General features: G+C 40.2%; 1 protein-coding gene across 1 annotated transcript; it reads left to right on the top strand.

The window, feature by feature from the left end:
- Positions 1 to 28,952: 28,952 nt before the first annotated feature.
- Positions 28,953 to 143,628, top strand: LOC130929497 (corticotropin-releasing factor receptor 2). Its single transcript, XM_057856653.1, has 12 exons — positions 28,953 to 29,162; positions 29,254 to 29,373; positions 84,844 to 84,929; positions 89,104 to 89,210; positions 96,106 to 96,223; positions 104,362 to 104,515; positions 113,786 to 113,846; positions 115,932 to 116,004; positions 116,247 to 116,332; positions 116,890 to 117,025; positions 121,880 to 121,921; positions 133,713 to 143,628. Exons 1-12 carry the CDS (start codon positions 29,042 to 29,044, stop codon positions 133,851 to 133,853), a joined length of 1,245 nt encoding a protein of 414 aa, XP_057712636.1. The 5' UTR covers positions 28,953 to 29,041; the 3' UTR covers positions 133,854 to 143,628.
- The last annotated feature ends 551 nt before the right edge of the window (positions 143,629 to 144,179 follow it).

The following is a 144,179-nucleotide window of genomic DNA, read 5'->3' as shown; positions in this document are numbered from 1 at the left end:
GTTTTCAATTATTAATTAGAGATGTGACCGTAAATTCGGTGCCGAAAACTATCGACTGAAAATAGGCAAAGTGCATTAACGGTTATCAGTTTGAAAGACCGAAACTTTATCACCGAATAGTGTGAAGAACCTTAGTCCTTTTCTGATGATGTAATCAAAACACGACGAGAAGCAACACGTTGGCTGATGCTGTCCCGCTAACACTACTGGCTCATAGCCAACATGTCTGCGGTTTTCAAGTATTTTGAGGTATCAAAGGTGCATGTAAATTATTAAATGAAGGAAAATAAAATAAATTTGCCTAATTGCTGCGACACGCTAGCTTTGAGGTTACTTTCCATTGATGTCCCGCGTCACACCGAGTACAGTGCATTTAAGCACGTGTGTGAGTAGTCTGTAGTTTAATCAAGCGGACAGTGTACGATTAAAGTATTATACAAATGCATACTGTACATTTGCTGTGGTTTAGTACGATACGTTTATGGCATGACCATTTCCTCTTTTTGTCACATTTTTTTCAGTGACTTCCACACCCTCTCTGCCAATCGCCATTTAATCTGGCCGGGAACGACTTTGCTCAGCTTCATCGTCATGAGTAAGGATGCTGGACAATGAGATCAGGGGGTGGGATAAAATAAGTTTTTTCTTCTTCCCACTCCCTTCCGAGTGCAATTATTTTTGTTGAATTATATTGTATGTTTTTTGTTTCTTTTATGTGTACATGCTCGAAATAAAAAAGTTTCATCATCATCATCATCGTCACTATAACTCACTCGCCTGGCTTTTGATCAATTCCACTTGTTGCACAAGAAAACAGTGAGTCTTATTTCAAGGAGTAGGAGAGATTGTAATAGCCCTGTATAGAGCTTTACCGGTTTCGACGAGAACGGAATCGTTTTTTTGTTGTTGTGAACTACTTATGTGAACTTCAACACAAAGGTACATTGAGATTTCATTTAACTTAGCAATTGGAGGTTTGAGACCCATTTTTCAAGTGTCCCAAACTTCCAAGAAAGGGCATTTATCACGATTTCATCGGCCTTGAAGTGTTTGTAACCGCCCACCGAACAGAATGCTATGACGACGCTCACTGCCACCTGGAACGCACCCTTCCATGGGGTTTCAAAATATGCACCGTTCAAACTAAATTTCTCGAGCCTCCGGAGTCATGGAACCAATGCTAAGGCAAAGGGCATTAATCGGAAAATAATGAATCAATAAAAAAATAAAAAATAAAAAAAATAAACAGTATACAGCACATTATATATAGACAGTGGTGGCCAAAAGTATTGGCACCCCTGCAATTGTGTCAGATAATGCTCACTTTCTCCCAGAAAATCATTGCAATTACAAATGCCTTGGTAGTAATATCTTCATTTATTTTGATTACAATGAAAAAACACAAAAGAAAATTTAAAAAAAAAAAAAAAATGAAATCATTATCGTTTTGCACAAAACTCAACAAAAGTATTGGCACCCTCAGCCTAATACTTGGTAGCACAACTTTTAGACGAAATAACTGCGAACAACCGCAGTATATATATATATATATATATATATATATATTAGGGCTGTCAAAATTAAAATTATCGCGTTAACGGGCGGTAATTCATTTTTTAAATTAATCACGTTAAAATATTTGACGTAATTAACGCACATGCCCAGCTCAAACAGATTAAAATGACAGTACAGTGTCATGTGCACTTGTTACTTGTGTTTTTTGGAGTTTTGTTGCCCTCTGCTGGCGCCTGGGTGCGACTGATTTTCTGGGGTTCAGCACCATGAGAATTGTGTAATTATTGACATCAACAATGGCGAGCTACTAGTTTATTTTTCGATTGAAAATTTTACAAATTTTATTAAAACAAAAACATTAAAAGTGGTTTTAATATAAAATTTCTATAACTTGTAGTAACATTTATCTTTTAAGAACTACAGGTCTTTCAGTCCATGGATTGCTTTATGGATTTGCCATCTTGTTGATTTATTGTTATAATAAACAAATACAGTACTTATGTACAGTATGTTGAATGTATATATCCGTCTTGTGTCTTATCTTTCCATTCCAACAATAATTTACAGAAAAAAATTAAAGTTGGTTTGAATTGCGATTAATTACAATTAATTAATTTTTAAGCAGTGATTAACTTGATTAAAAAAATTAATTGTTTGACAGCTCTAATATATATATACATAAATATATATATGTATACAGTATGTATAAAGTATATATATATACTGTATATATATATATATACATATATATATATACACATATATATATATATATATATATATATATATATATATACACACACATATATATATACTGTATATATTAGGGGTGTAACGGTACACACAAATCTCGGTTCGGTACGTACCTCGGTTTTGAGGTTATGGTTCGGTTCATTTTCGGTACAGTAAGATAACAAAATGCAAAATATAAATGTGCTAGTTGTTTATCACACACTTTTGTGCTTTCAACAATAGGAGCATTTGCCTATACAAAGCTAGAATTCTGCTCAAAAAGTAGTGGGTAATAATCCAACAACTATTTGCCTTTCAGACCCCGTGTATTGGTCAGCTTTCTTTCTGAAAGAAAGAAAAAAGAAGTCCTGTGCTGAAGAGAAAAGCAATCCCAATGACAAAGATTTTAACATGTATTTTACAAATGAAATGCCTCAATAATTTTTTTTTCTTATGAACGGTTTTCAAAAGCTTTATTGGTGGATTTTCTCAAGTTATAGCGCCACACAGAAATTAATAAAGTTAATTGTGTAAGCAGGATCTGTATATTATTCTTATTATTTAATTACAGGTGTTTCAGCTCATTTCAATTTATTTTATTTAAATGGGCTATTATTTATTTTACTATGTGTTTGTATTTTACAAATGTGATATAGTATTCATTTATATTGTCTATTTTATGTTGTACAACTTTAGTTCCTATGTGAATATTAGTTCCTACTTGTTTTGCTGTGGTAGGAGGGTTTTGTATTGAATATGGGGCCGTGTTGGTTATTATTATAGCAGAGAAGACAACTGTAAATCAACAAAGACAAGTCAACTGTGCCCCAATCTACCACTCAAGAGATCTGATGGACTCAAAAAGTGGGTTACGATTGCATATTAGTTTGAAAATCGACCGGATCCACCGTATTTTTACACGGGTGACTTCCGGTCTGCTAGCTAATAGTATTGACGCAGGAGGGCCGCGTCTCGTGTCAAATAATAAACTCTGCCGTTGGTTTCGCGTGCATCGCGTTGAGCCGCTTCTGGGATGCAACACGCGGCCGCACTGCGACTGGTGTGCATTCGCTGATTAACTTTAACGGCCGCTTTTCACTGCGTTCTCGCGGCGGCCACGTTGTTGTGCCGTTGACGTTTCTTACTGTCCTACCGTGTTGGTCCTCATTATAGTAGGGAAGACGGAGTAAATAAAATCTACAAAAAGAAACTATAACCCGATCGACTCACAGCCTCGAAAAGTAAGGGTTACATTACGTCAGAAACTCGTTCGGTACGTCTCCGTTCCGAACCGAACGCCAGGTACCGAAACGGTTCAATATGAATACATGTACCGTTACACCCTTAATATATATTTATATATATTATATATATGTATATACGTATATATAAAATATACTGTATAACGTGTATTTTTCAGCCTTTTGGTTTTCAGTTTTCGGCGAAATGTTTCCAATATTAGGTTTTTGGTTTCGGCCAAGAATTTTGCTTTCAGTACATCCCTAATAATAAAGAAATAGACTTAAAAGAATGAATAATCCTTTTCCCAATATAGATATATTTATTTATTTCCACACATTTTTTCTTTTCATAGGATCATACATGTTCATTCATTGCTAGTATATTACTTTCATCTGTGAACTATATGACTGTTTTTCTTAAGAGGCAAGAGGTCTAGGATCCTTCCCTTTTCACCAAGGTTATCCAGGTAAGAGTGGCTCTATTGATCTTCTACTGCTTTTGCCCAGCTGGTGGGCTGGCACTAACTTGCTGATTTGCATAGCTATGTATCATTCAGAAGGTCGGGGACGGAATCTTCTCAAGGCACCTGGAGCACTCTAAGGGATTCAGTCCTGGCCGGCCAGTTTAAATTGTCCTCCTCATAATAAAGAACAATTATTTGTTGTCATCTCTCATTCATTAAGAAAATTAAAGGACCTGTGAAATGAAAAAAAAAAATCAACTTTCCGTGGCGTGCCGTGCTGGTTGGGGGGCTGCAGCTGCAGCTCGTGGGCCGGGTGGGCGGACGCGGATCCCGGGGGGGGGGCACGGTTGGATCCTTTGCTGGGCTGTGGGAGGAGGGATGGGCTGCACTGCCCCCCGACACCCCCCCTGGGTTGGCGCCCGCTTGGCGTCTCCGCTCGTCTGCGTGGTTTTTGTGCTTGGTGGAGCTCGCGTACAGCTGGATGTGATTGGGCGCGCTCGGGTAGGGGGTCTCGGTGCCGAGATTGGCGATGGGACGGCGTAGGGTTGGTCACCAACAGGCTTCCACTCACAAGGGATTCACACGATTACTGGGTTCTAGATCACAGAGCCGATTTGTGTACACTCTACCCCTTTCAATCACTTACAGACTCCCCCACCCCCGTCCCCTTCTTGCCCTGGTCAACAGGCCCCCCACATGGTGTCAACCAGAAATACATCTAGCTGACGATAGTACCAACATATAGGCGTTCAATGTATTTCTTGTTGTTTGTGTTTCTTTTAAAAAGAAAAAAAAAAAGGGGGGGGGGGGTGAACTTTTTTCTTCCACACCAGCAAATAAACCTTGCAAGAGCAGTGAGTGGCACTCGCAAGTACTTAGAGGACATTACCGTCAACTATGTCTGGCATCCGAGTTACATAAAAAGATTTATCAAAAACAAAACAAAGCAAAACAAAAATCAATAGTGCTCTTGCTTTGACAAAGAAAAAATAGTATAAAAGTTCTTGAAATGATTGTCGTACAAGAAATGTCCTAGGGCTTAATGTTGCATCTTTATAAAACAGGGCCGAAAAAGATGCAGAGTCAATATCCCCTGCAGGATATGTAACCTGTTAAATTAGATTTGACACAATTACATCTGATCCCTTGACAAAAATGTGTTTACACATTTGAGAAATAAATGAAGCCATTAAAGAGGTGCTGAATAAAAGTCAAATTGTAATAAGATGCCACTCACAAGTTTCATTTGATGTCAAACTTTAACATACCGGTAATCAATTGATGTTGGTGATTTTGTCTGCCCTTTTTAATGATGCTGTTCCTCATGCCTTTGAAATTGCCTCCTGGGGATATACTGATCTTATTGGTTGTTGATTTTTTGTTTTGGAATGATTGATTGATAGAGATGAACACGATTAATACAATCATAATCACAAGATGTGAACCAATCTTTCTGATTGCATACATGCATCTTAATACTGTAGTGATATTTGTGTTATTTTGCAGGATGGCACTCCTTGCAGAGCACAATTCTTTTCATTCTTTTAATCATGTCAGACCACCTTTTTGAAAAATCGTCCTACTTTCGACATTTCATTTCATTGAACCCACTTTACACAAGGCACTCAGCAACAGCTACCTCCTGCCACTTGGTACATTTTTGAAAGTTTATTTAAGCAAGGCCGAGATCAGTGAATATGCTATTTCGCACTTCCATCTCGTTAATAACCACCTCGAGATTTGTGTCAAACTGCACCATAAGTCACACCTTATGCATACCTTATAGCATCATGTGTGTGTCCCTGTATAATAGGTTATTTCTGTCATCATGGTGCAGCTCAGTGTTTCAGGGATAGCAGTTACTGTGCTGGACAGAAGAAGATTTCTGTGCATATACTACGTACAATCTTTGGTCTTTCTTGCAAGGAACAATGAAGAATGAGAAGCTTTTGGTGTCATCATTGTCAGGGAAAAATCCTTTCCATTTTTTGCGGCCTTTACTAAGGGAAATGAATCAAAGCTGTGAGCAGTCTTGAGCATGCACCCGTAATACAGTTCTTATGACGAATCCTTGAAAGTCAGTGCAGTGACCAAGCGTTTGATATCTTTTGTCTGGCTCGCTCCATTATACCAAAATCATGCTTGTTAGGTCCATTGAAGATTCTCAATTGTCCATCAGTGTTAATGCTTGTTATTTTATACTGTATGGTACAGTCTCAAGCAAAACTGTATAAAGAAAATCCTGGGCAGTGACGCGCAAATAACAGCAGGCTGCCGCCTGTCATTGTCCAGACTTAAATAGAATAAATAACATTGGTGAATCACACAGTCCAGAGTTACTGCCTACATGCAATAACACCGCAGGTTGACATGCGTGACTCCTTATTGTTATGCAGCTTGACAGTAGCGGTCACACTTATGATTGTTTAGTTTACTGTTACAGGGGCGCATGATCTGAAAGCTCATGGGTGTTGTTGGTCAAAAGGGTTTGCGTTTACGAAAAGGTCAGCGAGTACCTTTTCCATTTTCGCAAAAATGAGAAAAAAAAAAAAAAAAGTAGAGGGTGTCCAGAAAAAGGTTACATTTCTGACATCGAAAGATTCACAGTCAACTCAAACCATTGTTCCTAGACTGTCTGACAGCATTTGTTTACCCATTTGGTCCGCTGAGTATTGTCTTGTGGTGAACTCTGTGAGGGGGTGGAAGTTATGTGTAATCTTGCAGCAGGTGAAGTGACAGGAGCACCACTCAACCTTCTACAAGCTCACGCTGCTTTGGAGCATGTTAAGTGTCAGAGTGCATTTCCATTTCAGATTTTAAATATCAAGGGGCTAATTCTGCTTTTGGAGAAAACAATGCTATACCAGTATATAAATAACAGATGGTTCGTAAAAAGTAAGCAGTGAGGAGAAGTGGGTAGAGTAGCCAAAAATTGTACACAAGTAAGAGTAGCGTTACTTCTAAATAATCTTACTCAAGTAAAAGTAAAAGTAGTCATCCAACAAATGTACTCAATACAAGCAAAAAAGTATTTGGTGAAAAGAATACTCAAGTAATGAGTAACGTTGTAAGTAACTGCTCACAAATGTGTTTGTTTTTCTCACCACAACGATATTTATATGAACTTTTGTTACAATGATACTATAAAATAACCCATTACCTCACCACATTGAGCCAAAGAAATACAAAAAAACAACAACAACAAAAAGTCATTGAATTCTGGCGAGAGAGAGAAAAAAAAAAGACAGAAATTGAAGCATTATTTGTCCTAAGAGCATGAGTACCTTCTAGTGGAGAAAATAGTTCCTAGTTTCAATAGTGAATAGTTCCTTCATAGTTAGTCATTCAATCATTCATTGATTTATCCATTCATTCATTCATTCATTCATTCACCGAGCCGCTTATCCTCACAAGTGTTGCGGAGGTGCTGGAGCCTAACCCAGCTAACTATGGGCTGTATGCGGGGTACACCCTGAATCGGTTGCCAGCCACCATTATGAAATTAAAAGGATAATATCTCCGGTTTTCTGTGGCCAATTGGTGCCAAATAAAGACTGGGAGAGTCCGCACTTTCGGGTCATGTTGATGACAGTGCTCATTGTCAAATACTTCATTTTTTACTGTGTTTTAAAGACGCCAAGTGATTGAACAGGCTCGCGTGATCATAGAACTGCTAGCTTGTGTCTGATTGGTATAATGGAGTCATGTGATTATTGTTGCGACGTCTCATTGGTAAAATGGGTAGAGATACTCTTGGCATCGCTGGCAAAAAAAAAAAAAAAAAAAATCTCATATGAAGAACAAAGAGGAAAAATGTAACAACTCTTGTGTAGCCCAAAGTAGTGGGGTAAGAGTAGCCTTTTTTCTTCACAAATCTACTCAGGTAAAAGTAAAAGGTTTTGCTTAGTAAACCTACTCTTAGAAGTACATTTTTCCTCAAAAAGTTACTCAAGTAAATGTAATGCAGTACATGAAACATGTTATTACCCACCCCTGACTGTAAGGAATATGTACAGTGGGGCAAATAAGTATTTAGTCAACCACCAATTGTGCAAGTTCTCCTACTTGAAAAGATTAGAGAGGCCTGTAATTGTCAACATGGGTAAACCTCAACCATGAGAGACAGAATGTGGGGAAAAAAACAAAAAATCACATTGTTTGACTTTTAAAGAATTTTATTTCCATATTAGAGTGGAAAATAAGTATTTGGTCACCTACAAACAGGCAAGATTTCTGGCTGCCAAAGAGGTCTAACTTCTTCTAACTAGGTCTAACTAGTCTTCACTCGTTACCTGTATTAATGGCACCTGTTTTAACTCATTATCAGTATAAAAGACACCTGTCCACAATCTCAGTCAGCCACACTCCAAACTCCACTATGGCCAAGACCAAAGAGCTGTCGAAGGACACCAGAGACAAAATTGTAGACCTGCACTAGGCTGGAAAGACTGAATCTGCAATAGGTAAAACGCTTGGTGTAAATAAATCAACTGTGGGAGCAATTATTAGAAAATAGAAGACATACAAGACCACTGATAATCTCCCTCTTTCTGGGGCTCCATGCAAGATCTCACCCCGTGGCGTCAAAATGATAGCAAGAACGGTGAGCAAAAATCCCAGAACCACACGGGGGCACCTATTGAATGACCTACAGAGAGCTGGGACCACAGTAACTAAGGCTACTATCAGTAACACAATGCGCCGCCAGGGACTCAAATCCTGCACTGCCAGACGTGTCCCCCTGCTGAAGAAAGTACACGTCCAAGCCCGTCTGTGGTTCGCTAGAGAGCATTTGGATTATCCAGAAGGACTGGGAGAAAGTGTTATGGTCAGATGAAACCGAAATAGAACTTCTTGGTAGAAACACAGGTTCTTGTGTTTCGAGAAGAAAGAGTACTGAATTGCATCCGAAGAACACCATACCCACTGTGAAGGGTGGAGGTGGAAACTTCATGCTTTGGGGCTGTTTTTCTGCAAAGGGACCTGGACGACTGATCTGTGTAAAGGAAAGGACGAATGGGGCCATGTATTGAGAGATTTTGAGTGAAAAATCTCCTTTCATCAGCAAGGGCATTGAAGATGAGACGTGGCTGGGTCTTTCAGCATGAGATTGATCCCAAACACACAGCCAGGGCAACAAAGGAGTGGCTTCGTAAGAAGCATTTCAAGGTCCTGGGGTGGCCTAGCGAGTCTCCAGATCTCAACCCCATAGAAAATCTGTGGAGGGAGTTGAAAGTCCGTGTTGCCGAATGACAGCCCCAAAACATTACTGCTCTACAGGAGCTCTGCATGGAGGAATGGGCCAAAATACCAGCAACAGTGTGTGAAAAGTTTGTGAAGAGTTACAGAAAACGCTTGGCCTCCGTTACTGCCAACAAAGGGTACATAAAAAAAGTATTGAGATGAACTTTTGGTATTGACCAAATACTTATTTTCCACCATGATTTGCAAATAAATTCTTTAAAAATCAAGCAATGTGATTTTCTGTTTTTTTTTCCACATTCTGTCTCTCATGGTTGAGGTTTATCCATGTTGACAATTACAGGGCTCTCTAATATTTTCAAGTAGGAGAACTTGCACAATTAATGGTTGACTAAATACTTGTTTTCCCCACTGTATGTATGTAGTTGGTGGGTTTCTACAACTAGTTTTTAAGAATGCTCGTTTATCGGCAACTAGTTTTGGAATTTAGACGATAATTTTGCAGGTGAATTGCGTCATAATGTTGCAAATAACGGTCAATTAAGATAGCCATGTCATGTCAAATCAGTTCTGTTTTTGTCCTCCATTTTAGTCTTAATTTTACTGTAGTCTTTTGGACCAAAATGCTTAATTCTCATACTCTCATATTCTCTTAGTCATCCCTTTGAGTGATACTTTTCCAGTCCAGTTTTTGTCATCAAAAACTAAAAAGGTTTTAGGCACATATTATATATACCAGGGTGTCCCAAAGTAATGTATACACTCTTTGACTTTAAATAGCTAATAAAAATATTTTTCTATTTCCGATTTGTTTTTGAAGTAAGAATGGCAGATACTGGGCTTACGGTCGAGCAAAAAAAAAAAAATAAAAAATTGTTCCAAAAACGGTGAAATGTGAAAATAAAGCTGAAGTGGCAAGACGCTTTAAGAGTGATTTCCAAAGAGATGCCCCAACACAAGATAATTCAACCCAGTCACTATGCCTACGGAGAAAAAAAATGGCCCAATAGGTCCGACTCCAGGCAAATTCAAGTGACGTTCCACTGTAAGATGAGGATTTTCTTGTGCCCAGTAACTACAGTTATGGCAATATATTGAGCCATTCACTTCAACTGTGGCTTCGTCACTCCAGATCATTTTCAGTGAAAATGTTTTATTGTCTGCACATCGTGCACAGTATCACTCGCAGAATTCAATCCTCCGATCAGGGTTATTCTCGTTGATAGCATGAAGTAGCGCTGGAATAAAACTTTTCCAATGCACATGTTTAAAAATGCGATGGACGCTTGATTTTTGGATGCCTGCTTGACGTGACAGTTGACAAACACATCTTCGTGGGGAATTCTGAACATTAACAATAACATCTTGCTCTTTAGTTGGGCTTGTCGATGTTTTTTTTCGTCCTGTATGTTTTTTTTCTCATGCACTGGTCCCATGATTCTCAAAAATATCTACAATTCGTAAAATGGTGACGCGTGTTGGGGCATCACTGTGGAACTCACGCTCAAAGCATATTGCCACTTCAGCTTTATTTTCACATTTCCAGAAAGTTTTCAGAACATTTTTTTTTTTTTTTTTTGCTCAAACGTAAGCCCAGTAGCCTATCTGCCATTCTTACTTCAAAATCAAATCTAAAATAGGTAAAAAAAAAAAATTTTTTTTAAATCAGCTATTTAAAGCGTATATGTTATTTTGGGAGACCCTGTATATATTTTTGTAATTAAAAATATTAGTTTTTTTTTTTTTTTCTTTTTTAAAAACATATTTAACAATTTAGACAAAATAGTAACACGTTTGACAAAATGAATAGCTTTGAATGACAGTGGTTAATTAAGTTTACAGAGCAAAAGAAAAGAGTGAAAATTTAAAACTCGTCCCAGCATGAAGTGCCAGCAATGGTGAATAGTACTTTTCTCTAGAATCCATCTATCCATCCATTTGTAATTGAAAATGGACACACACTGACTATTTTAATGAGATGTTGAAAATATATGCAAGAAAATCAAGGGGGTGCTTTAATCTACCAGTTGGTTTGTCACACATGACAATCAAAATGACTTTTAGGAATAAGAATTGTCTGTAGTCGGTAAAGTGAAGTTTGTATAAATCAATGGTTCTAAAACTGGGGTTCCTGTACCTTACAGGCAGTGATCATTTAGTCCCTCTTAGTTCAATTGGATTGGACTTCTATCACTGTCAATGGAATTGAATGAGTTAATATTGCACAACAACAAAAAATATGTGAACCCTTCCTTGGTCGTGCCTCATTGGTAGTTTTGGGCTAACCCAAACAACTTTCAACTGTGTTTGTTCTCTGAAAACCATAAAAGTACTCAAGAGACAATGAGCAGATTGAAGGCAGTTTCAAGGGCAATGACTACTAACAAACAAGATCCAGGAACGATTGAACAGAAATGGGCACTCAGTCAAATTACATTGGGGGACACAGCTGCGCCAAACACAAGTGCAGAGAGAAGGAGGTGATTGGCTGTCCCAGGAGGGTTTGAATGATGAGACCAGGTGAAACTAATCAGAGAACAAGCGTCAAAAAATGGACACAGGTGGTACACCTCCATTGTTTAATCTCAACCTGAGCTTCTTAATACACGCCCCACCGACACACACTTCAAAATATGTGAAGTGTTGATAATTACCACTACACATAAAATGAAGACAAAATACAGTGGAAACTCTACTTAAGAATGTCTCGACATACAGAATTTTCAGGTTGAAGCAACACTGGTTAACTTTTCAATTTTGGTCAATTTATAGCGATGCCGATGGACAAAAGCGGTAGTATTTTGCCTTATGGAAGACTGCATTTCCCATGAGGACCATCGCACACCCGCACAGTGTTGTGAAGTCATGATCTCCCTGTCGCCTGCAGATGGATTAAACAACATTATTGTTTCCAGCGGCTGTGTGAAGAATGAATAGTATTAAAGTAATGAATCCACTTGTGGCAAAACAATAGCATATGATGGTTAGCAACCGCGTGACTTAGTGTGGCTAACCCCCCAGGTCACCCAGACTCTTAAGTGTTGACGAATTCATTTGTGAGGGTGGGGTGTCACGCTAGCAAGTGAAAGCCAGGCCAATGTTTATTCTTGAGTATCCTGGTAGCCTCCCTCTTTGTTCCTCCTTGGACAAAACTTTTTGTCTCTTTTGTTGCTCTGCCATCTTTGCAGAATTCACATGAAAGCATTTGCATCGACTTCCGTCTTTTTAATGAATAGGGAAAGGGGGAAATGACGTATCACGTAAAGCAGTCAGCACATTTGTATTTTTTTTTTTTCTTTTTGTGTGGCAGGGTACCTGCCACCTTCCTCAAAGTTAATTAGTGCTGGTAAACGTTATACAGACCCCCTCAATATATAAAAGAGGTGTCATTCAACTAGTTGTCAGTTGACATTTCATTACAAATGTTATGAAAATATTTTATAAAGGTTGAAAAGTTAACTAGTGTTGCTTTAATGTTATGACTTTAAAAAAAAGGGAAAAATGGTAAATACTGTATTTTTTTATTTTTTATTTTTAAAATGTTTTTTATTTCTTATTTACTTTTAATTAAAAAAGTATTCTACAGTTAAAATGTATTGGACATCAGTAGCCATCAATAACAGTGAATGAATTAATCCAGCTGATTTTACTAGTGTGGCTTTAATTAAAGAGCATACGACATGAGAAAAAAAGTCTTAAATAGCATTATTTTGTGAATTAGAATCATATTTTGAGATGATTCGACTATATACAACAATGGAGCTAAAGCGCAGATAACGAGATATTAGTCTTTATTTCTGCCAGTTAGCCACGCCTACCATTATAGGGCTCTAGCGTCCCCAACAAGTGGATGACGTCAGCGGGAGAATGGGCTCATCGGTTTTACTATTCAGCCCATTGAGGGGGAATTATTCAGAACGAGGAAAACGCGACGAAGAGAGCCGCAAAATGTCATTGTTTCTCATCTCTCTACTCCAATATTTTTACAGGATATTCTTTTTATCCAAGTATTTTTCCCCAATAGCTAAATAAATGGCTTGAGAAGGACCAGTCATCCCGTCGAGGGGGAATTATTCCCAACGAAGAAAACGCGACGAAGAGAGCTGCAAAATGTCATTGTTTCTGTCTCTCCAATATTTTTACAGGATATTATTTTTATCCAAGTATTTTTCCCCAATTGCTAAATAAATGGCATGGTCATGACAAATAACAGTCTTGTCCTAAATGGAATGTGGAATAATAAAACTGCACTTATTCAGGACGACATGGCAAAATTACTCCATAATGGTCAAAACTGTTGACTTCACCTTTACTGTCGCACCTCCCGAACGATATTTTATGACACCTAGATCGGGCTTATGTCATTTCCCTTCCTCGGCATCGGAGAATGTAAACAAACCAAGAGGCGTGACAGCTAGCCGACATGCTAACCCGAACCTAGTGATGTTTCAAAGACTTCGAAGCGGAAAATCACACATAACTAGCCTGGAACTTTTGACATGACTGTGTTGTTGATTGTCTTTGCTTATCGGCAAAACGCCCGGCGGAGAGCAATATAGAGTTCGTTCCCCGGAGGAGGGCGGCTGCAGTTGTTGTGCAGCTAACGTGCAGCTAATGTGCATGAGGAGAGCTTTTTACATGCCTATCAATGATCAAACGTAACTAGTCCTTTATTTAAAGAAAGTTTGTAGTGTTTACTTTGTAATCGCTGTATTCGCGGCTATTTTTAACACAAAGTTGCAATTTCTGATCGGGTGGAAAATTTGACAGAACATCGGGCACACCAAGAGTGCAAAAACTGAGTATAGTGCTCCCCCGGCGGGGGTATGTGTGACAAGAAGCATGTCAGCCAAAAAATGCAAGCCACCTCCGTATTAAAATGACCGCAGTATTTGACATAATACAAAACAAAATGTTTACTCACTTCCTCGTAAGTCCTAATTTCCCAGAGTAGTAGGGCTTGTTTTGGCCAATATCCAAGGTGAATGGGAACCTTTTGAAACTCCAAAAAGGCGCAAACGCCTCTCCCTCATACAGCAGGATTTTTCTGCAGCCGTTTGGCTGGCGTGATGCGAAAAATAAATGTTTTAATCCGCAAAATCAGCTGAATCCTTAGTTCTTCTCATACAACCGTACGGCTGTATAGTGAAGAGGACTCCTTCTACCGTACACGTCAAAGTGCCCTCTTTCTCAACTCGAGACTGTTGCCGGAAGTCACTCATTTTCATGGCGCGGGATTCAAAAAACTAAATAAATATAGTGATCGCTTCCACACACATCCAAGCGGTCCATATCATTCAGGAGCATAAAATACCGCGTGTATTTTGAAATAAACATGCTTTTTCGTGTCACATGCACTTTAAGACATGCCTCAATGGAAAAATATTACCTCTTGTTACGAAATAAATTTCAGTATACGAAAGGCAAAAATGAATTATGGCTGGTACACCCAGCTTCCTGAGTTTACTGAACGTAACATACTTTGCCATTGGCTTGCATTCCTGGCATCCAACTAAGAGGGACCTTTACTGTATGTGTGTATCCCAGGGTCCTTTTCATTCGCCCCTCGTGTTCCGACAGCTTTACTTGAGTGTGCTTTTTATTCTTTATTCTGGATTTTTTAAATATTATAAACAAATCTGGTTTTATGTTTATTGTGCAATAATCTAATTGTAACATGTATTTGTTACATATTTTTATGCATTAGAAAAGATTTCTGAAATTTGGGGGGCTTGGAGCGAATTATGGCATTTACATGTAAAACGTGTCTCTACTTACAGAATTTTCAAGTTACGAAACTACTTCCAGAACCAATTAATTTCGTAAGTAGAGGTACTATTGACTAGGCAAAATAGTTATACATTGGCAGATAGTGGCTCAGGCCCAAATAGTGGGTTCTTGGGCAACTAGGATTGGTTTGAAAGGTTCTAAGTATAAAAGCACCTCGGTGGAAAACGATAAGATAAGAGGTACGTGCACGTTTATATGTTACTGGTGAGGAGTAAAAAGGATACATCAGTTTTTCTTCAATTATAGCTCCTCCTTGGATCTTCTCCGAGCCTCCCTCCTAGGTGTGCATTTAAGATGGCTGAGCTCCTTGATAATATGGCATACTGACTCCCTGTCACGGTCAAAGTATCAAGATGGGAAGAGCTTACAAGAAGAGACGAGATACTGCCTCCTAATAGAACCCATGTATCTTTAGAATCAGTCTTTGGGATAGAGACGCACTCAATTCAATAAATGATAGGGCACATTCAACTGTGTCACCCTCATTTCAAGTGTAATCATGCATAGAAACCAAGAGTAAAAACCGTGTACAGTAAAATAAGCTTTTTCGTCTTTAGTGCAATGTGACAGTCGTGTATTTACAGTCTCAAGGTGACAGCCAAGTGCAAGTTCTAGAAAATATATATATATTTTTCTCCCTGAAAACAAAACACCACGGACATGGTCATTTTTCAATACGCCCACACCATCCAAAATCAACAGCGTTTAACACTAGAAAACCCAACATTTTTTTAGCCTACTGGAAAGCCCAGAAGGGGATCAGATGATCCCCACAACTCTGGGTATCCACAATTAGCATCTGTATATGTGCAAATGAGTGTGTCATTGTCTCTCAAATAGGCCACTCAAGCACACAAGCAAACAACCTTACTCTAACCCACAAGGGTTGGTCAGTTTACACTGACTCTTGCCATGATAGTTTCAGTTATTATTTGAGAGTTTTATTTTTGAATATGGTTTTATTTTATTCATTCACTGCTCTGCCCATTTTTTCTTCTTCTCCTATAGCACACACAGGCAACTTTATGTATAAATTACTGCAATGAAATAAACAAACGCACAGACCATTGCAACGTGTATAAAGTTATAATGAATGAAATAATCAATACATTTGTGACGACAAAAAAATCTCAAATGTTTTGGTCTCACAACCCAACCCAAGTGTGATCAGCTCTTGGTGACAGAAGTGCCTCACTTGAGAATGGTCCCAGCCAACCGGTCAAAATGTGGGTTGAACTGTGAAATCATGGGTACCTAGATCAAAGGCATGGCTGGTGATTGCAGAAGGTGAAATTGTAGGGTTTAGTGATCGATGCTTGACATGAGCATGTGGATCAGAAGGGTTTGATGAGTGGCGAACCCCAAAAGGTGACTGTCCAGAGTGCTGGCTGGAGCTGGAGAGGGAAGGGCAACCCAGCAGCTAGTACCTACCTCTCTACATTTAAGTTGTTTGCCGGACAGTGGGTCATGAAGTGATCCGCCTGTCCACAGAGGCAGAGGTGGCCCTGTCAGCGACGTCTTCATTCCTCGAAGGGGAGGCTGTTGTGTCCTAATTACATGAATTCTTTGTCTATATTCAGGGGCTGCTTGTCGGCGAAGATGGGAGATTTGATTAAGCTATGCCAGTCCTTGAAGCGGCAATCAAGACTTAAAGTGAGATTGCTCATTTGGTCGACTGTTAGGCTCATCTATCTAGTTTATCTTTAACTGACGCACTGAGCGCATAGCAAAATATCTCCTGCAGCACCTCATCATTAACGTCACAGAAAACTCGGCCAATGAGAGCCCTGTTCAAGTGACAACAGGCATTTAGTGGCTTCTCTTCCTCAGACGGGATCATGAAAGAGTGAACATTTGGGTATGAAGCACAATTGAGCAATTGCCTTTCCCACACTGCTGTGGCCCACGAGCGTGCCCTGCCCCATAGACTGCTGATAAGTTAAGCAACCTTAGCATGGTCAGTGGAATAAGATGAAGGCTGCTGGTGGAACACTATTAAGCAATGACGAAGGAAGATATGACATGTACTGAAGTCGCCAACATAAAGGGATGGTGTCTGCACATAAGGCTCCTTCATGACTTGAGTGGTGTGTGGGAAGGCTGCAGCGGAAGTTGACTGATTGAGACTATGAAGGGACTTAAGATGCCCTTAGATGTTTGAAAAAGCATTTGACTCTGCCTGCTATGATGTAAGAACAGTTAGTAGGAAGTCTTAAGTGGGTTATAAAAGTGTTTTTGCAAAGTGGTGACCAGGCGGCGGCTTAGTGAAACAGCACTGCTGGGCTGTCGCAGGGATGCATGTGGACGTGCACAGGCATATATTTGCCCAGAGCGTTCGACCCGAAGTGTCTCTATTGAAGGTAAGAAAAAGGGCTTTTTGGGGCAGTGTCAGTTAAAATGCTAGGGCTCTGTGTACTCATCAGGGCATTGGCGGAACATGCATGGAGTAGAAAAGTATTTTAAACAATTCTAAAGATGTATAGTGCATTTACCCCCTACAGGGCACTCATTTGACTCACTGGCTGCCAGTGACGACACTAGACGTCCAATCAATTTTGACTGGGATGGGTGAATGGCTCAATGGATTAGACATCTAGCACAGTCAATGGCACTGAAACATGAGCATTCACAGACAGTCTTCCTGGTTTAAATGCATTTGACATCTATCGATGGCAAGTTTAATGGGTCAGGGCTAGAAGAGTCTGACTGTAATCAGTCTGGGTCCATCGACAGGAGCCAGTTGTTTGACCCAGTTGTATGTGTATTAAAAAGTCGACAGATATATATTATATTATTGGAAGAATGTACAAAGGAAATAATCAATATTCTTGTACAATTAAGTAAGTATTATGTAAAAAGAATATTATATAATACATTTAATTAATACTAGTTGTCGTTATGAATATCCAGGTGATGAATGCAGATATTTTGTTATATACTGTATCTATTAATGGTCCAGGAGAAAACAGTTCAGAAGAACAGGAAAAAACAACCAAGGCACTTGTACGTGGTCCACAGTTTGACCAACCGTCCTCCCGAGAGCTTAGTTGTTCATAGGGGGTCCACTTTTGATTTCCAAACAACAGTTCATTGATCCAGGTTCGTGAGAAAAACAGAGAGTCTTGCCGCGACACAACACAAGAAAACCTGACCTAAAACAGATGTCAGCAAAACCCCAATCAATTATGCATTGTACATATACGTACATTTTCATAACAAAGAGTACTGAATCAACAATACAACTATACATATGTAAATGCTGGTTAAAACAATGAATACACTGAATGTTACACAGCAATAAATATAATCCATAGTTCTATTCAGTGGCGCAACTACCCATTCTTGCTAGAGTATGTGAAATGAAAAATGGCGCAGTCCCCCCCCACCGTGTCCCCACCGGCCCTAACCCAGCAGACACACACACATTGGTGGAATCGTTGCTGCTTTTTAGTATGTTAGTGATGGAGCTGCAAGTAACGATTATTTTTATTATCAATTTATCAGACGATTATTTAAATGATTAATCGGATGGATGTCACTTTTTCACACAAAATTAATATTCTATTACAGCTTCCTGACTTAACTGTATTCTACAAATGTACTGTTTTAAGTACATAAAACTTGTTAAAGTTTTTACTAATGGTTCTGAGTATAAAACATAAAAACAATTTCTAAGTACACAAATCCGACAAAAGTCCTCTTCATTCAAATTAAATAAATAAATAAATAAACAAAGGTTCTGCTGATTATTTTCTTGTGGGCAAAGTGCTGATATAAATTGTGTCAATGACTCATTAATTCTTTTTAGAACAAACTAAACAAAATTGAATAAGGAGGAGGCAGATTGTAATTAATGAGTTTTCTTTATCAGATGTTCATAAATACAATCCAAATACAATTTCAAAGCACACTCTCGTATGACAATTTACATTTTGAATGGGAAATTGTGTTGAAAGGAGACTTTAAGCTGTTATATGAATGGGTTTATGTGTGTGATTTCTTTATAAAAAAAAAGAAATGAGACAACTTTACTATCGAACAAGTCAAAATTATTCTCAAAAACAATACAAACGGACACTCAAGACACTGATTAGCATAAGGGCTAACTAGCTCACCGCTCCATGCCAAGTAGTAACGTCTCAACAACAAAGAATACAAACAATACAATTGTCTTCATTTACTCACCTCTGATGGAGGCATACTGGATCTAACAACACACAAGATAAACTAACTCTCGACATTTTGAAGAACTGTTTTATTGAATCGGTAACCCAACCTGAATATAGCAATGAGCTCTTTCTCTCTTGCCCTAATCACTGGTGCACATGCAGTCTAACATTACACACATCTCCGTTAAAGCTGACCAATTGTAATTAGCATTTATTTTAAGTACCGTAAATATGTCGAGTGTGCTGTCCGTCTTAAGTCACACCGTGGCGCCGCCTTACCACAACAAATAGCTTTTTACGTTGAAAGTCTTGTGAATAAATGCTTAAATCTCGGAATTCTTTATAGTTGTAAATAAAAAAAAGTGCTGGTAAAATTTTTTGAGTAATTATGTCAAATGTGCTGCTTGTCTTCAAGTGCGTACGACAGGAGAAAAAAAGTCTTAAATAGCATTATTATGTGAATTAGAATCATATTTTGAGATGATTCGACTATATACAACAATTTAGCAAAGCGCAGATGACGAGAAATTAGTCTTTTAGTATGCCGGTTAGCCACGCCTACTATTATAGGGCTCTAGCGTCCCCAACAAGTGGATGACGTCAGCGGAGTAATGATTTCATCTGATTTAGTATGCAGCCCACTGAGGGGGAATTATTCAGAACCAGGAAAACGCGACGAAGAGAGCCACAAAATGTCATTGTTTCAGTCTCTCTACTCCAATATTTTTGCAGGATATTCTTTATAATTCAAGTACTTTCCCTAATAGCTAAATAAATGGTCATGACAAATAATAGTCTTGTGCTAAATGGAATATGAAATAATAAAAATGCATTTATTCAGGATAACATGGCAAAATTACTCCATAATGGTCAAAACTGTTGACTTCACCTTTACTGTCGCACTTCCCGAACAATATTTTATGCTACCTAAATCGGGCTTATGTCATTTCCCTTCCCCGGCTTCGGAGAAATTAAATATACAAAGAGGCGTGACAGCTATCCGACATGCTAACCCGGACCGAGTGATGGCTCAAAGTCTTCGAAGCGAAAAATCACACATAACCAGCCTGGATCATTTCACATGACAACTGGGTTGTCGATTGTCCTCTATGATTGCTCTGTGGAGCAATCCGCCCGGCAACCCGCCCGGCGGAAAGCAATTTACAGCTCGTTCCCCTGCTACTACTGACAGGAGAGCTCATTGGGGAAACAGCTGGACAATGACCGCAAACCAGTCGACGTCGGAGGAGCGTGTAGCTGCCAAATGGTCAACACGAATATGGCAAAATAATGCTTTACTACATGGCGAAGACGTAAACAGGGAGAGCTACACGAGTGCGGCTGCAGTTGTTGTGCAGCTAACATGTGCAGTTAACGTGTATGAGGAGAGCTTCTTATATGCCCATCCATGATCAAACGTAAGTAGTCCTTTATTTAAAAAAGTTTGTAGTGTAGTGTTTGTAGTGTACTGTATTCGCGGCTATTTTTAACACAAAGTTGCAAATTCTGATCGGTCGGAAATTTGACAGAACACCGGGCACATGAAGAGGGTAATAAGCCGAGTATAGTGCTCTCCCGGTGGGGGGATGTGCGACAATCCTCTGGTCGTCGGCCAAGGGGACAAGGAGCATGTCAGCCACAAAATGCAAGCCACCTACATATTAAAATGATCCCAGTATTTGACATATTTCAAAAGACAATGTTTACTCACTTCCTCGTAAGTCTCATGGTCCCACAGTAGTAGGGCTTGTTTTGGCCAATATCCACTGGTGAATGGGAACCTTTTGAAACCCCAAAAAGGCACACACGCCTCTCCCTCGTACAGCCAGACTTTTCTGCAGCCGTTTGGCTGGCGTGATGGGAAAAATAAACGTATTAAACCGCGAAATCAGCTGAATCCTTAGTCCTTCTCATACAACAATACGGCCATATAGTGAAGAGGACTCCTTCCTCCGTACGCGTCACAGCGCCCTCTTCCTCAATGCAAGATCGAAGCCAGAAGTCTGTCATTTTCGTAGCGCGGGATTAAAAAAATTGAATAAATATATTGATCGCTTCTTCACACCTCCAAGTGGTCCATTTCATTCAGGAGCATAAAATACAGCGTGTACTATGACATAAACATGCTTTTTCGTGTCACAGGCACTTTCAAGTCACACTGTGGCGCAGCTTTACTACAACAACGAGCTTTTTACATATAAATTCTTGTGAATAAATGATTAAATCCTTGAAGTCTTTATAGATATGGACGTAAAACTCCATTATTGGTTAAAAGCAAAAAAAAACGTGCCGGTAGCATTTATTTTATGTCAATATGTTGAAGGATGATGCTAGTCTGTCGTAGTTCATTTGTCCCATTGATTTTATTCAAAATGCATGCATGGTATGAAAAATATAAAAATAACCTTGAATCCTCAAATCACTCCTGAGACATCCTTTCTGTTGGTAAGGTATGGTACAGCTTTCTTATTTTTTTTTCAGCTAAATCTGGCGTTACATATGCTGCGTGCGTGTTTGTAAATAGCTCTTCTGATGTGGGTGGCCCCCTGCTTGAAGGGAGACACACTATGTGCCCATTTTAACCTGTCAATACCATTATGAAGTCTATGCATATGCACATGAAATGACTTAAAGCAGAAATGTGAACTAAGGTTGGCCAACCATGTTTTTCAATAATATCAATGGCTAAACAATTATAAGCATATTTTCGTTATTTTTTTCAACGCAACCCTTCCAGATTCTTTGTTTAACCCATAGCAACGCCCTTGACAACGAAAAGGCTTTTCTTCGGAAATTACGTCACACTGAGAAGTGCGAGGGAAGTCCGCCATAGAATAGTATTGTTTGTTGCATCGCTTCTCGGTAAGCTGCCACGGCGGTGTGTGGCGATGTTTTGTTCTCACTCAAATGAAAAGTTGTATGAGTGGCCAAAGGATAGCAGGGCACGTAAATAGACATTTTTCGTTCGCACGAAGTGAATGAATTTCACGCCATCATCGAGTAGTGTTCTCTAGTGATGGGTCCAGTGACGCTGATGCGCCGGCGCGCGCGCCGAGCTCATGGAGCAACCCCTGCGTTGGTGCGCGTATCGCTACAAGAAAATCATGTGACCAATGCATGAACTCATTGAACTGTGTCGACACAGTCATGACGCAGCAAACTGGTTCAAAAGGAAGCGCGTCTGTCAACGCGATGGAGCTGCTGAAACAACCTTATCCCACGGTTCCGTCACATTGTATTTATGTTGTGGAAAATGGAGCAGGGAAAACTCAAGTTCTCTTCCGTGTGGGACCATTTTGATCACATATCGGAAAATAAGGTATTTATTTCAATCTTCACCCAGTATCACAGAAATTTTCCTCTTGTCATGTTTGATTCTTCTAATTCAAATTATCTTCAAGGTAGCTTGGTACATTTTTATCACATTATTTCATGCAGGTGAAATGTAGCATTTGTATGTCCGAACTGTCATTCACCAATAAGAGCACCTCCTCAATGCTGAGGCATTATCGAGCCAAGCATGAGAATGAAGTTCCTGATACAACCAGGATGAACACCGGTATAACGCATTTCCTTACTTTCTTACAGTTGCTTTTTTGATAATTAGAAATTGGTAATCAAACTGATTTTTTTTTTTTTTTACTGTCCACTTCATCCTTTGATTTTTGTTTTTCTTTGCTGTCCACTGCATGTTTAACAATCCAGCTTCCAGGAAGCAGTCAATAGACGAGCCACTATTGAACTTCATTCTCAAGGACTGTCAGCCCCTCAGCATTGTGAAGAGTGAAGGGTTCAGGGAACTGATCCAGGTCCTTGAACCCTCATATGTTTTGCCGACCAGGAAGGTTTGTATGGAAGTTATATGAAGTACTATTGCTATAACTAATTTATGTCAACTGCAATTTAAATTTATATACTGGTATTTGTGTTTGATTTAATTTTTAGACCATCAAACAAATGGTGGCCAAAAAGTACCTGGAGGAACGGGAACATGTGAAATTGGAAGTACAGAAAGCTGTGGCAGTGAGTATAACGGCTGACATGTGGACATCTGTGAACATGGAGGCTTACTTGGCTTTGATCTGTCACTGCATAAATGAGAATTTGCAGTTGTGTACGTCAGTGTTAGGTGTGCAATACTTTCCACAAAGTCACACTGCAAACAATTTGGCCCAAGTCAAAAGGGGCATGATGGAGGAATGGGCCATAACCAATAAAGTAAAGTGTCTTGTGACTGATGCAGCTGCTAACATGATAGCATCCACAAGACAACTCCATATTCGCCACTCAATTTGCATTGCTCTTAATTTATTAGTTAGGAAATCATGTGATCAAATCCACACACTTAGAGCCATCAGACACAAAGCTAGGCACATTGTCACATATTTTCGTTCCAGCACTACAGCCAAGGAGAAGCTTGCTCAGGTGCAGCAACAGATGGGACAGCCAACACTGAAACTCGTCAATGAGGTACCCACACGCTGGAACAGCACTTATGACATGCTATCAAGGCTTCATAATGAAAGGGAACCAGTGTGGGTATCTCTCTCCTCTCTTCAGACTGATTTGACTCCACTGACAGCTGATGAGTTCACAATCATTGGAGAAGCACTCGTCGTGCTGGCTCCATTCCATCAAGCTACAGTGGAGTTGTCTGAAGAGAGGCGAGTTTCAGGTTCAAAGGTCATCCCGATGATGAAAATGCTTTATTTTGCACTTGAGCGTCATGCTTCGACCTTGCACACACAGACAGCCATACAACTCCATGATCAGCTCAAGCGTCGAGTCGCAGACACTGCTTCCAGTCTGGAGTGTATCAGTGTGTTAACACTGGCAACACTTCTAGACCCCAGATTCAAATCACTTGGGTTCCACAGTTCCTCCAGGTGCGCTGAGGCCGTGACGAGACTTCGGTCTGAGTGTGCGCGGGTTATCGGGTGCACAAACGATGCCCAACCCGGACCATCATCTCAGCTCTCTACAACCACATCTGGCATGTTGTTCATCATTATGTTTTATTTGGAAGTTGTACTAAAATGCCTATTGTGTTTTTAGATGGCCTGTGGCAGCATTTGGATGAGGAAGTGGGGAGACAAGGAGGAAATGCCACTGCTGATGCAATATCAGAAGTGCAGCGATACATGGCAGAGCCAAATATTGCACGAAATGCAGAGCCACTCCAGTATTGGAAGACCCAAAGATCTTCCTATCCACATCTGTTCGAACTCTCAAAGGAATTCCTATGCACACCGGCATCCTCCGTTCCATGTGAGCGTGTATTTTCAGCTGCAGGAGAAATTGCCAGCAAGAAACGAAACCGTCTTAGTTTTAAAACTTTGGAAAAACGTATTTTTTTGAATAAAAACCTGTAAAACGTCCACATGCTCATTTACATCATTATTTGGATTTTCACATTACTTTATGTTCACATTATACAAAGATGTGGAATAACACAAAATGAATGCAAAGATTTAAATGTCTTTAATGAACATACTAGGTCATCAAATCAGTGTCAGTCTGTCAAGTGGGTTGTCTGTAGGATTTTTTTATGTCCAGCAGGTGTCAGTATTCAATGACACAGTACCGACACTTTGTCGACACTGTGTGTCACTGTGTCGACACGCTTCACGAGGCCTCACGGACCCATCACTAGCTCTGCTACAAACACTTCAAAGATGCCTGCTTCCTTAACCGGTCTGCTTATGATCAAGGATTTGCCAAAAAGTAAGTGTGATTTTTGGATAGATGACAGATGACTTTGTCAAAGCAGAGCTGCCAACTGTTGTAGAATGAACCGTAGAAGCTAGCGACGTTAGCCAAAAGCTAACTCGTGGCAATCCCAGATCATAGTTGTTGTCGCGTTCGCCAGGTTAAGCGTGTTTAAATTGTGCTTCATCTACGATTTTGTCAATCTTATCCACTGTCAATCGGGAAAGGGGTGTGGATATGCATATAAGCGGGTCGGCGTCGCAGTAATTCAAGGTCACGTTGCCGTAAGAGACACACACCGCCGGTGAGTTTGTGCACATTTATTTGTATTTGTGTTATGTATTTCCACCTTCATGCTTCAAGCATTGCATTGCATTTGTACGGTTCAGCGTTTCTTTCACGGTGATCGCTTGATAGCCTTCTAGTTTGTGTTTTACGAGAGCCACTGACAGGTGACAATTGACAACAAGCATGTTGTCTGGCAGCGAATCAGCGAGCGTGCAGGTCACGCAGTAAATCAGGGGAAATGTAGTCTCGGGACAACACTGAAGTGGTGCTTTGTAATCTGTTCACTTGTATGAAAGAACTACACTTCCTCACGCCATTAGACGCCACTTCCTGCCGAGAGCCCCAAGCTGTGTTCGTACTGTTAGCTCCATGTGTTAATATAGAAACAAAGTTGTCAGCACGTCGTGTGTTCGATACCTTTGTCAACGAAAAGCTCATAACAGGACACTATGCACGATCTGTTTAAGAGACGCTGGGACTGGAGAGCTGTGAGTAGTAGGAGGCGAGGGGAAGATGAGCGAGAAGCAAAACTTTGCGGTCGAATGTGGCGACAGTCCGCTATTATTTTGTTTTCTTATTGTTGCCACAATAAAGTGGAGAAAGCCATCAACGACTCATCTCCTTCTTTCCCCCAACGTTTTTATATTATTATTTTATATGCACGAGAGCTGCCGGATCTGCCAAAATGAACATGAAGTCTGATTATTATTTTTTTAAACAATGTCATCAGATAGACAAACACATAAAATTATGTGCAAATGCCTGCATCTTCAAATCATGAAAATAATAACAGCCTATAGACCCCACTCACCAACGTCACACAATGACGTGTCGCTGTATCCGGCCTCCATATTGTCCATCATTGTTTATCCGTATTCTCAATGGTTTTAATTTGTCGTGTAATTTATAGTGCAATTCATGGAAGCTCCGGTGCTTTCAGACACTGTAAACTCATTGGATGCGTTGCATAAAAGGCGTTATGTGGAAAAGCTTCAGTCTATCCATTCGCCAGATCCATATTTGATGCCTAAATCGATATTTTTTGACCCGCTGTCTTCGCCGTCTCTGCCTGACATCTGCTACCCTGATATCTACAACTATCTTGTCCACAGAAACTCAGCCTATTCTCACGAAACTTTGAACAACTTTAAGAGCAGCACTAACATTACCCCGTGTGACCCTTTACTTTCAATTTTCTAAAATGGCGACAATCAATCAAAAAAAAAAGTTGACTGCGATGGCCGACGCTTCAAGGATAGGTGGATATTGGACTATTTATTCAATACAATACGCAACAACTGTGTCTGCCTCATTTGCAAAGAGACAGTTGCTGTTTTCAAAGAGTTCGATGTGACGCGATATTACCAAACAAGACACGCTGACATGTACGACAACATTACAAGGAAGATAGGCAGCGAGAAATTATAGCAATCTGAAGCTAGTTCAATTTCACAGCAGCAGTATTTCGCAAGACCCCGAGTATCGAAAGGGAACGCCACAAAGGCGAGATTGTTGAAATTATGAATGAAAAAAAAAAAATAATAAAGCAAATGTGACACACAGAAGGGCTTGCTAAAAATTGTTTAAATATATTGTTCTACGTAAATCAGCCAAGGTAGCCCCCCATATTTTTACCAAACCAAATCTGGCCCCCTTTGCAAAACGTTTGGACACCCCTGTTTAACTGATGATCCGTAGACGAGGCCAGCTTCTTTCACTTGGTACCAGCTAAATATTATTCAAAAAATAACTGATGATCTGTAGACGAGGCCAGCTTCTTTCACTTGGTACCAGCTAAATATTATTCAAAAAAATAATGATAGCGGAAGAAATAAACATCTTGAATTTGAAACTGTATGTTGTCGGCGATTAGCCTCGCAATGATCTTAACTGTGGTTGTCAGCCCAAAACCCTCTAAATATATATTAAATGCATCTTATCAGGTATAAAATGACTACTACATAGTCTGTGGTGATCGTTTGGTGCCCAGTTTTCTCGTCGAATTGTAGCAGTCCATCTCGCTCTTCTCTCCGGGTCTCTCGGAATACGGTAGAACTTCAAGTCTCTCCGTCTATCTTCTCTGTTACTGCAACCAACCGCCACACACGCCTTCACCATTTTGATTATTAATGTTCACGAGCAGGATAACACGCCATAATAGGAGGAATTTACGTAGCGGTAATGCATAAACACAACGAGCTGACGGACAATATGGCGCGGAGGCGTGGTTGTGACAGCATGTGAGTGGGGTCTATATTAAAAGGGAAAAGATATCGTCATCGCACACACCATATAATTGTCTGCATTAGTCTAACACATATATAGTCTAACACATACATATGGTACAGGTTGGCACCGTCTAACTGTTTGCATTACTCTAACACACGTAATATAATTAATGAGGAAATAGTTTCATTTTCATATTTACGGTAGGACTACACTACTAATATGAAATAAATAGCACACCATAGTTTAATGAGAAGAAATAGAAGAGATAATGCCGTCTTATCACAAGATTGACGCACCAATTCGTGCAATCAGCTCTCCCAGCAAACTCCAAGGACAAAGCGCTTTGTCCTAAAACAAGTACAACCAGCCCGGACAGCAAAGTTGATAGCGGGCGTCCCAATCCGCGCACGAACCTAAGCCGCCTAAAACCGGCCACCCAAAAGCAACGCCCAGACCCACCTTCGGACACGCCTTCGACATGACCCGCGTCAGCAAAGACTTTAAAAAGACTGGACACTGAGATAAGACAGATTTTTTCTGCTCGGAAACATATAGCCTTGTTTTGGATCCAGAATTGTCCCTCCGTCGTCTGTTTTTGCCTTGTTTTTACCATTGTCGACGAATAAATTGTCAACTTGTTTTCGGTGAGTGTTCTTCAAGCTTTTGAAACATGGAGTCAGTACAAAGGGTTAAAATAAGAGGACGCGCGAGATTCGGCCTTCCCGGCGGGCGCACGCGGGGCAGCGTCAGCCGAGCGGCACTTGTTTTGGTTGGTGCTGTCCGCAGGTGCGTCTGGGCTGGGGGGGCGAACTTCAACAATATCTTACCAATCTTGTAATCTCGATGGGATGTAGTCTAGGCACATTGTTTGCACCCTGATTAGCGTCTAGCTAATACATGTTAGGTCCAACATGAAATTCCAACATCCTCTTCTTCCTCTAACTCTTCAAAAACTTGGATCTCTTCCCTTGCCCTCGATCTATCGCTTATATCGCTGTTTGAAGCATTGTTTGAAGGGCTTTGTATGGCGGCCGTATGTATGGAGCGCTGCCATCAAAGTACTCGGTGTGACGTATCACTTCCGGGTTCGTCCCTTTTCAGGCTCGAACTTTGGAAACGCGATTATTTTGTCAAATATACAACATATAAATTATTTTTTCCCGCTTTATTTGTTGGACAATGTTTGATTACTTTAATTGTGGCCCTATTTGGCATGTTATGAAATTACTTCACATTTCTGCTTTAAATACTATAAAACAAAAAAAATCAATTTTAGATTGTTACTTCGGGCCATACCCATTGTCTACATCTGTTTTTATTCATTTCAAATGATTTCATTAGTTTTTATCAACATTGCATTAATTTATATTTTTTAAATAATTAATTAGTAATGTAAAAATACAAACACTGATGGCATTAAAATATACTTACAAATATTTAATGTTAGTTGTTTTGTAAATATTAAGATCGGATCTTCGTTACGATTGAGGTCGACTGACGCGTGTACTTTTTTATGAAGATAATAAGGATGGCAATGATGGGAGGAGGTGATTCTGATTGGCCAGAGTTTTTCCACTGGAGCAGAAGCGCGAGTCGTCCGTTTGTCAGGGGACCGCGACTGCAGCTCACCAGCTGGCGCACGGACTCAGCTGCAGCTCACAGTGAGAGCGCACCCCACCATCCGCATGCACGAGTTGGAACCATGGATGCGATCCTTTATCAGATCATAATCCGCGAGTTGACGGATTTAAATTGCACTTTGGTGGACGGCTTTCAAGATACTTTGTGGGAACACGCGTCTCTGACACTCCCGAGCGCTGACGGTAAGAAGGAACACTTTTTTTTTCTTGCATTGCTGAGCGGTTAGGAAATTCCAGACTGGAAACTATTACTTTTGTTTTCAATCCTTCCAAGGTTTCTATTGTAACGCCACCAAAGATGAGATTGGCACCTGCTGGCCAAGGAGCAGCTCCGGGAGAATTGTTGGGAGACCCTGCCCTGCAGATATTAATGGCGTCAAATATAACACCAATAGTAAGATGTGTTTACCCCCAAGGCGCGAGAAAAAGTTGCTGTTTTTTGTTTGAAGCTCATGCATGCTCCCCTCGCTGTTATTTGATGCAAAGCATATATGGCAGTAGAGGACAATTGTTATAACACCTCCTGTCACTGGAACAGACACTTCACACTGAGTATGTGTAACGCTACAAGACAAGCTACTTAAAGTGAGATGGCAATTCTTGGGTTTGTGAAAGGCAGCTGAAGTTTTGACTCTTGTCAAGGGAATTAAGGTGATAATTGCAATTATTTAGGTGCCATATAATTTTCATAATATCACGTTAATAATATGAAGAAGTTAGGGATCTTTAATTCATGTAAAAATGCACCAATTTCTGTCCAACGTCTTAATACAAACACAACAAAGGTCAAGATTTTGGGATGTATTATTGAATCTAAGTTTCATGACGTTCCTCATCTTTATCCTGTTTATAAAAGACTGATTGGAAAACCAGCATAAAAGCGATGATATTAATTTGCGTACTCAAAGATACGTGAAAAAAAAAAAAGAAAATGAATTAACAAACAATCTAGACTGTTAAAATTCACAAGAAATAACCAATGTAACAGAGTTAAGAGGCATTTAGATAATATAATAAATTAATGTTCGAAGAGGCAATAGAAAAATGGTGGGTCACTGTAACTTCTCAGCAAGTTAACCAATATACATACAAAAAGTAGAGAAATAATAAATAAAGAAACAATAAAATAAACCAATTCACATTGTAAGTATTAAAAAAAAATATTTAAAGGATTATTTTATGCATGTGAAAATAAATTGTACTTACCTAGACGTTTCTGAACAGTGTTTGTCAACTCTAAATTCAGGCAATGTCTGGGATATGTAATGAGTAACAAGTACAGTGGTACCTTTACATATGAATTTAAATCATTCCAGGACCTGGTTTGTAAGTCGAAATGGTTGTATGTCGAGCAGGATTTCCTATATGAATACATTATAATTGGATTAATTACTTCCACAGCCTAAAAACCTATGCTATCCTTAATAAATACTGCAGGTACAATTACTAATAGCAATTACACATTGCAAAAAATATTAGTTATAAACACAGATCGGAATAATAATAATAATAGTAATAAATGGATATTTGAAAAATCGTTTTTATTGTCACCTTCACTTAGAGGGACTGGCGAACAGAGGTGGGAGGAGATGGCGAGTGCATGGGGATACGGTGAGCCGCAGCCGTGTTCTGTCCAATTTAGCAAATGCATTAAATAAGACACATGTAAAAAGGATTATGAAAAAAATAAGGAATAACAGAAACGTTGTTATTGTTACCTTAACTTACTGGCGAACGGAGATCAGAATGACGGAGAAAGCGGGTGTGTAAGTAGGTAGAGGGGGGACCAGTGAGCAGCATTGTCTAGACAGTTGACTCACATGCAGACCACACTCATATTTTTCTATCATTTTCGTCTTAACTTCAATTAGAAGCATCACCTTTTTCCTTTTTCACCATCTGCATTAACCTTCTTGGGACCCATGTTGATTTCTCTCACAAGAAAATCCACCATGCGTCTGTGTTGCGGGGAAACAATGAACTTGCGAAGCTGTCATAAATCGTCGTATTTCGTGCATGTCGTCATAAGTCGAGACAAATGACGAGTCAAATTTTACATTGGATGTTGAAAGGATCGTATGTCAATGCGATCATATGTCGAGGTACCACTGTACTTAGTCTAAAGTGTAATTTTTAGAAATGTGACCGAAAATTCGGCGCCGAAAACGTTTGGCCGAAAATAGCTATAATTGCATTTTCGGTTTTTGGTTAAAAGATCAGAGGTTTACCACGGAACAGTGTGAAAGAACCTTAGTCCTCTTGTGATGATGCAATCAAAATATATCCGCGTAATTATTTTGAGGTATCAAATGTAAATAATGAAATGCAGAAAAATAAAATACATTTGCTTCATCGCTGCTGCTACACACTCTTTCTGAATTTGCTGTCCTTTGATGTCCTGCGTTACATCGAGTACAGTACATTTGAGCCTGTGCGTGAGTAGTTTGAAGTTTAATCAAGCGAACAGTATACATACAGTATAGTATTTAAATGCATACATGTGCATTTGCTGTTCTTTAATACAATACGTTTATGGCACGACCACTTACTCTGTCAGTTATTTCAGCGACTTCCACACCCACACTGCCAGTCGCCGTTTAATCGGGCCGGGAGCGACTTCGCTTGGCTTCGTCGCCACTCGAACTCAGCCAACTCTCCTTGCTCTTGATCGATTCCACTTGTTGCACAAGAAAACACAGTCTTATTTTAAGGAGTAGGAGAGATTCTAATACCCTTGTAAAGAGTTTTACTGGTTTACTAGGCGAGAGCGGAATAGTGTTTTGTTGTTGTGAACTACAGTTCCATACAAACGTACATTGAGATCGAGATTTAGCTTAGCAGTTAGAGGCGTGAGACCCATTTTGGAGTGTACCAAGCTTCCTAGAAAGCGTATTTATCAAGGTTTCATTGGCCATGACCTATGTGTGTCACCATCCACCGAATGGAATAAAATGACGACGCTAGCACTCACTGCCGCCGGGAATGCACCCTCCCGTAGTGTTTCAGAATCAGCACCTTTCAAGCTTAATTTCTCCAGCCTTGGATGTAGGACCAATGCCAAAGCAAAGGCCATTAATCAGAAAACAATTAAATAAAATCATTTTTTTAAATGAAAAAAAAAAAAAGAATTATATGCATGTGTATTTTTTGGTCTTTCGGTTTTCGGCAAAGTATTTTAAATATTCACTTTTCGGTTTCAGGGAAGCATTTTGCTTTCGGTACATCTTTAGTAATTTTAAAGTCTTAGGCAAAACTTGGCCACGTGTTACATTATCATCTGTGTTGTATAGTGGTAAACAAAATAAACTAGTGGCTTATGTCTAAAATGCACAATAGGCTGTTAATCAAAATCTCTAAATTGTTTGTAGGTGTGATTATGAATGTTTGTTTTTCAAGTGTGGTGCAATTTACTGGTGACTGTGTGAACCCAGCACCATCCACAATTACCGGGGATAGACTCCCATATATATTCTCGAACCTTGTGAGGATAAGCAGTACAGCGAACGGAAGGATGAATACATGTTTGATATTTAATGTCCCGTTACTGACGGTGTGGTGAAGTACATGTCTTTGACAGCGCCGGTTAACTTCTCTTTCTGTCATAATGTGAATCTGAGTGTGAATGGTTGTCCATCTATCTCTATGTACCCTGTAATTGACTGGTGGCAGTCTAGGGTGAAGTCTGCCTTTCACCAGAGGTGAGCTGTGATTATGATTCTGCAGTTGAGCAAGCTAAACGGAAAAGAAAATAGATGACTAACTATTTACAGTATAGCCCGAAGTATACTTTTATGTATTTTTGACTTTAAATTGACGAGAATGAACCTTTTTCTGCTTTTAAATTGTAGCTTCAAGTAATTCACTCTGTCATCGTACCATCAGATCTGAGACAAACATCAGTAAACACACAAATGTACAAGCGCACAGTCATGTGATGTATCAGTGTAAAGGTTCCAGTACTACATTGCCAAGCTTTCCCAAGCTGTTGCCATCCTATCACACAGATGTTATCTGTATAATAGGCTCAGGTGCAAAGCCATTATCCTCACCAAACACTTAAGACAGTTTGCTTATTACAGTGCTCATACACCAACTGCTTTACTGTTGCTTCCATTTGATGGACATACCCAGTGTATTGACCCTTCTCCGTGTGCATTAAGTGCTTCAACTTGTACATGTATACAAACAGTTTTTATGGATTTCTATGATGTATGGTGGTCAGGTATTGAACCATGCTACAGTGGTTTACATTGGTTTAAAAGTTTAAAAAATAATATTTTTTAGGTCTTGGAATAGTGCATACAGGGCTTGTTAGTGCAGAATATGGTGTCAGCCCGGAGCTGCGTTGCAGTCGAGTTGTTTAGTAGGTTGCCGGTCAGGTCTTTCTGGCAGAGGTCTGGCAGCTGCCTTGGTGCACACGCCTGGTTTCCCTCATTCCACACCTTACCTGGCGTAAGGCAATTTTTTTTCAGGTTTATAGATTTTGTTGGCAATGTTAGTTACAGATAGCCATTTAGAACAAAGCAGAAATAAAACCAAATGCAAAGATGTAACACATTGTACGCACATTTTACACAAAATGAAACAATGCAAAAAAAAAAAAAGCTCACGCATAATAACAATAACTGTCAATAGATTTAAAAATATCTAATTAATCACACAATTTAACTTTCATTATTATTTAATCATGTTTAATTTATCGACGAATTGAGACAAATATATAACTCATGTCAAAGCTTGTAACAGATATTTACTGCACTTCCAATTTGTGCATTATTTGACACTAATACATAGACTTCGCTATCAGTTGACGGGAAATGGGGCACAGGGCCGCTCCGTAGAAGGCCTATTTTCAAAATTCAAATATTTTTAAAACCAAAGCTTCTAGTGACCTAAAACCAAAACAGGCACTTGCCCTTAGGCATATATGAGTCTCCATGAGCAACATAAATTCAAGGAGTTTCCTAATAAAATCCCGACTTATTATTCATTATTCATTTTTTCATCAGTATAGCAAACCTCAAAATGGCTATAAAATTCTCAGATTTTACGCTAGATGCACAAAAATCACCAAATGCAGAGATAATCATCGATGGTTTAAGGATCAATAGCAATATTTAAAATCTTATAGGTTTTTGCCCAGAATAGCGACTTAATTTTTTTTCTTATTTAGTGCAATTCTGACATAAGTTTTCAACAGCTAATAAATCACTCAAACTGCACATCAGAACTTAATACTTGAGGAAAGCATGCAGCATCATCTTAATTTTACTCAACAAAAGCAAATTTAGCATTTTTCCATATACATTCACAACTTATTTAGGTTGAATTCTGATGTCACTATTGCCTCAGCACGTCTTGCTGGCTATCTGGTCCTCGTTGTTTTTAGATTGAAATGTTACATGAAAATAAAACACGTAAAAGCCGATTTTTTGTATGGATGCAGAAATGTCTAAAGTACTGTTTTTTTTTTTGTTTTGTTTTGTTTTTTTTTAGCCAGCTGTCCGAAAATTACCTGATTATTTGAATGTAAAGTTACGCTATTGTGTATGGATACAAAACCCAACATGGTGGCCATCAAAAAAGAAAGAGCTTTATAAGTTGAAAATTCTTGTAAATCCCAGAATTTCTCTAGATGGAAACGTAAAACAGGTTGGTTTGGCTTGATTAAAAGCAAAAACCGGGCAGTTAGCATTCATTTTACATAAATATTTTAAGTTCAAGTTACACTATTTTTTTCCATTCATTTCATTTTTTTTCACAACTTGTCAAAGTGCATGCATGGTGCTATTTTATATAATAATTGCCTTGAATCCTCAACTAAACGACCCTCGAGACACTCCTGCCTGCTTGTATGCACCAAAACATTTGTCCTGTTTCCACAGTGAAAGCTGCCACGATGCTCTGCCTGACCCGCCCCCCTACGGGAAGCCGTGGCGCAATGTCTGTAGGAGCTGTCTCGTCAACTGATAGTGAAGTCTATGACTAAAGTTACATTGTAACTTGTCACAAAAATTTGAGGGATCCATTTCAATGATTATTTTGTACACTCTGAAGCATAGCATCGATTGTACATGTGACTTTTGATGCCGGTGTCATTGGCATCAGAAATTGTCATGCTCCTTGACAACATAGGACAATGTAGCCTTCATGTAGTACTCACCTTCAACAGAAAGTGTCAATAATGCTTTAGCAATACAATGTTTTGCCTGTTCTTAAAGTTGTATCTTTACGGTCAGTGATATAAATTACTTCACTTATATCCTCAAGCCGCCACACAATTTTAATTGGTGTTGAGAATTCACTATGCAAAGTCTGAGCTTCCACTTTGTCACCAAAGAGGCGCTGAAATGTAGACAATGGCGGCACAAGTCCTCATGGGGATGTTGATGCTGCAGCTTCCACAGTGTTATGTGCTAATCCATTGCACGCTTCATCATACACTCTTTTAAAAGGTTTGACAGGTACAAGCAGGGCATACCCCTGGCTCTAAGCTGTGACTTTAACATGTTTGAAGCAATCATGTGTCGTAACAACAAGTCACAAGTGCAAGCTTTCCGGGTGCCTCGAGGCATCCATGATGTGATTAGATACAGTAAGTAGCTTCCGAATGAAGGTTTGCATAAGTAGCTGATTTGATGACAATGGGGGAAAAATACTCCTATTTAAGTATATGCTACTTTTGCATTTCTCTCCATTTGTGGCAGAATTTGCCAAATGGGCAGTCACAGTGCTTAATTTGTAAATCATAAGGTGCCGGAACGCAAAGTACATATGACAGCGCAGTGATGACGAGACTGACACAGGTCCCGGAATACAAGCAGAAATGGTGCTGAAACAACATGCAAATGCCCACTTGCCATGCTGTGGGACTTATAGGCCGCAATTTCAGATAATAATAATAATAATAATAATAATAATAATAATAATACATTGTATTTCTAGAGCGCTTTTCAAGTCACACAAAGACGCTCCACAAGAGATGGAATCATAGTACCAGCAAAACAATCATAAAAAAATTAAAAGCATAATATCCATGTTATGAATGTTATGACAACAATTTAGAATTATTTAGGCTATACTCTGCACAGCACGGTAATTGTCCACATAACCACAGGTGGGACATACAGTCAGCAATTAGTTTCTCAACAGGTCTAACTTGTAAAACATAAAACAACATTGGCACGGCGGCCTATTTAGCTCACCATATTTAGTTGTCCAAAACATTCCTTGTTGTCATTGCTGCTTTTCTGACTCGTTTGTCTGTCTTTTAGGCATGTTGAAATACCGTTTGATCTTAAAGTTTTTTTCTAATTCATGTCAGGGGCTGATTTGTTGGTGCAGCTTTTGAGCGTATCAACAAATCTCTGACTCTTTCAAATGACATATAATTTTTATAAATTGTTACCAGCATCTCCAAGGGGGCCACTGTCCCGTTTCAGTGTGACCGGCATTGCCAATTTGGCATAGAAGAAGAAGTGGGTGAGTGTATGGGGGAGCGAAAGGAAGCGCGGTGTTGACTTAAGCCTGAGTTATATTCCTGCGTTGCGTTGACGGCGCAGCGACTACGGCGTCATTCGACATGTGATAGTTCTCCGGCCAGGTGACGCGTTGCTCTGTAATTCACCCCCAAGCCACTAGGGGGGTGTGGCGTTATGTTTGTACGGTTTTGGGGCATGCTTGTTGACTTCCTCTTGTCCAGTTGAACGGAGAAAAAAAAAAAATAAAGATGGAACGCTTGAACATGGATCTTCAGCTCATCAAAATTGAATAAATGTTGATCATACATATGTTGACAGGCGACGCAGAAGACGGTTTTGAGGCGGTCTGTCCAATTTTTGATGCCGAATAGAGAGTTCTAGCCTCGGGTACAAACCAGCTAGCTGTAGCGGCTAGCTTCAAACTGGCGTCGAGCACTGCGTCCAGCGTTTTGTCCGAGGTCTGCAAAGCCCTCCAGCCCGATTTGTTTGCGCGTCAGGCTACGGCGCAGGGTCGTAACTCGGGTCTTCCATGACGGCGCAGGTCTGACGTGGAAGTATAACTCGGCCTTAAAGGCGTCAGACCTGCGCCGTCAAGGAAGACCCGAGTTACGACCCTGCGCCGTAGCCTGACGCGCTCCTCTCGAATTTTCTAACCTTCGCGTCGCGTAGACGCGTTTGACGTGGCGGAAACAGACTGTGATTGGTCCGCTCAGACTTGTTTACGGTTCAGCACGAACGCACCGCCATTGTAGAATAGAATCAAACATTATTTTCTACACGCAAAAATGGACCAAGCCAACGGGAGTATCATCGAAGAGCAAGTCTCGTCAAGACATTATTGTGATTGCCAAATGGCAAGGTCGGTGATTGAAAAAAAAAAAAAAAATGGAAGAACCACCGAGACGTGTGTGTTCGGAATCGAGTGGCCACAGGAAGCGGTGACCCAATGGCCAAGAAAGTGCCAACTTTATGTCGTATTTTTGGTTGGTGCACTTCATCATTTATTGTGTACATGTTTGCTGTGAGTCTGTGACTTATTTACGTGTCACACTTCAAGTATATGAAGAATAAACCACAGATTTGGTGTCAAAAGAGTTGCTTTGATCTTAAATTTTCAATAACAGACAGTTCACACACGATACATCATCACTGATGAGAGTGCCTCGGTGCTTTTAATGATAACGTTAAAATCAAGGCTCCCAACGCAGTTTGGGAAGTTCCATAGACGCCAGAAATCTGCTATGGCTTCCCACTGGTTGGTTGTAGGACACGGCAAACAAATCGGCTGGAGGGCTTTGCAGACCTTGAACGCAGTGCTCGATGCCAGTTTGAAGCTAGGCGCCACAGCTAGCCCTCTCCACCCGAGTCGAAAACTCTCTGTGCGCATCATCAAAAGTTGGCCAGACCGCCTTGAAATCGTCTTTTGCATCGCCTGCCCCTCAACATTTGTATGTTCAATATTTATTCAGTGTTGATGAGCAGAATATTTACTTTCAAGAGTTCCATCTTACATTGTTTATTTTTTCTCCGTTAAACTAGACTAGCGGAAGTCAACAAGCATGCCCCAAAACCGTACAAACATAATGCCACACTCCTTTAGTGGCTTGGCGGTGAATTACAGAGGAACGCGTTCCCTCACCGCAGAACTATCGAATGTCGAATGACGCCGTAGTCGCTGCGCCGTCACCGCTACGCGGGAGTATAACTCAGGCTTTACTATGGTTCGGAGTTGAAAGCACCGCTAACCAAAAGTGCAGATTGGAAACAACTTGCAATTCTTGTGATATGTTCTGTAAATGAATCTATGCATCTTATTATTTTTATCCCCTTGACCCGACCCCGGAGAAAACGGAAGATGATGGATGGATGGCTGGACATTTTTTAAAAACGATTTTATATTGTAGCATCACTGGGGCTGTCATCGGCATGGTAATTTATTCGTTAACGCGGGGCTCCTATTGGTCCGCCAGCACGTCGCTCCGATTGGTGGACTGCATAGCCGCCCGCCAGTGACTTGTGGTTTGTTTTGCATTAGGGTGGCGGAAAGATGAATGAAATGAGGGGGTAAAAAGTGTCAAGGTTCCTGTGTTATTTTTGCTGCCAAGCTTTCACTTAGCAAGCGTTACAATTTAAAGTGACTGTTTTCTGTTCGCTTGATGAAAAGTTTGGGCAACCATGACTTTAGAGTGGTGGTTTCCAGTGTTATCTAATATGTGCTCCTTTGGGTTAAGCGCAGTGATTCGTGGCATTGTTTATAGGAGTGGACGCTAGCGTAGCAAGTGACCATAATGGGTTCATCGCCTCACATTCTCCTCCATGTCGCCCGGCATAATATTATTATTAATATTAATACTGGAAAGGTACCGGATAGAACGAAATACCAGTAAGTCCCGGAACACGTGGAGTCCAAAATCAAGAGGTACCGGATCATGTTTGGCATGATCTGGCACAAATTAACCCCTGGGCAGTCATGAAAAGTCATTGACCAGAATATCTATCCATACACATCCCTACACATGCCTCAATGAGGAGATATCTGTGCATATGCAAAAAGCTCCAATCAATCAATCAATCAATCAACTTTATTTGTATAGCACATTTAAAAATCCGCCAAGGAGACCAAAGTGCTTTACATAGCAAAACACAGCAAAATAAGTCAACTTTGAAAGATAAAACAAACACATAAAATAAAATAAATAAAAGACGAGGTCATAAACTGTCATTGCACATTAAAAGCTGAAGAAAAATAAAATGTTTTAAGACGTGATTTAAAATCCGTAAGTGAGGGGGCCTGTCTAATAGTAAGTGGTAATTGGTTCCACAGCCTGGGCGCCATCACCGCAAATGCACGGTCACCCCTAAGCTTCAGCCTTGATCTTGGGACTACTAGAAGCAGGTGGTCAGCTGATCTGAGGGTTCTGGTTGGACTGTAAGGCTGAAGCAGTTCTGACAAATATGGCGGCGCAAGATTATTCAAACATTTAAAAACAAATAATAATATCTTAAAATGTACTCGGTAATGTACCGGGAGCCAGTGAAGAGATGCTAAAATTGGGGTGATATGTTCACGCCTGCGGGTTCTAGTTAGGAGTCGAGCAGCAGAGTTTTGTACAAGTTGCAGACGGGCCAGTGCCGCCTGACCGACACCTGCATACAAAGAATTACCGTAATCCAGCCGAGTTGTGACAAAAGCATGAATCAATTTTTCCATATCAGAGCGTGAAACAATAGATTTCACCTTAGCAATCTGGCGAAGCTGATAAAAACAGTCCCGAACAACACAAGAAATCTGCTTCTCAAATTTAAAATCAGCATCAAATTGGACCCCTAGATTTTTGACATAATTCTTAAGAAACGGAGACAATGAACCGAGGTCAACATTCAGGGAGGCCTGGCTACTCGGTTTGAACACCATGACTTCAGACTTACTGTCATTCAAACTTAAAAAAATACATGAGAGCCACGACTTTATATCGTTGAGGCATTCAATAAGTTGACAGAAAGTGCCATTCTGCGCCAATGGAAAATAGATCTGACAGTCATCAGCATACAAATGAAATGAAACACCATGTTTTCTAAAAACAGAACCAAGAGGCAATAAATAAAGTGAAAATAAAAGAGGGCCGAGAACAGATCCCTGGGGAACCCCATGTGGAAGCGATGCCTTTTTGGACATGAAATTGCCCATTTTCACACAAAACCTCCGTTCATTTAGGTAAGACTTAAACCATTCAAGAGCGACACCTTGAATACCCACACTGTGTTCAAGACGAGAAATTAAAATCTGATGGTCTACGGTATCAAATGCTGCAGATAAATCTAAAAGAACTAAAACAACAAACTTGCCAGAGTCTGTTGCCAGAAGTATATCATTTGATACTCTTAAAAGTGCCGACTCAGTGCTGTGGAGGGATTTAAAACCAGACTGGAATGGTTCCGAAATCTGGTTTTCTTCAAGGAATGGTAGCAGCTGACTATAGATAACCTTTTCTAGTATTTTAGAGATGTATGGAAGATGAGAAATGGGCCTAAAATTTGAACAGAGGGTGGAGTCTAGGCCTCTCTTCTTCAATAAAGGTTCTACTACTGCATGCTTAAAGTCACATGGCAATGTGCCAGTAAGGAGACTACAGTTAATAATTTTTAAGACGTGTGGAGCAATGATGTCAAAAACCTCTTTAAATAAGCGAGGGGGAATTACATCGGAGGGGGAACCGGAGGGCTTTATATTACTAACAATGTTTTCGACCAAAGAAGAAGAAACTTGCTCAAACTGGGCGAAAACAGATGAACAGCGCATGGGAACGGAGGGATCATTGCAAAATGGTGAAATAGAGGCTCTAGTTGTAGCAACTCCAATGGCTTCCTTTGACGAATGGACATGTTAAGCTGTTCTCAGATTCTGTGCCCAATGAAGTAATGATTTCTTATTGTCTCTTCTGTTCTATTGCCTATTGAAAACAGTAAAACATTCAGTGATTTTTTATTTTTTGTATATTTTTGCTTTTGTTATTTATCAAACCACAACTTTTCATGCATGAGAGTACTGTACTTGTTTTTGGGTTTTTTTGGGGATGGGCAACTGTTTCTGTAGTTTTCTCAGAAAATTACTGACTACTGAGGAGTAACATTTTAGGATGTTTGTTATGCAGGCAAAATTACAAGACAAAATTAAAGCACTCACATATTGAACATGCCCTCTCAGGTAAAGGGATGTAAATTCCCTTCCATGTCTTGGAGCCTATATAAATATTAATGTGCGTTCAGAGTGGTGTAAGAGGTTTATGCATTTTTAAAGCTTCCTGTGTCCCTCGTTGTGTATTTATAGTTCTTTAAGTCGGCATGAAATGGGCTGGGCCGCGACCGTGCAGTTTTTAGATGTTTGAAAACATTCATTTTTGCTACCGTGTGATCTTGTGTCTGTCAAGCCTCGGGCGAGACAAAGTAGTGTTTGTCAGTTTTGCAAAGTCGAGCCATATCTCGGTCAGATGTGTACTTTTTACACTTGGCAGATGAGCCAGGCTCTAGCTAATTATTTGTTAAATTGCATTGCCTTTCCTGCAAAAACACCAACTCAGTGCCATACTCCTCTTTTCATTGTCATGCCGAGGACATCTGTGGTCAGTGCAACAATAAAGAGTCCGGTTCGCTATTGATTCTCTTATCTAGATTAATAGTCTCAGTCAACTCAGTCATATCAGTGTGTCCGCATGCGCAGAGGTTCTGCTTGCAGGTTTAGGCTGTTTAAAATGAGTGATGAGCATGATGTGGCTTGTTAGGAAACTGAAATAGCTGTTTCTGACCTTCATTTGCCTTGTTTGCATGTACGGCTCAAATTTATTTCTTTACTATAAAGAGGCAAATCAAGGTTAGAGGTTTTGACATGGTTAGGTTGTGATTTGTGTTACCAAGAGTCTGACTGCCCTAATTGTTATTTTACCCCACCTTATATTTGCCTACACTATATAATAAAGAATACATAGGGAACTTCTGAACATTTTTCCTCATTTCTGCAGAGCTCCAAACTAATACTTTTTACCAGGAGCACAGTGGCCCCTGACTTAAAATATTTCAGCTGCAAACGGAAGATTCAGGGGTGCACACTGTAAATCGACAACCGTTTTTGTTTCAACCCAGCCATGAAAACAAGGTAAGTAATTTAATATTCAAAATGTCTGTCGTTTTTGGATTTGAATCATTAATTGATATCTAATATTTCATTAAAAAAAAAAAAAAAAAAAAAAAACGACTTTAAAATATTATTCACTCGCATCTTTTAAACTTTTAAACAAATTACGTCACAATGAAAAAAACGGGGTCTGTAAAAAAGTCACGGATATCTACCTCATAACTATCACTAAATTGTATTTTGTTGTTACTGTTGCATTTTCCCCAATATGTTAGATGATAAATAAACAATCCAAACAAAGAAAAATTGAAAATAAAACGTTTAAAAGGGTAAATATATGAAAAAGAAAATCTCGATCACTCCTTGATGTCTACGATTACTGCATCGCGACCCTTGTTATATTACCATGTTTCACACATAAATCCCCAAGAAATCCAGTTGTGGCCATTCTCAGCTGTGTTTTGACACTCAGTGATACATGCGACATGGAGTTTTTGGACCGAAACAAGGTAAGTACGCGATAATATCTCATTAAAATCATGGCGTCTGTAATTCTGCTCTCGCGTGCTCTCACCTCCAGATAGGGTTTTGCTGTTTAAAAAAACTTTTTTTTTTAAATGCCCTCCTGTTCAAAATTTTTCTTCCCCCAGAAAATTGAGATTTTATGCTTTCCAATGATGTATCACACGTGCATATCGGACCATTTTGAAAGTCGGCAAAATTGGGGGTCTCAGAGGTGAACTTCAAGTCACTTGAGTGTTTTCCGCCCTATACTGTATATTTACGCTTCCTCTAGCTGCAGATCAGTCGATCGATCAGGACTAATCCTGGCCCATTCTTCTCTACAAAACTACTGTAGTTCAATCAGATTCCTGGGATGTTTGGCATGAATCGCTGTCTTTAGGTCATGCCACAGCATCTCAATGGGGTTCAAGTCTGGACTTTGACTTGGCCACTCCAGAATGTGTATTTTGTTCTTCTGAAACCATTCTGAAGTTGATTTACTTCTGTGTTTTGGATCATTGTCTTGTTGCAGCATCCATCCTCTTTTTAGCTTCAACTGTCTAACTGACAGCCTCAGGTTTTTTTTTTTTTTTTTTTTTTTTTTTGCAAAACATCCTGATAAACCTTTGAATTCATTATTCCGTTAATGATTGCAAGTTGCCCAGGCCCTGAGGAAGCAAAACAGCCACAAATCATGAGTGGGGATGAGGTGTTGATGTTGGTGAGCTGTCCACAAAATATTTTGCCCAAACTTCTGTGGAGTATCCAAGTGCCTTTTTGCGAACATTAAACGAGCAACGTTTTTTTAGACAGCAATGGCTTCCTCCGTGGAGTCCTTCCATGAACACCATTCTTGGCCATAGTTTTACATATAGTTGATGTGTGCACAGAAATATTGGACTGTGCCAGTGATTTCTGTAAGCCTTTTGCAGACACTCAAGGGTTCTTTTTTACTTCTCTGAGTAGTCTGCGCTGAACTCTTGGCGTCATCTTTGGTGGACGGCCACTCCTTAGGAGAGAAGCAACCGTGCTAAACTCTCTCCATTTGTAGACGACTTCTCTGACTGTCGATTGATGAACATCCAGAATTGTATCCTTTCCCAGCTTTATACAAATCAACAATCCTTGATCGCAGGTCTTCAGACAGCTCTTTTGACCTAGCCATGATGCACATAAGACAATGCTTCTCATCAAGACAATTCTTACCAGGTGTGTGTTTTATAGTGAGCAGGGCAGCTTTAAACCACTCATCAGTGATTGGGCACTCACCTGACTTTAATTGTTTGGTAAAAATTTCAATTGCTCTTTAAGTCTCCTTAGGCAGAGGGTTTACTTACTTCTTTTTGCCCCTTCTGTCATTGTTTGAATGCTGTCCTCATTAAGATTTAAAAACCTGTAAATGCATAGGTGGTTTTAGATAAGGCAGACACTGTTTTTAAATTGGTGTGATTTTGACAAAGACCAGGTCACATTTGATGCTAAATTTATGCAGAAATGTGAGAAAATCCAAAAGTTTCAGATACATTTTCATACCGCTGTATTTTAAATTGTGACTCCACGAGAGCCATACAGTGTATGTAAGTATACACTGTATATTCTATGTCTAGCTTGTCCGAGACCGTTTTGTGAGCACTGTTTATTTTGTGAACGCATTTGAATGCATCACACGGGAGGGAGCCCAGGGGGAGGTGTGAGTAACAGTGGCCGAGACAGGTGGTGCTTCTCCATTTTGTGAGTCTCGCTGGCGACGATTTGACAGTCACGAAAGTGAAAGCGATTGTGCGCCTGTATGACTTGGGGTACCAGGGTTAGGGTTCCCTTTTGTGGTTTAATTTTCCCCTATGCATTTTTATTTACTCCAGTTCGCTCGGCATCGAGTCAGAAGGGGCCGACCCTCCTGCTGGCTGAGCGGCGACCTCTTCACACTTTCCTGCCACCTTCTTTTTCTTCTATTTTCTCTTGGCAAACCAGCTCGTTACATGAATGCCAAAAAGTGCAATAAAGCGTGAAGTTTGTCAGCAGCAGAAAAACAAAAAAAATACTCATGCTGGCTCTAATTTTAGTCGCAATATGTGACCATTTGTTCGCAGTCTGGAGCCCTGTTCTGTGAATACCAGTCATAAGTATTTCATTGAACTGCAAATAGAGAGAGCTTGAATGAAAATCAATAACTGACAATTCCACTGGTCCGCTTACACCGACATTTACAATTGGATTGATTTTCTATATTTCTATACACACAACCTTTCAGTCTGGTAGCTGCCAATCTTCTGTGAAGCCATTTTCCAACACTGTGTGACACTAGGTCACTGGCTCGTTCTGTGTGTGTGTTGCTAACATTTCACCCACCATTGCACACCAAGTTCCCCATGAGATTTAATCAGCTACACCAGACATCTAACCACCCCACCTCACCCCCACTCATATCCTCCACCTACTTCTACCACCATCAAAACCTGAGCTAATAGGTGGACAACACCATCACAGATATTTTATTTAATACTTAATTGGCCTTCCTTGGATTATATTTTATCACATAATCTAAAACGCAAATCCAGTATGACTGTCTTTTTCAGTTATTGTACAGTATGCAGTTCCAAATCTACAATAATGACGCCATTTAGCAAGCAGTAATGCTAAATCACGTTTGAACAGCCACTTTAACCTAAGGACATCGCATTAAGAATTTTGAAAATTGTGTGTTCAAGGGAAATGTTATAACTTTTTTGTAGTCTGTTATCGCTGCTGGAAAACCTGATTTTGACCTGAGTTTGCGATGGGGGCAGAATATTTAAATTTAAAAATAAATTGTATCAAGCCGAGTTGGCTCCACAGTACTTCACAAACGTTGCTGTTATCCGCTATTGTTGTTGTCTTTGATGGTAGTTTGTGCAAAATCCAATGAGAACTGGGTCGAGTATGAATGTACTTTTTCAGCTGTAGGTTTCATTGCTCTAGGTAGGCTGAAGTTGTTGAAAGTGTTTCAGTGGGATCTTAAACATTGTCAAAAAGAGAAAAGTTACAACAGCTGGAATAGAACCAGCTTGTAGCCTTTTAAGCTTCTCTGTAGGGCTTTTGCCTGCAGGTAAGCCTGCTCCTGCTGTTCTCAATTTTTAATTCAATTCTTTGAAGAAGCACCTTTCTACATTTGGGACTGGGAAATTAAGAAGACAATGCAATGAGGTAAAAACTGTCTTAAAGTGCGTATGACAGGATTAAAAAAAAGTCTTAAATAGCCTTATTATGTCAATTAGAATCATATTTTGAGACGATTCGATCTATATACAACAATTTGGCAAAGTGCAGATGACGAGAAATTTGTCTTTTAATCTGCCGTTTAGCCCCGCCTGCCATTATAGCGCTCTAGCGTCCCCAAATGGAGGATGACGTCGGCAGGGTCATGATTTCATCGGATTTAGATTTCAGCCAACTGAGGGGGAATTATTCAGAACAAAGAAAATATTTTTACAGGATATTCTTTTTATCCAAGTATTTTTCCCCAATTGCTAAGTAAATGGTATGGTCATGACAAATAACAGTCATGTGCTTAATGGAACATGAAATATTAGAATTTTATTCATTACATTTATTCAGTACGACATGGCAAAATTACTCCATAATTGTCAAAACTGTCGACTTCACCTTCACTGTCGCACCTCCCGAACGATATTTTATGCCACTGGAGTTAGTCCGCCCTTTGTCATTTCCCTGCCCCGGCTTGGGACAATGTAAACAAACCAGGAGGCGTCACAGCTAGCCGACATGCTAACTTGAACCGCCTCAAAGTCTTATTTTCGCTTTTCGAAGCAAAAAATCACACAAAACTACCCCGGATCATGTCACACAGGGTTGTTGATTGACCGGTCGACGTTGGAGGAGCGCGTAGCTGCCACATGGTGAACACGAATATTGCGTAAATTAATGCTTAACTACACGGCGAAGACGTAAAAAGTGAGCGATCGGCGTGCAGTTGTTGTGTGCAGCTAACAAGGCAGGATGTGTCTGAGGAGAACTTTTCTACTGTACATGTCCATCCATGATCAAATGTAAGTAAATATTCCTTAATTTAAAGACAGTTTGTAGTGTTTACTTGGTAATCGCTGTATTTGCGGCCATTATAACACAAAGTTGAAATTTCTGATGGGGGGGAAAATTTGACAGAACACCGGGCACACGGAGAGGGCAATAAGCAGAGTACAGCGCTCTCCCGGCGGGCACGCAAAGGACCGAAGGGGGGGTGTGCGACAAGCCGCAGGTCGCCAGCCGAGTTGCATTCTCGTTCACAAGGAGCATTGTCTGCCACAACACATTGTGAGATGCTGACCCGGGTGACGTTACATTCGCATTCGTCCTCAACTCGAGACTGGAGCGGGAAGTCATTCATTTTCATGGTGCAGGATTCAAAAATCGAATAAGTAAAACGATTGCATCACATCCAAGCGGTCCATTTCATTCAGGAGTATAAAATACCGCGTGAAAAATTAAATAAACATGCTTTTTGGTGTCATACACACTTTTACACTGCTCAGATTTTACAATTTTGAAAGTGCTAGGTTTGGTTTTTCTATTTTAAAGACAATATTGTTTGTTCCAGAAAAACAAAGTTCTTATACCTTGCTCACTGTTTTGGGCGTGAGGCCCACTTTCGTCCGCTTCCTTGTGTGACGTGTCTTAAAAACAGCTAATTGCGATGGTCACAAAATATTCAGTGATTCATCGTCATTTATAAGCCTGAAGAGCATCCAGCGTAGGATGTTTATAGAAAATGATTTGCATGCGTCTTGCTCGTGCAATATGCTCTCGTTATCCTGACACGCGATTCCATGTTTGGCTTATTGACTTCCCCTCAAGGCCTCTTGACTCTCGCTTATATCTCTCACCAACTGATTGTGGTAAAAAGCATCTGACGGCAAATGCACAACTGGCCAGTGTACGTATATGTGCTGCGTAGGAGCAAAGATTGTATTAATTCTCTGATGCACCACGAGACCTTGAAAAGAATGTGGACAGTTAAAGAGTAGCTGATGAGTCATTGGCTTGTCTCTTCAAATGAACATTAAACACACTTGTAATATGCACAACTGTGAAATGATAAATCCTATGATAGGAGTGCTCAATAAAATGCAAAAATGGGACAGAATTGCTGGCCAAATTTTAAATGGTGTGTGAGAAAAATTAAATCCGCACCTCATAGAGTAACAATGGTTGGGTGCTCTTTCCTTTGTCCTCCACAGCTTCCTTGCGTGCACTTCCAGACGACTGACCCCTCACTCTCAAACTCTTCCTGCGGGAAGTTTTCCTAAATGTTGAACATCAACTGTGAGCAAGATATTCTCACGTACAGATGCTGTCATCAATTCTTAGTCTTCTCATCCTTAAAGGAATGGGATTGATTAGAATTAAAGTTCTTGTAAAATAAACATAAACATAAATAAAAAATTTGACACACCTAAAAGATTATTGTTTAAGCCTGCCAGATTTTAATTGCCAAGTATTTGTTTTCGGGTATATGATAAAAAGTACAGTGTTTGTAATACGGCTGGCCTATCAGATCTCGGAAACTGCTGTGCTCAATTCACGCACCACTCAAGATCCAAATCTTAATAAGTACCTCTGCTTGTTACGGCGTGGAAAATGGATGCTACTATTTCCAGCTTGTTTCCTATGCCTACAGAGCTCATCTCCTATGGCTGCATAAGGCAGAGAATGAGGGGAGGCATGGGATCAGTACCCTCTCCGGCGGCCGAAAAATGTCATTGTATGTAATTGACTTTGCTATAAATAAATTTAAGGGGGAAATTCAGATTATTATTATTATTTTTTTACATAAGGCTTAATCATCAAGTTAGCGGGGGTTTAATTAGTCGGTGGAGTTGATTTCAACAAATTCCGTGCAGTTTGTTAGTTATTTATTAGTTTCAGGGCTCCGGAGTAGCTAAAATAGCAAGAGTCAATGGTGCCTGCTTAGCATACCAATAAAAAACAACATATGCACGCATGAGAATGACTGATGACCAATGCAATCAATAGTGTTGGCTATGTTTTCAGGATGAAGATATTAAACTTACCATGACATGTCAATAATTGTAGTATGAACAGCAACATTTGTAATCCAGCAGCTCTGCAGGGAACAGGCTGTCTAGGCAAGCAGGGTGGCACAAAAGCGACTCCCCAGCAGACTGAGCACCAGTGGCGGAAGCACTACCCTCTTTTGTGGCCGCATTACACATTTAAAATTTTTACCTGCAGAATGAAATGAATTACAGCAGTTTGATGTATAATTGATTTGGTCGCATGGGTATTTTGAACAATGATCAACGTTGTGAATTTATTTGCCTATTTTAGATCTGTTAATATCATTTTTATTGGCATGCTAAGCAGGCGCCATTGACTCACGCTAGCTTAGCCACTCTGGAGCCCTGAAACTAACAAATAACTGACAAACTGCACGGAATTTGCTGAAATCAACTTCACCGACTGATTAAACCCCTGCTAACTCGAAGATTAAGCCTAATGTCAGAAACTCTGAGCTTCCCCTTTAAAATAAAGACTTCTAAAAGTTGTAAAGCAATAAAACAAACAAAAAAAAGAATGAAATTAACAAGTAACCTACAAAGTATTTAATAATGGGTCAAAATTATTTTTCAAACAGATCACGTGATTAGAACCTTAGGGTGGTCCTTCGCTTTGCTCAGCCAAAAAGTACACCTGATGTGGCAAGATGGATATTTGGAATTTCTTTAAACCGAAGCTTTCAAAAGCTTCAACAACAACTGAGCCTGAACCGAGAATTGAACACGAACGAGCAACTATCAATAACCAGTGTGGTTGCGCCTTGCACAAAATACATCAGCACTAAATTGGGCTGTCTTCGCTCATGTTTGCAGAAATGTTTTCAAATATATTCCAAGTACATAGAATGAAAACACAATTTTATTACCTTTAAGGGTGCACAATGTGGGATATGCACTTCAATTATTCATTAATATTTATATTCATAATATTTCAATAGACATTGAAGAAACATGTTTTTTTGGAAATACTTCTAAAACAGATCTCAATTAGAGATGTCCCGATCGATCGGGTCTGATCACGTCATTTTCAAAGTATCGGAATCGGCAAAAAAATATCGGCCATGCCTTTTTTTAGTATATATATATATTTTATAATTAAATCGTTTTCTAATTTTATTTAACAATACAGACATAATATGTTACAATCATCCAGAGTCTTTAGTTTAGTCTTAAGGTAGGGTTATCAAATTTATTCCGATAGCGGCGGTAATAAAAAATGTATCACGTTAAAATTTTTAACGCAATTAATGCATGCGTTGCACGACCCACTCACGCATTGTCGTGCTCAATCTGTAATGGCGCCATTTTATCTATATAGAGAGATAAAAGGCAGCGTAAATTGAGTAGAGTGAAATTTGGCAGCCTTTGGAGGCTTATTTTAATTTGCTAAAGCCTTACAATCCCTCTCCCTACGATTAGAAATATCATGTGAAGCAATGTGGGGAAGCAAGGTAGCAATTGATCGTTTTCTTAACACCTTATTTTATTTCCCAACGCAGAGAAGATATATCAATTGGTAGCACTACGCACAGTCATGGTTCCACTTCCCATCATGCATTGGGGCATGGCTACAGTATCATTTACTGAAAGCTCAACAAATACACTAGATGGCAATATTTAGTCACAATATACAAAGTCACAAGTCTTTCTATCCTTGGATCCCTCTCACAGAAAGAATGTTAATAATGTAAATGCCATATTGAGGATTTATTGTCATAATAAAAAAAAATACAGTACTTATGTACTGTATGTTGAATGTATATATTCGTCCGAGTTTTATTCATTTTTTTCTTAATGCATTGCTAAAATGTATATGATCGGGAAAAATTATCGGAAATGATTGGAATTGAATCGGGAGCACAAAAAAAAAAAATCGGATCGGGAAATATCGGGATCGGCAGATACTCAAACTAAAACGATCGGGATCGTATCAGGAGCAAAAAAACATGATCGGATCAACCCTAATCTCAATGGTTAAGCGGAGATTTTTTTCCCAGTTTAAAAGACAATTTACGTGTCGCAAATTTGTTTCTGTTTTGCTTCCGTGTTCATAATCAGCCATTCACGAGACCAGTTTCCAGTCTTCGTCCGGGTTGCCACAGCACTGTACGTCCCATAATGTAAGGCTGCACCAACTTTGACAAAGTCTCCTGAATTAAAGTATGTCTACCACTCAAGCAAAAAATGGTTGTTACGAACCTCAAATGATTCAAGACAACAAGAGAAGCAAAACAAGGATATCATTTGGTGTGGTTGTGCTTTGTTATTTAACAATGTATATCCATTCACTGGTGCTACGTTATTTAGCATGTGGATCCATTGACAGGGGCCAAATAAAGTCTTTACCTGTGTATATACTGTATTTAGTCGGTAACTTAAATTAAAATGGATAGAGCAATTAAAATTGTCTTTGTGGATGCTTTCAAGGCATTACCAAATTATATGCTTTATTTCTTTGCCAGTGTGCTTATAAGAGAGAAGAAATAAGATAGAGAAAAATAGCCCTCTCTTTGGTCATGGTGACAAAAACTAACTTGAACCTCGTATCACAGTGCTTTTAATCGTCATTACTAAATGTTGTGTTTGCCATTTAAAGTTCTTTTCCTGCAGGTTATCCAATGTGAAGCGGTATTCTGGCAGCCTGAAGGGGAGGTGCTAATCAATAGTTTGATCTCGTTGCAGTACCATTTTTGGCCATAAGTCCTACATTGTGCACCTTAAAGCAGTAATGTGAAGTAATTTCATAACATGCCAAATAGGGTCACAAAGTAATTAAACATTGTCCAACAAATAAAGCATGAAAAAAATATATATATGTTGTATATTTGACAAAATAATTGCGTTTCCGAAGTTCGAGCCTGAAAGGGGACGAACCCAGAAGTGATACGTGACACCGGGAACAGCGATGGCAGCTCCATACATAAGGCCGCCATACAAAGCCCTTCAAACAATGATTCAAACCGCGATATAAGCAATAGATCGAGCGCAAGGGAGGAGATCCAAGTTTTTGAAGAGTTGGAGGAAGAAGAGGAGCTTGGAATTTTATGTTGGACCTAACATGTATTAGCCAGTGGCTAATCAGGATGCAAACAATGTTCCTAGACTACCTGACATGGAATGGATACAAGACCAATCGAGATTACAAGATTGGTAAAATAGGGTGGGGAGAACAAGTAATTGATACACTGCCAATGGGTTTTCCCATTGTCAGTGTATCAAATACTTGTTCTCCCCACTGTATAGGCTGTTATTATTTTCATGATTTGAAGATGCAGGCATTTGCACATAATTTTATGTTTTTGTCTATCTGATGACATTGTTAAAAAAAAAAATAATCACACTTCATGTTCATTTTGGCAGATCCGGCAGCTCTCGTGCATATAAAGTAATAATATAAAAACGTTGGGGGGAAAGAAGGAGATGAGTCGTTGATGGCTTTCTCCACTTTATTGTGGCAACAATAAGAAAACAAAATAATTGCGGACTGCCGCCACATTCGACCGCGAAGTTTGCTTCTCGCTGATCTCCTCCTCGCCTCCTACTACTCCAGCATCTCTTAAACGGATCGTGCATAGTGTTTTGTTATGAGCTTTTTGTTTACAAATGTATCGAACACACAGCGTGCTGACAACTTTGTTTCTTTATTAACACATGGAGCTAACAGTAAGAAAACAGCTCGGCACAGCTCTTTTTTTCACACAAGCGAACAGATTACAAAGCACCACTTCAGTGTTGTCCCGAGACTACATTTCCCATGATTCACTGCGTGACTTGAGCAGTTCGCTGATTCGCTGCGAGATTGACTCAATGCCAACACGCTAAATTGTCACCTGTCAGCGGCTCTCGCGAAACACAAACTAGAAGGCTATCAAGCGATCACCGTGAAAGAAACGCCGAACCGTACAAAAGCAATGCAATGCTTGAAGCATGGAAGTGGAAATACATAATACAAATACAAATAAACGTGCACAAACTCACCGGCAGTGTATGTCTCTTACTGCAATGTGACTGTGAATTACTGCGACGCCGACCCGCTTATGTGCACATCCACACCCCTTTCCCTTTTGACAGTGGATTAACCCTTTCGGACAAGATCGTGGATGACGCACAGTTTGAATACGCTTAACCTATACTGTGCATTCCACAACAGTTGGCAGCTCTGCTTTGACAGAGTCATCAGTCATCTATCCAAAAATCACACTTACTTTTTGGCAAATCCTTGCTCATAAGCAGACCGGTTAAGGAAGCAGGCATCTTCGAAGTGTTTGCAGCAGAGAACACTACTCGATGATGGCGTGAAATTCATTCGCTTCTTGCAAACGAAAGATGTCCATTTACGTGCCCTGCTATCCTTTGGCCACTCATACAACTTTTCGTTTGAGTGAGAACAAAACATTGCCACACACCGCCGTGGCAGCTTACAGAGAAGCAATGCAACAGACAATACTGTTCTATGGCGGCCTTCCCTCGCACTTCTCGGTGTGACGTAATTTCCGAAGATTTCCGAAGATTGCCGAAGAAAAGCATTTTCGTTGTCAAGGGCGTTGCTATGGGTTAAACAAAGAATCTGGAAGGGTTGCTTTAAAAAAAAAAAAGAAAATATGCTTATACAGTTGTGGTCAAAAGTTTACATACACTTGTGAAGAACATAATGTCATGGCTCTCTTGAGTTTCCAGTTATTTCTACAACTCTGATTTTTCTCCGATAGAGTGATTGGAACAGATACTTCTTTGTCACAAAAAACATTCATGAAGTTTGGTTCTTTTATGACTTTATTATGGGTTAACAGAAAAAGTGATCAAATCTGCTGGGTCAAAAATATACATACAGCAACACGAATTAGGAATTTCTTGTGAGTGATTATTGACTTGAACAATCATTGACTTGAACAAGTCAGGAAAGTCACTTGGAGCCATTTCTAAGCAGCTGCAGGTCCCAAGAGTAACAGTGCAAACAATTGTTTGTAAGTGTAAAGTGCATGGCACTGTTTTGTCACTACCACGATCAGGAAGAAAATACAAGCTATCACCTGCTGCTGAGAGAAAACTGGTCAGGAGGGTGAAGATTCACCCGAGAATCACCAAAAAGCAGATCTGCCAAGAATTAGAAGCTGCTGGAACACAGGTGTCAGTGTCCACAGTCAAGCGTGTTTTGCATCTCCATGGACTGAGAGGCTGCCGTGCAAGAAGGAAGTCCTTGATCCAAAAGCGGCACCTTAAGACTCGACTGAAGTTTGCTGCTGATCACATGGACAAAGATAAGACCTTCTGGAGGAAAGTTCTCTGGTCAGACGAAACAAAAATCGAGCTGTTTGGCCACTATGCCCAGCAATATGTTTGGAGGAGAAAAGGTGAGGCCTTTAACCCCAAGTACACCATGCCTACCGTCAAGCACGGTGGTGGTAGTATTATGCTGTGGGGCTGTTTTGCTACCAATGGAACTGGTGCTTTACAGAGAGTAAATGGGATAATGAAAAAGGAGGATTACCTTCAAATTCTTCAAGATAACCTAACGTCATCAGCCGAAGATTGGGTCTTGGTTGCAGTTGGGTGTTCCAACAGGACAATGACCCCAAACACACATCAAAAGTGGTAATGGAATGGCTAAATCAGGCTAGAATTAAGGTTTTCGAATGGCCTTCCCAAAGTCCTGACTTAAACCCCGTTGAGAACTTGTGGACAATGCTGAAGAAACAAGTCCATGTCAGAAAGCCATCAAATTTAACTGAACTGCACCAATTCTGTCAAGAGGAGTAGTCAAAGATTCAACCAGAAGCTTGCCAGAAGCTTGTGGATGGCTACCAAAAGCGCCTAATTGAAGTGAAAATGGCCAAGGGACATGTTACCAATTATTAGCGCTGCTGTATGTATATTTTTGACCCAGCAGATTTGATCACTTTTTTCTGTTCACCCATAATAAAGTCATAAAAGAACCAAACTTCATGAATGTTTTTTGTGACAAAGAAGTATCTGTTCCAATCACTCTATCAGAGAAAAATCAGAGTTGTAGAAATAACTGGAAACTCAAGAGAGCCATGACATTATGTTCTTCACAAGTGTATGTAAACTTTTGACCACAACTGTAACTGTTTAGCCATTAATATTATTCAAAAACATGGTTGGCCAACCTTACTTCACATTACTGCTTTAAATCTTTTGGTACTTGCATTGGTCTTGCTTTGTTTGGTCAATAAGTTCCAAACTTGATATTTTTCTAACACATCTATAACTAATTCTACAAACTCCAAATTGTACAAAAGCCCGTGTATTTTAGGTGCCAACATATCTTCATGATCTCACTCAGAACTCAGTGAACCATCTCGATTCCAGTCATTCGCTTCCCTCTCATTATTTTTTTATTATACTTTCTCATCCTGTGTAAAAATTACATTGTGGAAGGCATCTCGCATCCAATTAGGCTGTGGACGACCTTTTGTCGCTGCCTCTTGAATTTGGATCCGCATCCTAAACAGCTAATCCTTGCCAAGGCGCTAGGATTTTACAACATAGCTCAGCGTGTATTCTGTTTTTGCAAAAGCTCAACTGATTTACTGCATCGGCTTCAGGGGGAAAGTCACTGCCTGCATCGTCATGTGGGAAAAAAGATTTTAGAAGACAGTTGGTTTCCAAGCCTTACTATTTTAGGCTTATGGCATGCAATGGTTTAAGTGAACGTGAAGTAAAATTTTATTATGTTCTCTTGAAAAAGCAAAAGTGAGCCAGATTATCAAGGTGCAGGCCATTGTATACAATCAGCAAAGGCGATTACTGATTGGTAGGTTGTAAAAATGGAGAGAAAACTAACTGTGAGAGCACTGATTACTAGAAAAAGTGTTGATTTGACAGCTGACCACCACTTTGATTAGACATTGTGTATAGGCATAGGTGATGCATATGTGAAGTACCTTGATTTATTTACCCCTAAGAAAATAAAATGAATAGATTTTTTTAGATGTGAGTAACACATTTACCAAAAAAATGTCACCGTGTTTACTGCTCACATACTGTGTGCGGTGTACCTGTTGAACAACAATGACCATATGATGTTTGATGTTGCTAAGTAATCACTAATTCTGTAAAATTTAATTCATACATAAAGCTGCATGAGAAGACAAAATGTCACATTCTCATTTGCAGATTCAATGCAAGTCAATAATTCCATTAATAGCAAATAACGTTTCCCAGGGGGAGCTTGTTTAACTACTTGAAGAAGCCATAGTTCATCTCTTACCTTTGCTAACACTATAGTAAGTCTTAATTACGTTAAAATATTTGTATAAAAAAATATTTGTATGTAAGAACTATGAAAAACGAGGATACATTTTATGCGCCTTTCAAACTACATAGAAAAGAACAGAGAATCTCATTATCAAAAGTGGATATACAGTGGTACCTCTACAGGAACTGGTTTGTAAGTCGAAATAGTCATATGTCGAGCGGGATTCTCCCATAAGAATATATTATGATTCGATTAATTCGTTCCACTTCCCAAAAACGTACCCTAAACCCTTAATAAATACTGCTGGTACAATTACAAATAGCAATTACACATAGCAAAATAAATACATTATCAATACAAATCGGAATAATAAAACAATAATATTGATAATAATATAACAAATCGTGTTCTAATGTAGCCGTTGTGTTTTGCATGCTGTTTCTAAATGCACCGTGTGACTGATGAGAGAGAGACAGAGGTGCGGTAGATTAGGAAGTTTTTACTTTATTACATGTTGTAGTTAGCATCGGCTATGGCAGACAGTAGCCTTGCTGTGTTGCACAAGTTCTGAAATGAATGATCAAAAACCTGATGTAGCTGGCAAGTTCCTCGCCGATGTTGCAATAATATTAAAGGGCAACTGAAGACCTTTCCGGATTTTGGTGTAATTTTACGAATATAAACTTTGGACGAGTTCGTCAAAACAACCATGAAATTATCAACACGTAATTGTAAGGATAATTTGCGTTTTTTTTTTTTTAGTTTTTTTGCGCTCCGTTAATGGTCCCTTCGCAAACCCGGAAGTGTGACGTAGATTCCCCGACGCAACAGAGAAGACTATCCACAGCTAGCATAGGAGCAACAACGATGTCAGTGATATTTCTACCAAAGGTAACCATTCAGGATTGCTCTTTCGTGACACTACCGATGGCAAAGGCTCCCAGGTAAGATGAACTACAATTAATCCCTACATGTTTGAACCTGAGGCGTCAGATGACGACGATTTGCTTGACACAACAGATGTCGTCATGACGCCAATTGACAGCTCGACACTTCACGAACGGGAGAGTGAGTGGTAAGCCTAAATCCAGCATCGTGATTTTTTTATTTGAGAGAATGCGATTACATGGTTGTACATTTTTCTATGCTCTCTACATACAGTGCCTTGCAAAAGTATTCGGCCCCCTTGAACTTTGCAACCTTTCGCCACATTGCAGGCTTCAAACATAAAGATATAAAATTTTAATTTTTTGTCAAGAATCAACAACAAGTGGGACACAATCGTGAAGTGGAATAAAATTTATTGGATAATTTAAACTTTTTTAACAAATAAAAAACTGAAAAGTGGGGCGTGCAATATTATTCAGCCCCCTTGCGTTAATACTTTGTAGCGCCACCTTTTGCTCCAATTACAGCTGCAAGTCGCTTGGGTATGTTTCTATCAGTTTTGCACATCGAGAGACTGACATTCTTGCCCATTCTTCCTTGCAAAACAGCTCGAGCTCAGTGAGGTTGGATGGAGAGTGTTTGTGAACAGCAGTCTTCAGCTCTTTCCACAGATTCTCGATTGGATTCAGGTCTGGACTTTGACTTGGCCATTCTAACACCTGGATACGTTTATTTTTTAACCATTCCATTGTAGATTTGGCTTTATGTTTTGGATCATTGTCCTGTTGGAAGATAAATCTCCGTCCCTGTCTCAGGTCTTGTGCAGATACCAACAGGTTTTCTTCCAGAATGTTCCTGTATTTGGCTGCATCCATCTTCCCGTCAATTTTAACCATCTTCCCTGTCCCTGCTGAAGAAAAGCAGGCCCAAACCATGATGCTGCCACCACCATGTTTGACAGTGGAGATGGTGTGTTCAGGGTGATGAGCTGTGTTGCTTTTACGCCAAACATATCGTTTTGCATTGTGGCCAAAAAGTTCAATTTTGGTTTCATCTGACCAGAGCACCTTCTTCCACATGTTTGGTGTGTCTCCCAGGTGGCTTGTGGCAAACTTTAAACGAGACTTTTTATGGATATCTTTGAGAAATGGCTTTCTTCTTGCCACTCTTCCATAAAGGCCAGATTTGTGCAGTGTACGGCTGATTGTTGTCCTATGGACAGACTCTCCCACCTCAGCTGTAGATCTCTGCAGTTCATCCAGAGTGATCATGGGCCTCTTGGCTGCATCTCTGATCAGTTTTCTCCTTGTTTGAGAAGAAAGTTTGGAAGGACGGCCGGGTCTTGGTAGATTTGCAGTGGTCTGATGCTCCTTCCATTTCAATATGATGGCTTGCACAGTGCTCCTTGAGATGTTTAAAGCTTGGGAAATCTTTTTGTATCCAAATCCGGCTTTAAACTTCTCCACAACAGTATCTTGGACCTGCCTGGTGTGTTCCTTGGTTTTCATAATGCTCTCTGCACTTTAAACAGAACCCTGAGACTATCACGGAGCAGGTGCATTTATACGGAGACTTGATTACACACAGGTGGATTCTGTTTATCATCATCGGTCATTTAGGACAACACTGGATCATTCAGAGATCCTCACTGAACTTCTGGAGTGAGTTTGCTGCACTGAAAGAAAAGGGGCCGAATAATATTGCACGCCCCACTTTTCAGTTTTTTATTTGTTAAAAAAGTTTAAATTATCCAATTAATGTTGTTCCACTTCACGATTGTGTCCCACTTGTTGTTGATTCTTGACAAAAAAATTAAATTTCATATCTTTATGTTTGAAGCCTGAAATGTGGCGAAAGGTTGCAAGATTCAAGGGGGCCGAATACTTTTGCAAGGCACTGTAGCTAAAACTGGATATTAGGTAATGGGACAGCTCCTACCGATCTAAATATGGTAAAGCTAGCCCAAATGTGGCTAAATGAATGATATGTTATTGATTTTTCAAAATAAATGACAAAACGATTTTATTTTCCTGGTGTTGCTGTAAACCGTCAAATAATTACCCTTCCAAGAGTATGCCTGTGTCGTCAGGAGATCCAGGATGTGAGAGCCAAACTTAAGGAGGCTGAAGCACTGACAGGGGCATGAATTACATTAAAAAAAATAAAACCATAAATTGCAAACAACATTGACATATTTTGTTGACTGTTTAATGTATTCTATTGGTATATAATATGTTGTAATTATATTACATTCTGAAACACTATTCAATAGGCCACAATAATAAATACCAGATTTATGTTGAATGAGCATCAGCTTTCGCTGTCAGATTGTAACACAACATAGAAAGCTAAGTTATACCAAGCACGCAATGGCACACATCAAAGAACATAAATTTAGTAAGCAACACAGTTAGGATAGCAACGGACTAGCGCAACACTGAAAAATGATAATGGCAGTGGGAAATATGTATTTACTCTTTTCTGTAGCATTAAGTGTTCTCTATACAAAGATAAATCATTATTAAAATATGAAGGTAACTAGATTTTTCTTTTAAAAATGTGTACAGTATATATGACTAGTTTATGATTTAAGGTAATCAAAATTTGCTACATTTATTTCTCCTAAGTCATCGTCATCTGATGTCGCAGACGGAAGAAATTCAGCATCTGGCAGGCCTCATAGGATCTCTTCAGTCGTCATCGCTGGACACCGCATCACTTGGGTTCTATATGACTCGACCCACTCTCTGTTGATTTTGGGAAACTGGGTGGCGACTGACTTGCAACGCTTTTTTCATCGTGTTGAGGGTTTCCGCCGCTTATGTTTGGCTTCCTGGGGAAAAAAAAAAATCACAGCAGCATGAAAATATTGGATGAATCCTAATTTTATTTTAATAATTTTTAATAATAATTTCTTGGTGATCAAATAATAATGCCCCAGTCAAATCAGCATCTATTTGATGCTATTGTTCCTTCTTCAAAAGAAAAAAAAAAAATGTTGCGCTTCAACAAACACGCAGTAGGAGTCCCCCTCGTTTATCAACAGAAGTGCATCCAATTTTAGAATCATAAAAGCCAGTAAAGGTCTCTACTTACGTTTTTGTAAAACCAATGTTGCATTGTAGGTTTTCAAAGCTGTCGTCGCTGAAATGATGAAAACAATGAGCCGATTGGGGACCTGTATGCATGCTCCACTTATTACCACCTAAAAAATATAACCAGAATTAAGGGGCTTCTGACTCAACAAGACATGGAAAAACTTATGCATGCATTCATTTTCAGCAGATTGGACTATTGCAACGGTATATTTATCGGTCTTGATAAAAAATCAGTCAGGAAGCTGCAGCTAGTACAGAATGCTGCAGCCAGAGTCCTCACAAATACAAGGAAGCTGGACCACATTACACCGGTTTTGAAATCGCTACACTGGCTTCCAGTGAGTCAAAGGATAGACTATAAAATACTACTGCTCGTCTACAAAACACTTAATGGCCTTGGACCAAAATACATGCTTGACTTGTTAGATTCCTATGAGACATCTAGACCCCTAAGGTCGTCTGGAACCGGTCTTCTGCATGTTCCAAGAACAAGAACCAAGCAGGGTGAGGCAGCATTTAGTTATTATGCTCCTCAACTCTGGAACAAGTTACCCGAACGTCTGAAGTATGCTCAAACTGTTAGCTCTTTTAAATCAGGGCTAAAAACGCTTTTGTTTAGCACTGCATATCCATAACTGTCTATATATTTCAATCTACCTGCTTTCTATTCCTCTTGTGCTTATCTCCATTGCTGATTTCAATTATTATTAGTAGTAGTAGTTTTTGTTTTATTTTTATATTTGTTTTATTTTTATTTATTTATTTTTATTCTGTGATTAAATGCGATCTTTTGTCTTGGTTTTTACGTTGTGTTGATTTAAATGTGATTTTTATAATCTTCATGTGATGTAAAGCACTTTGAATTGCCTTGTGTTGAATTGTGCTATATATAAATAAATTTGCCTTGCCTTGCCTTGCTCACAAAAACGGTCCAAACCTTTGCAGAAGTTTTTGGGGACCACTCATAGAGTCTCGAGTCTTCCTGTGAGCAATTCATCGCTACACATCATCGAGATGGCATGACGAATCTCGCGAGTAAAACCCAGAAAATGTACGCAATATATGGCGAGGATAGCGTGGTGCTATATTTCCGTGTTCAGAATGGTGGCGAGGCTCCCTGGAAGTTACGTCATCAGGTAGCAGTCGGCAGGGCGGCGCGTCCCTCATTGCTATGGTGTTGCTAAGGTCATAACTCAAAAACTACGCGGTCAATTATTATTATTATTTTTTTTAATGTGACTTTTTGAGACAGCAAATGATGCATTTAATACAATTCAACTGAGTAAAACACTCAAGAGCGAAATCCGAAAAGCTCTTCAGTTGCCCTTTAATAAATCGGAAAAAGAAAAAGCGCTTTTATTGTCACCTTAACTTATAGAGACTGGTGAACAGATGTTGGAGGAGACCAGCCATCTTGTAGAGTTAGTTCACACACATGCACATCACGCTCATATTTTTCTATCATTTCCATCTTAATTTCAGTGGTAAGCGTCACCTTTTTCCTTTTTCCACCACCTGTACTAAGCTTCTCGGGACCCATGTTAATTTCTCTCCCAAGAAAATCCGCCGTGCGTCCGTCTTACGGGAAAACAATGAAATTGTGACGCTGTCATAAATTGTCGTATTTCGAGCATGTCGTCATATGTCGAGACAAATGACGAGTCAAATTTTATGTCGGATGTTGCAAGAATCGTATGTCAATGCGATCGTTTGTCGAGGTATCAATGTACAAGGCATCTTTAAATTTGTGATGATACTGTACGTATGAATCACCGTTAATGATAACAAATCCCACTCACTAAGGTGGACTTCTGCCATGGCTCACAATCGTAATTTTGATGCACACTAAATTGTAAAATATCCTCAATAGATTCATGATTAATTCAATGGGAAATTAAGAAAAAACGTGAGCAACTTATCCTGAGTCATTTTTATACCATTTGGACGTAACAGAGTGGACGCTAACAGAGGGGACATTTTGTGCTAAAGTTAGATCTCAGCCTAGCTTTGCTAGCATAATAACTAACATAAATTTAGATGAGAAATGTATAATTTTACAAATAAACATTTTGAAATGATTTAGTTTAGTGATGAATGATAATACATTTTTCAACCGATACCAATAAACGATAATTTCCTCTTCGTACCAACCGATAATGTCAAACTGATAATTCTATTAAAAGATTTATGTAAAATTTTAAAGTATACACAAGAGAAAACATTACTGTGCAAAAATATAATTTATTGCTCTTTTTTTCAACATCAAATGTGAACAAGTAATAAATTCCAACATCTAAATAAAGACAGATTGTCTGACATTGTGTAATGGTAAACTTCTGGCAACTATTACTTACAGAGTAAATACCTAAGTTGCACAAAAATGCCTTTAAAAGTAAGCCATTTCTAACATATAACATTACTACATTGCAAAAACACACCTCCTTAAAACTAGTTAAATTCCCTTGTTTTCAGTGTAAGTCTATTGGAAATAAGTGAAATTATCTTCCAGCGCTTCAAGTATATTTCACTGATTTCTTGAAGAAAAATAGCTATCTGAAGATAAGTTTAACAGCCTTATTTTAAGCAATAAATTGTTATGCTTAATCCTAAAAAAAAATTGTCAGAAATGTTATTTATTCAAGAATAGGTATGGTTCAAAGCATTATTTGAGAGCAATTTTTTCTTGATATAGGTGAAAAACGACCTTTTTTTTTTTTTAGATGTATGGGTTTAATGAGAACAAATGTCAATATTTACTTCAAGTTAGTGGAATAATCTGGCGCATTCATCTGTTAACTAGTCTTTAACACTCAAAACAAGATGTGAGAAAAATCATTTCACTAGATTTAAGAAGAATGATCTGATTAAGAAGTCATGAATTTACAGCTTTCTAAATGCATTACTGACTGGCTGACTTATTTGTGAGTGTGGTTTGATCACGATGCATGTTGCAAATTATCATCTAATAATAATAATAATAATTAGGGCTGTCAAACGATTAAAATTTTTAATCGAGTTAATTACAGCATAAAAATTAATTAATCGTAATTAATCGCAATTAATCGCAATTCAAACCATTTATAAAATATGCCATATTTTTCTGTAAATTATATATATATTCTGTAAAATAATTTGTTGGAATGGAAAGATAAGACACCAGATGGATATATACATTCAACATACGGTACATAAGGACTGTAGTGGGCATTTCACTCAACTGTCATTTAAATCTGTCTATGCTGTCCTCACTCCGAAGCGTCTACTTTTTCCAAAGCTAGACAGCTAGTGAACGACGCCTTAGTAATCAGACTTCTTCCTTTTTCATCTGATTTATTAGTAAAATGGCCTCAAACCACTGTCCTCTTTAGACCGTAGTGAAACTACAAAAAAAAAAAAAGTACACAAGCATTGCATTAGCAACAAAAAGCGTCTCATACAAAAAATATAACATTTCGCTTACTAACATAATATGTACATTCTTTACAACAACCATACTTACGGACAAATCCTGTCTAAGCACAACATTACAACGTAGGCGTCAGCCCGAGACGTCGTGCAGCCATATTGAACTGGCAAGAAAGCAATAAACCATGTCGCAAAGCGACCACAAGAGTTCGCTGTTAGACAGCACAAAAAACCTTGCTGTAAAACTTACCAAAAGGCAGAATACTGTCTGAGTGGGACATGTGCGTTAATTGCGTCAAATATTTTAACGTGATTAATTAAAAAAATTAATTACCGCGCATTAACGCGATAATTTTGACAGCCCTAATAATAATACATTTTATTTGTAACGCACTTTACATTTGAAAAACAAATCTCAAAGTCCACATTACCATGTAAAAAAAAAAAAGAGACTAAAAGAGTAAAAGCAAAAATAGACAGAAACGTAGATAAAATTAGATACAAATCAGATAAAATAAGATAGATAAAATTAGCCAGGGTAAGCTTTTTTATAAAGGTAAGTTTTTAGTCCTTTTTTAAAGGCATCCACTGTCTGCGGGGCGGGAGTAGACGGTGCAGTTGGCCTGACCGGGTTCTGGCTGAAGTATTTGGTGTGAGGAGTTCGGTGAGGTAGGTGGTGGCTACACCGTGTAGACAGTGATGGGTGTGAATGAGGATTTTGAATTCAATACGGCGGTGAACAGGGAGCCAGTGTAGGGTGTGAAGGATGGGAGTGATGTGCTCGTGTTTACGCACCCTCATCACCCTGGCAGCGCTGTTTTGGACATACTGGAGCCTATGTAGGCTCTTGCCAGGGATCCCGATGAGGAGTGCGTTACAATAGTCCAACCTGGAGGAGATAAAGGCATGGACAAGCTAGCATTTAACCACCGTGCCGTCATGAGCATGCTTACCTGACATCACTTGTCCAAATGTTCATGGTGAAACTGATGTGATCGGCATGTTTTTCATGAAGAATGGTGGTCGTATGAACTGCAATATTTTTTTATCTGGGGCTTGGGCTCTCGGGTCACTTCAGTAAAAAACGTCTCTCGTCCGGCATCCCCTCCCGCCTGTGCCCTTCAGTCCGTCCAGCCGCAAAATTACCGCCAAATTAGCACCCAGGCCTCTGTCTGGCCGTGGTGCTCGATGAATTGAACCGGAGATGAGTGGCAGTGGCAGCTACGTTCGTACCGGATATCCGCACGCCCCGTGCCGTGGCGTTTTCGTGCCCTGGCTCTGCTCTGGAATGAGGCTTGCGACTTGCGTCCCGCATGCCGTGGGGGAACGCTCGAGAAACCGGGGTGTTCACCGGCGGTCCCGCCGCCAGGGAACCGTGCTCGGCCCGCCAGCCCGCCCCACCTATGGCGAGGCGGCGGTGGCCTGCCGGACCGGCCAGAGCAGCGGGGTCCGTCGGAAGACAGCTACTTGTTGACTATCGGTCTCGTGCCATTGTTTAGCTTGAGATGGAGTTAACCACCCGCTTTGGGCTGCATTCCCAAACAAAGCGTCTCCGGGAAGGCTGCAACGTCTCTCCATCGTCGCAAGCCCCGTAGCTCAGCTTAGGTTATTTGTGTTAGTGGTGTTGAATGAGGACGCTTTCTTTCCGCCTCGTGGAACTTCTGCAGTGCATGTTTTGCAGATGGCGAGAGCGTCGTTTGTTTCACACACGGAAAAATCAACCCACGCTAGTGAGAGAGTGGCATGATATCGCCTCAACCCTGTTGTGTAACTCCGCCTTCTCTATGATGCCATACTCCTCAACCCCTCCTCCCTCAGGGGCTTTAGAGAGAGAAGAGGTTGAGGAGGCGACGATGCAGAAGTGGACAAAACTGCTTCGGCTGCGCACATTTGGAGGCTAATTCAAGTATATAAATATTGGATTGCATTATCGGTTTAATTTTTTAAAATCTGGATTATCTGTGTGACGTCATAGTTGCCATTATCGGCCGATAATTATCGGTAAGCAATATCATCGTGCATCTTTAATTCAGTTCGATTAATTTCTTTGATATATAGCTTTAACAGAAAGGACACATGATTATTCACACGGAATGTACTTCATAAAACAGCAAAATCTGATTTTCAAATTATTTCTTTATTTTATAAAAAAAAATAAAATTGCTTGAATTTCCCACCACTGGTCTAATGTTACCACAGAAGAGTGATGTCATTAATAAATGGGGAATTTTCTAAAAGGGACACAAACATAATTGAAGAGAGTAGACAATGATACTGGGGGCGAACAGAAAACCTTTTATTTTTAAAAAATTGTTTTTTTTTTTTTAATTTTTAATTTAATTAAATTATGTATTTTAATTAAGAAGCAACACATCATTCAAGATAGTTTATCGAGGACAACAAATTTATAAGTATTATTTTAGGATTTTTTTTTCTACTTACATTAGTTATTTTATAGACTGAATTTGAATGAAACACACCGGGGACGTAGCAAAATTTCATAACACTTATTTAGGAGCCTTTACTTTTGAATTTATAATAGAAGGCAATACACAAAAAATAAGTTGAATGAGTATTTGTTCAACTTTAGTGAAGATACAGCTAGATATTTACTGGGGAAACAAATGGCACCCTACAAAAAATGACCATGCAATCACTCAATGACAATTAAAATGTAGCTTCATCCAAAATGAAATCAGATATTTTGCTTCTGCAGATTTCCCTGGTATTTTTTTACTTGCAGAACCCTGGTGACAAGCAAACAAATGTAAAACAATTAAAGCATAATCCGTGCACACGGGTGTAGGAAATCAAAAGTGATCTTCAGACGTGACAGTCATTGTTTTTATGCAGAGCGTTTTAACTGCCGTCTTGGCTCATCTCAAATGGGCCTTGGAAGAGACGAATCTCCAATGCAGCATGGGTGGCGTGTGACTCATGACAGGTTTGGGTCATCAGAGTCCAGCGTTTTATGATGTGAATTTGAGCTCATGGCGGGGAGTAAGGCTTTACTACGGGCTTGCACTTCAGTATGTGATGTTAGTTCTGGACTCGAGTCCATTACATTAAAGTTAGTCATTTGTCTGTCTCTCACCTGGAAATAACACTTTTGTATCCATTGGTTCTACTAATTTAAATGTCAACCTGCGCTATGGATTTCTTAGTGCATAATGATTCTCTTTAACACAAGGCCAAGAGCTTTCCTGAAATGACACCTTTCAGTATTTTACATCAACAGTGGGAAACCTTTCAGTATTCATGAAGTCCTTTGGAGGCCATACCGAATTTCTGCAAAAATACGATGCAAATTTACTTTCGATTTGCTTTCTTTGTTCCTTTAAGGTTTTTGTAAGTGCCTTAACACACAGCCTTTTTAAAATTCATTAGTTGTCATTATCCGCCCCAAAAAAGTAATCTTTTATTTGTATTTTTTTCTTATTCATCCCCTAAAGGTTTTTGGCAATCAACTATGCATACAAAAAACAATTTAAGAGTTGAGAATGAACAACCATGTGATATATATACAGGAAACAATAAATAATAAATTGCACTGTTAAGAGTTTTTCAAGGTGATTAAATGAATGAAATTAACATGGATGAGGCATTATGATAGGTAAGAGTATCATCAAGGGATCTCACACTAATCCTAATGCATAAACAAAATAATTTAAATTAACAAAAAGTCTAAATGCATTACATACTACAAAACACAGTAAGAGAGAAGTAAACTGTTGAGGAAAACATACACCTTTAGATGATGGTGTGTGTGTGTGACAGTTTGTCTTCACCTGGTCTCTTGATGTGTACAGCTCTTTGGCCTTGCTCCAGTTCCTGCTGCCTAAACGAATCACTTCATCAATCTGAAGCATTGTGGCCTAGTTCACTCTGTGCCCGACGCGCTAAATTAGATTTCACCAGGCTTTCGTTGCCTCACATGAGCTGTTTTGATTATGCAACTTTAATGTAGCAAAGCCTTATCATTGTATGGCTACCTGCGATTTGAACACTCACTTGTGTGGGGTGTGGAGTTTACACAACACAGCGAGCCCCAGCTGGCTCCTGCAGGAGGAGTTTGGCTTTTTGTCTCTCAAGTGACTGTGGTATCCTGAATTAAAATACATTAATGACGTAGGTTATAAATAATAGGAATGGGCAAAGTGCTGTGGTTTGAGGGAGACAGAGGCACAGGTGGTCGAATGTGTCGTCAGTTGATAGAAGGGTTGAGGCTTTGTACTGACTCCAGCTTTTGTGTGATTGGGCAGGATATAATTCGCACCGGAGTATAAGTCGCATTTTTGGGGAAAATTTACTTGATAAAATCCAACACATAGAACAGATACGTCACCTTGAAAGGCAATTTAAAATAAAAATACAATAGAGAACAATATGTTGAATAAGTGTAAAGTAAAATAATATTTTGTGATGCATGAACAACGAAAAGCGAATGTACTGTCCTCACCATGACGCTATGGCTCGGTCCTGGCTATACAGCGAGCTAAACTCCCAAATGACGATGCTGGACTTTTTTATGACCAGTCGTTATGACCAGTGTTGGGAATAACGCCGTTATAAAGAATGCAGTTACATAACGGCGTTATTTTTTCAGTAACGGGGTAATCTAACTAATTATTTTTTCCGCTGTTACAACGCCGTTACCGTTACTGACGGTCAAAAGCGGTGCATTACTTAGTTTGAATAAATTGAAGAAACTATCAGTCGTAGCAAGTCTACTCTGCTCTGTTTATTTGTCATCAAAGACTTGGGGTGCGTTCAGGTTCATGGCAATGAAAATAGTAAACACACATAGCCTGCCTTTGCAAGAACGATGGAGTTGCCATTTGATACGGTCGTAATGTGCAGGTCCTGCACCCATCAGCAGCAAAACTGTCGCTTTGTAGCGATTTGTAATTTCGGAATCGCTGATGAGTTTAGTAACATACACCAAACAATAAATACAGCAGAATGTCCATTTCGCGTAATTGTGGAAGCCCGTCGACATCTTACTCCATTTGTCTTCGGCTTGCTCGAAAGGGTCAACAATGTTCACATCCTTAAGTTTGATCACATATCTGTTCTTCACCCTAGCAACGAGCAGTGTTGTTAATTTTACTTTAAAAAAGTAATTAATTATAGTTACAAATTACTTCTCCCAAAAAGTAATTGCGTTAGTAACTCAGTTACCTGAATTTAAGAGTAATTAGTTACTTGGCAAAGTAACTAGTGATAATTTTCATGTTTTGTTTTTTCTCAATTAAAAAAAAAAAAAGAAGGTCACACAATGTGAAGTTTAAAGGTTTTTGGGAAAATTGGCCCTAGCCCAATTCTTTACCCCCCACTTAACTAGACACAAGGATATTGCGATAACTAGATAGTAACCTTTTCTATGTGTGGAAGTCATTTAAAGTTGTGAATCAACCGTTAAAGTTGTTAAAATTGCTCCCGCTATTGCATTAGTTCCCTTCTTTCTACTTTCAACATGTGTAAGTTTTAAAACTGTTTCATCATTTAAAGATAGATTTAAGTCAAGATTTTGCCGATTTAGGACCATTTTAGATAAAAAAGTTTTTTTTTAAAAAGTAGGTTCGCTAGGAAGGATCTCTACAACAGAGCCTTCCTGAGAGGTCTACTGCTTTAAGATGGCGGCTGTTTACTAGCGCATGTAGTCCTTAAACATGTTGCCAATGCAGCCGTGTCTAACATTTCCATCTAGTTCTATAATATGTGATATCTACCGTATCATGTGGGCGTAGTTTGTAGGCTACAGTCAGGTATTATTGGAGCCACCTAGCATCGCGTTTGCAACGGCGTCTTCCCCACTCCTGCTCTGCTCGCTCGTCTCCGTGAGTCCGTCTCTCTGACTTTTTTTTATTCAACCTTTCACGCCTTTCCCGCCTCAGTAACGGTAACGGCGTTGCCAAGATGAGAAAAGTAATTACTCACTACTGAAAAAAATAACGCCGTTATATTGTAACGCCGTTGTTAACAACACTGGTAACGAGGTTGTCTCTTTATCGAACTGGCAAGTTAAAGTTTAATGTCCCGCGAGCCAGACCTGCTTCCAATATGGCTGCGTTGTTGTCAAATCTCATGTGATCCCCCATTCTGTGACGTAAACGCTCGAGCCTAATAGCGCACGTACTTCAGTGCCGGTGTTTTCACACACAAAGCGGAACAGCGCGTGCAGCAAACACACACACGCAAAACAGATGCGGAGGGATATGATGGCAAAGCATTCAGAGGAAAATTTGTCCTTTACGAGGTGGAGATATAAACACTATTTCAAGTTGGCTGAAATTAAAGGAAAGAACGTGCATGTAAAGTGTAATTTATGTCCCGGGGCAAAGCTTTTGTCAATATTTGTGGTAAGCAATTCAAATCTGTTTATTTTTGTGGCACTTCAAGTGTAGAATAAATCTGTTGCTGGTGAGGTGCAATAAATATTACAAGGTTCTATAACACAACTACCTGTCTGTTCTTCTCTATTCCACTGACTCGAATACTGCCCAGAAAATTTCAAATTCTTTGACATACAACAACTTCTTTTTAATGTAACGGAAATAGTTACTTTCCCTGGTAACTAGTTACTTTTACTATAGAGTAATTCAGTTACTAACTCAGTTACTTTTTGGAAGAAGTAGTGAGTAACTATAACTAAATACTTTTTTAAAGTAACGTGCCCAACACTGGTTATGACACCATCATTTGAAGAGTGAAACTAAAACTAAAAATAATACCTATCCATTTCATCCTCGATACTAAACAGGCATCAATGTAAATAAATGATAATTAGCTGCTATTACAGCAATGACACGAACGGTTAGCATGCGTTCACTAGCATTAGCACATCATTCAAACAACCACAAAACTGGCTCTAAGTGTTCGATCGCGGGTGGAAAACACACAACAACAACAGAAAAGATGATACACACAGGTGCTGCCTCTGTAGAGATATTTTACAAGCATAAACAATGAACGTAGGTTCGCAGTTGTGTTTCTCTCTCTCTCTTGCCCACTCGCTCAGACGCTGCGTAGCTGTCCTTCTTCTGGCGTGTAAGCGCTCTTCTTCGCGTAAACAAGTGCGAGTGCGCCCACACTTGGGCATGAAAGCGCCACAAACTAAAAGCATGGATTTCCATATAAAAAGTCAATCATACAATTGAAAACACATTGCCAAAGGCAGAACGCAAACGTGGCCATAGCTATTAAGAGTTATTCAGATAACTATAGCATAAAGAACATGCTAACAAGTTTGCCGAACCATCAGTGTAACTCTAAAACACCAAACGAACATGTGAAATGATATAATAATGTGTTAATAATTTCACACATAAGTCGCTCCTGAGTATAATTCGCACCCCAGCCAAACTATGAAAAAATACTGCGACTTATAGTCCGAAAAATACGGTAAGTAAAGTTTTTTGCACTAAAATATAATCACAATAAAATGTGTAGCGAACTGAACTATTTATTTTCAATGGAAAACCAATTTTAAATTCTCTTCCCATACACTGTACGCCAAGGGTCAGGAACCTTTTTGACTGCGCGAGCCAAAACACCCAACATATTCAATACATGATTCTACGAGAGCCATATAGACCCTACCCACGTGACGTCACAACTCCGCTCTCCTGAATGGTACCACCCAATTGTCCGTCAAAACATAGTGTTAACCTGTTACGGCTACGTACATTCCTCCTATTTACGGCGTGTTTTTCTGCTCCTTAACATTAATAATCAAAATGGTGAAGGCGTGTGTGGCTGTTGGTTGCACTAACAGAGAAGATGGAAGGAGAGACTTGAAGTTTTACCGTATTCCGAGGGATCCAAAGAGGAGAGCGAAATGGACGGCTGCAATTCGACGTGAAAACTGGGCACCAAAAAATCACCACAGACTATGTAGTAGTCATTTTATATCCGGTAAGATGCATTTAAGATATACTTAGAGGGTTTTGGGCTGACAAATAACCACAATTAAGATCATTGCTAGGCTAATCGCCGACAACATACATGTATGTATGTAGTGAGAGTGCTATCGCTAAACCATATAAACATTAAAAGCCTTAACTCCATTGACAAACGACATGAAATACATTAGACTTGACAGTGGATGTTAGCAATTAACAAAAGATTTTGAATTGAAAATTTCGTAACTCACCTTTCCAAGCACAAGATAGATTCCTGCCGAATTTTCGTGGACGAGGACCTGTTTCACCCAACCAGCAACGAAGTATTTATAAGCCTCCAAGCTCTTGAAGTTTTTCAAATTTTCGTGAGAATAGGCTGATTTTGTGTGGACAAGATAATTGTAAATATCAGCTTAGCAGATGTCAGGCAGACAGGGCGAAGACAGTGGGTCGAAAAACATCGATTTGGGCATCAAATATGGATCTGGCGACTGTATAGAACGAAGCTTTTCCACCTAACGCCTTTTATGCAACACATCCAGTGAGTTTACGGCATCAGAAAGCACCGGGTCTTCCATGAAATGCATTTTAAATTCCTCGATCAATTGAAACCAATGCTAATACAGAGACAAAATGACGGACAAGTGGGCGGAACCATACAGCGAGCACGTGGTTTTGTGACGTCGGTGGGTAGGGTCTATAGAGTGTTTGTGTCTATGTGTGTAAATACAGTGTATCACAAAAGTGAGTACACCCCTCCCATTTCTGCAGATATTTAAGTATATCGTTTCATGGGACAACACTGACAAAATGACACTCTGACACAATGAAAAGTAGTCTGTGTGCAGCTTATATATAATAATATGGTTAATTTATTTTCCCCTCAAAATATAGCCATTAATATCTAAACCCCTGGCAACAAAAGTAAGTACACCCCTTAGAAACTACGTACATCCCTAAATGTCCAAATTGAGTACTGCTTGTTATTTTCCCTCCAAAATGTCATGTGACTCGTTACAGTAGTGCTGTCAGCATTGCTGCAGAGATTGAAGAGGTGGGGGGGTCAGCGTGTTGGTGCTCAGACCATATGCCACACTCTACATCAAATTGGTGTGCATGGCTGTCACCCCAAGAGGAAGCCTCTTCTGAAGACCGCCCGTCTCATCAGACCATAGTGTCAAGAATACGCAGGCAGACAGGTTGTGTGGACCCCCAAAAAGCAGGAAAAAGGAAGCGAGGCAGAAGGGCGGTGCAAAAGGTTTTAATTGATGCCAACAAAAAAACGCAGGCATGAACGTGGACCAGTACATTGACAATGACGCAACAAGGAATGAAAAGAAACTGGGAGCTTATATACACACATGCAGACAAGGGGTAACGAGACAACGAGGAACAGGTGAGCACAGGAGGATGCAAGTTCAGAGATAAACTAGGAGAAGGCACAACAGGTGAAATTAATAGGCAATCACACTAGGAGGAAACCAACACAAAACCTAACACATAGGACATGGTTCCAGTAAATCATGTGCTTTGTTGACATGTCTTCAGCAAACTGTTTGCAGGGTTTCCTGTTCCTAAACCCTAACCCCCACCCCAAATTTGCATCAAAAGTGACTGAATTTACGAAATGACATTTAATGACACCTTTCATTAGCATTTATGTTCATGACAAGAGTCATGTAATGGTAATGACACTGTCACAAGAAGCAAAGAAAATGTAACCAAATATTTCTACAGAAGTTTATCATTTTCACAGAACTTCTAATTTATAGGTGGCACAGCTGCATTTTATGTAAAGTAGACTTCTCTTGACTCTGGGACATCGAATATTTTAGGCTTTGCAATAGATGATGCAACACATGTCCTCCGAATGGTTTGAAGCTTTAATTGTACAAGCTTGACATTTGGCAGTTTGCCAGAGTGAAACAAAACTGGCTGCAGAGAAATAATGTATTTTAAAGGGTGATTTTGGGGCACGTGCCATAGATGGGAATGTATTATACTCAAGGAATTGCAGTCCTTGGTGTGTGTTTGGCTGCGTCAGTGTAACAGCATCTTCTGAGTCACACTCACCTCCTGTGACTGTCAGTTGAGAAGGCGGTTGGCTGTCAAACTGCTGCACCTGTTTCCAATATTTCTACATTTTCGATGACAAAAATAATGGGTAAATACTAAATTATACTTCCTCTTTCATATATCTTATGGAAAAAAACATTTCAAATTCACATGTCACATAACACCAGTATATATATCCATAATTTATTAATAATAATAATAAATAATAATTTAATTAATTCCATAGCATTTTATTTTTTTCTTCAACTTCAGCAATCTCATTTTAGTGCATTCTCGAACAGGTTAACAGTCATTTAGCAGTGTGGGTTGTAGTGTCAGTTTTCTTATATTAGATAACAGAATGTAAATGTCTCTTCCAAATATGTTTTCACACCCAAAACAGAATTTGCTTCCTGGTTTCTCTCAATGACTAATTGCATTGATAATTTCTGTTTGCATGAGTGTGAAAGAACGGAAGGGGGAGGCGTTGCGAGGTGTTGGCAGCTAGCGAGAGTTGGCGATGGCTCCTGGTGTCGATGCCAGTAGAAGACACTTAAGCAGCCCATGCTACCAGAGTAATGACTTTTGAAATGTGGTACCGAAGGAATAATGTGAGTACTCTTTTATATTGTGTACTGTGCCCATGGTTAGAAACTATTTTCTTTGCACCAGTGCTCGGGAAGTAGCCTTGCATCAGTGGAAGACTATACTCCTTGTCCTCCCTCCTGTTTCAACACCATATCTGCTTGCTGTCACAAACGTGGTGTGATAGTTGCCTGTAGGGGTCCATAACTCTAGGAATCGTTGACAACTTCAAGGCTCAATTTTCTATTTTCACATCTGGTTGGGCAGGTAAAAACAGGCAGGTTAGTGGATCTGTAGATTTTGTCAGACCTGCTGGCAGATTTTCAGTTGTAAGTGATGTAAGTCAAGTCAAATTTAAGGTCCAGGTACCTGGCCTCTTAATTAACCCTTAAAAGTCATGGGATGCTCGCACGTGTCCTGCACGCATGTCATTTATGAAGCTTCATCACGTTGTAATTACGTCACCCACGTGCCTGTGGTTTGTTTGGTTTGAAAGTGCAGAAGTTGAGATTCACTCTCGTTTTTACCTGAAGTCAATCGACCAAGTAAATTGAAATAATGTCATTTGAGTTTTATAGTTTTATTGCCCTCATTAAAAAAAAAAAAACATAAAACGCTGCACGGACCGGGTGTTTATCGCCATATTTCCATCATTTCTTGTTCCTATTTCAAAACGAAAAGCACCACGAAAAACTACATATCCCAGGAGCCATGATGAGGTCACGAAGAACGGATGTAATGTGAACATTTTTAATAAATTACTAAGAGAGGTGCTATCTAAGGAGAGGGAGGTGAGGTAGCGAGTGACGGCCGGTTGGATTGAGTGAGCATTTTTGAAACATGCGGAATGAATCTAAAACTAAATTTGCGCAAGCTACTGCACCTTTGTCTTGTTCAAGGGGAAACTAAGTGGCATGCCTGAAAAAATGAACTGAACTAGTTTATTGTGATTATGTTTGAAAAGTTTTTTTTCAATGTTATATTCCTTTTCTTTTCCCTACTGTCAGTCTTTTCAATTTGAATATACGTAGATGTGTGTGCACAAGAAGCTTGATTGTATGTACAGTACAGTATTTTTTATCAAGTGATAGGTGAAATACCTAACCCCACAGAGATATCCTCCCAACCCTTTTTGGGTTAGATGATATATTTGTATTTCCCACTGTTTTGCACTGTTGGTCTACTGTATATACTGTTTTGACCATAGTATGTGTAAAGTGATCCTGGAACCCAAATAGCAAAATATAACTGGAGCGGACATGGGCCAGATGTACTGCAAATTTCGGCCCAACTTTGTAAAACGGATCCGCTCCAGTGTCTTTTTGAACAATGGCCCAAACTCAGTAAGGAGTCACTTGCCGGATCAGCAACCAGTTCTGGGTCAGAACTGGTCCAAAGTAGCAGACACAACATTAATGTATGCACCAGATGTTACCCAATCTGGGCCAGATTTGTATCAAAACTGTTTTCAGTATTAAATTTGGAGTCCATTTTGTTAAATGTATCATACTGTAATGTGTTTATATTGTAAATTAAATTTGTCGTTCAAAAGCAATAATGACAGCACTTCTTTTTCATGCCATTTATTAATGCTTATATATTAATGCAACATAACAACAACATAACGATATAACATTGTTTTTTTCACAAAATATTTTACTTTGGGGCTGTCAAAATTATCGCGTTAATGGGCGATAATTTTTTTAACTAATCATGTTGAAATATTTGGAGCATTTAACGCGCATGCCCCGCTCAAACAGATTAAAATGACAGCACAGTGTAATGTCCACTTGTTACTTGTGTTTTTTTGGTGATTTTTTGCCCTCTGCTGGCGCTTGGGTGCGACTGATTTTATGGGTTTCATTACCATGAGCACTGTGTAATTATTGACATCAACAATGGCGAGCTACTAGTTGTTTTTTTTTAATGAAAATTTTACAAATTTTATTAAAACGAAAACATTAAGAGGGGTTTTAATATAAAATTTCTATAACTTGTACCAACATTTATCTTTTAAGAACTACAAGTCTTTCTATCCATGGATCGCTTTAACAGAATGTTAATAATATTAATGTCATCTTGTTGATTTATTGTTATAATAAACAAATACAGTACTTATGTACCATATGTTGAATGTATATGTCCGTCTTGTGTCTTATCTTTCCATTTCAATAATAATTTACAGAAAAATATGGCATGCTTTATAGATGGTATGAATTGCGATTAATTATGATTAATTTTTAAGCTGTAAAATCAACTCGATTAAAAATTTTAATCGTTTGATAGCCCTAATTTTAATTGGAACAAGCAACTCAACATTAATGATGACCCATTTTATAGACAGTTAACAACATTTCGTATTTGTTAAGGTGCTGGGGTAACTGGGGACCTAATTCAGTGAGGATGAGAGGGAATGGTAGATAATGTCCAAAGAATCTGGTGGGAAGTTTGGTGATAGAACAGGTGAACGGGCAGGCAGGCGTTTTGCCAGACAAGCAGTACAGGATCTAGCAGGGGAAAACACAAAAATGAGCTCAGTATCAGGATTAAAAGATTATTTGTTAGCTGAAAGTCACATACCTGCAGGTGAGTTGCTGATCAGGCGATGATGTGAGGCCAAGGACCGGTTTAAGTAAGCTGCTGACGATGATCAACAGCACCTAGTCCCAGGCTCACCTATCTGTGCAATCAAGGCGACAATTAAGGGAAATCTTTCATAGTGCTGATCCGGGCCGCATCTGGCGCACTCACCTGAAGCGTGTGTGGTTGCTATGCGGATCTGGCGAGCTGCAGCTGGATCCGGCACGCAGTTGCCTGCTATTGGAAAAGTGACTCCTTACTGAGTTTGGACCATTGTTCAAAAAGACACAGGGGCGGATCTGTTTTACGAAGTTGGGCCGAAATTTGCAGTACATCTGGCCCATATCCGCTCCAGTTATATTTTGATATCTCGGAAAGAACGTGAACGTGGATTTTTGAGCACCGCGAAAACTCCCAGCACTGAAGCTCCGGGCGGTTCGAGCTCTTCGCACAGCCGCTCAAAGCTTATCTTTTTCGGACACGGAAGGCTGGGGTGATATCCCGTTCTCTGGCAAAAAGTAAATTTGTTGTTTTACCCAAAATGTGGCTTTTTGAGTCAGATTGACTGGCACAAATCCCCTTAAAATGCACAAATGAAGTACAGTGCCTTGCAAAAGTATTCGGCCCCCTTGAATCTTGCAACCTTTCGCCACATTTCAGGCTTCAAACATAAAGATATGAAATTTAATTTTTTTGTCAAGAATCAACAACTAGTGGGACACAATGGTGAAGTGGAACAACATTAATTGGATTATTTAAACTTTTTTAACAGATAAAAAACTGAAAAGTGGGGCGTGTAATATTATTCGGCCCCTTTACTTTCAGTGCAGCAAACTCACTCCAGAAGTTCAGTGAGGATCTCTGAATGATCCAATGTTGTCCTAAATGACCGATGATGATAAATAGAATCCACTGTGTGTAATCAAGTCTCCGTATAAATGCACCTGCTCTGTGATAGTCTCAGGGTTCTGTTTAAAGTGCAGAGAGCATTATGAAAACCAAGGAACACACCAGGCAGGTCCGAGATACTGTTGTGGAGAAGTTTAAAGCTGGATTTGGATACAAAAAGATTTCCCAAGCTTTAAACATCTGAAGGAGCACTGTGCAAGCCATCATATTGAAATGGAAGGAGCATCAGACCACTGCAAATCTACCAAGACCCGGCCGTCCTTCCAAACTTTCTTCTCAAACAAGGAGAAAACTGATCAGAGATGCAGCCAAGAGGCCCATGATCACTCTGGATGAACTGCAGAGATCTACAGCTGAGGTGGGAGACTCTGTCCATAGGACAACAATCAGTCCTACACTGCACAAATCTGGCCTTTATGGAAGAGTGGCAAGAAGAAAGCCATTTCTCAAAGATATCCATAAAAAGTCTCGTTTAAAGTTTGCCACAAGCCACCTGGGAGACACACCAAACATGTGGAAGAAGGTGCTCTGGTCAGATGAAACCAAAATTGAACTTTTTGGCCACAATGCAAAACGATACGTTTGGCGTAAAAGCAACACAGCTCATCACCCTGAACACACCATTCCCACTGTCAAACATGGTGGTGGCAGCATCATGGTTTGGGCCTGCTTTTCTTCAGCAGGGACAGGGAAGATGGTTAAAATTGACGGGAAGATGGATGCAGCCAAATACAGGAAGATTCTGGAAGAAAACCTGTTGGTATCTGCACAAGACCTGAGACTGGGACGGAGATTTATCTTCCAGCAGGACAATGATCCAAAACATAAAGCCAAATCTACAATGGAATGGTTAAAAAAAAAATGTATCCAGGTGTTAGAATGGCCAAGTCAAAGTCCAGACCTGAATCCAATCGAGAATCTGTGGAAAGAGCTGAAGACTGCTGTTCACAAACACTCTCCATCCAACCTCACTGAGCTCGAGCTGTTTTGCAAGGAAGAATGGGCAAGAATGTCAGTCTCCCGATGTGCAAAACTGATAGAAACATACCCCAAGCGACTTGCAGCTGTAATTGCAGTAAAAGGTGGCGCTACAAAGTATTAACTCAAGGGGGCCAAATAATATTGCACGCCCCACTTTTCAGTTTTTTATTTGTTAAAAAAGTTTAAATTATCCAATAAATGTTGTTCCACTTCACGATTGTGTCCCACTTGTTGTTGATTCTTGACAAAAAAAATAAATTTCATATCTTTATGTTTGAAGCCTGAAATGTGGCGAAAGGTTGCAAGATTCAAGGGGGCCGAATACTTTTGCAAGGCACTGTATATAATGCTTTGGAAGACAAGCATTTTGGTGAGTTCATTTATATCATTTTATAAATAATATTTAACCAATGACAAAAAATATTATATTTCATTAAGATACACATGTACTGTATATAGAAATGTAAAGTAAATAAAATAGAGGTACATCAAATAAAATAGAAGGATTATAGATTGTACCAAAAAAAAATAAAAAAGAAACTCCATGCAAAACCTGTGCTTGGAACCTTTGATCTGTGTGCGAACTTGCTTTTATTTGAAGTTATTTGGGGGGAAATAGATGCTTAATTCATCTTTGAAAATGTAAAGTTACCCAACTCTTGTTTCTAATGATGTTTCAATTTGAATTATGTAAGGTAAGCACATCGGTCAACTCCTGTGCTAATAGGTGTACATTTATAACATAAAATGTATAATTTTCGTGTTTAAAAAAATGAAATCAATGAAGTCAAAATGCGATTAATCGCGAGTAGACTATGGACTGTATGTGATTAATAAAATTCGATGAAATACGGAGAAAGAAATTAAGTTTAACATAAAGTGGGTTAACTAAGAGTTAACTGTATGCAAAAATGCAATTAAGTGTGAATGAAAATTTTAATCGCTTGACAGCACTAGTATATGTATGTATATATATATATATATATATTATATATTCCCATTTACTTCGAAGCCCTCCTCAATTCCACCGACACGCCTTCCTTTGAGGAAGCAGAGTCTGGGGACTCTGAGGTGGGCTCTTCAATCTCTGGGGTTGAAGTCACTGAGGCGGTTGGTAAGCTCCTCGGTGGCAAGGCCCCGGGGGTAGATGAGATCCGCCCGGAGTTCCTGAAGGCTCTGGATGTTGTAGGGCTGTCATGGCTGACACGCTTCAACATTGCGTGGACATCGGGGACAGTGCCTCTGGATTGGCAGACCGGGGTGGTGGTCCAAAAAGGGGGACCGGAGGGTGTGTTCCAATTATAGAGGGATCACACTCCTCAGCCTCCCCGGTAAAGTCTATTCAGGGGTGCTGGAGAGAAGGGTCCATCGGGAAGTCAAATCTCAGATTCAGGAGGAGCAGTGTGGTTTCGTCCCGGCCGTGGAACAGTGGACCAGCTCTACCCCTCCTGGCAGGGTCCTCGAGGGTGCATGGGAGTTTGCCCAACCAGTCTACATGTGTTTTGTGGATTTGGAGAAGGCGTTTGACCGTGTGCCTAGGGGAGTCCTGTGGAGGGTGCTCCGGGAGTACGGGGTACCGAGCCCGTTGGTAAGGGCTGTTTGGTCCCTGTACGACTGGTGTCAGAGTCTGGTCCGCATTGCCGGCAGTAAGTCGAATTCGTTCCCAGTGAGGATTGGACTCCGCCAAGGTTGCCCTTTGTCACCGATTCTGTTCATAATTTTTATGAACAGAATTTCTAGGCGCAGCCGAAGCGTTGAGGGTGTCCGGTTTGGTGGCCTCAGCATTGCATCACTGCTTTTTGCAGATGATGTGGTGCTGTTGGCTTCATCAAGCTGTGACCTCCAACTCTCACTGGGGCAGTTTGCAGCCGAGTGTGAAGTGGTTGGGATGAAGATCAGCACCTCCAAATCCGAGACCATGGTCCTCAGCCGGAAAAGGGTGGCATGCCCTCTCCCAGTCGGGGATGAGATCCTGCCCCAAGTGGAGGAGTTCAAGTATGTTGGGGTCTTGTTCACGAGTGAGGGTTGGAGGGAGCGGAACATTGATAGGCAGATCGGTGCAGCGTCTGCAGTGATGCGGACTCTGCACCGGTCCGTTGTGGTGAAGAAGGAGCCGAGCCAAAAGGCGAAGCTCTCGATTTACCGGTCGATCTACGTTCCTACCCTCACCTATGGTCACGAGCTGTGGGTCGTGACCGAAAGAACAAGATCCCGGATACAAGCGGCCGAAATGAGTTTCCTCCGCAGGGTGTCCGGGCTCTCCCTTAGAGATCGGGTGAGAAGCTCGGTCATCCGGGAGGGGCTTGGTGTCGAGCCGCTACTCCTTAGCGTTGAGAGGAGCCAGTTGAGGTGGCTCGGGCATCTGGTTCGGATGCCTCCTGGACGCCTCCCTCGAGAGGTGTTCCGGGCATGTCCCACCGGCGGGAGGCCCCGGGGTCAACCCAGGACATGCTGGAGAGACTATGTCGCTCGGCTGGCCTGGGAACGCCTTGGAATCCCGCCGGAGGCTTCCCTGCTAAAGCTGCTGCCCCCGCGACCTGACCCCGGAATAAGCGGAAGATAATGGATGGATGGATGGATGGATGGATATATATAAATATATATATATATATTTTTTTGTGTGTGTGTAGGCTTTTCCCCCGAGGCAGTTCTTGGTCTGTGTAAAAACAGAAAGTGAGGCTTTTCAAGGAGGCAACTTTGCGCAATTTGGACCTTGGGTCTTATCTAATTTTCTGAAATCACTCTTGTATGCATTGTAGAGCTGGTCCAAAATGTCACCGTTGTATATATATTAAAAAAATGTGTTTTTTCACTACCCATCTGTTCTAACTCTGCCGTGTATTCTCCTCAAATAAACCGTGCCCGGACCCCTGGTCGTTCAGTGGAATGCCTATTTGCTCATGATCTGTAGGCCACGGGAATTGTGTGCCTCAGTGGTCCCGCTTTTCATTTATGCCCGTGTTCTACACTTAGTGCTATACATCACTGACTTTTAACTGCTGTCTTCCGTTTCCCCACAGCACAAAGCGGCATCATTCATGGTTTTCAAAAGTATTTAGCCCTCAAAATAAATACAATATTCATTTGGACCCTGAGGATGCATGTGAGTGGCCGATGTCCCAATTTTCTGGATTCATAATATTGTATGAAATACAACTCCGAAATGGCAACATGGGTTGAATGATGAGCACATGATTTGATAAATTGTTATTCATGACTCAATACAGCTAAAAGACAACTGAGTTCATTGAAAACAACTGTAATTTCTCGTGTGTAGTATGCATTTGTGCATTATACTGTAAGCACATCAGAGCGGTAGGCAGCATTAGTGTCGAAGCTGGTAAAACAAATTCTTCTTTTGTAAATTTGTAACCTGTCATAACACTGCTATCTCAGGTTTTCGATTGAAGTTCGGAAATCAGAGTAGAGCAAGAGCGTTGCCCTGTCGCGGATGTTTGTTGATATTTACTGATTGCAGAGAGCAAAAATCATATTTTGAAAATCTATTTTAGGGCTCAATGTGCTTATGTGTGTTTAAAAATATGGAACCAAAAGTACATACTGTATGTAGTTAAATGCTCATGCAATTGCATTTCAATGAAGCCATAATCATGCCTTCACCTCTTGATTGTTGGCTGACTACTGAATGAATGAATGAATAAAACATTTTGTGCATTTTGATTGTAAATATCACAGATAATCAGGTTATTTTCAGGTCGTAGCAACTAAAATCGAGATCATGATTATGATTCAATTGATCGTATTGCTCTTCCATTGTAAGCCTTGAGCATCAAGGATGGCTTTGCAGTCTTTCATTAGTGTTGTAGATATATAGGACTCTTTATTTTCTTAGGTGGTAAAGCTTCCCATTCTTCTTGGCAGGAATCCTCCTGTCTCTATGAATCGTTGGGTGGTTTAACATGATCACCCCAGAGTCCCTCGGTGATATAGAAGTCAGCAGACAGTGATGGCCACTGCAGATCCTTATTTATTACTGCTCCGCTGGAGGAGACACTTGGCCTTGTGCTTTAATTGGCTTATTGTCTAGAAAGTCAAGGTGTGTCCCATTTGTAGCTTTACAGTTGATCATTTGCAAATTGTCCACGATTGACAATAACAGGCTGTATTCAATGAGCAATCATTTTTCACGACATTCCAGTTCTGTAATAGGTTAACCCAAGGGCGTAGGTTTGCAAAGCGATGGTAGGGACATAACACTACCAACTTTTCAGGATGCTCAAATTGTCCCCACTAACCTTTAAGTAATTTTATTTGCATTATATACTGTAATGACTTTAGTTATATAGGTAATTTAGATTGTCCTCCCATTTGTTGTAATGATAGAATATCTCTAACCATTGTTATGTGAATTATTTTCATTACAATAAGACTTACATGTTTCCCTTTTTACTTGCTCAATGTGCCGGTGCATTTTTTCCCCTCAAACTAACACTAACCCTGTAGGTTAGAGTAAAGCAAATACAATAAATGATTAGACGAAGAATTTCTTTTCATTTTTTTTTTTTTTTTTTTTTTTTTTAACTATATGCATATTTTAAGCCCAAACATTCAAGTGTCTTTAAAATACAGACAAAGGCCATCTTTGTGATTCCTTTTGTTTAACAATTTAAAATGAGCACACACATTCCATTTTATCACTATCCCTACAAAAAAGAGGGAAATAATCCTTAAGAACATCATCAAACTGCTGCAGACTGTTGGGTAAGTGATTCTATTAAAAGGCCACCCCCTTAGATAAGAACGTGTATGATTCAGACTCTGGAACCCCAGGTTCATATTAATTTTGTCATTCTGCCTGAAAAGAAAAAAAATCTTTGAATGTCCTTTCTTGATTCATAAAAATGTTGAGGCTTCTGTGGTTTAATGGTTATCAAATGTCAAAAAGTTTGCATATTTCTCACTAATGCCTTTTTAATTCATGCCTAACTTATTGTATAATGTATAAAATTGATTTCATAACTATAAAGGCACAATGGAGTCGAAAGGACGTCGAAATAATAAAACCCAATTAAATGATAAATATCATACCTGAGGGTTAAATTAACGTTGAGTCCTGCTTGAATAGATGAAAATAACCTCAAGTTATTCCACCAAAACTTTTGTGGTGTATTTTTCTGGCGCAAACTGGGGTTCCTTGAAGGCTCTTCGGCTGGTCCCCAAGGGTGTGGGGGTGATGTAGAAATGAAAGAAAGTTTTGTGTCTCCTAATTAAACAGCTGTATTTCTCTAGGGTGGCAGGAAAAGCGATTACGTCTCCCCCAACAAACTTAGCCACTATATTACCTTTCTATTTCTTTGATCCTGCAACCTGGCCAATAGGAGGCAAAGTCAACTCCACACTGCAAAAGGCTGGCTCCTGCAGTGTCTTACTCTTCTGTAGTCATGTGTTTACCGAAAGTCTAAAAAAAGTCTCAAATGTATTTCAAAACAAGTTACAAGTTACTTTAGGAAATAATAATTGCGGAATAACTTATATAATAACTTAATAACTAAGTTATGAGTTCTCTCTTTCATTGTAAAAAGGTTTTGCAAGTTAATTGGTAATAATTTGTTGAATGCTTTATAAAGGACTAGTGAAGTGTTATACTTCACAAAATCGTTAAATTTTAGCAGCTTTGAGTGAATGAACAATTTATGTGTATGCTCCAGAAACCCGACCTTATGAGTGATCCACACGGCCCGTTTCTGTAAGGTGACTAAAGGATTTATCATGCTCTGATAGGTGTTTCCCCAGACTTCAACACAATGTGAGAAGTATGGGAGAAATGTGTAAACAAATGTATCCCTCGATACTTGATGATTGACACAAAATTGGATGAACATGTTAATTATGATAAGGTGTTCAAAAAGAACCCATGCATGAAATTTGACAGGAAGTTGGCCAATTTGGATTAAAAGCACCCATTTGGGGCAAACTCCAAGGATCATACTTCATCTCCTACCAGGGGATTCATATTGTGCGTGAAATTGCTAAGCTCGATCACCTACATTTAATTTGGTTTGTTTGGTTTCAAATTTTCAACACCATTTAGAAGATTTTCTGTGAAAGAAAGCAATTTTAGTGGCTGTTTGTCACTATTCAAAGCATACATTTTTCATCACAGTTGCATGTACCTCTTGATAAAATATCACAGACCCTGATTGTGAGATAAAAAAGCCAACTGCCTGTGAGGAATTTCACACTGAAAAAAAACCCCACTGGGAGCATATAAAGGAATGTAGGATTTAAACGATATGCTGTGACTTGGGGAAGATTTGCATGTCTTAATGGTGAATAGGGAAAACAAAAACAATGTGGAATTAGTATTCAGTGTAGGAATTGGGTAGACAGTCGTGCTAAACTTTGCCGCAGAACTGAGCTCTCACGCCACTTACTTCCTCCAAATGGCATCACCTTGTCACAAGTGATGACTCACTTATAGTGATTTTGCCAGGAGAAATTTGGCCCACTGAATGCAAATAGCAGCGAGGTTAAGCCGCATGTTTTGGACTGTTGCTTGTTTGCAGTAATTACATTGTCATCTCTTTTCAGGGAGCGCATACAGAGAATGCATGGAAAATGGCACATGGGCACTAAAGAGCAATTATTCAAACTGCGAGCCCATCTTAGGGAAAAACGTAAGTTTACTTTGCTACATTTTTTGAAATGACACCCAAAGAAACGGCTTTTTCTGGTTGTTGTCGCACAATTAAACACTTGAGACATTTTGTTTCCGGACGCCTGCGCTCATCTCCAAGTGCAATATCAGTGTCTGGATGAGTCGAAGCCTGCAGGCATATTGTAAGACCGACCGCAATATGCGGCCCGATTGCCTCTCATGGCGTCTCCAGACTCAAGTGTATTTCTGGCTCTTGCTCTATTTTTCTGCAGACAAATTTAGACATCCGAAGACATTTGAAATGTGTCAATGGCATTTACTTACCTTCCATTTACTGAAAGGGCCACAATGAAGAGGCTCGTGATATGTTTTCAGGAAGGTGGCAAAATAAAATAAGGAGTTGTACCTTGAGGAACGACTATCATTGACCAAGTACTATAATTCCCTAAGTCATCTTTAACTAACTGAGACAATGTAAACAAACACATTTATTCTTTCTTTGTTTCCCTTTCACCTAGTCGTCATCAAGCCAGATAAAAAGTTGAATCTATGGGGCGCCGTTTGTAAAGCAGCACATGCTGAAAATTCTGACTACATTTTCTCACATTTAGCGCCATACAGTGTTTAAAATGTGGTGTAAATTTTTAGAGTCACTTTTTTGTTGTTGTTGCACATTTACAACATTATTTAGCAACTCAAATATTCATTTTTAAATAAGAAGTTTTTGACCTGATTCTTTAAATATGTAATTTAAATCTTTAAATTTATATCCTATATCCTAAATGCTAAATCTGGAAACGGTTGGAACTAAATATTTGTTAGGTTTTGTGTTGGTTTTCTCCTAGTGTGACTTGTCCCTGTGATTGCCCATTGATTTCACCTGTTGTGCCTCTTACTGTATCCTCAAATCTGCATCCTCCTGTGCTCACCTGTTCCTCGTTGTGTCGTTACCCCTTGTCTGTGTGTGTGTGTATATAAGCTCCCAGTTTCTTTTCATTCCTTGTTGCGTCATTGTCTATGTCTATGCCAACGTCAATTTCAAGTCCTGTCCACGCCCTCCTGTACCAGTCCCTCTGTTTAAGTAAGTTTTGGTTTGAACATTGCCTTTTTGATCCCCAGTCCTTTTGGTTGTACCTTGTGCTTTTGGTTAGTTGTTATTAAAACGTTTTTTGAGTTCACCAGCACCTGCATTGCTGCTTTTGTTTCCCTGCAATTGGGTCCACACCACCTGCCTTCCCGCGTTTCCCTGACAATATTTAGCTTAATATGCAAATTCACATGACTGGAGACCGGAAGTAACAAAATCTGGAACACACAAAATACTCTTTAAATGTAGTTTCTCCTAAATATGTATTTTACCAATATATTGTTATTATCACAATGAGTCATGTCTAAGAGCAGACTGCCACCGTTGAGTAGGTTTTATTCATTTTCAAGCAACGTGAACAGACAGTCTGAGCTGCTCCACCAACTTTTATTTTGTTACTTCCGGTCTCCAGTCATGTAGATTTGCATATTAAGCTAAATATTTAGTTCCGACCATTTCCATATTTAACATTTAGGATCTAGGATATAAATTTAAGATTTTAATTAAATATTTAGTTCTGGATTTAAAGAATAAGGTCCAAAACTTCTTGATTAAAAAATGAATATTTAAGTTGCTAAATAATGTTGTAAATGTGCAAAAAAAAAAAAAAAGTAACTCTAAAAATTTCACACCATTTTAAACACTGTGTGGCGCTAAATGTGAGAAAATGTTGTCGTAATTTTCAGCATGTGCTGCTTTACAAACGGCGCCTCATATGAATCAGGGCAACTGTACCTTTTGTTTGTTGAAAGTGTAATTCTTTTTCTCAGTGAAATTGTCATCATTTTCTCCGGCTACCAGTATAGTAAGCAACAATCTAGGTTGCATTTTGCCTCTTACATTCGACTATTTCAATAAGTGAATATAATGTATATTTAATAAGGGTGTTGTCAGGGTCTGTAAACGCGGAAACAAGGTTGGACCTCACAACAGACAACAAACGACTGAGGGAAGCGTATACGGGCTTATTAAATACAAAACAAAAACACACGATCGCGGTAAAAAGGGGAAACAACAAAACGGGTCAATACACAAACGCCAGGGTAAACCAAGGTGGTAGGCAGAGAGCCAATAAAACAAATAAAATACACTCACGTACCTGCACAAGGTAGAGGCATACAAAACTAAAGTGACAGGCGACCAAAACCCACTGCAGGGGCAAAATTACCAAAGTAGCAAGCTACTCGAATGACAACGATGTCCAATGGCGACCAGTAAGGAAATATCTCGGCTCCCTTCCATTGGATCGCCTGCGTCTTTATACTATTGTCGATGAGCAGGAATTAGCTGCAGGTGCGATGTTGTATATATGATGACATATATGATGATATGATGATATGATGATGCTGTATATATACAGGACTGTCTCAAAAAATTAGAATATTGTGTATTCTAATTTTCTGAGACAGTCCAGTATATTGGTCATGCCTTTTTTTAATATACAGTATATATTTAAATTAAATCGTTTTCTTATTGTATTTAATGTTACAGACATAATATGTTACCCTCATCCAGAGTCTTTAGTTTAGGCTTAAGGAGGGGTTAACAAAAATATCCCGATAACGGTGGCAATTAATTTATTAAAAAATGTGTCATGTTAAAATATTCAACGCAATTAATGTATATGCTGCACGACTCTCTCACTCATTGCAGCGCTCAATCTGTAATGACGCCGTTTTTACCATTATAGAGAGGGAAAAAAGGCAGTTCAAAAAGAGTAGAGTGAATTTTGGCAGCCTTTGGAGCCTTCCGTTAATTGGCTAAAGCCTTGCAATCCTTCTCCCTATGATTAGAATTATCATGGGAGGCTAGGTGGGGAAGCAAGATGGCAATTGATCTGTCTTATCACCTTAAGTTGTTTCCCAAAGCAGAGATCCATTGGTAGCACGACGCACAGTCATGGGTCCACTTCCCATCATGCATTTGGGATGGCCACAGTATCATTTACTGAAAGCTCAACAAATACACTAGATGGCAATATTTAGTCACAATACACAAAGTCACAAGTCTTTCTATCCATGGATCCCTCTCACAGAAAGAATGTTAATAATGTAAATGCCATCTTGAGGATTTATTATCATAATAAACAAATACAGTACTTATGTACTGTATGTTGAATGTATATATTCGTCCGAGTTTTATTCATTTTGTTTCTTAATGCATTGCCAAAATGTACGTATATGATCGGGAAAAAAGATCGGGAATGATTGGAATTGAATCGGGAGCAAAAAAAAGCTATCGGATCGGGAAATATCGGTATCGGCAGATACTCAAACTAAAACGATCGGGATCGGATCGGGAGCAAAAAAACATGATCGGAACAACCCTACTAATGACTCAATGCAACTGTGTAGCTGTGGCCTGTTTGTTCTTCTCTTCTACAAACAGTATTAATTGCATCTTTAAATGCAACCAGTTTGGAATATAATTTGCTGATTAAAAGAATAATTCACAGTCATTTGACTTGAAGTCTTTGAAAGGTGTCACTTGGTAACTTGACGCTCCTTAAATACGCTTTACAATTCAGAATGTCTCCTATCAACGATGTTATCTCCTGATAGCGCTCTAATAATACACATTGCAAAAATGTTTTTTTTCCTTCAACACTGTAGAATTTATGATGACTATGCATATGACTCAAAAGTCACAGCTGCCAACTTTAATGCCTTGCACAGGTGCTGAAAAATGTGCTGCCTATTCAACACAAATAATTTGAGACCATGTTTTCTTTTAAGCTGTGTACTTAAAAACAATACAGTATAATTTTTGACAATGAGGCCCAATGGTACTTTTTTTTAATAAGACTGTGCAATATAGTATTCATAATGTCATGCTGGGCTGACCACCAGGATATGACACAGATGCTTCAACAACACAGCTAACTTCAAAGCCAAAATAATAAATGTCATCCGACAGGCCATGCATTGCACTGAAATTGCCATGTAAATTATACTGATGAGTTGTTTTAACACTAAAATGTCTGCTACCCACTAGGTTATCTGTACAGTAGACGCTTTTATTTTATTTTATTTTATTTAGGTTTGTAAAGCTATAGCTGTGTATTGTCTGGATATAAAAATCTGTCTTTTTGTTTGCTCTTTTTCAGGGAGTGTATCCTGTGCATTACGAGATAGCACTGATCATCAACTACCTGGGCCACTGCATCTCTGTGGGGGCACTGTTAGTGGCCTTCATCCTCTTCATGTGCTTAAGGCGAGTACAAAAATAGTGCACAAACATCTCTATGTGTGATGCGTGCAGCAGATGTTCCAGAACATTCTTCTCATATTTCCTCCATTGCGCGTCATCATTAGGTCGCTTATGTCAAATGAAAAGATTACAGCAGCTCAGCGCCTCATGCATATGTGCCTTTTATCATGATGGTTTCCCTTCTCCTCCTCTTCACTGGAGGCTTTGTGATTCTTTACATCTACTGTGAAGCACACGCCTACACCTGCTCTAGCGGGCCTCAGCTTTACCGATACCAGTAAGCAGCTGACTGGGATTAAAAGATGAAATAATCAATAATTTTGGGGGGTATTAAAAGATGGCAAATGTTTGTACTTTGCCAAGTCCGCTTGCATGTGGGCCCGAAAAGACACCAATGTAGACCTCCCACTTTAGTCTTCGTCGATCAGGTTTCATCGAAATATACAACATGAAAAAGAAACAAAACTGTGGCAGCCAAAAACCTGGGGGGAAAAAGCCCAAGAGTAAGTAGGAATTGCATGCCAAAATGTGAAGTTTGCCAATGGGCTTTGAGTTTTGTTTTTTTTTGACAACCTAGAATGAAACTGAACCTACTGAAACTTGCCAGAAAATGATAGGAAATTGTTACATTTGTTTCATTTTGGTGAAGGGCGTAGGTTTGGTCTCAATATTGCTAGGGATGATATAACAGCATAGCCTGCATGTACACTTTTTGCTGGGGACGGGACATTCATAAGACTAAATAGATTAGGTGAACGGTGGTCAGGGCTACATTTCTCACCAATATGAACCAAAAGTATAACGTCTTAATCTGATATTTTTTCTTAAATCTAGTCGAATAACTTTCTTCATCTTGTTTTGAGTTTTAATATCTAGTTAACAAAATAATGTATCAGATTCTTCCACTTACTTTTAGTAAATATTACCATTTGCTCTTATTAAGCCCATACATGTAAAAGTCAAGAAAAAATGCTTTCAAATAATGTTTTGAACAATATTTATTCTTGAATTAAGAACATTTCTGCCAAACATTTTTTTTTTTAGATTAAATGTACAAACTTTTTGCTTAAAATAAGTCCGTTCAGTTTATTTTCAGATAGCTAATTTTATTTCAAGAAATCTGATTAAAATTTACTTAAAGCACTGGCAGATAATTTCACTTATTATAATGTTTTGGTTTTTTTATTTGGTCAGTTTTAAGGAGGTGGGTTTTGCAGTGAATATGCATTGGTTCAGATGATACAACGTACGATTCAAACCTTTGTTGTCAAAAACTAAAGAAACATTTTGAAAGCTTCCAGGATAAATGTCTGGATTTTATTAGCAAATTCAAATTGCATTATTTGAACACAAATTATATTAACATACACAAGAAATATAAAGCTGTTATTTATCTCTTAAGCGTCCAGTGGCCTATACTACGAAGCTGGTTTTCTGGCTTAGCAGGGTAACTTCGAGAGTAACTTCATCGCGTGCGACCTAAGTTTGCAGCTAAGCGAGACTACGAAAGGTGGATATGTTGGAACCGAGAAGTGTTGCCATGGCAACACACGCCACAAGCCAAACCTGGTCGTCTCAGAGTTAGATCTTGCTTAACCCCAGAATTCTAATTAACCACGCTATATTTAAACAGCCCTCCTCCGCGGACGTGTCCTCCTGACAATGACAGCGTACCTGGACGACCCAAACGACATTGGCGCGCGGATTGTGAGGGGCTCTCTTCAGAGGGCATGGGTTTTTGGAGACCGCCAGAATCCGCTGGCGTACCCGGAAGATGTTCTCCATGAAAGATATAGATTTTCAGCTTAGGGAATTCTTTACCTGTGACAAATGATCGAGGCGGACGTCACTAATGTAACCCGCCGAGTCAGGCCCTCACAACCGCGCAGCTTGTGTGCCTGTCCGTGCGCTCTTTTGCTAGGGACAATATATGTATTCCATCTGTGATGCTGAATACCTGCGTAAGAACACTGTATGCCGTGCGATTCGGAGTGGGGTATGGAAACGCTTCAAATTGATTGTTAAAATCGCTGAATGTAAACGAATGCGGAGCATTGCTCTCATACAAGAAATATATTTAACGAACTTTCCAGCGTTATTTCGTTGTGTAAATGCAGTTATAATAATCATAGAAAAATGTAGACTATTTAAACATTGAGAAAACTTGCGTTTTTTTCTGCCAACTCGAAGAGATTAAATTGTCAAATCCACTGATAGGACAGACGCACAAATATAAAAGACATAAATGTTTATTGAATATGCATCTTACAGTCTTGTTTAACTGTGAAAATTCGTTATAAAAGACGGGCTTTAATTTACGCAACAACGCATGGCATCCTGCATTTCCTTCTTCTCCTTGAGTCCTTACAAATATAACATTTTTTTTTTTTTTTTGGTTGGGCTTGGGCCTGCAAATCAAGTTGATTGATCGGACTCGGGTCGGGCTGGATTTTTTAGCCCCAAACTAAAAAAAGAACATACGTATTCATACAGTCAAGGGGACTAAACATACAATCATCCTGCTTCATGTGGTGATGCGCGATAAATTATTTCTTACTGTTAAGTACCAAATCTTCTTTTACTGTCCTAACAGCAGGCTTTATTTCTTTTGATGGACATAAGTAAACTGGCATATTGACGCATTCACAAATCACACGATCTGTAAATTCGCTGTCAATAGACCCGTCGAACTCTACTCGCCGAATCGGTGTTGGATTTCGCGGTGAGGGTGGATTTTAATCATCGCGCATTCCTCCTCCGTGAAGTAAGGTGCCCGTGCCATCGTCACAAGTAGTGTTTGACTCTGGTCTCCGCCCCCTTTTATGTGAACGCGCAGTAACTCTGACTGGGTTGACACAGGTTCGACTAATCAACCTCATAATCAGCGTCGTAGCACCGATTGACCACAAACTAGACAACCAGGTTTTGTCAACTCCGGTTACCCGCTAGTAAACTGGATTACTTCTGGGGAGGTTGAACTCCGTTCGTAGTATAGGCCACAGGAATGAAAAAAACAACAACAAAAAACATTTGTCTTAATACCACTCACAATTGTCCATCTAAATAAATTAATAACAAATAATAAATAATAAACAAAATAAAGAAATAAGATAATAAATAATAATAAATAACAAAAAAATAAAAATAAAAATGGAGCCTTCCTTCAGGGACAACATTATTGCTTTTGTCCACAAGCAGAGCAAAACTCAACAAAAAATGAATGCTCCTTTGGGCTGCTTTAAGACCAAATAAACTAAATAAAAATGAAAAGAAGAGGGTAAACCTTGGTTTACTACATTTCTTACAGCTGAGTAGAGTTCACTATATTTTTCACAGTTTAATTAACGTTAACATTGTAGAAAATACATACAGGAGGACACTTCTCCTAAGCAGTTTGCCACTCAGGTTAGCAAGTTCACACAGTTTAATGTAATGGTGATGCTAAACTGTGATGCAGGTCGGACTTTCATTTGCAAAATGAGTGGTGTTTTCCCACCTTCACACTAATGACTCTTTACATTACTTACAGCGGCTGCTGGCTGAAAGAAAAAACTTCTAATATCCCTCCTCTTCGAAGCGGGTGGAGGAGGCGGCATGTCGACATGTAACGTGATTCTGTAGTGTGAGGGTGTGCGTGTGTGTGGGAACGTGCGTTTAAGAAAAAAAACTTGGACTAGCACATTCAGCAAGTGTAAAAGGGGTGGATGTAAGTCTGAAAATAATTAAAATAATTCACTTAATAATGGATGGATCAATTCTATCATTACAACATATGGGAAGACAATCTTAACACACTGAACACATTATATAATGAAAATAAGGTTGCTTAAAAGTCAGTGGGGACAATTTGAGGATCCTAAAAAGTTGGTAGTGTTTTGTCCCTACCGTCCCTATGCAAAAGTACGCCCTTGATTTTGGCCAATATAAAGGAAGGTCACTCAAGAAAATCATCCAGCTTTCTTAATGACAATTTCCAGAGCATATAGACCCCACTCACATGACGTAACAACCACGCTTCCGTGCCATATTGTCCGTCAACTCGTCGTGTTTAAGCATTACCGCTACGTAAATTCCTCCTATTATGGCGTGTTTTTCTGCTCGTTAACTTTAAAAATCAAAATGGTGAAGGCGTGTGTGGCGGTTGGTTGCAGTCACAGAGAAGATAGACGGAGAGACTTGAAGTTCTACCGTATTCCAAGAGACCCGGAGAGGAGAGCGAGATGGAATGCTGCAATTCGACGACAAAACTGGGCACCAAACGATCACCACAGATTATGTAGTAGTCATTTTATATCTGGTAAGATGCATTTAATATATATTTAGAGGGTTTTGGGCTGACAACCACAATTAAGATCATTGCGAGGCTAATCGCCGACAACATAAAGTTTCAAATTCAAGATGCTTATTTCTTCCACCATCATTATTTTTTGAATAATATTTAGCTGGTAACAAGTGAAAGAAGCTGGCCTCGTCTACGGATCATCAGTTAAACAGGGTGTCCAAACTTTTTGCAAAGGGGACCAGATTTGGTGTGGTAAAAATGTGGGGGGCTACCTTGGCTGATTTACGTAGAACAATACATTTAAACAAATTTTAGCAAGCCCTTCTGTGTGTCACATTTGCTTTATTATTATTATCTTTAATTCATAATTTCAACAATCTCGTCTTTGTGGCGTTCTCTTTCTACAATCGGGCTCTAGCGAAATACTGCTGCTGTGAAATTAAACTAGCTTCAAGTTGATTTCATTTCTCGCTGCGTATCTTCCCTGTAATGTTGTCGTACATGTCAGCGTGTCTTGTTTGTTAATATAGCGTCACATCGAACTCTTTGAAAACAGCGACTGTCTCTTTGCAAATGAGGCAGACACAGTTGTTGTGTACTTTATTGAAGAAATAGTCCAATATCCACCTATCCTTGAAGCGTCGGCCATTGCAGTCAACTTTTTTTTTTTATTGATTGTCGCCATTTTAGAAAATTGGAAGTAAAAGGTCACACGGGGTAATGTTGCTTAGAGTGCTACTCTTAAAGTTGTTCAAAGTTTCGTGAGAATAGGCTGAGTTTCTGTGGACAAGATAGTTGTAGATATCAGGGTAGCAGATGTCAGGCAGAGACGGCGAAGACAGCGGGTCCAAAAATATCGATTTAGGCATCAAATATGGATCTGGCGAATGGATAGACTGAAGCTTTTCCACATAACGCCTTTTATGCAACGCATCCAATGAGTTTACAGCGTCTGAAAGCACCGGGCTTCCATGAATTGCACTATAAATTGCACGACGAATTGAAACCATTGAGAATACGGATAAACAATGACGGACAATATTAGAGGTGTGCAAAATTTCCGATTCTTAGATTATTCGCGATTCGGCCGTGGAAGATTCGAGAACGATTCACAAACATCCAAATTCCGATTATTGAAATATGCGAAGTAAAGCGGAAGTGCACAACACTCAGCGCGCAGCGGGGACTTCTGGACGGAACGGAGCGAGAGTAGCTAAACATCATGCTTCCCATTACCCGGCCCCTCGGGTAATGCCAATGCTCAACTCGCGGCTCTAGCTCAACTCATGCAACGAGATACAAAAACACAGCAACATACCTGACTGCTGCCGAAAAGCTGCTACAAGTATATCCATATAATGTTACGGTGGATATCATTTATATAGGACTAGATGCATTATAGATTCGGTAGTGTTAGCAGCACATCTACAAAAAGCTAGATGCGGGCGTTATAAACGGCCGCCATCTTAAAGCAGTACACTTCCCTGCAAGGCTGTTGTAGCGAACCTTCCAAGCAAACCTAATTAACTTTTTATCTAAAATACTCCTAAATCGGTAAAATATTGACTTGAATCTATCTTTAAAATAGTTTTAAAACTTTCACATGTCGAAAGTAGACAAAAGGGAAATTATGGAATAACGGGAGCAATTTTAACAAATTTAACGGTTGATTCACAACATTAAATTAATTGAATGTAGTTTAAAGCTGCTGATACAGAAGGGGGACTGGAGTTTTTTATTTAATGTTATTTTTGTATATTTGTTTACTGCTATATGTTAACTTGATACTGAAATAGTAGTGTGGTTTAGCCTGAGAGTATTTTTGAACAATTTTGGAACTAATGTACAAAACATTAATTAAAAAAAAAAAAAAAAAAAAAATAGAGAAAAAAAAAAAGGAGGGGGGTGCATCAATAATCGTTTTATAATCGAATCGGAGCCTCTGAATCGTAATCGTAATCAAATCGTTAGGTGCCTAGAGATTCCCAGCTCTAGACAATATGGTGGCCGGATACAGCGACACGTCATTGTGTGACGTTGGTGAGTGGGGTCTATATAAACAAATATAAAACAAATATACAACAATAATTTTAAAAAAATTCAAAAACCAAACAGATCTGAACAAGTAAAAACAACAAGCATTTTAAACCTTTGTTTTCCCCATTTTTTAAATGTGAAACACCTCGCATGTTGAAGAATAAAGACTGTAACGTGTGATTTCTGCTTCCATTGTGCGTAGTGTACTGAACTTGTACTTGTTACAGCAATGCAGCATCCTTAATGGGCTTTATAGGTTCCATAACTTGGACCAACTCGGTGTAGACCACACAAGTGAACACTTGTCAGAACAGGTTTACATTTATGGTTGTCAGCTCCATTTTTTTCTCGGCAGATCAGGGCGTAACCTGAAAAGCCTTCACCGCATGATAAGTGCCCTCTTTTAGAGACAACAGATACTGTAATTGACCTTTGCCAGCTTTGATCGCAAGGGAGGCAAAGTGCTCAAATTAGACCCAATCTTCGCAATGTGTGAACCCCGCTTCACATAGGTGCCCCTGTAATTTTTGCCTGAAATTTAACCCATCCAATTTCCCATCCAATTTCTTTCCATCCTAGGAGCATACGGTGTTTGCGGAACATCATTCACTGGAACTTGATTACCACCTTCATCCTGAGAAATGTCATGTGGTTTCTGCTGCAGCTCATTGACCACAATATCCACGAGAGCAACGAGGTAAACATCACTCTGACACCGTGTTCCAAATCACTTCTTTCCCACTATAATTATAAATATCTCGACAGATATAAAATAAAATATATTCGACTTAGCTTTCTTCACTTTTTTGTACAATTTATTCCCCTGGTACCATTTAAAGTGTATTATGCAACTAACAGAAAAGAAAAGATTGAATGGCTAAGATCATTTTTTTGGCAGTATAATGCCCTAGCTATTGATGTAAGAACTTAAGTGATTTTGATTATTATAAAGAAAAACAAAAATTTTCATTGCTTCCGTTATATTTCTCCAAACAATGTTTCTTTTACTCGTGCTGTGCATTAAAAATGAACAGGAAACTTAAGCATTCGCCATTTACAGTGGGGCAAATAAGTATTTAGTCAACCACCAATTGTGCAAGTTCTCCTACTTGAAAAGATTAGAGGTCTGTACTTGTCAACATGGGTAAACCTCAACCACGAGAGACAGAATGTGTGTGTGTGTGTGTGTGTGTGTGGGGGGGGGGGGGGGGGGGGACGGACAGAAAATCACATTGTTTGATTTATAGAGAATTTATTTCCAAATTAGAGTTGAAAATAAGTATTTGGTCACCTACAAACAAGCAAGATATCTGGCTGTCAAAGAGGTCTAACTTCTTCTAAGGAGGTCTAACAAGGCTCCACTCGTTACCTGTATTAATGGCACCTGTTTTAACTCATTATCGGTATAAAAGGCACCTGTCCACAAATCAGTCAGTCACACTCCAAACTCTACAATGGCCAAGACCAACGAGCTCTCGAAGGACACCAGAGAGAAAATTGTAGACCTGCACCAAGCTGGGAAGACTGAATCTGCAATAGGTAAAACGCTTGCTGTAAAGAAATCAACTGTGGGAGCAATTATTAGAAAATAGAAGACATACAAGACCACTGATAATCTCCCTCTTTCTGGGGCTCCATGCAAGATCTCACCCCGTGGCGTCAAAATGATAGCAAGAACGGTGAGCAAAAATCCCAGAACCACACGGGGGGACCTATTGAATGACCTACAGAGAGCTGGGACCACAGTAACAAAGGCTACTATCAGTAACACAATGCGCCGCCAGGGACGCTGTCACACTTGGACGGAATGGAGTGGACTCAAGTGCAGAATTCAGTCTTTTAATGAACACAAATAATCAGAAGCAGTAACAAACTGAGGGCGCTCCAGAAGGAGGAAATAACAAGCTATGAAATAAAATGGTACAAACGGGAAACAAGAGAGCCAGGCAAAAAACGCACTGGAGTAGAATACTATAACAAAGGACTATGCATTAAGCATAAAAAACAAACTGTAGAATACTATGAATAAACTCACAACGTGGAATGTCTTGGACTATGAATATGGGCTGTAGTGAAGACGAAGGACGAAGACACTTTGGCACGAGACTAGGGAGTGACAAACAATTTAAGCACATGATGAATAGGACACAGGTGGGAACAATTGGTAATCATAATCAGAGACAGGTGAGACAGCAGGAAGGGTGAGTGGTGGAAACAGGAGGGTGAGGCTTCAAAATAAAGCAGGAAGAGAATATACCAAGACGTGACAACCCTCACCCAGGTGTGACAGAACCCCCCCCTCTAGGACCGGATCCCAGACGGGCCAGGTAGCTCTGGATGGGCCCTGTGGAAGTCTCTGATGAGGCTAGGGCAAAGAATAAAGCGGGAGGGGACCCACTGTCTCTCTTCGGGGCCGTATCCCTCCCAATCAACGAGATATTGACGTCCCCTGCCCCTGGACCGGACCACCAACAGCCGCTTGACCTTGTAGGCGGGGCCACCGTCAATCTCCAGCGGGGGTGGCGGGGATGGAGTCGGCAGCACGGCGCTCTCCACCACGGGTTTCACTTTGCTCACGTGGAACGTGGGGTGGATCCAAAGGGTGCGGGGAAGGCGTAGTCGAACAGCTGCCGGTCCGACCACTTTGGAGACGGGGAATGGACCAACAAAGCGGGGTGCCAGCTTCTTGGACGAAGCTCGAAGGGGGAGGTCCTGAGCGCTGAGCCAGACCCGCTGCCCCGGCTGGTATGAAGGTGCCGGGCGTCGTCGACGGTCTGCCATTCTCTTCATTCGGTCCCCCTGACGAGCAAGGACCAGACGAGCAGCCTCCCAGATGCGCCGGCATCTGCGGACTAAGGCGTGGGCGGAGGGGACCGAAACCTCCGGCTCCTGGGCGGCGAAAACTGGAGGGTCATAGCCAAACACGCATTTGAATGGCGACATACCCGTAGCTGAGGTGGGCAGCGTATTATGGGCGAACTCGACCCAGACCAGGTGGTTGCTCCATGTCGATTGGTTCTGGGACACTAGGCACCGGAGGCCGGTCTCCAACTGCTGGTTCAGGCGCTCGGTCTGGCCGTTGGATTCCGGATGATAACCAGAGGTGAGGCTTGGCTTGGCTCCGATCAGTTTGCAAAAGGCCCCCCAGAACCGGGACACGAACTGGGGCCCCCGGTCAGAAACGATGTCTTTGGGAAACCCATGAATCCGAAACACCTGCCGCATCATGATCTCAGCAGTATCTTTGGCGGAGGGCAGGGCTGGTAGAGCGATAAAGCGGGCCATCTTTGAGAATCTGTCGACCACTGTGAGGATAGTGTTGTTGCCTTTTGAGACTGGGAGTCCTGTGACAAAGTCCATGGAAATCTCTGGCAAAGGCCTGGAGGGGATGGGCAGCGGCTGTAGCAGTCCCATGCGTGGGTGGTTCGAACTCTTGTTTTGGGCGCAGACCGAGCATGCCTTAATGTACTCCCGGACCTCCGGCTCCATGCCCGGCCACCAGAACCTCCGGCAGATGGCGTGCATGGTCCGCCGAACTCCCGGATGGCAGGAAAGCGGCGAGGAGTGAGCCCATTGAAACACCCGGGGGCGTAAGTCGATCGGGACAAACAAACGGTTTTCTGGACACCCCCGCGGTGAAGGGGCCCCCCCATTAGCCAGCTTAACCTCCTTTTCTATTTGCCAAGTCACCGCCCCCACCACACAGTTCAGTGGTAGGATGCATTCAGGCTCCTTGGCCACAGGCTCAGGGTCGTGGAGACGAGAGAGCGCATCCGCCTTCTTATTTTGGGACCCCGGCCTGTAAGAGATGGAAAACGAAAAGCGGTTAAAAAAGAGCGCCCACCTGGCCTGACGAGCATTTAGTCTCTTAGCAGTCCTAAGGTATTCCAGGTTCTTGTGGTCTGTCCAGACCAGGAAAGGGTGCTCCGCCCCCTCCAACCAGTGACGCCACTCCTCTAAAGCGGTCTTCACCGCCAATAACTCTCGGTCTCCCACGTCATAGTTCCGTTCAGCTTTGGAGAGTTTGCGAGAAAGAAAGGCACAGGGATGAGTCTATCCATCCTGTTCAGAACGCTGTGAGAGGATGGCCCCAACCCCTTCATTTGACGCGTCAACCTCCACCACGAACTGGCGGAGGGGATCAGGCATGTTCAGTATAGGTGCTGTGGTGAAACGGGTCTTGAGGGTCTGGAAGGCAGCCTCTGTCTCAGGGGTCCACAAGAACCGCACCTGTGGAGAAGTGAGAGCATGGAGGGGAGCCGCTATTGCGCTGAAGCCTCGGATAAACCGCCTATAGAAGTTAGCAAATCCCAGGAATTGCTGGACCTTCTTGCGGCTATCGGGAGTTGGCCAGTTAACCACAGCGCTGATTTTAGCCGGATCCATCTGAACCCTTCCAGGGGCTACGATAAAGCCCAGGAAGGAGATGGTGTCGGCGTGGAATTGGCTTTTTTCTGCCTTAACATAGAGACGGTTGGCCAAGAGGCTTTCTAGTACTGTGGCTACATGCTGCTGGTGGGTGGTTAGGTCAGGTGAATAGATCAGAATATCATCTAAATAAACAAATACAAAGCGGTCTAAAAATTCACGTAGAACGTCATTAATCAATGCCTGAAAGAAGGCAGGGGCATTAGTAAGACCAAACGGCATCACAAGGTATTCATAATGGCCATCTGGAGTGTTAAAAGCCGTCTTCCACTCGTCCCCCTCCCGTATCCTAACTAGGTGGTAAGCATTCCTTAAGTCAAGCTTTGTGAACACCTTAGCTTGTTGCAACTGATCAAAAACTGATGACATTAACGGGAGTGGATAACGGTTCTTAATTGTGATATCGTTCAGCTGGCGATAGTCAATACATGGACGCAGGCCACCGTCCTTCTTCCCCACGAAGAAAAAACCTGCCCCAGCAGCAGAGGAAGAAGGGCGGATTAAACCCGCCTTTAACGAGGACTGGATATAATCTTTCATGGCTTGTCTCTCGGGACCAGAGATCGGGTAGAGCCGTCCCCTGGGAATAGTGGACCCAGGGATGAGGTTGATGGCACAATCATATGGTCTGTGAGGAGGTAATGACATGGCACTGGTCTTGCAGAAGACCTGTCTTAGGTGGTGGTAACAAGCGGGGACTGTGCTCAAGTCGATCTCCAGTCCTGAGGAGGTAGAAAGAGACATGTTATTAACATTAACCTTCCTAGCCACCGTACTACACCCCCCCACACAGTTCCTTGGACAGTCACTACCCCAGCCCACAATTGTCCCAGTTTTCCAATCAATTTGCGGGCCGTGTTTGCACAACCAAGAGAACCCCAGCACCACCGTCTGAGTTGATGCTGAGAACAGGTGGAAGCTCATGGTCTCTGTGTGTCCTTGTACCCCAACCCCCACTGGTTCGGTAGTATGGGTTATCGTAAACAACTTGGTGCCATCAAGGGACCTGGCCACCAGAGGTCGCTCAAGAGGAAGCGCCTGCAGTCCCAACAGTCTACACACCTCCCAAGGCATCAGGCTTTCATCCGCCCCAGAGTCTATGAGGGCCCGGAATGTGTGGGTCCTGGCCCCGTGCGTTACCTGGATATCTGTTGTTGAGCGGGGTGTACTCTCCGGAGTACGTCGTGTTTCACCTGGTTGGTCGGGGCGAGAGGGACAAGCAGCTACAAGGTGTCCTGAGGCCCCGCAGTAGAAGCACCTTCTTTCCAGTTGACGGCGCTTGCGCTCCTCTTTGGAGAGAGCAGTTGGCCCTAGCTGCACGGGCTCGACATCTACAGGTTGCGGTGTGGTATGATGCAGAGAAGGGTGACGCATCTCAGGACGCTCAGATCTCCGGGGAGGGGACCTCTTGAAGTGGTTTGGTCCGACCCTCTGGAGCTCCTGCAGTCGATGGTCTGTCCGAATGGCTAAAGCAATGAGGGAGTCGAGGTCGTCCGGTAGATCCAGGGGAATGAGTTGCTCCTGGATAGGAACGGAAAGCCCCTTCAGAAAGGTGTCGTAGAGCGCCATGTGCCCCCAGCTGCTTCCTGCGGCCAGAGTGCGGAACTGGATGGCATAGTCATTGACGGAGCGGCTGCCTTGCAGCAAGTTTCCCAGTTCTCGTGCTTGAGCCCGTTCGGTGCAGACAGGGTCGAACGTCCTAATTAGGGCTTCTTTGAAAGCAGTGAGTGAGTAACAAATTGGAAAGTCACGCTCCCACTCAGCCATTGCCCATGCCTGGGCTCGGTCAGTCATATGAGTGACCATATACGCGATTTTAGCTCTGTCTGAGCTGAACCGCCTGGAGAATAGTCAAAACGTAGCGTACAATCAGTAATGAATGTTTTACTGGTACCAGCCTCTCCAGAGAAACGCTCCGGTGGCGCCAACCGAGGACCTCCCCCAGAGTGAGTGGAAAAAGCTGGCGAGGGAACAGTAGCTGCCGCAGGAGGCGAAGTGACGGGCTGAAGCCTACCCGCCAGGTCGGTCAGTTGAGCAGTGAGCTGTGAGCTGGATCAACTGGGTGGCCATGGCCGTCTGGAACTGCTCCTGACGGTTGAGTCTGTTGTCGTGGCCCTGGAGCGAAGCGCAAAGCTTGGCAAATTCCACTGAGTCCATCATGGCCAAAGTGTAACATCACACTTGGACGGAATGGAGTGGACTCAAGTGCAGAATTCAGTCTTTTAATGAACACAAATAATCAGAAGCAGTAACAAACTGAGGGCGCTCCAGAAGGAGGAAATAACAAGCTATGAAATAAAATGGTACAAACGGGAAACAAGAGAGCCAGGCAAAAAACGCACTGGAGTAGAATACTATAACAAAGGACTATGCATTAAGCATAAAAAACAAACCGTAGAATACTATGAATAAACTCACAACGTGGAATGTCTTGGACTATGAATATGGGCTGTAGTGAAGACGAAGGACGAAGACACTTTGGCACGAGACTAGGGAGTGACAAACAATTTAAGCACATGATGAATAGGACACAGGTGGGAACAATTGGTAATCATAATCAGAGACAGGTGAGAAAGCAGGAAGGGTGAGTGGTGGAAACAGGAGGGTGAGGCTTCAAAATAAAGCAGGAAGAGAATATACCAAGACGTGACAACCCTCACCCAGGTGTGACAGACGCAAATCCTGCACTGCCAGACGTGTCCCCCTGCTGACGAAAGTACGCATCCAGGCCTGTCTGTGGTTCGCTAGAGAGCATTTGGATGATCCAGAAGAGGACTGGGAGAATGTGTTATGGTTAGATGAAACAAAAATAGAACTTTTTGGTAGAAACACAGGTTCTCTTGTTTGGAGGAGAAAGAATACTGAATTGTATCCGAAGAACACCATACCCACTGTGAAGCATGGGGGTGGAAACATCATGCTTTGGGGCTGTTTTTCTGCAAAGGGACCAGGACGACTGACCTGTGTAAAGGAAAGAATGAATGGGGCCATGTATCGAGAGATTTTGAGTGAAAATCTCCTTCCATCAGCAAGGGCATTGAAGATGAGACGTGGCTGGGTCTTTCAGCATGACAATGATCCCAAGCACACAGCCAGGGCAACAAAGGAGTGGCTTCGTAAGAAGCATTTCAAGGTCCTGGAGTGGCCTAGCCAGTCTCCAGATCTCAACCCCATAGAAAATCTGTGGAGGGAGTTGAAAGTCCGTGTTGCCCAACGACAGCCCCAAAACATCACTGCTTTAGAGGAGATCTGCATGGAGGAATGGGCCAAAATACCAGCAACAGTGTGTGAAAAGCTTGTGAATAGCTACAGAAAACATTTGGCTTCCGTTAATGGCAACAAAGGGTACATAACAAAGTATTGAGATGAACTTTTGGTATTGACCAAATATTTATTTTGCACCATGAGTTGCAAATAAATTCTTTAAAAATCAAACAATGTGATTTTCAGTTTTTTTTCCACATTCTGGCTCGCGTGGTTGAGGTTTACCCATGTTGACAATTACAGGCCTCTTTAATATTTTCAAGTGGGAGAACCAGGTTGAGGTTTACCCATGTTGACAATTACAGGCCTCTTTAATATTTTCAAGTGGGAGAAGAAGTATTTAGTCAACCACAATTAGTGGTTGACTAAATACTTATTTGCCCCACTGTACTAGTGCATCTCAACTACTATATGTAGTGAGTATACAGTGTATCACAAAGTGTCTTAAGGACGTAGTACTTAAATATCTGCAGAAATGTGAGGGATGTACTCACTTGTGTGATACACTGTAAGTCATCCACTATACAGTGCCCTTGTTGCAATATATATATATATATATATAAAATACTATAATAATAGTATTTTTCGGACTATAAGTCGCAGTTTTTTTCATCGTTTGTCTGGGGGTGCGACTTTTGTGTGAAATTATTAACACATTATTATGTCATTTCACATGTTATTTTGGTGTTTTGGCGTGACACTGATGGTTTGGTGAACTTGTTAACATTTTTTTATGCTATACTTATCTGAATAACTCTTAATAGCGATGTTACGTTTACATACCGGCCACGTTCGCATTTCGCTGTTCATGCATCATGTAACATTATCATACTGGACACTTATTCAGCATGTTCTTCTCTATTGTATTTTTATTTTAAATTGCCTTACAAGATGACATATCTGTTCTATGTGTTGGATTTTATTTGGTAAATTCCCCCAAAAATGCGACCTATACTCTGGTGTGACTTATATATGTTTTTTTCCTCTTCTTTGGGCATTTTATGGCTGGTGTGACTTATACTCAGGTGCGAGTTATAGTCCGAACAATACGACGGTAGTCATTTTTTTAACTGTTGAAGTTAAGCTAGCCTTTATTTTTTTAATACTTTATGTCTCACCTTTGATGTTATCTGTCTGTGACAGCCATGGTGTCGTCTGATGACCACCATTTACAACTATTTTGTGGTCACTAACTTCTTCTGGATGTTCGTGGAGGGCTGCTACCTACACACGGTCATTGTGATGACCTTCTCCACAGATAAACTGCGCAAGTGGGTTTTTCTCTGCATCGGCTGGTGTAAGTGACTCACAAGTATGAAATTCCAATGCAGAGATCTCAACTTTCTTCAATGGATTGGCTCAATGATACCAAATGATTCCGTTGTGTCATGTTCCAAGACTATATATATAAAAAAAAAGATATATATTCATGACCTTTTACTATTCCTGCGAGGATGTGCTGCAGCTCATTAGCAGATGGTGTTTACTGTGTTGCCATAGTGACATTACTTTGGCACCACTTTGCATATGTGTATCTGGAAATTTTATGATTACAAAGCAAAACATGCTCTGTTTTGATTGATTTTTTTTTCTTGATTTCAAACATTTTCCGGGTGTTCTATAATGTCAAAATCACAAGTCTGTTCTGCTAGAATTAGCAAATTTGAGGCACTGGTGCAAATAAGTAACTGTACAGTATACTCTGCTTCATATACTGCTCGGCAGATGTCTGACGTTACATTACTACAATGACCTTCAACAGAGAGTATTTGCAGAAGCTGAGCCAAGAATGGAAAAAGCATAGCCAAAGCTGTATGTAGAAAGTCATTTGAAGTGCCTGTGACACGAAAAAGCATGTTTATTTCATAATACACGCAGTATTTTATGCTCCTGAATGAAATTGACCACTTGGATGTGTGAAGAAGCGATCGATATATTTATTCAATTTTTTGAACCCCACGCTACGAAAATGACAGACTTCCGGCTTCGGTCTTGCATTGAAGAAGAGGGCGCTGTGACGTGTACGGGAGAAGGAGTCCTCTTCACTATACAGCCGTACTGTTGTATGAGAAGGACTAAGGATTCAGCTGATTTTGCGGATTAATTAATTTTTCGTATCACGCCAGCCAAACGGCTGCAGAAAAATCTTGCTGTAGGAGGGAGAGGTGTGTGAGCCATTTTGGGGTTTCAAAAGGTTACCATTCACCGGTGGATATTGGCCAAAATAAGCCCTACTATTGTGGGACCATAGAACTTACGAGGAAGTGAGTAAACATCGTGTTTTGTATTATGTCAAATACTGGGATCATTTTAATATGTAGGTGGCTTGCATTTTGTGGCTGACATGCTCCTTGTCCCCTCGGCCAACAACCGGTGGCTTGTCACACATCCCCCTGCCGGGAGAGCACTATACTCGGCTTATTGCCCTCTTCATGTGCCCGGTGTTCTGTCAAATTTTCCAACCGATCAGAAATTGCAACTTTGTGTTAAAAATAGCCGCAAAACAGCGATTACAAAGTAAACACTACAAACTTTCTTTAACTAAATGACTACTTACGTTTGATCAAGGATGAGCATGCAAGCTCTCCTCATACACATATTGTCATGTTAGCTGCATAACAACTCCAGCTGCCCTCCTATGAGTCTCTCGCTGTTTACGAGTTCGCCGTGTGGTAAAGCATTATTTTGCCATATTTAGGTTAACCATTTGGCAGCTACACGTTCCTCCGACGTGGGCTGGTTTGTCCGGCGGTCATTGTCCAGCTGCTTCCCCGCAAACGAGCCCTCTGCCCTCAGCAGCGGAACGACGAGCTTTAACTTGTTCGCTGCCGGGCGGGTTGCCGATCGGTGAAGACAATCGACAACCCAGTCGTCATGTGAAATGATCCAGGCTGGTTATGTGTGATTTTGTGCTTCGAAGACTTTGAAACATCACTCGGTTAGGGTTAGCATGTCGGCTAGCTGTCACCTCTTGGTTTGTTTACATTCTCCGAAGGAAGGGAAATGACATAAGCCCGATTTAGGTGGCATAAAATATCATTCGGGAGGTGCGACAGTAAAGGTGAAGTCGACAGTTTTGACCTTTATGGTGTAATTTTGCCATGTCGTCCTGAATAAATGCATTTTTATTATTTCATATTCACAAGACTGTTATTTGTCATGACCATGCCATTTATTTAGCTATTGGGGAAAAATACTTCGATAAAAAGAATATCCTGTAAAAATATTGGAGTAGAGAGACTGAAACAATGACATTTTACAGCTCTCTTCGTCGCGTTTTCCTCGTTCATAATAATTCCCCCTCAATGGGCTGAATAGTAAAACCGATGAGCCCATTCTCCCGCTGACGTCATCCACCTGTTGGGGACGCTAGAGCCCTATAACGGTAGGCGTGGCTAACCGGCAGATTTAAAGACTTATTTCTCTTCATCTGTGCTTTGCTAAATTGTTGTATATAGTCAAATCGTCTCAAAATAGGATTCTAATTCACATAATAATGCTATTTAAGACTCCCGTCGTACACACTTTAAAGTATAAAATAGTCAAAATTTAAAAGTCCTGCGAGATTTAAGTTAAACAGCAGTGGCACTGGCTCAGCCCAGGGCTGTAGTTAGTCATTTGGGGGCCTAAGGCTGGAGCGACTTATGTGAGAAATTGGTAAATCATTACTAGAGAGCGCTCAAGGCTTGTGTTTCATCATTGGCAGTAACTTATGAATACAAATAAAAACAACTGAGAAGGGCTGAACAAAATCGCACCCAAAAGAAAATTATACTCTGCAGGTTACAAGCTGCAAGCCGTGAAATATCATGTAACGTTCGCATACCGCACACCAATTCTATTCTATTTTTATGTTTAATAGCGTACCGCACGAATGCTACTTTTAGACCACAAGACTGTGTGACGTCACCACTGTAAACCGGAAGGGGGTCAACATAGAAGCGCGCTCGCATACAACCCATGCTAGTACCTCTTGTTTTCTGCCGGTAATCTTTCAAAACAGAACATGCAGATTAAACACTGTTGCCATGGAACTTGTGGAAACGATTTTAGAAATTACGGCCGTCCACATATGAAGGATGTTTTATTCATACGTTTCCCGAAGCTGAAAACTCAGAGGGGAAAAATGTGAACAATGGATCAACTTGTGCGGAGGTCCAAAATACCGGTTAAACGCCAGCAAAGTGAAGCCATTAACCTTCATATGCAGTAAATATTTTGTTGGTGGCCATAGCCCACAGCCTGCCTTGAAGAGGTAAGCCATTTTGATATTTTTATTCATTTTTTAGCCTGGCGTCTTGCCGTGCTGCTTCTGGCTGACAATGAATGACCTCAAAAAGAATTAGTTTTATTTATATATCAGAACAGTCATGTTGACCTATTTTTCTACAATACAGATATTTAAAAAATTTGTGGTCTTTTTGAAGTAAGCCTGTTCATGCCAACAGGTAGGCTCTAGATTTAACAGCTTTACCTTTTCTGTTGTAAAGAAACAACCTTAGTATGGGCGAAGTGTAGATAAATTAATAGAATTAAAATTATTTATTAATGAAAAATTAAAAGTGTTCGTGGCCTGTCACTGAGTAGCATTTGCGATTGCTACATAAAAATAGCAATATAAATTACCCCTAAGAAAGTCAGACATAGGACAACCAGAGGATATAATATATAAGAAAGACAGGGCATATGGTGATATAGGATAGCTCATTGAAACAGGATAATGTCATTGTCAGTGGAGTAAGGCAATGCACACAAGAAAAAGGTGTCAATAAAAAAGCTACCTTTCGATCAGGTCGGCTCTTTTACCCGTCTTTTTCAGCCTTTAACACTCATACCCGCTCTTTAAATGAACATTTGTATGTTTTTCCTAATCTTTACCAGTGAATTTGGACATCATTTTCGGACACAATTGGTAGGTTTAGCACAGTAAACATCTCGTTAGATCTATTTACATGCAGCTAGCATGAAGGACAAACGCGAGTTTGACCCCCCTAACAACAGTTGCTAACATCATGAATATTAATGAGCAAAGCTGATGTGTTACGTGCAGTACGCCATATCCTTCCCCTTGTTTGTAAGTCGAAATGGTCGAATGTCGATCAGGATTTTCCCATAAGGATACATTATAATTCCATTAATTCGTTCCACAGTCTGAAAACCTACACTAAATTCTTAATAAATACTGCTTTTACTATCACAAATGGCAATTACGCATAGCAAAACAAATAGATTATAAATAAAAATCGGAATGATAATATAATAATAATATTAATTCTTGTAATAATGCAACAAATCGGGTTCTAATCTGTACCTGAACTCACCGGGTGGCTCACGTGATAAAGAGATAAAGTTGCGGTCGTGATTTTACTTTCTCTTAGTGTTTTGTTGTTGGCGTCATCTGCGGCGGACAGTAGGCATGTTGTGTTGCACAAGTTCTGAAATGAATGATTAAAAACCTGACGAAGCTGGCGATTTCTTTGACGATGTTACCACAATAACAATTGTCACCATAACATATATTGACTGGCAAACGGAGGTCGGAGGTGGACCGTCGAGATCGTAGACATTCTACGGCCGTATTGTCGAGCCAGTTCACGGATGTACGCTCAGATTTTTCTATCATTTCCATCTTCATTTCAATGCTAAGCGTCACCTTTTCGCTTTTTTTCACCACCTGCACTAACATTCTTGGAACCCACGTTGATTTCTCTCACAAGAAAATCAGCCGTGCGTCCGTCTTGTGGGAAAACAATGAAAGTGCGGCGCTGTCATAAATCGTCATATTTCGAGCATGTCGTCAGATGTAGAAACAAATGGCGAGTCAAATTTTACGTCGGATGTCGAAAAGATCAATTTGGCTTGTACGACTCATACTCAGGTGTGACTTAAAGTCCAAAAAACAAATATAGTAGACCTCCAAGGGAGAAATCTTTTATAGGTCATTTTACTCCACTTTTATAACAACAACAAAAAAATGCTTATTGGCCACCATGCCTTAAGAAGGCACCTTCAGATTTTCAGCGCAAGGACACATTTTCGGGCCAAGATAACATTTGCCTGTCGACGTGATTTTTAGACATTTTTAATATGCACTTTAAGTTTCCATAGATAAAGGTATTTGATATTTGTATGATGTACTGTATTTTGTTTTCACTGATCATATAAAACCATTGATAAAAACATGACATTTTGGGGGATTTGGGCTTTAGAGGTTCATCTATACTTTGAGTACTTGTGTTATGTTCGCCTCCACATCTTTATTTCATTCGAGAGCAACACCCACCGTTTATTTGCTCTCTCAAAACTATTAAAAATCAAAGATCTTGTAAACTATCATACAGCTATAATGCTATTTAAAGCAAAAAATGAATTACTGCCCCAAAATTTACAAAACCTATTTAAGGTTCGTGAGAATATCCATAGTCTGCGAGGCTCTGGAGATTTTATGTTGCCAAGATTTCGAGCCACTTGCAAACGTTTTCGTGTGTCTGTATGTGGAGTGAAACTCTGGAACAATTTAGACAATCATTTCAAGCAGTGTCAGAATATGCAAAAATTTAAATCGCTGTATAAAAATATGGTCTGGTCACAATATAATGACATTTGCTGACAATGTGTGTTGCTGTTTATGTCAGTTGGTGTAAATATTGTAATTTTTGGGAATGAGCCAACATTAGTTGGTTGTCTGTTGGTTTAGTTGTTTTTGTCTGTTTTTCCTTTTTTCTTCTTTTCATTGTGTGGACATGAGTATCCCACAAGTAAGGATGCTAGACAATGAGATCAGGGGTGGGACAAAATAAGTTTTTTTCTTCTTCCCACTCCCTTTCGAGTACAATTATTTTTGTTGAATTATATTGTATGTTTTTTGTTTCTTTTGTGTGTGCATGCTCGAAATAAAAAAGTTTCATCATCATCATCATCAACATGGAAAATGTCACTTTGGTGTGCATTTAATTCGCATTGTTGTCTCAGAGCACCAGCGTCCTAGTGTCTTATGCCTCACGGCAAACAAAATGCACACATCAACATTGTTGTACACGTCTCTAGGAGAAGGCCTGGCATTCTCCTTCTTTATGTCACGGTCTATATGCGTGTTCTCTGTGTATGTCTATGTAGTTGGTAAAAAGGAGGGGGAGGAATGAGCCTGCAGGTCAGGCATACATGACGATGCCTGATTTAAACAACAGATGAGACAGATGCTAGCTCATTGGCGTTGACCGTCAACGTGATAAGATTGTTCTCCAAATAACAAATGGCTGAGTTAAATGGCGACGTGAGCTATTCGTTCAGTTATTCAAAGGGAAGTGACCTCTTTAAACATAAGTAGATCATTGTCATTATTATTAATAGTGAGCTCAGCAGTTTTTTTGGAAAAACCTTGGTCATGTGCTAACTGTGCATATGGATCTTTGTGCGAAAAAAAAAATCTTGTCCACCCTAAACCACTGCTTAACACTATAAAAATGTTAATGGCCATGATAATTAGAAAAATGTTGAGCGTCTTTGAAGTAATGTCAGCTCATCATTAGGGAATTTCATTTGTAATTATACAAATATACAAAATCACATAACACATTTCAAAAGGGAGAGCAAAAGAGACCATATGACTTCAAAGTCGCTGAGAGTGATGCCATCGCAATTGAAAGCAGTCTGAGTGTGTGTTGAGATGGTTGCAGCTCAACGTTGCATTCGTAGGAAGAATTGACGGAGAATAAGTTGTCTTTCAGCCAAAACTCGGCGTATTTAATTTCCACTGATATGCGGATACATCCTCTCTCATTGCTGTCTTCACAGGCAATCCCACAAAATCAAAGTCATCAAAGTCAAACAAGAAGAAGTAATAAAAGTAGCACTTTAGACAATTAAGTCCCATCCTGCCATCTTGTGGCGAAAAGTTAATATGTCAATAATAACAAGCAATAGGAGCATTATTTCCACATCAACTGAGGACACATTTATGAATACAAAACATTTCCTCCACCATTTCTCTCAACAGTGTACATGTAGCTTAATTTTTTGGCCTATTAAGGCACAACCAATTATATGCCGAACACAACACATTTTTACAAGAGAACAGTATTTGTTCATTTACAGGATCCACTGTACTATAAGCTGCAGGCCTCCACATTGTATTATGGGATATTTACACCAAAAGGCATGCAGCTCATTAGCCTGTAAAAATCCATAAATTAGCTGAATTGGACTATAAATTATAAGAAGCAACTTAGTCTACATCAAAAATTATGGTATAATGCAAACGTAGATCTTCTTTTCCACATGTAAAATAAATTTTTGGATGCAATTAAATTTTTTTTTTTTTAATTTACCATTATTGTTATAATGAATTACATAGAATATAGAGTATCAATAATGATTGATCAAAATCTTTAATCTAGACACATTCAAATTTTAAAATCTTTAAGTACATTACAGCAATAATTTATATTTTACCATTACAATAGGAGCATGATTAAACAATTGAATAATTATATTATGAGTTAAAGAAAAAAGTAATGAATAGAAATACATTAATCCTATAGTTTAAGTAATTATATTTCATGATAATCAAAAACTATTTGCAATATTAGCCAAAATTACTAATTGTTTTAAAAATATTTATATTTTTCTATGTGACATATAAATATGAAATAAAAATGGTAATTTTCTTTCCCATTGTATGAAATTATGTATATCAGTGGCCCCCAACGCTTTTTGCACCACGGACCAGTGTGATGTGAGCTTTTTTGTCACAGACCGGCAATGTGTGGCAGAAAATTACAGTAGATATAAAATAACACGACGGGGCGAAAAACGAACATGACATGCAGGGAAAATGTAACTCACCATACGCTGAATCAACCTTTTTTAATAGCCGTCTCTCCTAAAACCTGACGGCAAATATCCTTGGTCACAGGCATAATGAGTTCTTCCCCAATCGTGAAAGTTTTCTTGGTTATAGTAATACGCGAGGTTGCCGCGAGGTTTGCTGCTCTCAATGCATTCACTTTGTTGCTTGTTTGCTATCTTTTAGCCACATATTATACAGAATGGACTCGGTTGTAGGCGCCGCTGGCTCAGCGGGTACCTTTTTCTCTGTAAAAAACCTGTGCAAAGACGTCTGTTTTTCCAGTCATCTTCGGTAACGTGTGGGCTTATTATTTCCGGGAACAAATCTGATGCGCCTACGTCATTATCGAGGACAAGCGCACATAGATAGCTAATCCGAGCAAAACGACTGGCAGCACATAGCCAACAGCAGCTAATGTTATTGTTTACATTGACTGACGCCAATGCAAACACGCCAGTAATGGCGGCCAACCACCAGAGGGCGACGTACACAAATATCTACTTGGTTTAGTCAATAAAGTAGACAGGCAAATTAAATGTGTCACGAGGCACAGGGCACATAACATATTGGTGAGTAGCTTAATAAAACAACAATATCTTTTCATTGCACCTACATGTGTATGTGTGTTAGAGTAAATGAGCACCTATGAATAGTCATTCATTATTTTAAGATATTTTTTTGTGTCACTTTGCACACGCATGGATAATTTAGCACATTTGTCATCCCAGATGATGCAAATTGAATCTAATGAAGATTTTCTCATTGTAGGATCCAAAGTTTGCCTCTCTCTTTATTAGTATCACTCAAATTCAGAGGGCCGCTAGATCAAAAAGAGAAAACCGGAACATTCAGTATTTCTCACTTGATGAAGCTTTATACCTGCAAGCATGTGTTTGATATATATAACTTCTACAGGCACAAGGCAATGAATTAGAATATTGAAGTTATTTATTTGTGTATTTACTTTTTAGTTCATATTGCACATGTCACAATGCCAGGATAATTAATTACACAATTTCACAAGGTCTTTGGACCTATTATTTTGAAGGCTTGACATTTGACTGGATATGTTATGGTAGTGTTGACTGAGTGAAAAAGCTTGCATTATTGAATATGCCGTCCTGTCAGTTGAACCCTTTTTACATAATTTACTCAGTGCCCTTTGAACACGCGATATGATAAAACAAACAAAAGCAGCCTGAGACATAAGTACATTGCTTGGCCAGCCAACTTCGGGGAATGAATGGCCCACGCTCAGGTTTTTCTGGATGTATGAGAATTGGGATGTTTCAAATAAAAAACTGCTGAAAATCAAATGTTACAAAAACTATGAGACATGCAAATATCAAGGTTCATCTCTAGTTCCTTGGCATCAGATGCTAGATGACGGCAGCAAATGTATTACTTTTCAGCAAATAACCATGCATAAGTTAAAAAAAAAAAAAAAAAAGTAGAAAAGAAATAGCTTTAACGTTGTTGTGAATGTTATGCCAAACTCGTTTTTTTTTTTTTTTTTTTTTTTTTTTTTGGTAATTGTCCCAAATCGCTCCAAAATGATGCATGCACAAATGGCAAATAACAATTGTTAACAAATTGTTAGCATTTAATCAAAGCCACAAGTAAGATCCTGACTGAAATGATTCTCTATTTTTTTATGTAATCGTGAGTTCGGTACAATTTGAAATCACGCCTTCAAATGCTGCCTTTCTTTTCCCCCAGGTATTCCGTGTCCAATAATAATAGCCTGGAGCATTGGGAAGCTCTATTATGAAAATGAAAAGTAAGTGTTTACATGATGGAAAACATTTCATTATCCAGGTAGCATTATTGCTCAAGTCATTTTTCAACATTCTGGGTACAAAAGGTTAAAAAAAAACAAAAAAAAAACACAACAAACAAATCCAGTTTTATTTATATCCAGGATTATTGTGCTTTGGATGAAAAACAAATAAGGCAGTTTTAAGCATACACATATTAAAGCCTGTCAAATACAGGGCCATGTTGTTGTTGGGGGTGTGTAAACTATCATTTTTTGATCTCTTCCTCCATTATTTGTGGATGGATCACAATGAAACTTGGTAGGTATATTCTAGGGATGTACAGTGGTATCAAAAAGTATCTGAACCTTTTGGAATTTCTCACATTTCTGCATAAAATCACCATCAAATATGAGCTGAACTTTATCAAAATCACACAGATGAAAAAACAGTGTTTGCTTGAACTAAAACCACTCATTTATAGGTTTTCATACTTTAATGAGGATATCATGCATATAATGACAGAAGGGGAAAAATAAGTGAACCCTCTGTCTCTGAGACTTAAAGAGCAATTGAAACCAATCTTTACCAAACATTTTAAGTCAGGTGTGTGCCCAATCACTGATGAGTGGTTTAAAGCTGCCCTGCCCACCATAAAACACACACCGGGTAACAATTGTCTTGATGAGAAGCATTGTCTGATGTGCATCATGGCTCGGTCAAAAGATCTGTCTCAAGGATTGTTGATTTGTATAAAGCTGGGAAAGGATACAAAACCATCTCTAAAAGTCTTGATGTTCATCAATCGACAGTCACAAAAGTTGTCTACAAATGGAGAGAGTTTGGTGCTTCTCTCCCAAGGAGTGGTCATCCACCAAAAATGACGCCAAGAGTTCAGTGTAGAACACTCAGAGAGGTAAAAAACGAACCCTAGAGTGTCTGCTAAAGAATTACAGAAATGTGCACACATAAACTATTTGTAAATCAAAAGAATGATGTTCATGGGAGGACTCCACGGAGGAAGCCACGGTTGTCTTAAAAAAACATTGTTGCTTGTTTACTGTTCGCATAAAGGCACTTGGACACTCCACAGAATTCATGCACGCAGCATCATGATTTGGGGCTGTTTTGCTACCTCAGGGCCTGGACAACTTGCAATCATTAATGGAAAAATGAAATGAAAAGTTTATCATGATGTTTTGCAGGAAAACCTGAGGCTATCTGTCAGACAGTTGAAGCGAAAAAGAGGATGGATGCTGCAATAAGACAATAATTCAAAACACAAAAGTAAATCAACTTCAGAATGGTTTCAGAAGAACAAAATACATGTTCTGGAGTGACCAAGTCAAAGTCCAGACTTGAACCCCATTGAATTGCTGTGGCATTAGCTAAAGACAGCGATTAACGCCAGACATCCCAGGAATCTTACTGAACTACAGCAGTTTTATAGAGAAGACTGGGCCAAGTTTAGTCCTGATCGATGTGCCAGACTGATCGGCAGCTACAAGAAGCGCCTTGTTGAAGTTATTGCTGCCAAGGGGGGGGGGGGGGGGGGGGGGGGGCACAAAATATTAAATGTGATGGTTCGCATACTTACAGTATTTCCCCCCTTCTGTCATTGTTTGCATACTATCCTCATTAAAATATGAAAACCTATAAATGTTTGGGTGGTTTTAGTTAAATCAGACACTGTTTTTTCACCTGTGTGATTTTGACAAAGATCAGATCACATTTGATGGTGATTTTATGCAGAAATGTGAGAAATTCCACAAGGTTCAGATACTTTTTCATACCACTGTATAAGCGTCGATCCTCTAAATCATTATGATGATCCTTTGTATCGGAGCTTATTAATTAATTGCAGACGTTTTATTGCCTGTAGGTTAGGAGTTAGCCAGTAGAGGGCATGAACGCCCTTTGTCACAGCCTTCAGCCTGTAGTAGCACATTATTGCATATTTTTTAATTGAACTTTTTTAATCGGAAAGAAAACTTTTTCAATAGAATCCTTGCCAAATACATTGATATGTTGTATTGATAGTAATACCAGTTATTTGACAAAATTAAAATGTCTTGCCTTGAAGTACATTGTGTTTGTCATCTCAAAAGGTGCTGGTTTGGGACGGAGCCAGAAAAATACATTGACTACATTTACCAAGGGCCTGTCATACTTGTTTTACTGGTGAGCATCACTGCTGAACTGTGCTGTACATTTTTTGTGAATGAACATTTGGTAGCATCCCTGGAAAGTTGTAATTAACCTATTGGCTAGCATTAAAAGTAATAATCATCCAAATTAACTGGGTGGGCCTGACAGTGAATGATTCCTGAATTGCAAAGCTATTTTTGACAATGTGGGTAAAGAAGGGCGTCAAATGACCATTTAGAGGATTTTCCATAAAAAATATGTATTTTCTTTTCTAGATAAACTTTGTTTTCCTCTTCAATATCGTCCGAATACTGATGACCAAACTGAGAGCGTCAACCACCTCAGAAACCATACAGTATAGGTAAGTTTTCTTTGGTGTCTTTTCAATTGATCTAAATTCTTCAGTTTCATCCGCCATGAGGTGATGCTTGGAAAGCATCCATTCATTGAGTTTCTAATCGCTGCTTTCAGTTTGAAGAGCTTCCTCTGCAATTATTGGGATTCAATTCAAAAAGATTTCATTAACATTTTTTTGTTTTCCTAGAGAGACCTTTGTAAAAATCCACAAATGCCTATAATGCTCACATTTGACTGCATGTATATTTAGATCGGATCTCGTGTTGCAAGTAGCTCCGGGATACATTATTAATATTAATCATGGTTCATTAGCCAAGATCATTTCACAAGGGGGAATTCAGCTCCATCTGGAAGCGCATTATTTTGATTTAAAGACATGTTAGCAGTTGACTATTTTTAGAAAAGGGACTATCACACTCCATACTGCATTCGCGCTTGGTGCGTAAATACGGTATAATAATGTGTGAATCTGTGTGGGTGTGTTGTTTTAAGATCGTTGATGTATTGTTGAGCACAATTAGCTGAGGAATTGTTCTCCTCCTTTGTGGTACTCCATTGCAGAAAAGCCGTGAAGGCAACACTGGTGCTGCTGCCTCTGCTGGGCATCACCTACATGCTCTTCTTTGTCAACCCAGGGGGGGACGACATCTCGCAGATCGTCTTCGTCTATTTCAACTCCTTCCTGCAGTCTTTCCAAGTAAGTGATGTGGGCTCTGCCGTCCCTGTGTGACTCATGCTGACTCCCTACTGGCTCTTGTTGAAGCTTCCCTTTCCAGGTGTGTGTGTGTGTGTGTGTGTGTGTGTGTGAGTGTGAGTTCTTTTGGCGGAGGAGGACGATGCAAGGAAAGAAGACATCCCGACGCTGTTTTGTGCACTGAGCTGTCACAAATAGGGAGGCCGTGTAGGCAGGAGTGGTGTCCTGTGGCTATTCCCCCCGCTATCTTCAAATATTACACTTAGCAATTGAAATATTGCAAGTCAAACACAATCTGTTATAGGAGTAGGGTTGGGCATCGAGCATCCATGGGACCCGGTTCTAAAACTCCGGTTCTCCTGGAACAGTTCGATTTTTTAAATTTCGATTCCATGTTTCAATGCCCTGACCGCCGAGCGGGAAAAAAATGCTGCCGAAAACCACAAAGAAGCCATAAGAAGCGCGTGTGTGTGTGTATTGCAACTTGATTACAACCGTGGACACGGTGCGGCGGCGCTCAAAAGTTTGGCTTAACTTTACAAAAAACAAAAATGTTCAGTCAGCTCAGTGCAACATTTGCAACACAACTATGTCATGCAAAGGTGGCTGCTCAACCAACTATGCACGACCGGCTTCATGGAATATATCCTAAGTGCCACGTGCAAAGCTAGCTGAGTGCTACGTAGTTGACACGCTGCGCCAGGTAAGCAAAACAATACATTACGTCTGTTTTCTGCTGTCCCAGCGACCCGAACCCAGATTAAGCAGTAGATGATGGATGGATGGAATAGTATGAGAATAAATCCAATTATATATATGGCAGAAAACACTCAGGTGACTTGAAGTTCCGCTCTGAGACCCTCAATTTGGCCAAATTTCAAAATTGTTCAATATGCATGTGTGATACATCATTGGAAAGCTTAAAATTTCAATTTTCTGGGGGAAGAAAAATTTTGAACAGGAGGGAATTTAAAAAAAAAAAAAAAAAAATTAAACAACAAAACCCTAACTGGAGGCGAGAGCATGCGAGAGCAGGATTAAAAACGCCACTATTTTAACGAGATATTATCGTTGTTTCGATCCAAAAACTCCATGTAGCATGTATCACCGAGTGTCAAGACACAGCTGTGAATGGCCATGGTTAGATTTTTTTTTTTTTTTTTTTTATGGGTGAAACATGGTGATATAACAAGGGTCGCGATGCAGAAATCGCAGACAACAAGGAGTGGTTGAGATTTTCTTTTTCATATAGTGTACCCTTTTAAACGTTATTTTGCAGTTTTTCTTTGTTTGGATCGATTATTTATCATTTAACCTATCGGGGAAAATGCGACAGTAACAAAAAAAAAATACAATTAAGCGATAGTTATGAGGTAGATATCCGTGACTTTTTTACAGACCCCAAATTTTTCATTGTGACCTAATTTGTTTAAAAGTTTAAAAAATGCGAGTGAATAATTTTTTTAAGTTTTTTTTTTTTTTTTTTTTAAACTAAATATTAGAAATCAATTAATGATTCTGAGCTAAAAATGACAGACATTTTGAATAATAAATATAATTACTTACCTTCTTTTTATGGCTTGGTCGAAACAAAAGCGGTTGCACGACGTCTGTAAACGGGGGTTTTCAGGGTAAAACGGACAAATTAAAAATAGTTCGGGAGCTTAATGCGCCATTAATCTGCTATGGCAGCATATAGACATATTGTTCTAGCAAACACAACAGTTGCTTTGGCTTAAAATACTGCAGTTTCTTTTAAAGGGGAGTACAAGAGCAGAAACTGCTTTTTCAGCCTTGTCTGTGTTTTCTGCCATATAGAAACGGGCTATGGTTGATATCACTTGTAAATAGAACTAGATGCGAAATGACAGACTCGCTGGCGTTAGTTAACAGCCGCCCTCTTAAAGCAATAGACGCCTCCGTTAAAATCAACAGTATTAAAAGGATTTTTGCTTTGGAATCTGTTGTGTTGCTTATTTAGAAAGAAGCAGCCATATGAAGCATTCGATTACTTTTTTTTTTTAATGAACTCTAAGCAGTGAAAACATAACATCACATCACATCACAACGCATCCTAGACAGAAGCTTTCATCTCTTCTTCTCCGCATTATACACACATACTCCGACAGTGCAACTCACTTGCCGAAATAGTATTGTCACATCATAAATATTGCATGTGTCTGTAAACACAACAGAATCGTTTTTACAAATAAGGAAACCTTATTATTTTGCCTCATCTACATCCAATTATAATCAATAGAAGAATTTATACTAATGCTCCGTTGTAGCTCCCAGCTAAGGTACATGTATGGCAAAAGAATATAAGTAAATGTTTTCTCCGTGAGCTTTTGAAAAATAAACATCTTTGTGAAAGTGCACTCCTGTGGAAAGAAACTTCATCACATTCAAGTTCAAAGACTGATATTTATATACAAGTTAAAATTAACCCTGTGAGAAGTTCATATAATTCATAACTTTCTTATTAATTGTATTAATAATACATAATAATAAAGATAATAAATTTTGAATTCATATAAAAAAAATTAATAAATCGAGAAGTTAAGACATTAATATAAAGTAATAATTTTTTAAAGGGATCCAAGGATAGAAAGACATTTAGTTCTTAGAACATAAATGATATTACGAGTTATACTAATTTGATATTAAAACCCCTCTTAATGTTTTCGGTTTAATAAAATTTGTAAAATTATTTTAACTAGTAGGTCGCCATTATTGTTGTTGACGTCGCAGCGCGGTGACGTCACATGTCGTGTAGATGGCATCAGTAGTTCACAGCGGTTTGATTTTTTTGCATCACCTTACCAAATTTTTGTCACGTAAATGCGCTGTCCACGTCGTCGATGATCAGCCTGCCTATGTCTCAGTTCATTCCCGAGAGTCCGGAAGCTTGCTTAAGAACGAATGAATACATGTTTTAAACTTACTCTGATTGCTGGCTATTCGCATCATTTTCTGCCCAACAGATTGCCCCAAAAGGTAATAATGACGCGTTATTTTGCACATTGAGATCTAAAAGGACTGTCGTGTACTTTAAGCACGTGAGACACATTGTGAGCAAACGTAATTCTCTTTTCCACTCCGCACTGGCGCTGCAATAAGGGAGCGTTCAAGACCACACACTTTTGGCAACAATCAGGAAACACGACAATGACGATGTTATTTTTTCTTCTTCGATGGTTTGTGTATTGTTTATCGATCAATTAGCTGCAAAAGTAACTCAAGTCCTCAGATGAAAAGCAACAAATGGTTGGCGAATGCGGAAGCGATGGTTGACCACAGATTAGACAACAAATGCAGAGGGGTCGCATACAATGGTTTATTGAACACACACAAAAAACACGCGATCGCGAAACGGTAGACAGCAAAAAAAAAAAAAAAAAACAGAGGGAAAACCGCAGTGAGAAGCCGTAAAAGTGAGGTGAAAAAAAATAGTGAACTTAAATAACTGCACATGGTAGAGGATTCAAATAACCAGGGCAGCAGGAATATGAAAAAACCCTGGCAAGTCGCTTATTAACCGGGAAGCAAGCTTCCGGACTCTCAGGAGCAACATCTTATAAACAGAACAGGATGATCATTGACGACGTGGACAGCACCTTTACGTACAAAAATAAGGTAAGGTGATGCAAAAAAAAAAAAAATCAAGCCGCTGTGTGGATACTATCAATTTCCATAATAATATTGGAATAAGTTGGATCACTTAATAGTTTGCCGTGAAGATCTGCAAACATTTTTTGAAATCAAACACTCTCCTTCTCCGTCACTAGAGCAGGAGAGTACTAGCTGTCACTAGCCAATTTGACACATGTAAGCGACTTCTCTCATTTTGCTTTTGCTGCTCGTTTTGTGAAATATCGAGAGGGCTATCCTTGTCATTAATATTACGTTCGGGCAGAAGGGCAGAACTTACGACTTACGACATGTCTACGTAGTTCACGAGTGACACTGTGGAAGCCCGGCAGCGAGCCCGTGTGACGTCACCGCGCTGCGATGTCAACAACAATAATGGCGACCTACTGGTTAATTTTTTGGCTTAAAATTTTACAAATTTTATTAAAATGAAAACATTAAGAGGAGTTTTAATATCAAATTGTTGTAACTCGTACTAACATTTATCTTTTAAGAACTACATGTCTTTTATCTAAGGTTCCCTTTAAACTATAGATTTTTTTAGCCTTGCTTTGTTGTTTTGACACTGCCTCAAAAGTATCTGAATCGAGAACCGTTCGGAACCGGAATCAAAACATGGAACCGGAATCGGAACCGGAATCGTTCAATTTCAAACGATGTCCAACCCTGTATAGGAGGCTTTTGACCTATTTCTATTTGTTTATTCTGAGTAGAATATAAGTAACAAACCTTTTGGAATTCATTTATTAGTGAATAACAAAGCACTACATAACTTCTAGTAACTACTTTTCAAGCTAATGGTAAATGTATGCATAAACTGACTATTAAATTTTTCCTAAATTAACAATGTATATAAACTAATACGACATAAACATTTGTTTTCCTAGTTTTATTGAAATGATCAAAAATCACAAGGCAGAGTAGAAAAAGTAGGCGAACCATTTGTTTTAATGATAGATTAACGTTCCTTTGGCAGCAAGAACCTCAACCAAATGTTTCCTGTTGGTCATCACTATTATGTTTTTTAAAACAAAGATTTGGCATTGAAAGATAAGTCCTCTGGACACTTATGTGACATTAGGGTCTCCAGCATGTGCACCATGTAATTGGCTTTCATTTTGTGAAGAGCAAAAATGTGTCATTAGTTGGTGTCGTCTAATAATGCTGTGATTATACAGGATGGCGCTGATATATGTTTTTCCACAGGGCTTCTTTGTGTCTGTCTTCTACTGTTTCCTTAACGGAGAGGTGAGTATCACGCCATCTGTCATTCATTTGTAAGACCGAGTTGAAAGTGTTTGGAAAAATCCTTGTTGTAAAATTTTTTTGTTGATCTAGTCGTGTGTGAATAACTTTCATTCACAAAAACACCAACATGCACTAACGTTCTGGTGCTTCATGCATTTTTTTGAGGTTATTTAATACAATTAAACCCTGATTGGGTTGCGTCTCTTTGCTTTTACAAGACTGACGCCACTACTCAAATGCTTGCTAATCAGTGAAAAGTGGAGAGAGGTGAATAGTCCGCGATCTTGTATGTCTATTGTGACATATCTAAATTCACGGCAGTTGTTGTGTGATAACTAATAAGCATATTGTAAAGGCTAATGTGTTTACATTTATTCTTTACTTTACTTGGGGATAAATGGCCCAAAATTAACTAGTCGCCAGCCAATCACAGGGCACAAAGAGACAAACAACCATTGGCGCTCACACCCATTCCTTTTCTAAGCATTCACCCAGCCTAATATGCATGTTTTTGTGATGCGAGAGGAGACCACTAACCTGGCACGCCGGATTGATTGCTACGAATATATTCCATAAAATCAATTTGGGAAAGATCCAGCCATAAACTTTTAAAAAGAAAGAAGTCGACAATTATACAGTGCTGGCCAAAAGTATTGGCACCCCTGCAATTCTGTCAGATAATGCTCAATTTCTCCCAGAAAATGACTGCAATCACAAATGCTTTGGTAATATAATATCATCATTTATTTTGCTTGCAATGAAAAAACACAAAAGAGAATGAAAAAAAAAAAGAATTAAATCACTATCATTTTACACAAAACTCCAATAATGGGCCGGACAAAAGTATTGGCACCCTCAGCCTAATACTTGGTAGCACAACCTTTAGATGAAATAACTGCGAACAACCGCTTCGGGTATCCATCAATGAGTTTCTTACAATGATCTGCTTAAATTTTAGACCATTCTTCTTTGCCCAACTACTCCAGGTCTCTGAGATTTGAAGGGTGCTGTTATATTTGTGATGCCGAAGAAACACACACGTTTGCTTCCAACAACAACTTTACTTAGACTAACTTGCTTCCGCATTCCCAATAACCACAACACCTCCGATGGCTCCCCCCAAAGGCACCGGAACCCAACTACATCAACATACATGCAATAACTACATTGTGAACATCATATTTTCCCCTTCTTCCCTTGAGAAAACAACAAAATCACAACCCTTTAACCGTAACATGAAATGCACCCCCCCCCCCCCTTCACCCAAAATCTCTCATGTCCCGATAACATAATCGCTATGCCAGACCGGCGGGGCCCTTGTTCTCTGAGGACGAGTCGGCTGGCGGGCCGGCCCTGTCTGTGCAGCAGGGAGAGTCCCCTCCTGCAGGTTTCCTGGACGCTGCCTCCAATTAAGGGATGCGGCCCGGGAGAACGTTGAAGGGGTGACTGTGGGGGGTGAGACTCTGTGCAGCCGGTTTGAGTGCCAACGAGTCCCATTCTCCAGACGGTATGTGACCGGACCCAATTGCGCTGACACCCGAACAGGTTCAGACCAGTATGACTTCAGCTTGTTTTGACGGTGTGCTTACCTGATCCTGACCCAGTCACCAACCGAGAATGCCGGGGTCTGGGCATGATGAGTGATATCAAACCTCCCCTTCATGCGGGCTTGTGCACTTTGGACATGGGCCCTGACTTCTTGATGCTCCTGATCCTCCTGTATACGTGTAGTCACAGCTCTCAGACGGTCCAACGGTTGCTTCAGCTCTCGCCCTATCATCAGCAGCGCAGGTGACACTCCCGTGGTGCAGTGTCGCGATGCTCGGATAGTCAGGAGGGTGCGATTTAGAGCAGCATTAAACGATTGCCCGTCTTCTAGGCAAGCTCGAATGCCCTCTTTCAATGTTTTGTTCAGTCTTTCTACCCCCCGTTAACCTCCGGGTGATACAGCGCTGGCCTGATATGCTTGAAGGACCGCTGTGCCAAGAACTCCTGGAACTCCAACGACGTGAATTGAGTCCCGTTGTCCGAGGTGATGGCAGCGGGGAGGCCCCAACGCCCAAAAAGCACATCCAGACTGTTGATGATAGCGTGCGTGGTGACGGAGGACAACTGCACCACTTCGGGCCACTTAGAATGTAGGTCATGCACCACAAGCAGGTAGTGTGCATGAGCAGGTGCCCCATGCAGCTCCCCACAAAGGTCAATCTGAATATGGTCCCATGGTGCTGATGGCCATGGTGCTGGGTTAAGAGGTGCCGTGGCAGGCTTGCCTGTCTTACCACTCAGGAGACAGCATGAGCAGTTCCGTACCAGGTCCTCCACATCAGTGTCGATTTGAGGCCACCACACGGTGTCACGGCAACGTTGTTTCACCTTGACCACCCACAGGTGGCCCTCATGCGCCATATGCAGTACTCGGGCCCTTAGTCTCTGTGGAACAATGGTGCGGTGACCACGGGCAAGGCAGACTTCTCCCCAGCACGAAAGTTCATCCCTGACCCGGTAAAAGGGTAACAGCTGGTCGTCTATCTTACCCGGCCATCCATCCTGAATGAACTGGCGGAGGGTCACGAGGGTATCGTCCTCAGCCGACGCCTGCTGCAGTTCTGCCAGTGTGACCACCGTGCTGAGAGGCCCGTGCAACACATGGACCCAGTCCTCCTCGCACTCCACCTCAGGTGTTTGATCAGTCGTTGCCCTCGTGATTGAGACTGCCCTGGAGAGGAGGTCGGCTACTTTATTTGCCCGTCCAGGCATAAACACCAGGTCGAAGTTGTACTGGTTCAGCCTGTCTGACCACCTCAGCAGTCTCATTGGCTTATGACCTGAGCCTTTTGTCGCCAACAATGCCGTCAGTGCTTGGTGGTCTGTGCGGATTGTGAACTTCCTGCCATACAGAAAAACATGCCAGCGCTTGCATGCCCAGAAACAGGCTAGAGCTTCCCTTTCTCCCACTGAGTACTTCTGCTCAGTCGGGCTGAGGGCTCTGGAGGCAAAGGCTACAGGACGCTTAACCCCTCCATGGACCTGCGAGAGAACAGCACCAAGCGCCACTCCAGATGCGTCACAGGTGACCAAAGTGAGCGCAGTCAGGCTCAAGTGCGTCAAAGTAGGAGGGGACGTAAGCTGCTGCTTGATTGTTTGTACAGCCTCACGGCAGGCTGGGGTCCAGTGCCACGCGGCATCTTTCCTCAGCAGCTGACGCAGAGGGGCCATTGACTCAGAGAAATGAGGCAGGAACCGCAGGTAGTAGGTTGCCATTCCCAGAAAGGACGCGAGCTGGGAGGGTGACTGCGGGTCTGGCAGCGAGAGCACCGCATCTGTGTGCGACATAATTGGAGCGATGTCGTCTTTGGACAACCTGAATCCCAAGAACTCCACCTCAGCCACACCGAAAGTACACTTATCGGGGTTCAAGGTGATGCCGTGCTGTCTAAACCTCTCAAAAACCTGCCGAAGGCGGGTGTCATGAAGCTCTCTTGATGGGGCATGCACCACTACGTCATCCAAGTAGATGGACACCCCGTGAATGCCAGCCAGGATGACAGACATTATTTTCTGGAAGCAGCTGGGAGCCGACGACAGCCCAAATGCCATCCGTTTGTACCTGAAGACCCCCACGTGGGTTACAAACGCCGTGAGGTCCATGCTGGCTGGTGCTAGAGGGACTTGAAGATATCCATTTCGCAAGTCCATCTTACTGAAAACTGCAGAGCCATGAAAATGGCTGGTCAGTTCTTCGGCCGTGGGCAGAGGGTATTTGTCCGGGATAATGACTTTGTTGACGTCCGTCAGGTCAACACAAAGACGCAATCCGCCCCCTCTTTTTTTCGCAATCACTAAGTTTGACACCCATGGTGAAGCATTGACAGGCTCAATGACGTCCTCCTTCACCAAGCGGTGTAACTCCACCTCCACTGAGTCCCGAAGAGCCAATGGAATGCGACGCAGCGGCTGTATAACTGGACGCACAGACGGATCAACGGTTGGTTGGTGCACAAACCCGGACATGTGGCCCAGTCCTATGAACAGCTCCGGGTAGCAGTCAGTCCAGGAGGAGGCGACGTTCAGGATCTGCACGCCTTTTCCGTCAGTCATGGTGAAGCCCAATGCGAGCAGCAGGTCTAGGCCCATGATGTTCGCTCCCCTCCGCGTGATGTGGAATTCAGCAGCAGGAACACTGTGCACGTCGTACCTGACAGGAAGGCGCGCTACGCCCATGATGGAGATTGGAGAATGGCCAAAGCCCGACAGAGGCAAAGTCGCCCTTTTTAACGGCACATGACTAAACAGACGATCATACGTGTATTTGTTGAGAATTGACACTTTAGCTGCTGTATCCACAAGCAACGTGACAGGCGTGCCCCCCACGTTGCATGTACAATGTCTGAACGATGCCTGCCTGCTATGAACAGCATTAATGGGAACAGCTGCTGTATTTTGGCGTGCTGGAGAGGAGTGGCAGCAACGAGCAAAATGGTTCAGTTTATTGCAATTACGGCATCGTTTGCCCTGTGCGGGGCAGGCATTATCCCTAGACGTGTGCTTGGATGATCCACAATTAGTGCAACACGCAGGCGCAGCCCCCTTTGGTGCCCGATCCACCCTTTGCACCTCCAGGCTGCACCCCACCGCGCCAGCATACTCTGTCGCTTGGACGGGCGCGTCTGATGACGTCACCGGCTCGTGGATTTCGCGGCTAAACAGGCGGGCTTCCGACAACGCCGCCTCCAACTGCCTTCCGAGTGCGAGCGCGACAGCGAGCGTCATCGAGTCAGGTTCCAACAACAGCCTCTCCCTCAGCTGACAGCAGAGTTTTTTCTCTATTAGCTGATCCACAATAAGTCCATCCTCCAAGCCGCTGAAATCGCAGTGTCTTGCCAGCTCACGCAGAGCCGCGACGTACTGCGCAACCAACTCGCCCGCCTTATGAGCCCTCCGCCGGAACTCAAAGCGATACATACGCCGGCTCCGTCCCGAACAAAAATGTGTTCGTAAGCCAGCTATGGCCGTGGCATACTTGTCATCCACTAACGGAAACGTTGCGAAGATGCGTTGCCCCTCCTGCCCGAGGCAATGCCGCAGCAGCGCGCACTTTCTCGCATCTTCCAACCCTGCGTGACCCAAAGCCAGCAGGTAGTCCTCAAAAGACGCCAGCCACCTATCCCAAGGAACAGCCGGCTCCCCCGGGAAGGGGAGAAGAGGTGGAGGCGGTGGCAAAGCAAAATCAGCCATCCTCGTCTGCCAAATGTTATATTTGTGATGCCGAAGAAACACACACGTTTGCTTCCAACAACAACTTTACTTAGACTAACTTGCTTCCGCATTCCCAATAACCACAACACCTCCGATGGCTCCCCCCAAAGGCACCGGAACCCAACTACATCAACATACATGCAATAACTACATTGTGAACATCACAGGTGCTTTCTCCAAACTGCCATTTTCAGATCTCTCCACAGGTGTTCTATGGGATTCAATTCTGGACTCATTTTCTAGTGTTTTTGAAGTGTCTTTTGGATCATTGTCCTGCTGGAAGGCCTGTGACCTCTCAGGGAGACCCATCTTTTTTTCACTCTGGGCCCTACATTATGCTGCAAAATTTGTTATTAGTTTTCAGACTTCATAATGCCATGCACACGGTCCAGCAGTCCAGTGCCAGAGGTGGCAAAGCAACCCCAAAACATCAGTGAACATCCGCCATGTTTGACTGTGGGGACCTTGCTCTTATCTTTGAAGGCCTAGGTTTTTTTCTTGTAAACTCTATGATGATACCTTTTCCCAAAAAGCTGTACTTTTGTCTCATCTGACCATTGAACATTATTCCAAAACATTTTTGGCTTTTTCAGGTAGGTTTTGGCAAACTCCAGCCTGGCTTTTTTATATGTCTCTGGGTCGGAAGTGGAGTCTTCCTGGGTATCCTACCATAGAGTCCATTTTCATTCAAGGACTGATGGATAGTACGGGTTGACATTGTTGTACTCTCAGACTGCAGGACAGTTTGAAATTGTTTGGATGTTAGTCGAGGTTCTTTATCCACCATCCGCACAATCTTTCATTGAAATCTCTTGTCAATTTTTCTTTTGTGGCTTTACACTCACTGATGACACTGCACACGGTAGACACAGGAACATTCAAGCCTCTGGAGATGGAATTATAGCCTTGAATTTCCTCAAAATTTTGCTTCTCAAGTCCTCAGACAGTTCTTTGATCTTCTTTCTTTTCTCTATGCTCAATGTGGTACACGCAAGGACACAGGATAGAGGTTCAGTCAACCTTAATCCATTGTAAGTATGGTTTAGTTATTGCCACCACCTGTTATGTGCCATGGGTATGTAACAGTTGCTGTTAATTACACAAATTAGAGATGCATCACATGATTTTTCAAAGGGTGCCAATACTTTTAGTCCAGCCCATTTTTTTCCCCATTCTCTTTTGTGTTTTTTCTTTGTAAGCAAAATAAATGAAGATATTACTATTAGAGCATTTGTAATTGGAATCATTTTCTGGTAGAACTTAAGCATTATATGAATTGCCAATACTTTTGGCCAGCACTCTATACATATCTACTTGTAATATAGTTATAATATACAGCTGCTTCTCGCAACACTTGCAAAAACATTGTTTCCTCCCATATTTATTCACTTTCTTTGCTCCTCTATTAATTAGGAAAATAAGTTTATTTCAGACAAAACGACCTACCTACAAAAAACGGTTTGCATTCTGCCATAGAATTTAAACAGATACCGTATTTTTCGGACTATAAGTTGCACCTGAGTATAAGTCGCACCAGCCGTAAAAATGACCAACGAAGAGGAAAAAAACATATATAAGTCGCACCGGAGTATAAGTCGCATTTTTGGGGGAAATTTACTTGATAAAATCCAACACATAGAACAGATATGTCATCTTGAAAGGCAATTCAATATAAAAATACAATCGAGAACAACATGCTTGCTGACTAAGTGTACAGTAAGATGTTACATGATGCATGAACAACAAAATGGGAATATACTGTCCTCACCAGGACGCTACGGCTCGGTCCTGGTTATACAGCGAACTAAAATCCCAAATCACGATGCTGGACGTCCGTAAAATTTGCTGAATCAATTTCGTCCTCGATACCCAACAAGTTCTTATCAATGTAAATAAATGATAATTAGGTGCTATGACAGCAATGACACAAACGGTTAGCATGCATTCGCTAACATTAGCACACCGTTCAAACAACCACGCAACTGGCTCTAAGTGTCCAATCGTGGGTGGAAAACACACAACAACAGAAAAAATGACACACACAGGCGTTGCCTCTGTAGAGATATTTTACAAGCATAAACAATGAACGTAGGTTCGCAGCCGTGTCTCTCTCTTGCCCACTCGCTCAGAGACGCTGCGTAGTTGTCCGTCGTCTTCTGCTGTGTGAGCGCTCTTCTTCACGTAAAGTGCGAGTGTGCCCCCACTTGGGCGTGAAAGCGCCACAAACTAAAAGCATGCATTTCAATATAAAAAAAAGTCAATAATACAACTGAACACACATTGCCAAAGGCAGAACGCGAACGTGGCCATAGCTATTAAGAGTTATTCAGATAACTATAGCATAAAGAACATGCTAACAAGTTTACCAAACCATCAGTGTCACTCCAAAACACCAAAATAACATGTGAAATGATATCATAATGTGTTAATTATTTTACACATAAGTCGCACCCCCAGCCAAACTAATGAAAAAAACTGCGACTTATAGTCCGAAAAATACGGTAGTCGCGTCCTGATCATGTCTGCAGCTCCCACCTCTTTGATTAGCTCGCCATCAGAAGGCAACCATTGCACATTAAGCCAAAGTAGGACGTGCGGTTTGCGGAAGAGCAATAACATAATTTTTCTTGACGTTTTATACTCTTCTTTTAAAGAGGAAATTAAGTGTATTATTGAGTAAAATTTCAGAAATTGAACTACAGGTGTCCCCGGATTATGAACGAGTTCCGTTCATCCGCTGCCGAAGTAACCCGAATTTCCGCATAAATTGGAATGAACCATTTTGTACCTTTAAAGACCCCCTAGATCACAAAATAACTATCCAAAAACATGTATTATACATCATTGTACTGTCCTCGCCAAGACGGACCTAGACAGCGAGCTGTAATCCTTCCCCTCTCTCACTCAGCTGCACGACTTCTTTGTGGGAGCAAATCCGCTCTTCTTCATGTGTGTACAAATACATTCTTCTTCGTGTGTACATGTGCTCTTATTGGCGTGGGGAAGTAGTACCTGCTCTACGCTTCCTGCGCCAAAATAAAAGCATGCATAACAAAACAACTCAACATTATAATCAAACACACATTTTGCCAAAGGGCAGAACAGTCATATTATTAAAACAAAGTAAAAAAAAATAAGATACTGTGAGATATAATAAGGTTATGTATATGCAACCCCCCCCCCCCCAAAAAAAAACAACAACAACAACAGGAGACAAAATGGCGGTCAAGAAAGTCGAAATCACGTAAGTCGGGAACTCCCTGTATCTATAAGAACCACTTTGCACTCTGGCATTGCATTCAAACAGATAGTTGCTTCCTGGTCAATTCTGCAGCTCCTGCTTCTTTCTTCGGATTGGCTCGAAGACTTGGTGACTGGGAATATGGTTGAACAGTTGAGGTTTGCAAGACGGTTCTGTTTCATGAACAGTGTTGGGAATAACGCCGTTATAAATAACGCCGTTACATAACGGCGTTATTTTTTCAGTAACGGGTTAATCTAACTAATTATTTTTTCCGCCTTTACATCGCCATTACCGTTACTGACGGTCAAAAGCGGTGCGTTACTTACTTTGAATAAATTCAAGAAACTAACAGCTGTAGCGAGTCTACTCTGCTCAGTTTGTCATCCAAGACTTGGGGTGCGTTCAGGTTCATGGCAATGAAAATAGTAAACACACATAGCCTACCTTTGCAAGAACGATGGAGTTGCCGTTTGATACGGTCATAATATGCAGGTCCTGCACCCGTCCGCAGCAAAACCGTTCGTAGCTTTGTAGCGTTTTGTAATTTCGGAATCGCTGATGAGTTTAGTAACATACACCAAACTATAAATACAGCAGAATGTCCATTTCGCGTAATTGTGGAAGCCTGTCGACATCTTTTCTCTATTTGTCTTCGGCTTGCTTGTAAGGGTCAACATTGTTCGCATCCTTAAGTTTGAGCACATATCTGTTCTTCGCCTTAGTAACGAGTTTGTCTCTTTATCGAACTGGCAAGTTAAAGTTTAATGTCCCGCGAGCCAGATCTGCTTCCAATATGGCTGCGTTGTTGTCAAATCTCACGTGATCCCCCATTCTGTTACGTAAACGCTCGAGCCTAATAGCGCACGTGTATTTGTTGTTAATAAACTTCTTCTTTTTTTTTTTTTTTTAAACAAACTTCAGAGCCGGTGTTTTCAGCGCGTGCAGCAAACACACACACGCAAAACAGATGCAGAGGGATATGATGACAGAGCATTCAGAGGAAAATTTGTCCTTTAGAGGTGGAGATATAAACACTATTTCAAGTTGGTCGAAATTAAAGGAAAGAACGTGCATGTGTAAAGTGTAATTTATGTCCCGGGGCAAAGCTTTTGTCAACATCTGTGGTGGTGCAATTCAAATCTGTTTATTTTTGTTGCACTTCAAGTGTAGGATAAATCTGTTGCTGGTGAGGTGCAATAAATATTACAAGGTTCTATAACACAACTACCTGTCTGTTCTTCGCTATTCAAATGACTCGAATACTGCTCAGAAAATTCAAATTCTTTGGCATACAAGAACTTTTTAAAGTAACAGAAATAGTTACTTTCCCTGGTAACTAGTTACTCTTACTATAGAGTAATTCAATTTCTAATTCAGTTACTTTTTGGAAGAAGTAGTGAGTAACTATAATTACTTTTTTAAAGTAACGTGCCCAAGACTGGTCATGAAGTATCAGGAATCAGGAAGTACCGTCTTGCTTGCAAGGCTAGGAAACCACAGTACCCGGAGAACAAAAATGAATACATCTAATAATTGGTTAGTTACATCTTAATATGATTAAAGCATTGATTCTTCATTTTAAAAAAAGAAAAAGAAAAAAAAAACAGCTGTTTTTTTTTTTTTTGTGTGATGCATTTTAATTGAGCCTTCTGTACTATTGTATTTTAATTTTGGTCATTATGATGGTCCATGAAGAGCCATTTTGATGTTGATGTTTGATGTTACTTGTTTATGAAATTGGAGAACCACTGAATTAAACTAATTCACAGATTTAACATGCACTTCTTATGACCTGACCCCGTGTGTCCATTTCTGACATGCAAATGTAACTAGCCCCTTGGTACCTCCTTGAGCCCAGCTTACAGTTAAGTAGACCATTTTGACCTTTTTGAGCGGAGGCACACTTTTTGCATCCAAAAATCTGTAATAGGTTATTATAATATAAAGTCATTCTCACCAAAGGTATATCAACAGGAATCAAATAAAAAAAATTTTTTTTAATTTTAAATAAGATTTCAATAGCTTAATTCTTCCAGCCCGTGAAACTAAACAACTTAACGTAACATTAAAAATAAGTGACAAGACGACTTCAACCTCGTAATATTACTATTTTAATCTCGTAATTAGGGTTGTTCCGATCATGTTTTTTTGCTCCCAATCCGATCCCGATCGTTTTAATTTGAGTATCTGCCGATCCCGATATTTCCCGATCCGATTGCTTATTTTTGCTCCCGATTCAATTCCAATCATTCCCGATAATTTTTCCCGATCATATACATTTTGGCAATGCATTAAGAAAAAAATGAATAAAACTCGGGCAAATATATACATTCAACATACAGTACATAAGTACTGTATTTGTTTATTAGACAATAAATCCTCAAGATGGCATTTACATTATTAACATTCTTTCTGTGAGAGGGATCCACGGATAGAAAGACTTGTGACTTTGTATATTGTGACTAAATATTGCCATCTAGTGTATTTGTTGAGCTTTCAGTAAATGATGCTGTGGCCATCCCAAATGCATGATGGGAAGTGGAACCATGACTGTGCGTAGTGCTACCAATTGATAAATCTTCTCTGCATTGTGAAGTAACATAAGGTGTTAAGACAAAGATCAATTGTCACCTTGCTTCCCCACATTGCTTCCCATGATATTTCTAATCATAGGGAGAGGGATTGCAAGGCTTTAGCCAATTAAAAAAAAGGCTCCAAAGGCTGCCAAACTTCACTCTACTCATTTTGCGCTGCCTTTTATCTCTCTATATAGGTAAAACGGCGCCATTACAGATTGAGCACGACAATGAGTGACAGGGTTGTGCAGCGCATGCATTAATTGCGTTAAATATGAAAACGTGACACATTTTTTAAAAAATTAATTGCCGCCGTTATCGGGATAAATTTGATAACCCTACCTTAAACCTAAACTAAAGACTCTGGATGAGTGTAACATATTATGTCTGTAATGTTAAATACAATTAGAAAACGATGTAATTAAAGTATATATATATATTAAATTAAGGCATGGCCGATACTTTTTTGCTGATTCCGATTCTTTGAAAATGACGTGATCGGACCCGATCGGGACATCTCTACTTGTAATATTACAATGCATGACTTTATTCTCATAAGATTAATTTTCTCTAAATTTTCTCACAGAATATTTCAACTTTCCCGCGACACACCTGACCATATCTTGCGGGAGAAACAATAGTTTGGAAACACTGAGGTGGACAACTACTTGCCTTTTTTTTTTTTTTTTTTTAACCCTTTGTCCTAATACAGGTTCGCTCGGCGGTGAGGAAACGCTGGCACCGGTGGCAGGACAACCACGCCCTCCGGGTGCGGGTCGCACGGGCCATGTCCATTCCCACGTCTCCAACACGGGTCAGCTTCCACAGCATTAAGCATACCACCGCTGTGTGATATGAATACATACGCAAGCTCAGACACTGGTTTACGTGTGTTGCGCGTTCAACGGCTGTAATAGCAAACTGCTGTCAAACGGCATTTTATCAAGACTTGGGCCCGCCAGGCAAGGTTTCGACGTCTGCATGCAGCACGTCATTGGTGGTTTTGCTAATTGACTCACTCACTGCCTACCATTTTCAAACCATTTCCGGTCATTTTTTTAAAGCATTTTGATCGTGAACACTGTAGTGTGTTGTAATTCATTAAATCATACTTTATTTAACTAATTAATAGAAAGTAAAATATTTGACATTTCATACACCAACATTTTAAAGTACGTATGTATTTTGCTGTTCCTTCACCTGTGCATGCCTTGGCCAGCAGGTGGCAGTATAATTCGTTGATACATACACAAAAATTGCCCAGTAAGCCGCAGTAATGGTGATCCTTTTTTGCATATATACATATACAGTATGTACTAGTATATATATGGCGGAAAACAGAGACAAGGCTGAAAAAGCAGTTTCTGCTCTTGCACCCCTCTTAAAAATAAACTGCTGTATTTTAAGCCAAAAGAACTGTTCTGTTTGATAGAACAATATGTTTATATGCTGCCATAGCAGATTCATGGCGCATTAAGCCTCCGAACTATTTTTAATTTGTCCGTTTTACCCTGTAAACCCCGTTTACAGATGTCGCACAACCGCTTTTGTTTCAACCTAGCCCTTATATATTTCTTATTCGAAATGTCTATCATTTTTAGCTTTGAATCATTAATTGATGTCAAATATTTAGTTAAAAAACGACTTTAAAAAAATTACTCACTCGCATATTTTGAACTTTTAAACAAATGACGTCGCAAAGAAAAAATTGGTGTTTGTAAATAAGTCGCGGATATCTACCTCATAACTATCGCGTAATTGTATTTATTTATTTATTTTTGTTACTGTCGCATTTCCCCCGATATGTTAGATGATAAATAATCACTCCAAACAAAGAAAAAAAAAACATTTAAAAGGGTAAATATATATAAAAGAAAATCTCGACCACTCCTTGATGTCTGCGATTTCTGCATCGCGACCCTTGTTATATTATATTACCATGTTTCACCAGTAAAATCCCCCCAAAAATCCGGGTGTGGCCATTCACAGCTGTGTCTTGACACTCGTTGATACATGCTATATGGATTTTTTGGATCGAAAAAAGGTAATTATGCGATAATATCTCGTTAAAATCATGGCGTCTTTTTAATTATGCTCTCGCATGCTCTCACCTCCAGTTTGGGTTTTGCTGTTAATTTATTATTTTTTTTTTTTTTAAATGCCCTCCAGTTCAAAATGTTTCTTCCCCTAGAAAATTGAGATTTTTAGCTTTCCACTGATGTATCAGACATGCATATTGGACAATTTTGAAATTTGGCCAAATTGAGAATCTCCGAGCGGAAGGTCAAGTCACCTGAGTGTTTTCCGCCATATACTAGTATGTGAGACTATTATAATATTGTCTGTCTACTTAGTGTTGAAATTCATTGAAATGTTTCTTTCACTTTAGCATTTTATTTTATTTTTTTTCACTTAGCATTTTAATTTTCAATTGATTTTTTTTAGTTGCACTTTCTTTGAATGTCTCTTATGACTGTCATCAGACTATCCTAATCATGACATGACACTTATGAATATGAATGAATGTGCTTTTGACAGATGGCATTAAGTGTCATTTAATAATTCATGTCACTTTTGATGCAAAGTTGACATTGTTTCAAATGTCTTTAGGTTGGGACTTAGGCCCTTTGCTAGTGTCTGGGTTAAGACAATGACATCCGTCATAAGCATTCATTCAGTTTGACGACAGGTGTCATATCATGATTAACAGGTGTCATATAATTATCATGACAGTCTTATGACACTGTCATTACAAACATTGAAATAAAATGATCAAAATTATAAAACATTTAAAATGAATATTACTAATTCACTGTTGTTTATTTATTTATTTATTTGCTTAATATTTTAATGTCAACTCTGTGAAGCCCTTTGGGAACTTTTGATGATTTGGGGCTATATGAATAAACTATATTTGACTAAAACCCCCGCTTTCATTTTTAGTTTCATTAGCCTGCCTTTAGTATGTTTCTTTTATTTGCTATTGGCCAAGTTTTGTGTGTGCAACGCGAAGACTCTAAACAGTGGCGTTGCCTTGTCTCTTGGGGCTCCAATCAAGAAATCACTGGGGCCTCTACTCCACCCATGCACACCGCAAAAAATTGTTTTTTTGAACACATGAATGCACAATAAGGAAACAATGTATAAGGTCACATCTAAAGAAAAATAAAGATGGCAGAGAATATAAAGCATTTTCATTGAAAAAAATCATATAAATAACGTCAATTAAAATAAACCTGCACACTTAAAATGACATGTTTAAGTTAGAAGCTTAAGCTTTATTTCCAATGGGTAATTCTTGTCATTTCTGTAGAATACATTTTCACAGCTCTTGGAGGCCCCTTTATTGGCTGGGGCACCAAGCAACTGCCTAGCTTGCCTGTCCACTAGCCCAGCCTCTGATTCTAAATGAGACACCTTTTTTTTGTTTTTGTTTTTTTTAATCACTTATTGAGACATTCTCTGGATGTTAAATCAGTGCAGGGGTGGAGTCTCAGCTGTGCGTGCAAAACTACAAGGAGTAAAAAAAAAAAAAAGTAATCTCCCAGGGAACAACGTTAGGCTTTTGTTGTGGCTTTTTCAAAATGTATTTTAAGCACATCACGGTGACTGCTCGCACAAGCGAGCAGGTGTGCACAATCTCTATCTCTTGCTCCTGTGCGCTGAGTGATGTGTTCAAGATCAACACAGAAATAACAGAGCTCACAATAGATTCAGAAAAGCTAGCAACAGAACACAGACCCGTACGCACACTCTGAGATGGAGTGAGCGAGAGAGAGATTGAGTACATTGATAGGATGATATTGACGGTGAAGCCACCAGATATGAGCTTCAGGAAGACAGAAGACAAGGTTGAAAGATGTAATGAGGGAAAGTTGACTTTAAGTGACCCCTAAAGGGACGAGCAAACCTTCAGAAATTAAAAAAAAAAAAAAAGTTTTTATTTTAAATGTGCTAAGCAAATATCATTTTATGTTTGACAAAGGAATAATAAAAAAATATGTTAAAATTCCTTACAATGTATCTTTGGGGGTTTTAACTGTATATGACATAATGAGAAGGGGTTCAATGTTTGTGTGCTGTCATATATACATTTCCACACTCGTGAATTCTCATGAGGTGCAAAACTCAAGTGTAGATATCATTATATTTGTATTTTGTACAAGTTTGTTTTATTAGCCGGAGCATTATGCTGTAAACCATTACTGTATGGAACTGTCATAAATAGTGTGCAGATAATATACATTTATCCAGTAAAAACAGTGGTGCCTTAACTTATGAGTTACTTTGATGATCGCTCGTAACTTCTCTTAAATTATCTTTCCTCATTGAAATGAAGAAAAATGCTATATTTCAGCCTGCCATAAAAAATCACAGAAATTGTTTTGTTCTATATTTCTAATAAAAATAAAACACATGCATGATATAACCAAAACCAGTGTCGCTCCTGCTGATGGTAGAATGCCTAATAATCCTCAGTTAACAGCAGTAACTCCAAATTGTTTTTGCAGAGGATAAATAATTTATATGTGCGTTTTGATACATTGTTTGTCTACATGTGTTGCTACACTGAATGTGCTCAAATACCCATTGCTTAGTAGTTATAAGGGATGTAAAGTACGATGTGATATAATTCCCCAAGGCTGCCAAAGGCAGGGATTGATAAATTACAAGTGGCTAAAATAGCGTGAGTCAATGAGTCAATGGTGCCCGCTTAGCATGCCAATAAAAAACGATAGCAACAGATCTAACATAGTCAAATAAATTCAAAATGCGGATCATTTTTCAAAATACCCACACGGCCAAAACAACACGCCAAACTGCTGTAATTAATTTCATTCAGCAGGACTATTTTCTTTTTTTCTAAATGCGTCATGCGACCACAATAGAGAGGAGTCCTTTGGCCACTCTTGTTCAGTGTGCTGGGAAGTCCCTTTTGTGCCCACAAAAAAAAACAAAAGAAAAAAAAAAAATCAGCGCTGGAAAAAAACAATGACATATCACGCCGCCCTGCTTGCCTAGACAGCCTGTTCCCTGCAGAGCTGCTGGATTACAAATGTTGCTGTTCATACTACAATTATTGAAATGTTATGGTAAATTTTCATAGCTTTACCCTGAAACCATAGCCAACACTATCGATTGCATGGCTCATCGGTGATTCTCATGCGTGCAGTGTTGTTAATCTTACTTTAAAAAATTAATTAAGAGTTACAAATTACTTCTCCCAAAAAGTAATTGAGTTAGTAACTCAGTTACCTAAATGTAAGAGTAGTTAGTTACTTAGCAAAGTAACTGGTGCTTACTTCCATGTTGTTTTCATTAAAAAAAAAAATCATCTAATGTTGTGAATCAACCGTCGAAGTTGTTAAAATTACTTTCAACATGTGAAAGTTTTAAAACTGTTTCATCATTTAAAGATAGACTCAAGTCAAGGTTTTCTCAATTTAGGAGTATTTTAGATAAAAAGTTACTTAGGTTCGCAAGGAAGTTTCGCTACAACAGAGCCTTCCTGAGAAGTCTACTGTTTTAAGATGGCGGCCTTTACTAACACTGGCGAGTCTATTCTCTATACATGTGCTAACGCCGACCTGTCTGTCATTTCACATCTAGTTCTATATATATGTGATATCTACGTTAGCATCATGTGGCCGTAGTTTGTCGGATGTCGGCCAACTTGGGAGAGGTATTATTGGAGCCACCTAGCATCGCGTTTGCAACGGCATCACAACTCCCCTCCCTTCTCCCCTACTCCCGTTCTGCTCTCTCGTCTCTGTGAGTCCGTGTCTCTCAGACTTTTTCACGTCATTCAACCAAGGTAGTAATGCATAGTAACGCACGCCTTTACATCCTCAGTAACGTAAACGGCGTTACCAAGTTGAGAAAAGTAAATAATGAGATTACTCAATACTGTGAAAAATAGCGCCGTTAGTAATGATGTTATACACTAACACCGTTATTAACAACACTGCATGTGTGAATATGTTTTTTTTTTTTTTTATTGGTATGCGAAGCAGGCACCATTGATTTGCGCTCGCGTAGCAAAGCCCTGAAACTAATAAATATCTTGACAAACTGAACGGAATTTGTTGAAATTAACTCAACCGACTAATTAAGCCCCCACAAATTGAAGATTAAGCCTTCTATAAAAAAAACTTCCACTTTAAATTCATTTATGGGGAAGTCAATTACTGTACATGCAATAACATTATTCGGCCAATGGTACCTCGACATCTGATCGCTTCGACACACGATCTATTCGACATCCGACGTAAATTTTGACTCGCCATTTGTTTCTACATCCGACGACATGCTCGAAATACGACGATATATGACAGCGGCGCAGTTTCTTTTTTTCCCATAAGACGGACACATGGAAGATTTTCTTGCGACAGCAATCAACATGGGTCCAATAATGTTAGTGCAGGTGGTGAAAAAAAGGAAAAAGGTGATGCTAATCATTGAAATGAAGTTGGAAATAATAGAAAAATTTGAGCGTCGTGTGCGCATCGGTGTACCGGCTCGACAGTATAGCCGTAGAATGTCTACTCTCGACGGTCCTTCTCCGTCCTCCGTTCGCCAGTCTTTATAAGTTAAAGTGACAATTATTATTGAGGTAACATCGCCAAAAAAATCGCCAGTTCCGTCAGGTTTCTAATCACTTATTCCATCAACTTGTGCAACACAAAACGCCTACAGTCCCCCGCAGCTGACCATGTAAAGTGAAAGTGAAAAGTCCTCCCTCACTCTGGCACGTCAACCACGCAGTGCGTTCTGGTACACTACGCAAAAATACATCTGCCACATTAGAACCTGATTCGTCACATTATTACAGGTGTTATTATTATTACTATTAATACAGTGGAGCAAATACGTATTTAGTCAACCACCAATTGTGCAAGTTCTCCTACTTGAAAAGATTAGAGAGGCCTGTAATTGTCAGCAAGGGTAAACCTCAACCATGAGAGACAGAATGTGGGGGGGGGCAGAAAATCATATTGTTTGATTTTTAAAGAATTTATTTCCAAATTACAGTGGAAAATAAGTATTTGGTCAACTACAAACAAGCAATATTTCTGGCTGTCAAAGAGGTCTAATTTCTTCTAATGAGGTCTGACAAGGCTCCACTCGTTACCTGTATTAATGCCACCTATTTTAACTCATTATCGGTATAAAAGACACCTGTCCACAATCTCAGTCACATTCCAAACTCCACAATGGCCAAGACCAAAGAGCTGTCGAAGGACACCAGAGACAAAATTGTAGACCTGCACCAGGCTGGGAAGACTGAATCTGCAATAGGTAAAACGCTTGGTGTAAACTGTGGGAGCAATTATTAGTAAATGGAAGACATACAAGACCACTGATAATCTCCCTTGGTTGGGGCTCCATGCAAGATCTCACTCCGTGGCGTCAAAATGACAACAAGAACAGTGAGAAAAAAATCCCAGAAACACACAGGGGGACCTAGTGAATGACCTACAGAGAGCTTGGACCACAGTAAAAAAGGCTACTATCAGTAACACAATGTGCCGACAGGGACTCAAATCCTGCACTGCCAGACGTGTCCCCCTGCTGAAGAAAGTACACATCCAGGCCCTTCTGCAGTTCGCTAGAGAGCTTATGGATGATCCAGAAAAGGACTGGGAGAATGTGTTATGGTCAGATGAAACCAAAATACAACTTTTTGGTAGAAACACCGGTTCTCGTGTTTGGAGAAGAATACTGAAATGTATCCGAAGAACACCATCCCCACTGTGAAGCATGGGGGTGGAAACATCATGCTTTGGGGCTGTTTTTCTGCAAAGGGACCACGACGACTCATCTGTGTAAAGGAACGAATGAATGGGGCCATGTATCGAGAGATTTTGAGTGAGAATCACCTTCCATTAGCACGGGCATTGAAGGTGGCTGGGTCTTTCAGCATGACAATGATCCCAAACACACAGCCAGGGCAACAAAGGAGTGGCTTTTTAAGAAGCATTTCAAGGTCCTGGAGTGGCCTAGCTAGTCTCCAGATCTCAACCCCATAGAAAATCTGTGGAGGGAGTTGAAAGTCCGTGTTACCCAACGACAGCCCCAAAACAATGGGCCAAAATTCCAGCAACAGTGTGTGAAAAGCTTGTGAAGAATTACAGAAAACATTTGGCCTCCGTTATTGCCAACAAAGGGTACATACTGTAACAAAGCATTGAGATGAACTTTTGGTATTGTCCAAATACTTATTTTCCACCACGATTTTCAAATAAATTCTTTAAAAATCAAAAAATGTGATTTTCAGTTTTTTTTCCACGTTCTGTCTCATGGTCGAGGTTTACCCATGTTGACAATTACAAGCCTCGCATATATTTTCAAGTGGTAGAACTTGCACAATTAGTTGTTGACTAAATACTTATTTGCCCCACTGTATATTATTATTCCAATTTTTATTCACAATTTACTTGTTTTGCTCTGTGTAATTGCTATTTGCAATCGTACCAGCAGTATTTATTATGGAGTTAGTGTAGGTTTTCGGGCAGTGGAACGAATTAATGGGATTATAATTTTTCTTAAGGGAAACTCCTGCTCAACATACAAACATTTCGACTCACATACAAACATTTCGACTCACAAACTTGGTCCTGGAACAAATTAACATCGTATGTAGAGGTACCACTGTATTACAACAATTTTTGTGTAAGGGATTTTCTTCATTTTCACGAGAAGAGATTATTTAAAATACGAGTGCTTAGAGTTGTCGACAAATTGAACTCGTATCGCATGGCACCAAAGTAAAAGTATTTGTGTGAAAACGATAAAGAACAAAGTCATTTGCTCCAAACTTGTTTTGCTAAGAATCTACAAAGTCAAGTAAAAATGTACTTAGATAATAACTTTTTCCATGTCCATGCCTCATTGTTTACGATGAAAAATAACATATTTGGCAAACGCGTGTGCATATGTATGTATGTATGTATAAGTGTATATATGGAGGGAGAGAAAAATTGTGGATTTGTTTGACAGCTATTTGTTAAGTCACCTGCTTTGCCTTATAATCAATGTATGTGTGTGCTTGCCTGTGAGTGAGCAAGAGGGAGATGAAGAAATATTTGTAAATGATGTCCTGGTGTCACTAAATATATAATTTTTACATTTACAAATCTAATATTCTGAACAATTTCGATAATAAAATCTATCTGTCATATTTTTGTGCTCTGGCCTCTTTCCTTTCATGCTGTGTTGTCTTTGCATTTTGGATATTTATCATTTCTCAAAGAGTACATTTTGGGCAGTTGACAATGTTAGCATCTCAATAGCATTATGTATTTTTTGAATTAGAGGTAAAGGAAAACCCCAATTCCAATATATTGGAAGGTTGTGTAAAAGGTAAATAAAATGAAAATGCAATGTTTTTTAAATCCTTTTCCACCTTTATTCAACTGAATGCAATACAAAGACCATTTAATGATATGAAGTGGAGCAGAAACTTTGTGTCCACACTCACATAAATACACTCAGGACCTAGTTGCACCCTACGGCCCCCTCCCCTGAACAGCCAGCTAAAACAGCTCTGAAGCACTATAATAATGGCCTGTTCTGACAAATACTGCTTCCCATGCTTGACAACAGTAGGAGGGACATGATGCAACGGCAGTATCAAGTCGCAGTAAAAAGTGCAGTACAGTAGACTTCATTGTGCCCGCGGCATCTTTGTGTCCTTGTTAAAACGTGTCGACAGCAATTAGCTTCAATGCAAAAAGGGGCTGTGTTTGTATTACCATGTATGTGATAACTTCTAATAACACTGCTTCTTTACTACCAGTGCCTTGTGATACTCCTAGTCAGTGGTTAATTTGTTAATCATTGCAGGATTCTCAACTCTCACGCATTTCTGGCCATTCTCACACATGAAACCACTAATTACATTTCTCATGCCCCCCAAAAATATAGGTCGACCATTGTCATAATGTAAAAATAAAATCAAGTCACCGGACCTTGAAAATTGTTCCATTTACATTTGCTGCGCAGCCATCCAGCTGATCTAAAGAACGTGCACTGTCAGTATAATGCTGTCCATGCGGCGTATGTAACTGGCGGGCAACTTGCGCCGAGCGACTTTTCTAGTGGGGTCTATTGTAGTGGACGTAAGGTGAGTGATTTTACCCACTATACTACTCCTCACTCACTGAAGTCTTGCCAGATTTACAAACAGCTTAGTTTATAACAAACCATATTTACGTGGCTACCATTCTAGGATTTTGAGAAAATGTTACAGATACTTTAGAATTTGCATTAAAATCACTGCATCTCTGATGTATATGACAAACCAAGCCGTTTGAAAGTTGAGCAATATCTATTAACGAGTTTCCTAGGTAATGCCATTTTACTTCCGCATTTCTGTTCGCGGATTCCGTTTTACACTTTCTCTAACCAAAACAACAGTGGAGGTGGAGTGGCACTCCTCATCAAAACCCCTCAAAAAGACAATTTGGAAATGCCGCATCCATCTGCCATCATCACGACATAGGAGGACAACATGAAGAAATTGCTAAGAGTCGCCACAACATAAATAGTTTTGTATTTTATTGATTAAATGGCAGTGGATGGAAACGCATTCAGGGACCTGAAAATCTCCAAAGCATCCAGTTGAATGTGTCCTAATACATAGAACCAAGACAGTGCCACTACAAAGCAATAACAGCTACAATTATGTTCTATTTGACTACAATGCTGTGTGTGGCGTCACATCATTAGTTTTGCATTAGCTACAACGAAAAAGAAATAGGGGGAAAAAATCATCTACTACAAGTCATGCACGGGCTTTTTACCCTAAATGCATAAATTCAAGTGTTACACGTTTTTTATTTGTTTGCGTACGGGTGGAAAACGCTGTTAGGCAAGAGAAGACAAATTGATGTGCCTCACAACAACAATAACGTTGTTGGACATACAGTATATCGAGACTACATGCATTCTACCTTAATGATGGAAGGCTTGATTTATGCTCCACCTTCGTCAATATTTTTCTAATGATTACATGAATAGTGATTTATAGACCTGTTTTGCACATGCACCAATTGTTTTAAATAAAAAAGAAATGGAATCATGTTGTCCATAAGTTTTACTGAGATCAATATCTGCAATAAAAAAGAATTACATACTATTTGTGTTCATATGAACATGTGAAATAAGCTCATAATAA

The sequence above is a fragment of the Corythoichthys intestinalis genome, chromosome 14 (genome assembly GCF_030265065.1).
Source record: "Corythoichthys intestinalis isolate RoL2023-P3 chromosome 14, ASM3026506v1, whole genome shotgun sequence".
NCBI lineage: Eukaryota > Metazoa > Chordata > Actinopteri > Syngnathiformes > Syngnathidae > Corythoichthys > Corythoichthys intestinalis.
The sequence above is the reverse complement of the archived record's forward strand: the minus strand, read 5'-3'. Positions and strand labels throughout refer to the sequence as shown.

What these genes read in the sequence shown, in the direction of transcription:
- LOC130929497 (XM_057856653.1), top strand. Translation starts at nt 29,042, where the DNA reads ATGGATGCGATCCTTTATCAGATCATAATCCGCGAGTTGACGGATTTA. An exon ending in AGCCCATCTTAGGGAAAAAC is followed by an intron (nt 84,930 to 89,103) that starts GTAAGTTTACTT and finishes GCTCTTTTTCAG; the next exon opens with GGAGTGTATCCTGTGCATTA. An exon ending in CTCTATTATGAAAATGAAAA is followed by an intron (nt 113,847 to 115,931) that starts GTAAGTGTTTAC and finishes TCATCTCAAAAG; the next exon opens with GTGCTGGTTTGGGACGGAGC.